The sequence below is a fragment of the Artibeus jamaicensis genome, unplaced genomic scaffold, assembly GCF_021234435.1.
Source record: "Artibeus jamaicensis isolate MK-2021 breed Jamaican fruit bat unplaced genomic scaffold, CSHL_Jam_final contig_548, whole genome shotgun sequence".
Taxonomy (NCBI): Eukaryota; Metazoa; Chordata; class Mammalia; order Chiroptera; family Phyllostomidae; genus Artibeus; species Artibeus jamaicensis.
Genome location: NW_026521883.1, coordinates 22036833 through 22156405, shown reverse-complemented (window position 1 = coordinate 22156405; position 119573 = coordinate 22036833). Strand labels below are relative to the sequence as shown.

Below are 119573 nucleotides of genomic sequence, written 5' to 3'. Positions count from 1 at the left end.
CACCACCTTGATTTCAGACTTCTAGTCTCCAGAACTATGAGAAAATAGATTTCTGTTGTTTTAAACCACCTAGATGGCTTTCCATTTCTTGCAAACAAGTATTTGTGACTAGGATGTATTTGTGATGATAGACTATATTTGAAAAGTCTAGACCAATTGAAACTGGAAAAGTTGGCATTCATGCTGCCTGTCACTACCAGAACCAGTAAGTAGAGACAAGGATTGAATCTTTATGGGCACTCTATTTAGATGCCAGCCATCTGAGAAGATGGATAGTTTTTTTACACTAAAAAAAATCTTAACACCTCGTCTCAAGCCAACCTTTTTATAAGGAGAAGAAAGGGTAGGTAAAGAGGTTGGAGAAAAGGTTAATCAGTTAAGAGTTGCAGTCCAGAGGCGATTTTCCTAGTACTTCTTTATCTGTTCCCTCCTTGGAACACAATGGCTCAGGTACCATCTCCATTGCTTGCAGACTCCCCCCACCCCCTCCAGCAACCCTGTACACAAATGGTGACTTGCTTGTTGACTTCCTGGAGCCATGTGGTCATGCATTCCAGTTTTCTGAAATAACAACCTTCCATAGCCATTAATCACTTAAGCCCATCAACTATGACTGAAGCTAAAATCTTTAACTCTTGAGTTCCAAGTTCCCTGATCACAATCACTCTCCCAGTATCGCCCATGGTGCACTGTTGGAACTCGAGGATCTTCTGATGGGCCATTAAATGATACAAACGAGCAAGTCATTTCTTCAGTTCCCATGAAAAAATATGTAACTTGCAATTTCATGTTTTTATTTTCACATACAACGAAGGCTTGTGTATAAGGCTTGTGTATCTACCAAGTAAGACATTAGGGATTACTAATGTTTAGAATTCATAAAACTAGCACCTTATTCAAGTTTGTCAGGAATAATTGTTCATAATTTCTATGCACAACATTGCAAAGCTCCTGTTACACATACTTCAAAATGATGAAATTTCCAATTTTAAAAGAAGGATGTTAATAGTGATAAAATAAGTTTTTTGAAAAATGTATAAGGTAGCATTTTGGAATATAAAAATCATATGAATGAGATAAAATTCTTCCCTTAAAGGTAAGTTAATAAGCAATTCTGGTATTCCTTTCCATTTCTTTTACTGTTACTGAGTTACTTTTTCCCTACCACAACCCCCTACCACAAAAAGGAGGGATGTGTGGATGAAATATATGTGACATGGTAGGTCTTTTGCAAACTCTTTGTCTTTAGCCAAAAGAGTGTGAGAACCAATCGCCTAGGTTTAATGTTTAGGATTTTCAATCACCAGGTTTTTAATCAGAAAACCAGTGAATGCTATCAGAAGCAGTGATAATGACCATGTGTTAAAGATGCAAATCTACAAGAACTATTTGAATCCTGGATGGGTAGCTCAGTTGTCCCGATACACCAAGGTTGCAGGTTTGATCCCCAGTCAGGGCACATGCAGGAATCAAATGGTGAATGCATGGATAAGTGGAAACAGATCGATGTTTCTCTCTCCCTCTCTGAAAATCAATAAATAACATTTAAGAAAAAAAGTAATATATTTTAACTTGAAATGCAGAAACTCCCAAAGGCTATTCCACTTATGTTTCTTGAAACACTCAATAGATTACAGAAAAGGAAGTGCCCAAAACGAGATTTTACAGTGGTGTACATTTTATTTTTTCTTATTTTTTAAGGATTTTATTTATTCATTTTCAGAGAGGGGAAGAAAGAGAGAAAGAAAAACATCAATGACATAGAGAAACATGGATCAGTTGCCTCTTGAACCAGGGACTGAACCCACAACCCTGACATGTGCCCTGACCAGGAATTGAACCAGTGACCCTTCACTTTGGGGGACGATGCCCAATCCACTGAGCCACACGTCCGGGCAAATTGGTGTATATTTTTAAAGCTTAAATAACACATTCAATGCATATTGACAAAAACCAACATAATGTAATCATACCACTCATAAAAATACTACAGGATTTATTTAAAATGTTCATGGATTTGAAAACTAAGTATAGTCCAGTAATGGATATACATTTAAAGTTGTTTGATGTTCTTCTGTCTTAGGTCAGGTTCTTAGAAGTGAACCTTGGGATGAAAATTTGAGCACCAGTGATTGACTAAGGAAGGGCTTCCCGGAGAAAGCTGCCAGGGAGGGAGAAGGTCAGGGAAAGGCAAGAGGCCCTGCAGGGCTGTGCTTTGGGAGAAATGCCCACCGCCCCAGTCTGATTCACAGGGAGCTGTGGAATGAGTCAAGCTGGGGCCAAGGAGCTGAGCTTCCTGCTCCTGCACCAGTGATGGGGGCCAGGAAGGGGAGGAGGGGCAATCACAGGCGCTTCTGGCTTTGAGGGGCTCAAATCAACAACCCTAGCCTGAGGCAACCTCAGAATAACCAGTCACTGTGTAGGTAATTAGAAGCAAACGCACAGATGCCAGTGGAAGAGCACACGTACCATTCAAGGACCCAGCGGGGTCTGGGCACAGCATTGGTATCCCCCTACATCTGTGTTTGCCACCCTTTGACCTCGTTGGAGTATCTCTGCAGATGATATTAAACAACTACTTTTGAGGCTCTTCACGAGGGTGAGGTGTCATGCAGCTCCTCCAAGTGACCCCGCCTGGTCCCAGCATACTGGAACCTAGGACAACCAAGAGCATCCCACCATGTTCTGTGCATTCAGGGAAACTGCCAAGAGTTAGTAAAGCGGCCATCTTCCTAAAAATCTTCTGCCACATCTCAGTTTCACCACCAAACGTTTTTTAAATTAAAGTTTTTATTTTGAGAAAATTGTAGATTCACATGCAGTTGTAAGAAATAATACATAGAAATCTCCTGCAAGCTTTACCCAGCTTCTGCCAATGATAACATCTTGAAAAACTGTAGTCCAATATTACACCCAGGATATCCATATTGATACAGTCAACATTTAAAACGATTCCATCGCAAAAGTACCCCTTGTGTTGCCCTTTTCTCATTGTATCCACTTCCCTCTTTCCTATTCTCTCCTTACCCCCTAATCTGTTCTCTATTTCTATATTTTTATCATTTCAACAATGCTATATAAATGTAGTTCTAGTCCTGACTGGTGTGGCTCAGTTGGTTGGGCATCGTCCTGCAAACCAAAAGTTTGCAGGTTTGATTCCTGGTCGGGGCACATGCTTGGTTTGTGGGTTCCAGTCCCTAGTCAGGCCACGTAGGAGGGGCAACCGATCAATGTTTATTTCCCTCTTTCTCCATCCCCCTTCCCTTCTGTCCCTTCCTTTCTCTCTCTCTCTATAATGTTCTTGGGTGATGTGGATACCAGCCCCCAGTGTTCGCGGCATTATGGATGAGACGAGACATTCACAGGGACTACAGAAGTCCTGTGGAGAAAATGGGGTGACAGCCGCTCTCTCAGGGGAGGAGAGGGCCCGCCCCACTGCTCACCTGGACAGGCTGCTGCTGCTTTTTGGGCATATTACATTGAGGATGGTCCTCATTTACTGTGCATAGGTTCACTTTAGATGGTTACGTTTTACAGAAAACAAAGGAGAGGATGTTGCTAATTAAATCTGAAAAGAAGGGTACTTGCAAAGTAAAGGGAAAAGTGGTTGAACTGGTTACACTCATCCTTGAAGGTTTAGCACAGATTTTAGGAAGTTACTTTAAAGATATGCAGTAAACATTTGCTGCCTCCATTCAGGGTGAGGGTTTTAGCAAAAAGCAAGTCTCAAAGCGGCCTCAGTACAATGCAGGCCTGATTCCCCACAGGAGAACCTATCCGTGGGCGTGGGTCCTGTGTGCCGGACCTCACTCCCCATTGGCCTTTCCAAGTGGGAGCTGGGCTCCATTCCCACACCACGCAGAATTGTCTCCTATACTTAGGTGAGGACTAAAAAAATGTAGATCTAAAGTATGTAACCTTTGGAGATTAGCACTTTTTGCTCTGCATAATTCTCTGGAGATTCGCCCAAGTTGTTGGGTGTATCCGTGTCTCATTCCTTTTTATTGCTGAGTAGTACTCCATGGTATAGATATACCACAGTTTGTTTCACCATTCACCTGGGAACATCTGAGTTGTTTCCAGTTTTAGGTAGTTAAAAACGAAGCTGCCATGGACATTCCTGTAGAAGTTTTTGTGTGAAAATAAATTTCCACTTCTCTGTGATCAATGCCCAGGAGTACAATCGCTTGGTTGAGTATTAGTTGCATGTGTAGCTTTGTAGTAAACTACCAAATTGCTTTCCAGAGTAGCTGTACTGTTTCACAGTCTCACCAGAAATGTGTGTATGATCCACTTTCACCACATCCTAACCAGCATTTGGTGTTGTTACTATTTTTCCATTCTACCCGTTCTAATAGGCATGTAGTGCTCTCTCCTTATGGTTTTAATTTGCATCACCCAACTGGCTGATGATGGTGAACGTATTTTTGTGTGTTTATTTGCCATCTCTCTGTCTTCAGAGGAACGTCTGTGGGTTTGATTTTTTTTTTGGGGGGGGTCCATTTTCTAATCAGACTTTTTACTCTTAAATTTTTAAGTTTTTAAAATATATTCTAGATATTAGCCCTTTTTCAGACACGTGGTTTGCAAATATTCTCACCCAGTCTATTGCTTGTCTTACATCCTCTGAGCAGTCAGTCTCTCAGAGAGCAAAAATTTGTAGTTTTCATAAGGTGCGATATACCAGCTTTTTAAAAATGGATTGTGTAAAGTCTAAGAACTCTTTGCCTAGCCCTATATCCTGAAGACATGTTTGGCCCCTATGTTTTCCTTTATTAAAGTTTCATAGTTTTACATTTTACATTCAAGTCCATAATGCATTTGAGTTTGCGTTCATGCGAAGTGTGAGGTCCGTTCTTTTGACTAGACGTCCAGTTGCTCCAGCACCATTCGCCCAACAGCCCGCATCCCACTCTGGGAGTCGGCGCGGCTGGCTGAGTCCCTCCACCGTAGACCGTGGCTCCTGAAAAGCAGCCCTTCCACACAGCTCGCTCACCCTCTGTGACTGTCCTCCTCTCACCCTCACGCCCGCACCGCGTCCTCCCCTGTGGTGTCCCACTCTGCCCACACCTCCGTGAAACAGAGTCCCTTTATAAAATATCAAGTTACTCAACTTAAGGGAGCCATCTGTTTCCTGTCAGGACTCTGACGCATCCTACAGATGACAAACTTTCCCAAACCCAAACAGCAGACACATACTGTCGATTGTCACAAAGTAATACTCTTTATTTTTTTGAAAAGTCATTTACAGGTATTTATAGGCAAATTGAGTTCCACTTTAAGACCAATGAAGATAAGAGTGTGTCATTAAAACAGCATGCAATCAAACAATTCCCTTGTTGTTTCTTTTTGTTCTAACTGGGTCTGCGGCATTTGTAAGTGCAGTATTTGCTCATCCAAGTACTATACAATACAGCCAAATATCGCCCATCTGCAATGCACTGCTCTCGGCATTTACACTCCCTGAATCTATCTGCATCAGGAACTCTTTCTTGCCCCCAGTTACCACCATTCAGCCAGACTGAAACCACAGCCTCTTCTGTCTCTGATAAAGGTGATCAGATCACCCATGAGCTTCTATGATCTATCCCTCTCCTGAAGTATATGCAAAATTGATGAAAAAAACACTATTTCCTAGTTGTACAAAAGGAAGCAGACCTGTCTAAGAAATCAATAGCAGAAGAAATAAATCATAAACCTTTTCATAAAAATATTAGAGTTCAGTATGCTAGATTTCTGATTACTCCTATCCAAAAGAAGATTCCCATACCCTATTTAAAACGTAGCAAATATATGACGGTTACAAATGTTAAGTTGTATGTACAGAGCCAGAATGAAGTGGAGTTAAGGCTGGTTGTCGTCTAGGCAGCTCCGGATAAAAAGCACTCTACAGTCGTGGCCTATCTCTGTGCGCAAAGGCAAGCAAAGGGCTGAAGCGGTTTCTGCTGCTCAAAACAACCAAACCCATTTCTACCATGTTCACTTATATTCTTCCAAAGTGTCAACGTTTTTGACCGAAAGACTTGCGGTGTCCACTACCTGAACGCTGATCTCAGTTGTGCCATTCATTTTGAGCACAAACACAGATTAAAGGAAAACACTGACATTTTCAGCGTAACTATACAGACTGGTAATCAACACTGACCCCTACTAAACGGAAATGTTGCTGTTTACAGAGCCATCTTACGTTAGGGCTGACATGGGCCCTGAATCCGCCCAGCCCAGCTCTCTCGTCTGATGGACAAGGAAGCTGCAGTGCAGACAGTGTCAGCACCCTGCGCACCGTGACACAGCCGACAGCGAGCCCAGGCTTCTCTCCCCACAGAAGGCTTCACTGAGCCGGGTGTGCCGGTGCATCTCCATGTGGCAGACCTTTCCAAATGTTTCATTTCCTGTTTCTCCCTTCTGTGTTTTGTATGGTTATATTCTAGAAAAGGTGCTATGGATTCATGTAGGTGAGGGAGTATCACTCCATCGCAGCCAACCAGGAGGCTATCTCCACATAGTTTCAAATAAATTCAGTATTTTCAATAGTAATAGAACCAGTTTGGGTACTAAATATGAAGAACACTGGTTTGTTTTCCATCTTTTAAATCCCCGTACTCTAGCAATTTTGGTGGGAAAGAGGAAGAAATATGATGGAATCAGAAAGGGCTGACAGATCTGGCCTCTTCAGCTTGTCACCTGCTGCATACAGTCCAAGTAGCAAAAACAGAAACACTGGGCCAAACACCTTGGGCCGTGACCCTTCAGCCAGCAAATGGGACAGGCCGATGAAACAGACCAATGCTTCCAGTGGCTTCTGACTTGATTCCATTAGCAGACACAGCCCAAATTCAATGTCAAATTTATTTTAACATTGCAGTGAAAGTGCTACTGAACAGAAAATACAATAAAGTCAAGCAAATTGCTTCTAATTTTTGTAACAATGAAAAACATTTTTTGGCAAATGGTTCTGTAGTTATAGAACATGAAGACTCGTAACTAATCTCCCCAATATGAAAATGTCCCCAAATTATCAAGTTAAAAGGCACATACCACTGCCCTAGCAGTTCATTGAAGTTGTCTTTAGCATGTGAAATTTTAATTGTGCTTTTAGCTTGTTATTAATGCAATATGGCCTTACAAAGTGACATCCGTGCATATGTATAATTTGTTTTCAAATGGACCAATCCTCTTCCCCTTTTCTGATGATCAACTTTTGTTAGTACATGATGGTCTTGAAAAGATGCACTTCATAGTTTGGGTTCCATTTCATCTAGAAACCACATTTGAAGTATCCTTGTGTCCTACCACAAAATGAATTTTCTTGAATTATCAGCATGATGGTATTTCATATTATCATTTGCTTAAATGCAAAAGTCCTGGAATATTATCTTTTCTCACTGGTTGTTTAAGGTTTACTTCACTTCCAGAAGAGATGATTGGCAAACTATTATCCATGTGGTATCTGATGAGGTGGCCAACATTATCAAATATGTGATCCTTGGTCCTCACCTTGAAAAGGAAGATGAAAGGATTTAGAAAGGGAGAGACAAGAGAGAAGGAGGGAGAGAAGGGGAGGGAGAGAAGGGAAGAGAGGGAGGGAGAGGGAGAGAAAGGAGAGAGAGAGAGGGAGGAGGAAAAGGTACTTTTTAAGCTTGTATCTTTAACAAACAATTTTTTCATCCCCCAAAACCTTTTAAAGCTAGTATCCCTCCCAGTTAGGAAAATGATAAGCACTTGTCACCCAATCCAAATTTGCAATCAACTCCTTTCCCACATTACTGTTGGATATATTCATGTCACCATTCCTGGAAATATTTAAGCGGGTTGCATACAAGCATGAATCTCAGAATTATAATCAAAACCCATCAAGTAGAGTGTTTTCGTAATATCCCGTCTATGTAGGAAGGAGGCCCTTCTGGAAAATTCCCACCTCTCTGTGGAGACTCAACACAAATCCTTCTTGGAGGAGGTCCTCCGAGAAGCCTCAGACCTTTCTAATTGGTATCTGTGTCTCCTTCCTGCAGACTTCCTGGTTGTGATTCATAAATACTCATTACACAGAACTTCTGGTCCATATGCCAAAGACACTCAGTTGCCATATGCCTGCCTTCTCCTGAGAACTTCCTCCCTAGGATTATCATATCCTCACTCTAGGCCTGGGCATGAAACACTGGTTTCCATTATGGCCCCACTGGCTCAGTGGCCTGCCCTAACACACCCGTTTGGAGGCGTCTGGGAACTGCCCAGGACAGAGAACGTGTGCAGTCAGGTGTTATATAATTCTACTAACTCTCAACAAGGGATTCTTTGAGTTCTGTCTAGGTATTGGTGTTCAGAATATTAAACACACACACTTATTGGAATAACTGACCAAATTTCAATATGGACTGTGAGTAACATAATGCTATTGTATCAACGTTTTAATTTCTTGATTTCGGTCAATGTACTATGGCTATGTAAGAGAACATCCCTATTCTTAAAAAATACACACTGGAGAATTGAAAGAAAAAGGGCATGATGTCTCCAACTTATCGTCAAAAGGCTCCACACCTGGGGGAGGTTTTGTCTCTTCCGTCTCGTCCCCGACCCAAGTCAAATCGGTGGATCGGTCCTGCCCGCCTGTGTTCTCAGTATCTCAGTCTGGCCCCTCCTCTGTATTCCCCTGCCTCCACCTGGTTCAAACTTCCACTTGTTCTCACCTAGAATTCCCTAATTACTTCTTCCATCCCTGGTCTTTCCCTGCTCTCTAACTAGTCCTGCATACAAATGCCAAATTAATTTTCCTGGGTCAAGGATTATAAACTAACCACTCTGTCCAAACACCCCAGGAGATGTTTTAGTTTCCTGGGAAGTAAGGTGGAAGGTGCCCAATAAGTTTTTAAGTGAAAAATGGGGACATTTCATATACAATCTGGTTTTGTGGTTTCTTTGGAAAAATCAAATCTGGCTCTACTGGCCCCTACTCCAAACAGCAGCAACTGACTGGAGCCGAGTTGTGACGTTCCCCCTTACACAGGACCTGCACTTTCCATTGCGGTACAGCCCTCCACCCCCGACGCTCACCCCATTACTTGCCCAGCTTTACACACTTAACATGCTCACCAGGCCCTGCAGACATTAGCGGCTGTGACTCCAGCCACATAGGCTTTATGGGTGTGTGTGGTGACAAACAGGTGACAGATTACCCTCTGAACAAAATTGTAAGTGTAAACTGTACAGAAAAATCTCATTTTACTGCACTTCCCCGAGCTTTACACATATTGCACTTTTTATACCCTGAAGTTTTGCGGCAATCCTGTGTCAAACAATTCTACCACCATTTTTCCAACAGCATTTGCTTATTTCATATCTCTGTGTAACATTTTGGGAATTTGCACAGTATTTCAAATGTTTTGTTATTATTATATCTGCTATGGTGACCTTTGATGTTACTGTTGTTGTTTGGGGTAACACGAGCCACACCCATATAAAAAGGAGAACCTAACTGACAAATGTTGTGTGGTCTGACTGCTCCCCGGAAAGGCCATTCCCCTGGGGTTAGTCTTTTGGGTAAATACTCAGAAGTGGGATATTGGAATCATACAGGAGTTTTGGTTTTTTATTTCTGAGGAAACTACACACTGTTTCCCACAGCCGCTGCACCACTTTACACTCCCATTGGCAGTGCACGGGCGCTCCACTCTGCACACCGGCACTTGCTCTTTCCTGGGTTTGGCCAAATGGCCATCCCAACAGATGTGAGATGATCTTTTACCATGAACTTGATTTGCATTTCTCTAATGACAGTGTGGTTGATGATATACCTGTTGGGCATTTGCACATCTTCTTTGGATAAATGTCTACTCTAGTTGTCTGCTATTTTTAAATCAGGTTACTTGTATTTTTGTTTTGCTTTTGCTATTGAGTTGTGGGAGTTCCTTATGTATTTTGAAAATTAATCCCTTATCAGACATATGGCTTGCAAATATTTTCTCTCATTCTGTTGGTTGCCTTTTCACTCTGTTGACTGTTTCCTGTGCTGTGTAGAAACTTTTTAGTGCCATTTGTTATCTTTTGCATTTGTTTTCTGTGTTTTGGGTGTCATATCCAAGAAATCACTGCCAAGACCAATGTTATGACCAAAACCAAACATTTCCCTTATGCTTTCTCATCATATTTTTAGAGTTTCAGGTGTCACAGTTAAGTTTTTGACCTATTTTAAGCTGATTTTTGTGTATGGTATAAAGATAAAGGCCTGATTTCATTCTTTTGCATGTGGATATCCAGTGTTTCCAACACCTTTGTTGAAGAGACTGTCTTTTCTCCATTGTGTATTCTTGGCAACCTTGTCAAAGATTATGTGACCACATATACATAGGTTTATTTCTCGGCTCTCTATCCTGTTCCACTGGTCTCTGTGTCTGTCTTTATGTCAGTATGATACTGTTTTCATCACTATAGCTTTGTAATATGGTGTGAAATCAGTAAGTGTGACGTCTCTAGCATTGGCCTTCTTTCTCAAGATTATTGTGGTTTTGGGGGGGTCTTCTGTGGTTTAAAATGAATTTCAGCATTGCTTTTCTATTTCTGTAAAAAAAAGTATTGGGATTTTAATACAGACTGCATTAAATCTATAGATTGTTTTGGATAGTACAGACATTTTAACAATATTAAATCTTCCAATCCATAACATGGGTCATCTTTCCATTTACTTGTATCTTCTTTAATTTCTTTCAGCAATATTTTGTAGTTTTCGGTGTATAAGTCTGTTGCATCCTTGGTTAAATTCATTGTTAAGTATTTTAGCTTTTTTCAATGCTAATGTAAATGGCACTGTTTCCTTAGTTTCCTTTCATGATTTCTCTTAGTGTACAGAAATCCAACTGGTTGTTGTATGCTGATTTTGTATTATGTAACTTTGCTGAAATTGTTTATTAGTTCTAAGTTTTTTATGGAATCTTTAGGGTTTTCTTCATACAGTAACATGTCATCTAAGATCACTTTATTTTTCTTGTCTAATTGCTCTGGGTAGTGCTTCTAATACTATAATTTAAAAAAAAAAAAAAAGAGGTAAGAGTGGGCATCCTTGCCTTGTTCCTGATATTAGAGGAAAAGCTTTTAGTTTTTCATTGTTGAATGTGATATTAGTTGTGGGTATTATGTTATAGCCTTTACTGGTCTTTGTTGAGTATTTTTTAATCATGAAAGGGTACTGAATTGTGTCAAATAATTTTTCTTCCTCTATTGAGTTTATCTTGTGATTTTTATCCTTCATGCTACTAATGTGATATGTCATGTTGATTTTCATATGCTAAGCCATCCTTGCGATCTAGGGATAAATCTAACTACACTGTTGAACTGAGTTTGCCAGTATTTTGTTGAAGAATTTTGCATCTATATTTATCATGGATACTACCCTGTAGTTTTCTTTTTTTGTAGTATCTTTTCTTACTTTTTAAATATCAGGCCCTGGCTGGTGTAGCTCAGTGGATTGAGCATGGGCCTGTGAAGCAAAGGGTCACTGGTTCGATTCCCAGTCAGGGCACATGCCTGGGTTGCAGACCAGGTCCCCAGTAGGGGACACATGAGAGGCAACCACACATTGATGTTTCTCTCGCACTTTCTCCTTCCCATCCCCTCTCTTTAAAAATAAATTAATTAAATAATTTTAAATAAATAAATATTAGGGTAATGCTAGCCCCATGAAAGGAGTTTGAAAGTGTTTCCTCCTCTTCCTCTTCCACTTAGAAGGACTGGCATGAAGTCTTCCTTAAATGTTTGATAGAATCCACAAATATGCCATCTGGTCATGGATTTTCCATTATTGGAAAGTTTTTGATGAATGTTTCAATCTCCTTTTTAGTAATTCATCTGTCAAGATTTTCTGTTTCTTTATAATTCCATCTCAGTGGACTGTGTTTTTACAATTTATCCATTTCTTCTAAGTTATCTAGTTTCTTGGCATATAATTGTTCTTGGTAGTCCCTCATAATGATTAAATTTAGATGGCATCAGTTGTTTGTTCATTTGTTGCTTTTTGTCTTATAGCCTACATGTAAGTTAAATCATACAGTTCTTATTTGCTTCCATTTGACTTATTTTACTTAGCATGATACTCTCAAGATTCATCCATGCTGTTGCAAATTGCCATCAGTTGTAATGTTTCCTCTTTCAGTTCTTATTTTATTTACTTGGGTCTTCCCTCTGGTTCTCTCAGCTAACCAAGCTAAAGTCTTGTCAATTTTGTTTGCCTTTCAAAAAACCAACTCATAGTTTTGTAAATTCTTTTCCATTGTTTTGTTATTATTCTCTTTCATTTATTTCTGCTTGAATCTGAATTATTTCCTTTCTTCTGCTAATTTTAGGCTTAGTTTGCTTTCTTTTTCTAGTTCCTTGATGTGTAAAATGAGGTTATTTGAGGCCTTTGTTTTTTTTTTAATGTAGGCATTTATCACTATCAACTTTCCTTCATATTGCTTTTGCTGCATCCCATACTTTTAGGGATGCCGTGTTTTCATTTTAGTTTGTCTCCAGATATTTTCAAACTTCTCTTTTCAATTCTTCTTTGACTCATTGGTTATTCAAGAGTATGTTGTTTAACTTAGACATATTTGTAAAAATTAAAATTTTCTTTCCATCATTAATTTCTAGTTTCATCCCACTGTGATTGGAAAAGTTACTTTGTAGGATTTTAGTCTTCTTAAACTTATTAAGATTGCCCTAATTGGGTAGCTTAGTTGCTTAGAGCATTGTCCCAATTCTCTAAGGTTGTGGGTTTTATCCCCGTTCAGGGCACATACAAGTATCACCCAATGAATGCCTAAATAAGTGGAATAACACATCAGTGTTTCTCTTTCTCCTTTTCTCTCTCTCCCTCAAATCAATCAATAATTTTTTTAATTTAGTAAGAATTATCTTGTGATCTAACATATAATCTATCCCAGGTTTTGTGGCCTAACATTAATGTCCCAAGGGTGCTTGAGAAGAATGTGTATTCTGCTGCTTTGGGTAGAATGTTCTATATATTGGTTTCATTTGGTCTATAGTGTTGTTCAAGTCTTTGGTTTCTTTGCTGATCTTCTATGTAGATGTTCTATCCATTATTGAAACTGGGATATTAAAATTCCCTACTAGTATAGTTTGTCTAGTAGTTCGGGTGCGCTCATGTTAGGTGCATATATATTGATAACTGTCATATCTTTCTAGTGAATTAATTGTTTTATCATTATATAATGTCATTCCTTGTCTCATTTGACAGTTTTTGACTAAAAGTCTATTTTGTCTGATATAAATATGGCCTCCCCCCCGCCCCGCTCTCTTTTGGTTATCATTTGCATGGAATATCCTTATTTATCCTTTCATTTTCAACCTATATGTGGCCTAAAATCTACACTGAGCCTCTTACAGAAAGCATACAGTTAAGTCTTCTTTTTTATCCATTGAACTGTTCTATAGCTTTTGACTGGAGAGCTTAAACTATTTACACTTAAAGTAATTACTGATAAGAATTTACTATTACCATTTTGTTTTTCTTAGCCGCAGATCATTTCTGTCTGCAGGCATCCTTTGCCCCAGTCACACATCTTTTAGCAGCTGAATGCCATTCCACTGCTCTGTCTGCTCCTGTGGTTCCTTTCCTACACTCCAAATGTCCCCCTGTTGTAAGATTCTGCCCTCTTTCAAGGTTCATTTTACATGTCAGACCCTGTAAGAAGCATTTTAGTTTGCTTCATCTACAGCACTCCTCTATCCTGAGAAACACCATTATGCTTCAGTTAACCATCCTTATGCCATTCATCCATACAATTCTTTAAGCATCTATTTTATGAAATTATAAGCACCCTGACAGGAAGGACAAAGTATGCAACACTGAGCAACAGCCAACTGTGAATCCCTGTACTTCCATGTAAGTACTCATTTAATTCACTGAATTGAATTGAGAGGGGCAGAAAGAGGTTGTGCCCTACTTGATACCCCCAGGTTGGCTCCCACTCAAACCCCTCCACTAACCTCTATTTAGGATTTGCTGCTCCAGCTGGAGGGTTCAAGAAGAAGTAAACCCTTAGCCTTGAACACTGAGGACTACTAGTAAAGGACTACTCTGCTGTTTGTAACAGCATCAGGTTTGGGGTCTATCATTCAGAGTATTCACGACATCCTGTAAAGACTATAATGAGAAGTCAGTAATACCTTGCCTTCAGGATCCACCAGAAGAAGATGTTTGGCCTGGCCTCCCTGTAGTCCACTCAGCACATATTGGCCAGGAGATGTTGCACTCTCTCGAACCAAAAAGTCCCCATCCTTTACTAAGAGGCTCTCTGCTGCCTTCCTGCTCAACTTGCCATGGTAGCAGTCTTCATCCCGCAGCTGCTGATTAATGTGCGGCAAAGAAAGTGAGCTGGCAGGCTGCGCTGTGGCACCTGGCTGAACAGTTTCTGGTGCTTCTGAAGTCAAAATACAAAAAGAGACATCACCAAGTCACCTCCTCATCCATCCATTTATTCAATCATTTATTCACTCAAATAACTTGAGGCCCTACTATGTGCCGGGCATTATTTAAATAATGCTATTGCTGGAACAAATCGGGTTTTTGTGTTCTGAACTTCCAACAGCCTCTAATTTAATGGTAGATCCAAACATTGCCTTTGGCTTCTGTTACCAGGAAATGAAAAGCTTATCCAGGTGCAGGAGTTTTTCTTTCAGATGAGACATGGAACTGACCCATGAGAACTGCTTTTATAACAGTGGCCAGAGGCTCCTTAGATCCCAGGGGCTGTATGTTGAAGAGAATGAGGCTTATGCTTTATTTGGATTATAGATAACTTCTAAGACTTTCCCAAGCTCTTTGAAATGCCTATTTTGGGCTGTGACAATTTTTTAGCACTTAACTTTAAAAGTAAACCAAATTACTAATCTGCTTCAGAGATGTTTCTAACCAAATACTTCAAACCTATGCTGAACCTCACAGTATTCCTAGTAAAGGACTACTCTGCTGTTTGTATCATTCACTTGCCTGGACAAAACAGAGTCACTCGAGTAAAAGAAGGCAAAACACAGGAAGGCATGGGCTGAACAGCTCCCCAAGGCTCTGCAGAGTAAATGTTATCCAGAGTTGAGAGCACTGGGGGGATGACAAGGTACATTCAGGTAGCACTTAATAATACTAGTGAGGCCCTGCCTGGTGTAGCTCAGTGGATTGAGCGCGGGCCTGCGAACCAGACAATCGCGGTTCGATTCCCAGTCAGGGCACATGCCTGGGTTGCAGGCCAGTTCCCTGCAGGCCAGTTCCCAGCAGGGGACACACAAAAGGCAACCATACACTGATGTTTCTCTCCCTCTCTCCTTTCCTTCCCTTCTAAAGATAAATAAATAAAATCTTTTAAAAAAATAAAAAAAATTAATAATACTAGTGATACTCAGTGACAATCATTGTTGTATACTTCCCATTTATTAAGTATGACAAATACTGCTCAATGCTTTCATATGTCACTTTGTTTGACTCTCAAAATTAGATAGGCAAGGAAATGGATCTTTAAAAAACATTAAATGGCTTAGTCAAAGTCACACTGCTCCTATGTCGTAGATCTGAGATTTGAAATGAGATAAGACTTCAATGCTAGGTTATTGATCACCACGTTCTAAAGCCCTTCCTTGCCTTGGATGTGAAAATCTTTCCATTTTCACAACTGGCCTGGCCACTCTACTTCTGTAGTACTCACAAAGGTCCTTAGAAGATAACAGGGCTATCGGGATGACATACAGCATCTCCAGAAGTAAAAACAAAACTCTTATGTCTAAACCCAGGTAAAAGTCATGTTTATCATGGAAAACTTACCCAAAAAAAATAACACAGAAATCAGACTTTGTCTTGTCAAGGGCAAAGGACCTTTTGCAAAAAATATTATTACCTTTCACCTTTATAAATTCAAAGGGCTGTTTACATGTCCTTGTGCAAGGGTCTTGCAAATAAGAAACCCACTGGATTCAGAGTTTACAACTTACACATGACAGTCCTGTGAAGTCACTGATACAGGAAAGCAATGCTCTGCAACATAATCCAGTTTTCCTGTTAATAGGTTATAGTTTTGTCCCTGCTTAAGAACTTCTTTCCACATAGCACAGTTATACTGCAGCATTCACAAATATATCTTTTAAAAATACCTTTAGTCTATATCTAGTGTCTATAAATATTCTCCCCTACAATCAAGTCTTTCTATAATTGCTGGAAAAAGCCTGAAGTAATGCGTCTAGATTTGATAAATAACACTTGTAGTTGGTCTTAGTGCTGCCTGCTTTCAGGCATAACGGGGAACTTCTGATGAGTGGCTATGTGTGTTTATGTAAGGGAGAGAGAAAGTGTTTGCGTGTGACGGAGGAACATGCGTGTGTGGGGGCACACACCTCTTAGAGCATGATGGCTTTTGGTTTATTCTGATATTATGATGGGGAGCTTTTAGACAAGGACACAACGAAAGAATAGGAGACATTATATCATCTTGAAAAGAGGTAACAGATCATGGGCCAGCCAAGGGTCTGGACAATGTTTTCCTAACACAGTTCCCCAAATTAGCAAAAGGACAAGACACGCTGTGACTAGATTTCAGCCATCCAAACATTGGCTGAAAATCTAATTCTACTAAAAGAGAATACCTCACAGGCTTGCGTAAATCTTTGTTTTCATTTAAAAAGTTACAAATGCTAATTCTTTTAAATCTTGGAAAAACAAAGAAAATTAATTACCTATGGTCTTGTCACCAAAGATAACCACTCTTAACACGGTGGTGCATTATGTATTATCTTAGTCCTTTCCTTACAGAAAGGTAACTGAAAAGATAAGCATAACTGAAATACAGTTATTACATGTAATACCCACATAATATTTAATGTCATATTTTGCCATGTATAATGTGCATGTTTTTGTCCAAAGTTCTGAGGGAAAAATAAGGATGAACATTATACATGGTTAATACTAATTCCATATATCTATATAAATGTCTTAATTCTTTTATTTGCTTATGCAGTAAAAGTGTAACTCTAGAAAACAATAATGATAATGATATCCATATGTTCACAAATAAATGCTAAAATTCCTTTATAATGCAAAAAAGCAAGTATCTAAATATAAATAAATTATATTAAATTGAATTAAATAAATTGAATTAAAGTTAAAATGAAAAATATTTTTCCTAAAAGTTTGGGCAAAGAACATGAGTGACCATTATACATGGCAAAATACAGTAAATTATTGACTTGACATTTTCTCAGAAGTAGAGAAGGTTAAAGAAGCAACAGGGAAAGCCATTCTAGATTTAACTAAAAGCAAAAAAGACAAAAGTGGTAAGAACCATGAAGAAAGTAATCATGTCATCTTAGAGTTCCCATTAGCAACTGGAGACAAATTGTTTACAAGCAAAACTGTAGGAAAGCACAAGACAGATATGAATATCCACACCCATAAGCATCTGATGGGCAAAACCTCTGAGAAGGATAATATAGCTTAAGAAACAGAGTAAAATAAAATCTAGAATAAACCATTGCAAATAGTACCAATGACAAAGGAAAGATGAGACATTTAAAGAAAGAAAACCAATGTGAATTGTTAAGGCAGCATTCAGATCAAGTACATCCAAGATGGCAGAAGAGTAAGTGGAAGCTACACTGACCTCCTCCCAGGACCAAACTGGAATTACAACTAAATTGTAGAGAAACCATCCCAGATAACCAACTGGACTATAGCTGGAGAGAAGCCTTATAACCATGGATAGATGACCACAATGTGACTGGTACGGAGTGTGAAGCTGACATGAGAGGACTGGCTGGGCTCCCATGGGTGGCAGCTAAAGCACCAGAAGAATACTTCAGTGGCTGGGGGTCTCCCCTTGAGAAGTGTGGGGTCTAAACCCCAAGCTGGCTCTCTAGCCTATAGCATCAGAGCAGGAAAGGAACCCAGAGAACATCCAGCTGTGAAAAGTGGGGGGCTTTCTGTCTTCCAGGGAGAGAGATAGAGAGCCTCCTTTTTAAAAAAGTATATTTTATTGATTGTGCTATTATAATTCTCCCATTTTTCTCCCCTTTATTCCCCTCCACCCTGTACCCCCCTCCCACCATCATTCCCCCACCTTAGTCCATGTCCATGGGTCATACATATAAGTTCTTTGGCTTCTCCATTCCCCATACTATTCTTAACCTCCCCATGTCTATTTTGTACCTACCAACTATGCTTCTTAGTTCCCTTTACCTTTTCCCCAATTCTCCCCCTTCTCCTTTCCTGCTGATAGCCCTCTATATAATCTCTATTTCTGTGAATCTGTTCCTGTTCTACTTGTTAGCTTAGTTCATTTTTGTTTTTTTAGGTTTCATTATTGATAGTTGTGAGTTTGTTGTCATTTTATTGTTCATATTTTTATCACCTTTTTCTTAGATAAGTCCCTTTAACATTTCACATAATAAGGCCTTAGTGATGATGAACTCCTTTAACTTGACCTTATCGGGGAAGCACTTTATCTGCCCTTCCATTCTAAATGATAGCTTTGCTGGATAGAGTAATCTTGGATGTAGCTCCTCGCCTCTCCTGACTTCTAATACTTCTTTGCAGCCCCTTCTTGCTAGCAATGTTTCTTTTGAGAAATCAGCTGCTAGTCTCATGGGAACTCCTTGGTAGGTAACTGTCTCCCTTACTCTTGCTGCTTTTAAGATTCTCTCCTTATCTTTAATCTTGGCTAATGTAATTATGATGTGTCTTTGTGTATTATTCCTTGGGTCCAAATGCTTTAGGACTCTCTGAGCTTCCTGGATTTCCTAGAAGTCTATTTCTTTTGCCAGATTGGGGAAGTTCTCTTTCAGTATTTTTTCAAATAAGTTTTCAATTTCTTGCTCTTCCCTTTCTTCTGGCACCCCTATGATTCAGATATTAGAACATTTATAGTAGTCCAAGAGCTTCCTAAGCCTCCCCTTCATCTTTTTAAAATTGTTTCTTTGTTCATTTCTGGTTGGTTGATTATTTCTTCCTTCTGCTCCAAACTGTTGATTTGAGTTCCTGTTTCCTTCCTTTCACTGTTGGTTTCCTGGACATTTTCCTTTATTTCACTTTTCACAGTCTTCATTTCTTCCTTTATTTTGTGACTATACTCAACCATTTCTGTGAGCATATTGACGAGTGTTTTGAACTCTGCATCTGATAGGTTGTCTATCTCTTCATTGCTTAGTTGTATTTTTTTCTGGAGCTTTGATCTGTTCTTTCATTTGGGCACTATTTCTTTGTCTTGGCACACCTGTTATGTTGTAAGGCACGGAGCCTTAGGTATTGGCCAGGGTAGGGCAACCCACTTGGTTGTGTTGTAGTGCTGTATGTGGGGGAGAGGTTTGTTAGGGAATAGTACCACTTGCTCAGCTTTTGCTGGCTTTCAGTCTCTTCTCCCACTACCCAAAAGCCAATTAGGCCCTTCAGGTGCTGATTCTCAGGTGGGTGGGTTTGTGTACATTCTAGGACCCTGTGGGTCTCCCCAAAAAGCTCTCCTGTAAGGCTGGGAGTTTCTCCTGCCACCTTAACCCCCACAGGTTTTTTCAGTTAGAGGTTTTAAAGCTTTATTTTCCCACGCTAGAACCCTAGGTTACTCTGTCTCTCTCGCTCCCTAGTTGTTCCTCCAAGTTTATCTGCACACAAATGTGGGACTACTCATTCCACCAGCCTCTGTCTTGTCATGCATCCTCTGTACCCTAGCTACCTGTCTCCACCTCTCCTATCAGTCTGGATGAATGTTTCTTCTTTAACTTCTTGGTTGTTGGACTTCCACGCAGCTTTGTTCTCTGGCGGTTCTGGTTATTTTTTGTTTTTAAATGTGTGTTGTTCTTCTTTTGGTTGTGCAAGGAGGTAAAGTATATCTAACTATTCCTCCACCTTGGCTGGAAGTCCCAAAACCCATAATCAACTGTATATTATTGTAGATTACTGGGCACATGAAAATTATAAAATACTAATTTATCTGCATTATTGAGGGGAAAATACGTTCACTCTATAAGATGTCTAGCTCTGGCTGGTGTGGCTCAGTGGATTAAGCATTGGCCTGTGAACCAGAAGGTTGCCGATTCAATTCCCTGTCATGGCACAGGCCTGGGTTGCAGGCCGGGTTCCCAGTTGGGGGCATGCAAGAGGCAACCAACTAATGTTTTTCCCACACATCAGTGTTTCTCTACCTCTCTTTCTATCTCCCTTCCCCTGTTTATGAAAATAAATAATTTTTTAGAAAACAAGATATCTAAAAGTTGGTAGTAAAAGATGTTAACATAAAATGTTAAGCATAAATGAAGGGCTGAGGTGCTACTCAGAAAAATTATCTGTAATGTACAGAAAGAATTACATGTTTATTATGTTACAAAGCCATACTAATTACCATATATAATTACTATAGTGTTATAGAACAAATGGGCCAATAGAAAAAATAAGGACCTATATAAAAGGCTCAGAAACATATTCACATACCAAAGAAATCTAGTATATAGAGATTGGCATTAAAAAAAGGAGATTATGTAGTCAATGGTGCTTTGACAATTAAATCCTTTACAGAGATAACATTGTTGGACCCCTGTCCACCTCATATAAAATATAAAGCTCAAGTGGAATAAATATTTTATTATGGAAATAAAACAATAAAGAAGAAAATGCAGAAGTTGTAAAAAGAACAGAAAGATTTAATCCAAAGCAAATAGAAGGGACATATAGTAAAAAATAGAAGGAAGATATAGATAAAAATTGAAATCAATACAACAGAAAACAAGAAAAAAATGGAGAAAAAGAAAGCAAAACCTGTGAAACACTGGTAAGATGAATTAAATTAATAAATCTCAATGAGCACTGATCAAAAAAAGAAGAGACAAGATAGAAAATATCGGTAACAACAAAGAAAGATGTCATCCTTCAGGCAATAGGGATAATAAAGAAATATTTTGGAAATTTCATGCAGAACTGACTCTTCAGTGAATAATGCAAAATCCTACTAAGTTTCTTGGTAAACTTCATTGCCAAAGAAATAACAATCTCTTCTGGTCTCTGGCTGTTTGGCTTCCAAAGCAAACCCCAATCTTTCAAGCCCATCCAACAAGAAACAGGCTGTAAAAGTTGTGAAGCCCCCAGGAAAGACATATTCTCCAACATCTACTTTAAATGTACACAGGGAGGAATATCCCAGAAGGCACAGTTTCAGCCCGCGGATAACAACAGACAAAGAGGTCCTCTCCCGAAGCAGAACCAGAGTCCAAGTAAATCACCTTCTCCTATTTCCAGCTCAGGGGGCCTGCACATTTACTGCCTGGCAGGAGTTGGTAATCACCAGAAACCAGCAACCACTGTGTGTTCTGCATGCTTCCCTTCTGTAAACGTTAGTTTGTACTGCGTTTATCTTACTGGTTGTGGAGGAGGGCAGACAGCTTGTTAAATTATAGGAATCCCTATCCAATCTTGATGGAGAGGATTCACATCACTCAAATGTCATGGACTTTTAATCTGGATGCTGTAATCATATGGAGTATTTGCAGTGTCTTCCTTTGGGAAATGGCAAATATGTTCTACGTGAAAAGAAGAGCTCATGAATATTTGTGTGGCAGAAAGGTAGCAGAGACCATTGTTCACCAATGTCTACTCTCCCTTTCATTACATGATAGTTTAGCTGGGTTCATGGGCATGCAGCTACAATAACTTTTTTAGCCCCTTTGAAGCTAGGTATGGACACATGACTAAATTCCATGATAAGAGAGGCTAAGTATGCCTAAATAAGCTATACAGGAATAGAAGAAAACATTAGGAGTTTATTTAAGATATTTTGCAGAAAAGTATGTACAAAGTTATCCCTACTCTATCTGTACTAAATTTTCTTAAGTCAACATTATTTATACTATTGGAGCCAGATTTCAATTTTTGGAGGGAGTAATGATAGGCTAAAATTAATCTTGAGGTGGGTAGCAAGAAACCAACGAGAGCAATCATATATTAAAGCCTAGTAAGAAATAAAGACTGAAACACTACTAGAGACCTAAGTTATTAAACTTCTTTCCACTAAGTCAGGGAGTGCAGAAAAGGATGACAAAGAAGGCTAGAGTCAGTGAAGGCGCACACGGACATTACTGTTTTGGATATTGCAGGACTTACTTACTTTCCACCAATGGCAGGAATGATGTTATGGATTAATTTTGCCTCTTCACATTATTAAACTGTTTATGACGAAAGGCAAAGTTTCTTTGCTTGAGTTATGAACATTTTTCACCTTAAAGACTCGATTATAAAGAAATAGCAGCTGAGAATGGAGTAAATCAGATCACCTAATTTGGGCCATATTTCTTTTTTTTAATATATTTTATTGATTATGCTATTACAGTTATCCCATTTCTCCCCCTTTATTCCCCTCTGCCCTCCACACCCCCTTCCATCTGCATTCCCCCCTTTAGTTCATGTCCATGGGTTGTACACATAAGTTCTTTGGCTTCTACATTTCCTATACTATTATTAACCTCCCCCTGTCTATTTTGTAGCTATCATTTATGCTACTTATTCCCTGTACCTTTTCCCAATCTCTCTCCCTCCCACTCCCCCGCTGATAATCCTCCATGTGATCTCCATTTCTGTGATTCTGTTCCTGTTCTAGTAGGTCTTTGTCTGTCCTGACTTGGAATATTTCTTTCCAACCCCTTCTTGCCTGTTAGGATTCTTTTGAGAAATCAGCTGATGGTCTTATGGGAACTCCTTTGGAGGTGGCTGTTTCCTGTTCTTTTGCTGCTTTTAAGATTCTCTCCTTATCTTTAATCTTGGATAATGTAACTATGATGTGCCTTGGTGTGTGCTTCCTTGGGTCCAATTTCTCTGGGACTCTCTGAGTTTCCTGGACATCTTGGAAGTCCTTTGCCAGATTGGGGAAGTTCTCTTTCAATATTTTTTCAAATAAGTTTTCAATTTCTTGCTCTTCCCCTTCTTCTGGCACCCCTATGATTCAGATATTAGAATGTTTATAGTTGTCCAAGAGGTTCCTAAACCTCTCCCTCATCTTTTTGAATTCTTCTTTCTTCATTTTGTTCTGGTCGATTATTTCTTCCTTCTGCTCCAAATTGTTGATTTGGGTCCCTGTTTCCTTCCTTTCACTGTTGGTTCCCTGCATATTTTTCTCTATTTAACTTTTAATAGCCTTTACTTTTTCCTCTATTTTGTGATCATACTCAACCCATTCTGTGAGCATTCTGATTACCAGTGTTTCTTAATCTGCAAACTAAAAGGACAGCTAGATCAGGAGCGGAAACACAGAAATGAAGATCTCATGGAGGGTTAGCAACAAGGGAGTGGGAGGAGGAGAAGGGGGGAGAAGGTACAGAAAATAAGTAGCATAGATGGTAGGTAGAAAATAGTTGGGGGGGCAAGAATAGTATGGGAAATATAGAATCTAAAGAATGTGAGACACATGGTCATAAACTAAAGGGGGGAATGGTGGGGGCAGGGGGTGCAGGGTGGAGGGGAAGGAAGGGGGGAATAGAACAACTGTAATGGCATAATCAATAAAATAAAAAAAACAAAAAAATTAAAAATAAAATAAAATAAAAAATACTCTGCATCTGATAGGTTGGCTATCTCTTCATTGCTTAGTTGCATTTTTCTGGAGCTTTGATCTATTCTTTCATTTGGGCCCTATTTCTTTGTCTCAGTGTACCTGTTGTGTATTAGATATTCACCAGGGTGGGGCCACCCATGTGACTACATTGTGGCACTGTATACGGGGGAGGGGTCCTAGAGGGAACAATGTTGCTTGCTCTGCTCTCAGTTGGCTTTCAGTCACTTCCCCCACTACCCACAAGCAAATTGGGCCCTTCTGGTGCTGATTTCCAGGTGGGTGAGCTTGTGTACACTCTAGGACCTAGGGGGTCTCTCCAACAAATTCTCCTGTGAGGCTGGGAGTTTCTCTTGCTGCTGCAATCCCTACACATTTTTTTCAGCCAGAGGATTTGAGGCTTTAGTTTCCTGCACTGGAATCCTGGGTCCCAATAAAGATCCCAATAAAGCCCCAACCCAGCATCTACTTCCAGAGAACCTTACAGGGATGTTTGGGAGCCAAAAGTGACCTTAGAAACCTGGCAAGATGGCCCATTTGCCACCTGGCTGGCAACAGGGACCTTTGTTTCTTAGTCTGGACAGTTAGGGTGATCTGCCTAAGGCAAGGCTCAGCAAAATCTCCTTTTAAATTTCATCTTGCTGTCTGGCCACACTAGGTGTAAAGTTGCTCTTGGCAGTTCTGGCAAGGCTTCCTGGGCTGGTGAAAAGACTTGTTCAGTGACAGGTTCTCCATCTTTGTAATTAACCAAATATGACATCTTAGCCAATCTCTGAATCCAACATGCTTCAATATGTTATGAAAAGCATGTTTTGTTTATTTATTTTTCAGGTGATCGTAGGCTTTGGCTTGTTATTCCTTTTATTTACTTACATTCCTGTTTCTGCATTTATCCCTGGAAGCAATTTGGCAAGCAAGTGATATATTTTAAGATTAAGTAAGATCTTATTGTTTTTACTCACAGAATATGGTCTTTAAAAGGAGCCTTCTTATTTTAGTCTATATAAAAGACTTAACAAGGGGTTTTGAAAAGAATAAAATTAACACCATCAATAAACAGAACTGAAATCATGGCCATTGGTCCTCATGCAAACAAACAATTTCGCAAGTATCTCCTGGCTTTGACAGTCATCCTTCCTTCAGTAAGAGCAGAGTAGGAACCAAAATCTGGGAGTCAATTTAAGGTACTTGCAAAGATTGTTCAAAGTCCAAGTCCCCAAACCCTGAAATCCATTAACATTGCCACCAAGTTCTGTTAATAACTGTTATTAGCAGTTATTGTGGTGGGGGATTGAGGTAAAAAAAAATCCTTTTAGTTCCCTGAAAATGAGTCTTCTGTACAGTGTAGTTAGTTGAACAGTAACCCCAAAAGGATAGGTTCAAATCCTAACTCCCCATATCTGGGAATGTGACCTAATTTGGGAACAGGGTAATTGCAGATGTCATTAATGATCTTGAGATGAGATCTTCCTGGATTTAAGTGGACCCTAAATTCAGATACTGTTGTCTTACATGGGAAAGAAGAGGGAGATCTGAGACCCTTTAGGAGGCTGGAAATCCTAAATCAATATGAAACAATAAATACCTGTTATTATGGAACAATAAATACCTGTTATTTTAAGACACCCAGTTGGCAGGAACAGGTTCGTGGCCATTTGTATAGCACCCACAAGAAACTAAACAGACAGAAAGCTGCTACTTACTCTCACAGTGCCACGGGCTGCCTGTCGGGTGAGCTGAGCTTTGGTTTCGGGCGGTACTGAGTGTGCTTTGAAGAGCCTGCGTATTAATGTAGCAGGGGTCGTCGAAGAGATCCACTCGACATGTGTGCTTCAGCAGTGAGGTGTCTCTTTGGGGCTGCACCCCTCTCTCATGGGCATTACCTGTAGTGATTGGTCGTGATCAGTGCATGATGTTTTGCTTTGTAAATAATAAATAAAATCATCTTTGAGTCTAGAATTGATAGGAAGCAAAAAGCCACCCCCAACCCCTACAAGGATCGAATATTGACCTTTAGATTTGATGTGTAAAAATAAGAGAAGCTCTGGTCTTTGAGGGAAAGCCCCCTCTCCTTGGTCTCCCTGCCCCACTGCTTCAACAACAGACAGAACAAGGGCCAGAAGATCCCGAAGAAGAACAGCCTGGCAGGAAAAGGCCAACTGCCCAGCAAACAGCACCAACCCCCGGCCAACACTGCCCCAAGCTGCAGTCCAGGAAGCAAGAAAACACGCACTCCCCATGGAACTTGAATATCAATCATTTACACTCCTTGTCAAAAAACTGAATACTTGATTTTAAATGATTAAGAGTGGGAAGTCTCTCTTCTCTTTGTGCCCAAAGTTTTGTCCTGCCCAGCTCAGCCTTGCAGCGACTCCTGAGGTTCACTCTGTTATTTAACAAGCATTCAGTCTTCAGGTTATCTCCTCCTCCCCCCTTACTGTCCCCTCCTCCTCCACTTTCTACATATTATGGCCAAAATGACTGCTTTACATTTTATTTTAGAGAGAGGGGAAGGGAGGAAAAGAGGACAAGAAACATAGATATCGAGGGAGAAACATCTATTGGTTGCCTTCCATACACACCCCTGGGGGGCAACCTTTTTAGACAGAGGGGCAGGGAGGAAGAAAGAGAGGAAAACATCAACATGTGAGAGATACACTGACCGGTTGCCTCTCGCATCGCCCCAACTGGGGACCTGGTCTGAAACCTAGGCATGTGCCCTGACTGGGAATTGAACCAGCGACCTTTCAGTTTGCAGGCTAGCACTCAATCCACTGAGTCACAACAGCTAGGGGAAAAAATGACTATTTTAGAACTGAAAATTTGATCATATTTCTCAGGGGTTAAAAACCCTTTAATTCCTTTCCATTGCATCTTCAAATAAAGCTCAAGATCATCAACAAGCCCTAGGCCCTACTCCTGGCCACGCACCTTTCCTTGTGACTCTGCTCCTCCCCAGTGTGTGCCAGGCTCACGCTGGCCTTCCTGCAGTATGATCTCCACCATGAGGCCATCTTCTATGATTGACACGCTCTTCTCTCCCCTTTTCCATCATCCTCACCCTTCAGGTATCAGTTTAAACATCACTTTCTCAAGAGAGCCTTCTCTCACCTTCTCAGATTAGACTGTCCCTCTGCTTTCCGAGCAGTTTGTGCTTGACCTTTGAAGCCCGTGTCACAAGCACAGTAAGTTCTGTTGCTTATGTTACTTTTTTAACATGTGTGCTACATCTAGACTGCACGTTCCATGGAGACAGGGATCCTGTCTCTCTTGTTTGTGGCTGCAGATTCCTGCTCCTAGCACATGCCTGGCACATAAAATGGCACCAACAGTTACTGGATGAATGGATATTAGCACCATATTTCACTAACGGGTGGCAGGTAGTTAAAGTGCTTTGTACCATCCAGATGGTTCTGTCCTGAGAATGCCAGGACGGAATAGTTCTGCTTTTCTGTTGTAACTAGTACATTAACAGTTGTGGTCATATGTACTACAGGATGACCAGGAGGCTTCACGTGAAGTGGTGGCATTGACATTCCATTGTCTCGCCATAAGGCAACATCTGTCCTTCTATTGTTTCAGTTACAAAACCCCTTCCACGTGGTCCAAACAGGACTGACCTCATATCGAATTTCACATGGTGCAATGATTCCTGTAACGCATAGAATGGCAACCCGGAACAGCCAGTAGAAGAATCCCAATCAGAACACAGTGGTTCTCACCACCTGGTCCTCCTTCCCACCTCGTCCGTCTGACAGCGTCCCTTGTCACCTATGGCATATCATAATCTGTTTACGGGATACCCTGAGAAAGGACCGGGTTTTCTACGGAGGAAGGGTTGACTAGGCATCTCATCTGTTTGCAGCATTTTACAACATAGGACAGTTCCCATTTGCTTGGTTAAGTTACTTTATGAAATGTATTATCTAATTTAAACTAAACTTACTTTCACAAATTAGCAAGACTTTAAAAAAATATTTATCATTAACTTTAAAACTTTCCATTTTTGTATGTTTTATAATATATGCATTAGTGTATATATTGATAACTTATACATAATTGAATTATCATTTATTTAGGAGTGCCTGCTTATAAAAATTTACTGAAAGTGGAGTATGATCTGAAGAGTTTGCAAGCAGTGTGCTTCTAAATTAACATGAACCTGACTTCAGAACCCTGTGTTATTTGTGTGGTCTGAGGCATGTTACTTAACCTAAGTGTCAGTTTTCATATATGTAAAATGGGGGTGCCTAGCTTAAAATACAGTTGCGAGGATTAAATGAAAGAATGTGGTGAGAACCCACTGAGCATAGTGTAGGGGTGTCAAACTCATTTTCACTGGGGGCCATATCAGCCTCATGGTTGCCTTCAAAGGGCCGAATGTAATTTTAGGACTGTATAAATATAACTACACCTTAACTAGGGGCAAGGAGCTCTACATTCAGCCCTTTGAGGGCAGCCATGAAGCTGATGTGGCCCCCGGTGAAGATGACTCCGACACCCCTGGCATGGTGCCTGCCTGCAGTAGCCATTCAGTAAATACTTCCTATCAATGCTCAGTTGTGTATTTATTCATTGATACTGCACCTCTGCACCTGATGCATATCTGTGGCTGTAATATCCTCCCCATTCCTTTCTTTACCTAACTTCTACTTATCTGTTAAGATTCTGCTTTGCCCTGGCCAGGTGGCTCAGTTGGTAGGAGTACCGTCTGTACACCAAAAGGCTGCAGGTTCCATTCTCAATCAGGGCACATAACTAGGTTGTAGGTTCAATCCCCAGTGAGGGCACATTGGGAGGCAACCAGTCAATGTCTGTCTGTCTCTCTCTCCCTTCTCCTCTCTTTAAAATCAATAAATGTATCTTTGGGTAAGGATTAAAAAAAAAGATTCTTCTCTGATCCACCTCCTCAGGAAGGCTTCCCCTAAGTCCCCAGGCTGGGCAAGGTGCCGGCCTCTGACACGCTGTAGATTCTGTTTACTTGTCTGTCTTGCCCTGGAGACTACAAACCCCGAGTCCTCGAGGAGAGACTAGAATCGACTCATCCATGTATCTTCGTCAGCTGCAATGCCTGGTAGAAAGCAGATGCCCAGAAGGAAAACGTGCCGGCTGAGTGCAGAGATGACGAGTGTCTCGCCATTCCGACCCCTGCATGTTCTAAAGACCCGGAGCCAGCCTTCAGCACCAGGCGCTGACCGGCCTGCTCCTCGCAGGGTCCGACGGGAGCTGACCACATGAAGCCTGCCGTCCCAGGGGCTGCACAAGAGCGCCAGTGTTGACACCCGGTCTGTCTCGAAAACTGTCCTTCTTTTTTTTTTTTTTTCTTTTTTTTTAAATTAATTTTATTTAGTTATTTTTCAAGTACAGTTTTTTTGTCTATTTCTCCCGTCCCAGCCTCCCCGCCCCTTGCTCCCTACCTCCCTCCCATTTCCACCCCCCTTAGTTTTCGTCCCTGTGTCCTTCCTATTTGTTCCTCCAAATCCCTCCCCCTTTTTCCCCTTAAAATTCCCTTCCCTCTCCACTCTGGTCACTGTCCCCTTGGTCTCTATTTCAGTGTCTTTGATTTTTTTTTTCTGCTTGCTTGTTTGTTTTGTTATTTAGCTTCCTGTTAAAGGTGAGATCATATGGTATTTGTCTTTTTTTTTCAAATGTGCCATTATATTTAAGTCAACCGTCTTGTCTTAAATTTAAAAAATAAAAAAGAGATATCTCGCCCTGTACCCAAATTTAAAATCTTTCCAGGGTGAAGTGTCTGGTGGATGAGGCTTACCCACACACGCCACCCATTACGCCTTCCAAAAGTTCTTTGTGCCAAGCATTACTCTGAGAACACACCCAACCAGCCTAAGAGAAGATTTGTGGCCGAAAATAAATACACGCACAGTGTATATATTGTAAGTACCAATGTTTTTAAGTGTGAGGCCTTAGGGTTTGTGGGAATTTAACATCTTTTTGATTAAAAATACCAACATTTCCATTTTAACTTGAAAGCTGGGAAACGTTATTCTATTTTGCTAATTATTTTTTCCATGAGGGAATTTGTTACTAAGGACAGGGATATTTTTATACAGCTGGCAATAAATACCATTAACTCCTTCAACAACCAGAAGCCTATTGCTTTTGGAATTCAAGTTTGGGAGGAAATGTCTTGGGAGGAAAAAGCGAAACCTTATTGAAAATATTTGTATAGGTGCCTCTCAAATGCTTATGTATGAATCTCTGGGAAAAAACATAAAATATCTATTTGCTATTCTAGCAGCTGCTACGAATTTGCTCACTGGTCGACAGTATCAGATCACTGTTGACACGTATGCCCGAGCAGTCGCAGGTGGGCCCCAAGACAGGACACCTGGAGTCTGAGTGTCTGTGGTAGGAAAGTCCTTTCTGTCACAATGGGAGGAACCGCACAGGTGTTGTGGCCCCTGGAGCAGGGGCTCAGCCTTTCTACCCCTCAGAGCCTCAGTGACTGAGGGGCGGGGAGTGGGCCTCCTGGCATTATGGTTCCCGTTCGAAGTGGGGGGCCTGCTGTAGCTCAGTGCTTGACCCACTGGACAACTGTTGAATAAATAAAGAATGTAAAATGAGATAAAAACGGGGCACGAGGATGACTCCAAGAGCGCATCAGCAGGCAGAAAATGTGACAATACAACAAGGCACGTGTGCTGTGCTCCTGGCTGTTGGGTCCCTGGGTGAGGAGTTCCAGAGGAAGGAAAAGGAGGGAGGAAGAGGGGGAGGGGCGATGCCTCTCAGGGAGCACAGTTTAAAAAGGACATTTACATTTACCATCGATAAGCTAATAATAAGAATTAGTTTAAAAGTTTACAAGACTTTAAAGATGACATGAAGTTTCATTTCATCAAAAGAAGCCATGTGTTTGAAGAACTTTAAATACTGCAATAGCTCACTACTCCTACTATTTTTGCAGGTTGGATGAAAGTGGTAATTATAACTATACCAAAAAACAATATATCCTCATGTTCCCTCACTGTATAAAAATTAAAAAATAATAGATTACATTGGCACAATTCCTTAAGAAATACAAAAGTATCCTTGGAAGCAACTACCGTCCACACGGCCAGTTCCTGCCAGTTTAATTAGCATCCCTAAGTGTGGTTATCCAACTCTACCCTCCTCTGTATTATTTACACTGCCCCGTTATCTCCCCCTGTAAAGCTGCAAAACTTTCCTTCCCAACTAAATACACATTTCCAATGATTTGTAAGACTCCAAGGACTCCCTGTCAGTATGCCTTGTTTTTATGAAAATGTATCTCCAATCTGACCATTGCTGCCTTGCACTGGGTATTGAGGGGGGCGGGCAGAAACTATAATCGGGACTCTCACGTTTCAGATTTCTTCTTGTTGCCTTTGCTAAGCAGAAATAAAGGTTTTATATTGACCCTAATGGCTTTGACAAGCATTAATTTTTACATTAGCCTACTGTCTGATCTTTGAAGTAGGGGTCCCTGGAGTTTTGAGCAAAGAAAACACCTCTTTCGTGAGAGCTGTCATCATGTCAAGGCAGTGAAAGACCCCTTACGGCAGAAGGACAGCGTGGTAGGAGAAGGAACACAAGCCTTCAAGTGACACACACGTGGCATTCAGCATCTCTCAGCACGTGTGAAGCCTGCTGCTGAAGTGCTGTGTGTCTAGTCACATACACCTCCTTTTCCCATGAAGGGTCTAAAAGGAGCGTCCACATATGACCACATGACTTGGAAAGAAAAGCAGACGCCCTGGCTGGGGTGGGCCAGCTGGGTGGAGCATCACCCTGCAGACCAAAAGGTCAGAGGTTCGAGTCCCCACCAGGGCCCATATCTAGGTTTCAGGCTCAGCCTCAGTCAGGGCACATACAAGAAGGCAGCCACTCCATGTTTCCCTTCCACATCTCTCTCCCCCCACCCTGTTCCTCTCTGTTTCTATCTCTTTCTCTCTCTCTCAAAGCAATGAAAAAGGACAAGAAGGCACCAGTTGATGTTTCTCTTTCACATTTCTCTTTCTCTCAGCAATGAAAAGAAAAAAAATATCCTCAGGTGAGGATAAGAGAAGAAGAGTAGGGAGAGGGGCAGCCAGGGAAGAGTGAGCGCACCTACCTGTTGCCTTGCTCTGCTCCAAACAGTTCTCGTACACGCTGCTGCACTTGGAGTTCCCGGGCTGTGCAGACAACAAATCGTGAAACATTTACAAATACAGCATATGTTCCTAAACTTCAAAAAACAAACACAACTCTAATAACACTCCCAGCAGAATACAGCAGACAACTTCACTTTCTGATACAGGGAGTGTCTGGTGGTGGTAAAAAACCGAAAGGGAAAGCGAGGTGTGGGTGGGGAAGGGCAGACTCCTTCCAACAGCGCATTGTTTTGGAGCTGCAGAGGTCGGGCTGGAGGTTGTCAAGGCTGCCGCTGTGGGGCTCGTGTCCTGAGGGACACTGCTTCTGTTGGGAGGTCACATTCCAGGACCAATCCAAGCCTCAGCAAGAAAGGGCGACTTCCAGGACACTTATATAAACACTGGCCATTTAGCAAACCTCTTTCTAACCGTGAAGTGGCAGATTGGAGCCCTGCTCTGCTGAGGTTTGTGCCAGGCTCACTTTTCATACTTAAAAATCTCATGCTCTTTTCAGTAATGGAATGGGATCCACTGATGCTTTCAAGAAGAAGTGTCTTTGCTTTAGAGTGATTAATCTGACAGTTTTGTGCAGGACATCTGGGGGAGTGAAATTAGACATAAGGAAGGGGCTTTCAGAATCATCTGGGCAAGTAAGGACCAGAACTTAGAAAGAAGCAATAGGAATGCAAAAGGTTGGATATATTCAAAAGACATTTTCAGAATAGAAGCCTAGGTCTGGAGGATTGTTGATATGGTGCTCAAAGTGTGAGAAACACAAACGATTGTATAGATTACAGAAAGAGCAGCAATGCTGTTATTTAACCTGAGTGAATCAGTAGAGAAATCTGGTTTGGAGTCCAGGAGAAAACGCTCAGTTCAATTCTGACATAAACAAGCAACGTAATGTTTGTGGCGTGACAGCTGGAGAGAGGGGAAGTAGCTGGAAACCGAGAAGCTGCAGGAGAACACACATAGGTTTCAGGCCTCAGGAGAAGTCAGGGCCAAGGGCAGGGCACTGGAGCTTGCTTTCTTGTTGGTAAAGCAGGGGCTTGGATTTTCAGAAGAGGGGATGGATGCAAGAATACAAGATACAAAAAGAAAAGATGCAACTTACTTTGAAATGCATCAAAATAAGATGGACTGACATGATAGATGGCTACATAGGATAACATAGCAATTATAGTAAAATGTTAATTGTAGAATCTAGATGGTGAGTATAGGAGTGTTCACTGTAGAGGTTTTTCTACTTTTCTGTGTGTTTGACAATTTTCACAATAAAATTTGGAAAACATTACAAAAAAAGAAAAACTGCAACTCGAGATGCAAGATCAGTATCATACAATGAACACATTTTAGAGGCTAACAGGAGAAGTCTAAAAAAAGGAAGAAGAAGAAGAAGCCAACAGGTATCAAATGCTGGAGACAGATTCAGAATATTGAAGACGGAAACATATTTAGCAATTAAACCACTGGCGAGCACTGTAAAAGTAATTTCTATCAAGTTGTCGACTAGAGTTCAGATCTTAAAAGTGCAATATAGATTTGAACACAGAAGTAAAAACAAAGTATTTTTTCTAGAAGTTTATGGGTAGAAGACAGATGAGGAGGTGGGGCATTACTAGCTGGGTTGGAGGAGTCCAATCATCTGCAAACAGAAGAGAAAGAACTGGTGGACAAAGGGAGAACGAGGATTGATACAAAGGTTGATGGACAGAACAAGAGCACAGAACTGGTAGGAAGGGATGGGATTAGGAGCTCAGGGGAAAGATTCGCTGTGGAGACAGTAACTAAGGAAGGGAAGCAAAGGGAACACAAAAAGACTCGGAGGTGGGAAGCGTGAAGTTGAGTATAACATGTTGGACTGCCCTGTGGTTCCCAGTGAACTGCGAAGTGAGGTCAGCTGCGGGGACTAAGGCTGGGGAATTAGGAGTCAAAATGATCTACTCCAGGCTTCATCAATGATTCACCCTCTGGCTCTGTACTGAGGAAGATGATATTTTCTCTAAAATAGCATTTGGAAACCCTCAAATTAAGCTCTCTAATGATACAGACAGAATCCCATTGCTAGTTCCAATAATAATAAAACATTCGCTTACCAAATAGCACAATTTTTCACATCGTATTGGGCAGTAAGCCATTTGTTCTGTGGCTTGAACTTTGATCCGCACATCTGAAATGCCACCCACAGGTGGCTGCTTTCCTGGTATTTCATTGTAATACTCGTGATCTTCTCCCTCCTCTGCGTGGTCGTCAACATGCACCTCCTCACTGTAAGGGAAAAAAAGAACCCCCAAGAGGCTGGGCGGGAATTCAAATGCTATAGGGGATGCAGAGGGATCAGAACCATGCAAATCATCTTGAAAAACTTTGCATTCATGTTGTAAATTTACAGATGTGCTTAAGTAATGTCGAACATCTGGGTGGAAGCAACCAGATGACTGAGTTGTTTAGATTTCTGCAGACAATTAAAGTGGGGTAAGCCAACCAAAATGCCAAGGGTGATGCTTTTGTGTCTTTCCCCCCTCCAGTAATTAAAAAATATATATACGTATGTATGAACTCCTTGAGTGTAAGGCACTTTGTCAATTGGTTATAAAAATGCTCAGTTTTCCTGGGTAGCTGCAGCATGCTTTGTACCATTCTATAAATGCTTTGCTTAAAGAAAATGTAGATATTAGGCAGAGGACATGGTCCAGTTTTCTAAACCAAGATGGAAAAAAATTAAAGCGCTATGGCCAGCTATCTCATCTGCACAGATCTAGAAGAGAATACAGGATTCAGACATAAAGAAATACTACAACCACATGTGGCAAGAGGATAGATTTATGTAAATATGCCTTGTCTTTAAAATTGAAACAGGGCAGAAAAATAAATGTACTTGTCTTCCAAACCAGAATTAGTAAAAGTTTCTTATGGAAAGGAACAAGTCCTTTTAGACTGAACTGACTCGGCGACGACACGTGCGTTTTGCTGGGTTCCTTACATGCCTACGAAGGGGCAGCACTGAGAGGGGAGCGCTGCCCGGGGGGCGAGTCAACGACTCGTCCTCCCGGTAACCACCTCTCCTGTGCTACACTGACCACCCCATAAAGGGCACCTCCACACAAAGTGACAAATTACTGAGAGAAATGTATGTAAAAGTGCCCAAGAGTTCCATTTCTCAGGTGTGCTTTCTGTTAGCCGGGGGCCTCACTGCACCCACTGGCCTGAAAGCATCCGGCTCTCACCACTGCCTGTCTGTGCCTCAGAACAACTGGGACCTTGGGCCGCACTGGGGCTGATCTGTCCACGCTGCAAACCAACAGACTAACAGAAATTCTTGCAATAGACTCTTTATTTTGCTCTTTATCCTTGACTTTTTTTTTTTACTGATATGCTAGGGATGTGGGGTTAAAACAAATCTGAGAAATTTATTGATATTTACTACTTTATGATACTATTTAATCAATTCATGTCCTGTATACCATCAGAGAAACACGGCTGATCCCCTCTCACTTTTAGTGTCTCCTTTAAATTTGTTATGGATCAAGAGGAACTATCTGGACAAATAGGAATGGAACAAAAATATAAAATGTTATGACTAGTTTGTACTAAAGCTGCCTATTTATAAGAAAAAAATGCTCATTTCATTAGTCAACTTTAAAATTAAATACCGTATTAATTTTAAAGTTAAACAAGATATAGTAAGTCAACTAATTATAGAACTCTTGGCTGACCTTTCACAAGAAGCACTCAAAGAAGGATTTTTCAAATATTGTTTAAACCGGAGCTCAAAAGCCTGCCCTATGGTGCTTATGACGTCCTGGGCCGTCCCGCTGTGGCACTCCAGTATGTGGCAGGCTGCAGAAGGGCACACGAGAAAAGTACAACAGGTTTTTAGTAAGAGCAGGTTATAGAAAACCAAAATCCTTCCAAGGCACGAACTGGTAGTTGAAGAAAAGAGTGAGGTTTACAAGCTCTACTCACTCAGCAATGAAATGACATAATAATACTTCCCATTTCACATGCATCAAAGAGAAGACATTCAGATTTTATATCTAAATATCTCAAAACACAAATTTTGCTCCCACAGCAGGTATTTTGGGCCCACATTTTTATAAAAGTAGGACAATTTTGACTAATACTCAAGTTCAGTGTTAGCTCTCAAATTCAATACAAGAAATGCTTCGAACGGCAACCTTCAGGGAAGATTAGGTTTTCAGTCTGGTCCTTACACAGTATGCTGCAGAAGATTTCCACACCTCCCCGCCCCTCTCCCCACAAAGGGGTATGACCTACTAGTGAACGGGGGCTTTAGAAGACCCCCTCCTCTAGCCGCCCCTTTGCCCTCTTGTCCCCAGCAGTGACGCTCTGGTAAATCCCCATCCTTGAAACCCCAGGAATATGTCTCCAATAGCATCAAAATCAAGATTTTCTGAAGCTGACATTACCAGAGGATACCACAATTTTATTAGACACTTCCTCTGAGAAGCGGTTACTGGGAAGGGCTAGTTTTCACAAGCAAATGAGAGAAATAAATCGTGAAGGGGGTGGCTGACAGAATATCACAAACAAATTAGCAAATCTGCTGCCGTATGTAAAACTAACTGGGAGCTTGTGTTTGGGAACTGTAAGATCCTCTCTCCACCATCAGGAATATTGTTCTTGCCTTGACTCGAGTGTGGGAGTATGTGCCGTGCTTAGGGCCTTGCAATATGAAGGCTTAGTTGAATCTGAGGTTTCATAACAATGACTTAGCGTCCTGAGGATGACTTCAAGATAGAAGCAATGTCTCATGAGAAATGTTAAAAATATATATATAGGTTTGCATAACCTGAGCAATTGAGGGATGAGGAAGAGCTTAATAGTGGTCAAATACATATAAGAATGTTGTAAAAACTGTCCGCCATTCTCTGAGAATAGGAAAGTGAGTACATGGGAAACCAGATTAGATACTGGGGAAGCATCGTGGGTCTTGGGGACCCTAATGCCAATACTGGGACACAATACTAAACCTGACTTTACAAAATAATTTAACTGTGTTGAATTGGAAATTTAATTTTATGCTTTGCATTGTCTTGGAAAGAATTTTGTATCTATCAGAAGTCAGAGCCGATTCATTCACACCTGATGGCGCCTGCAGAGCCTGTAACAGCAGGTTACAGTAGTCTTATGTTGATAATCACACTGGGAAATATCAGATAAGGCCCTAAGTGGTGTGGTTTAGAGGGCTGGGCATTGCCCAACAAACCAAAGGTTCGCCAGTTTTGATTCATGGGCCGGGCACATGCCTGGGTTGTGGGGCCAGGTCCCCAGTTGAGGGCATGCAAGAGGCAACCAATTGATGTGTCTTTCCCTCTCTTTCTCTCTCCTTTATTCTCTAAAAACAAATGAAGATTTTTTTAAAAAATCAAATAATTGTCCTTTCAGGTTAGCTTGATGTCGATTTATAGGAGTTATGCCTTTGAACACTTTTGGGAGGGACGGGGGCAGGGTGCTATTACCAAATCCAACAACACTGAGGTGTGAAACTCCCAGAGCTATTGATCGTTTCTTATAAACTTGTCCATTTAAAGAAGCAACTTGGACCCTAAAGTAGACTCGGAGCTAATTAGTTTTGAAAACCCAATTGGGAATATATAGATATTCCCTTCTTTAGTATGGCCTTCTTTAGTCTGACATTTTATATAGCCCTTCTTTCCCTCTACAGTAGCTTCACCTAGTGACCGGTACATATGTGTTCTAAATTTGTTTTGAAAAGATATGTATGATTTGATCGAGTAAGTACTGATTTCCCTGAGTCACATCCATGACTCTGCTGTGGGACACTGTCCTCGGTTGTATGACAATAAGGCCTGCAGTGAACCCCCACTGTGAGGCGTGTGCTTCCGGCACTGACCGGAACAGATGGCTGCATGGGCGGTTTGTGGGAATGGTCTCCTCCCTCCGGGTCAGGCCGCATATCCGCAGATGTACAAAGTGCCCTTAGAGATGCAGCCTCCAGTTGAGCCAAAAAAAGTAGTGGTATATTATGATTTTTTTAAGTAATTCACTTGGATTATTTTGTTTTTCATTTCATGAATTCCTGATCCAATTGGAAAAAAAAGACCAGAAATTATATCAAAATGGACATAAACATTTTTGTAACTTTGTTTTTTCTCAGGATCAAGGGGATGTCTAGACATAAGCACGGGGAAGATGATGAGAGAGGCAGAAAATTCAAACACAAATGAATGGACAGATGGATGGGAGGGAGGGAGGGAGGGAGGGAGGCTAAGTGTGCCTCCCAAGAGAGGGAGGAGAGAACAAGGATGTTTAAAAGAACTCTGTGAAAAGGTTCAGATCTAAGTTCAGGTTCCAGTGATACCACAATCTGTGTGACCCCAAACAGGTTGCTCTACAGCAAGGTCCTCACCTGCTGAGACAGGGCACTGCATGATCTTTGAAGTGCCTTGTTGTTTTATAGAAATCCTACCCTTCCTCTGTCACAGGACCTCAAACCCGCTGAGGAGCAGGGCAGGCTGGGCTCACAGGAATGAATGAATCAGCTAAGCCCACAGCCATGCGCTACCACTCCTCATACACTTCTAATAGGTTTTATTTCCCTCCATTTTTATGATTCTGATACTTGAGGTTTAGGTCTTGTACCTGGATGATGCCTGCAATATAATTTCCTGCTTTGTTTTGGATAACCTTGCTACTGCCATATTACTTTTTTGAGAAGACTAAAGGGAAAGAAAAACAAGTGATGCCCGTCTCCACGACACTGGACGAAAGGCTGGCCCTATGCAGATGCTCTGTGCAGCCTCCCCACCTGCAGAGGGCGCTGCTCTGTGACGCAGCCTTGGTTTTTTTTTTTTAAGGTGGTCATGGGCCAGAATAGGACAGACTCTAAATCACATTTAGGTATGCCCGTTTTCTTAGCACATCTCCAAAAACTCAGATAAGCAGCCAGTTTGGCCAAGAATTGTCCAACCTTCAGCTAATGGAAAGGAAGAAAGACAAGTATATAAAAAGTCCCAATTCCCAAAAGAATGTGACTTTCTAGTAGTGATACAGTAACTGCATTGGGAGCCTGATCTTTGACCTCCACGTCTAGAATCGGATGCCCCTCTGGGTTCTTTTCACTCATCCTCGCAGCCAGGCAGACCCACACTTAAACCCTTGGGTATCAGGCACTCCGTATACTAAGTAGGATTTAAGAGAACCTTAGATTCAAATTCTTCCATCTTTTACACTTGGTTTCCTAATGAGAGTCATGAACAAGAGGTGGACACTATTCCTAGAGGATAACAGGCTCTTCTTTACTGTTATATTTGCTTTTTAAATTTTTTAAAAAGGTTTTATTTATTTTATTTTAAACAGAGGGAAGGGAGGGAGAGAAACATGGTGGAGTGGCCACCTCTTACACACCCCCTACTGGGAACCTGGCCCACAACCCATGCACATGCTCTGACTGGGAATTGAAGTGGTGACCCTTTGGTTCACAGGCCAGTGCTCAATCCACTGAGCCACAGCAGCCAGGGCTGTTTTTTAACAGACTTTTTAAAAAAAAATTTTGTTTCTGGTATTGTTGTTGCTATTACTAGAAAACAATTCAAAAGTGCAGTTCCTCAAGTTAAGCACCAGATGGTGCTGTGGGACTGAAGTATGGAGTCCACCACCCCTTAAAAAGTCGGTCCACATTAATTAATGTAACCAAGGACACTGATGCATGTATTTTATAACTATAATCACAACTCTAAATGAATGGGCTAATTTAAATTGTTTTAACAATCTTTTATATTTATTTTTTAACTTTCTTCAGACACTGAGAACCATGGCCTTCCTGTATCTAGGTAGTCCAGGTAAACCAGGTCCTCTTAACAGAGTAGATTCAGAGAAAATATTTAAACCTTCCTGGACTGCTACACATTTGGAGTAAGAGGTGAAGAGATTCCCTCATTTATGGCAGTTACAGAGGCAGGCTGTATTAGTCACTAAGTAAACTCAAAACATTCTTACTGGAACTTCCCCTTTTCTACAGAAAAGACCTCTTACAAAGTGAGGAACTCACTAAAGGGTCCCAGCCAAAATGGAAAAAAGTGGCAACTGCGCTGACTTGAATGCACTAATGCTAAAAGTGAATCAAGCAAGCAGGAGACAGTGGGGACATTCAGGATTATTAGCATGAAGCCTGGTCTCCCCTGCCCATCTTCACTTCCTATCAGCCACAGCCTCCTCATCCCTGAGGTCTGGTTCTGCCAGTCCACTGGCGGCCTGCTTCCCAAGGTGACCAATGGCCTGTCAACTGATGGACTGAATGGCATTTTCCACTTTCATTCCCCTTAACTCTTTTGCTAGTATGGGACATTCTAGAGTGTCTTCTCCCAGAGAAACCTGCTCTTCCTCCTCCTTAGGTGCTCAACTCACCTCCTGGTTCCCCCCACCACCACCAATGACTACTCCTCTGGCTCCCTACTGTCTCCCCCAAGTTCTTCTTCTGCTCCCTGAAGCCCTCAGCCCTCTTCCTTCTGGGCTCCTCCTTTAGTGATCTCACTCCCCATTAGGGCTAAAAAGCTGTAGTTTTTCCAACACCCCCCCCAGAAGGCCTGATCTAATACATTTCTATTCATTCTCTCTCTCTCTCACTGCCTCTGCCTACAACCATCACCCTCTCACCCCCAGACTTCTCCTGCCTGCTAATGAATCCAAGTCACCAAGGAGATGTTATAACATCGCCCTTCTGTTTTCATGATTTTTTGTATTTATTCAAAGATTTAGAATACTCTTCCTTTTAGAAATGTGACAGTTATTCATTGAAGGAGGTTTAGATAAAAAGACCCCAAGAAGAAATTAAAATTACACAAGTCTCACTATCCACAGATAGCTACAACTCACATTTTGGCATGTGCCATTTCAGCCCCTTTTCCATGTATATCTACATCCCCAAAACTACCTGGGATCATACTACATACATTGTCTCAGAATCTGCTGTCTGCACTTAATAATACTGTGACTATTTCCCCCATGTCATTTATTCCACTAGAACACTAGCTTTAATGGTTGTGTAGTATTGTACAGTCTATGGATTTATTTAGGTACTTTGTTAGTCAGGAATACTGAATTAATTTTATTTTTCCATTACATAAATAATACATGACAATCATCTTTACTGCTTTATCTTTGTTCTTGCCCTAATTATTTCCTTAAAAGTGAAACTGCTGGCCCAAAAGTATTTACCTTTTTTTAAAGTTTTGATGCAAATTGTCAGATTGCTCTCCAAAACATTCAGCTCACACTCCCACCAGAAGTGTTCAGGAGTCCTATACCACAGTTCACCTTTATCCATGTCTGAGATTTGATGATGAAATATGGTATCTAATTATACTTTGTGTTTCTTTGAATGTGGTAAGGTTAAACTTAAAAACAAACAAACAAACAAAAAAAACCTAAATACTTCTTGGTGCTTTGTCATGCTCTTTTGTAAACTGTGCTCAGGGCCTGGAGTTGGCCCAGGTGCTAACTGGCTGGGCGCGCTTCGGAGAGCCAGCGCATTGTTCGCAACTCCAGCATTTGCATCTATAAAAAGGAACGGTATCCATACCTACCCTCCGGGGCTGCTGTGAAGATGAAGTGAGACAATGCAGACAAAATACTCTTGGCGTATAAGAGCATACAATAAGTGGTAGCTATTTCTTTTTTTGATGGGGGTGGGGGGCTAGATTTCTATAGGGTTTTTTGTCTTTCCTATTTGTAAAAATCTCTGTTCCAAATCACACAAGATAATAATAGCTACCATTCACTCAATACTTACTATAGGCCCGACACTGAGCTATGTGTACTGCATACAGTACCTCATTAAATCCTCAGGACTGATTTCTATTTCACCAACCTTGTATCTCAACAGTTCCCAAGTACTGTTAGGTTACAAATTTATCCAAAAGGTCCCTTCCTCCCCCAAGGCAGTTTAGAACTAGGAGGTATACTCTGAACTGGACTCTGTAATTCCAGGCTGCTTCTCTGCCCAATTTCACTTTTACAGATACAAATGCCAGAAAATGATCACTTTACAATTGCAATGGAATGACCAAAGCCAGAATAATTTTTATGAAGTTCAGAATCTGCAAAGGTTCCCAACGACCATGTGACCAGCATTCAAAACCCTGCACAGTCTGTTTCCGGCCTATCCGGCCAACCACAGCTCCCCTACTTCTAACCCCTCCCTTCTGTGCAACCCCACCCTTACACACACGTGCACACACACAGCACAGGCACACGTGCACATGCACATCGTCCAAACACAGCCTGGCGCTCTCGTCACACGGCTCTGTGACCTGTGTCTTCCTTCATGTCTCCCGCACGTGGCGCCAGCTGAGTTCCACGCACTGCTCTCGGGCTCTCCATTCCCATGCACGTCCCACGGGTTACGTTTCTCTCTGCCACTGAATGATGAGCCGACAGTGGCCACCAGGAATTATTTTTCTTGCACAGTGATTAGCTCAGTTTCTTATATACTAGTACATAATTAATTGTTTGTAAACTTGAAAGCTGTGTCAGTGCCTCTGTGCAGAAATTCAAGTACTCAGAGGTACGGGTAAGGGGAAAGGATTTAAACCTAGAGAGGTGTACAAGCAGGGGTATGTTGAGAATAGAGTGGCTACTCACAGAAGTTTTAATAGACAAGATAAGAAAAGGGTCAAGGGGCAGGAAAAGGGTCAACAAGTGATAGGGAGGTATGACCTTTTTAATCCAAGAAAATTACACTCTGCCTTTAAGTCCTCTGTCTAGTAATAGACCTGTTTCCTTACAGAAGAAAGATGAGAGGAGGGAGGAAAGAACTGATGCTTTCTGCGTTCTCTCGTTCTCTCGGTTACTCCTTCCAACGCCACCAGCGAGGAGTTACTGTCACTCCCACTTAAAGAAACTGGGGTTCCAGGATGGGAAACAACTTGACAAAGGTTGTATGGTGAGATGCTGGAAGAATTAGGATTCCTACCAGTCTGTCTGGCTCCAACATCTTTCTTATTTTCTCTTTGGTCTGAGGCTAGAGAGAGAAAGAAAAAACCCTGAAACCTATCTCAACTTTTTGAGAGTTAGTGTCTCTTAAATCCCATCCCTAAACTCAGTCCATAGTTTTCATAAATGTCTTCTCAGAACCCCTGTGCCAGGGTCCCTGTGGGTCCCATTTAAGCAGCTTAGCTCTGAAGAATTACTCAAACACCAACACATGACCTTTCAAAGTGAATGAGCTACATCATTTGCTCTGCTTCTCCTGTTTCACTTAAGGGGATATTTGCAAGTATGTAGATCCTCTTTGGCCATTACCCTCAGCCACCTGCCTTAACTTTGAACTTCTCACCACCATTTAACAAAGGGCAGTGACACGCCCATCAGTCAGTGACTGATGGCAGAGTTACTGAACATCTAGATTTCCTGATTTGTTCTTCTTTTCCCCTTGTCCTTTCCGGGATAAGATAAAAGACTTTGTTGTTCGGAGGCCTTCCTAAAAATAGTATGCAGTTATTCTCCAGGGAGGCTCAGGCTTATTTAAAAGAGGTTGCTCTTTTCTGGTACCCTTTGTTCCAGCCCCACACCCCTGCCCCCCCTTCAGTAGTTCCTGTCTGACCATAACCTGTTCTTAAGAGTGAGTCAGTTTCAGTGAAGCATTGCCTAGTATCCACCACCTGCTCTTTCCTCTCCATCTTGTCAGGGCCATGATCTTTTGGCAAGCATTTACTGGGCACCTAGTATGTGCCAGGTTCTGTGTGAGCAGCTGGCCCTCATAATTTGATTTCCGACCATCACAACAGTTCCTGCTGTTGGATCTCCCAACCTTAAGGCTTGCTTCTCTCTGAATCCATCTCCTGCTTTGTGAACGGCATGCTCCACCTATTTGCCCACTGGATTATGTGCCCTCTAAATGCCTTTCGGACTCTTTTTCTCCATATACAATCTGTATTCTACTATGTTCCATTCATTTGCTCCCCAGCATGCCATATACATTTCAACCTCAACCTCTGTGTCTTAGTTTTTTGAATTTCCAAATTCCACTCCATATATACTTAATAAATGTCCCGGGGCAAACTTTGTTCCTGGGATGGCAGAGAACGCTGCCCAGCTAACAGGTTCTAGTTAAAGAGAAGTGTCCTAACACTCATCCCTAAGAGAGTCCGAATGACGCAGAATTAGGGACAAGAAGCAGTAATAACCATGTCTGCACAGAGGAGTCCCCTGACCTAAGGAACTTATGGTTCTTGACCCAAAGTGCTGCTAGGAGATGAGCTTCTTGGGCGACCTTGCTAAATCCTGAGATGAGAAATCCAACCACCTCACTCTCCCATTCATTCAGCCATTCAACGGGATAGTTATTGGGTACCACCTATGTGCTTAGCGCTGTGATGAGAGCCTGAGGAAAAAATAGTGAAAGAGGCAAACAGTTCCCACATTCCTGGAGCCTTTAATGAGTAAACACATCAATAAGTGAGTAGATAAAATAAAAATGTGGGAAAAGTGCTAACAAAATGAAAAATAAAGGGTTATGATGCAGCAGAGTGGGATATGGAAACTGGAAATAGGAGGTGCTCTCAACCTAAGATGTTTCCCTGGAGAAGACATTCAGACTGAGATCAAAACGACGAGGAGCCAACACTCTAAGTGATGTGCCAGGCTCTTGCAAGTACATAAGCCACACATACACACACACACACACACACACACACACTGAGGCCCATGCAGGCCAAGTACATAAGACACACACACACACACACACACACACACACACACTGAGGCCCATACAGGCCAAGTGCATAAGCCACACACACACACACACACACACACACACACACACACTCTGAGGCCCATGCAGGCCAATAACCCCACAAGCTTGAGTCTCATCAGTAATTCATTTGTCCACTGAAGATGTCTGGCCCTTCCTGTCAGAGCCAAAACAGCTTTCCTTTTGATTAAACAAACAGATAAGACTTTGGTTTATGAGTCTCTCAAGTGATTGGGATTTAAACCCCACCTGTGTATTTTTTCCACTGTGCTCTGCGATTTATTTCCATTTCAAGTTTACATAATATTTCCAGAACCCAATACAGCACTCTGGTGATCCTTATCACTCTGTATATTGAAAATAACTGTTAATTTTTAAAGTTGGTATATATCAGCTCTCAAGAAAATCTAGAAGTTGCTTTCCATACCTCGTTGATTAACTGGATCTTTAGCTACGTAGGCAACATAGTCTGTAGTATCCTACAAAAAAGGGAAAACGATTGCATTTAAAATGAATGGATGGTACTTTCGAAAGATAAGAGTACATTTGACATGATACTGAGGCAAGTGAGGCAAGGACTTAAATACTAATGTTAAGAGAAAAGAACAGCATCTTAGGAGGAAGCATAAACAAATATACACTATATACTTCAGTACTTGTGGGGTCCATGTTCTCTGCCCCTTGAGTAGAGAATCTGAAGGTTAAAGACTAGAGGCAGACTGTGTCCTTAAGATTAAAAGAGAACTTCTCTTAAAAGGAAGTGGGAAATATGTTAGGGCATTTGTGCTTTAAAAACGGTTGGGGACTGGGGTCCTCTCCTGTGTTGAAAGGTGAAGCAGCAGGGTTTATGCCGTCACGAAGGTTCATAAACAAGGACGTGGGGTCACAATGTCCCAGCTGTCCAAGTAGATCCTCATACATCAAAAAAATAAAGAAAAACGTTCGCTTTTGTGGTGATTAGCTTGCTCGGATACAGTGCAAGTTAACTTAAGGAACAATAAAGCAAAAATATGAGCATTTATTTGATCAAGATAAAGAAAAGCCATTTTTGAAAAAGAAAACCCATTAAAACCTAAAGAATTAAAAAAAAAAAAAAAAAAGACGTGCCCTGGCTGGTGTGACTCAGTGTGGACTGAACGCTGGCCTGTGAATCAAAAGGTCACTGGTTCGATTCCCAGTCGGGGCATATGCCTGGGTTTTGGGCCAGGTCACCAGTGAGGCGTGCGAGAGGCAAACCACACATTGATGTTTCTCTCCCTTTCCCCCTTCTCTCTAAAAAATAAACAAAATATTTTTTAAATGTTTTTTTTAAAAAAGATGTGTTGCTAACTTTGGAAAAACTAACAAATAAAAAGCCCCTTGGTAACTCTAAATTGTACTGAAAAGAGTAAGCTGATGGATGAATGATAAGATTTTAATAATTAAAGATGCTTTTTCTTATCTCGGTTCTCAGGGAAAAAACACACACTGCCATTTAGAGATTAGAAGTATAATTCCCCAGAGGGAAGACACAATCTACTGGCAGGAAATAGCAGCCCATGTCTGTGACGCCGTCAAGGACAGTCACTCAATAATCCACAACGAACCACACAGGAACAGGGTCTCAGGATCAGCAGAACTTATTGAACAAATAACACACATTTAAGGGAATTTCTTTCATGCAAAATGATAAAAAAAAAACTAGAAATATCTTGTATATAAGTAAGTTCATATCTATAGGCTTTGTTTTATGTTAATTTAGAAGGAAAGCCACAATCCCTGGGGACCTGGCTGCTGTTTTTAAAGTTACAGGGGTGGGGTGATGCCTACAATATTGTCTGGTGTATTAGATGCCAGGAAAGAGGCCATGGGACCTCTCCAGACCTTTGTTTCCACATCTTCAAAAGAGTGCCCAACAGTCTTACAGTTCTAAAATTCTGTCCTTGTAAATATCTCGGAGAGTTTAAAGAATGTTAACAGTAAAGCACAAATAGTGGGGGAAACTCTATGAAAATGCATTTAATATGGTCATACTCATTAATGCATTTTGAAATGGATAAAGTATATGTAGATACAGAAGCATTACCAAGAACTGCCTTCAGGGCTGATAGAAGGAAGAGAAGAGAGTAAAGATGAGGATGAACAAAGGTCATGAAAAGTAAGAAAGAATACCCAGCATTCTTTAAACTTTGGAGAAAACTGGGTAGAAAGAAGGAGGGCTCTACATTAGGCCATGGAGACTTAGCTTCTGACCCCTTGTACCCAGTTAGCTGTGGAGTTGCAAATGATCTCAGTGAGTGTCCTAAAAAAATATGGGCATGTGTTGGCAACATTGGTGATAGCTGTCCGTTGTCACTCTGTGCCAGGCAGGATCAGTTTACACCCATCATTTCACTCAATACTGGAGACACTGCAAGGCAAGAGTAAGCCTTCCTTGTTTTACAGGTGAGGACCCTGTAGCCCAGACAGGATAAATAAGCCAAGGCTACTGGACTCCAAAGCTTGGCACTCTGCCCTACTACCTCCCTGACCTGAGGGTGCAACTTCACTGGGAGACCTCTACTGCTAAGGTTGTGGTGGCCACAGTTTTGATCTCAAATCGCAGGCTGTTGCCCCAGCTGTAGGAAACACCGAAGTCCCACTCCATTCAGTACAAAAAAAACCTTCCCACAGGGGCCACAAATTCTTTACGGTTCGTTTTTGGTAGGGGCAATGCTTCGGTGGGTCGAAAGAAATACAGAACTAAAGGCACATAAAGACAGTCTCAAAATAATTCAGATTCTGGAGAACTATAATAGACATCATAGTTCAGGGTATACTTATGAGAAATGCTTATGGTAAATAAAAGGATTTGGACACCAGTCCTATATATGATGACAGTAACCCTTCAAACTTGAAAGGGGAAATTTAAGGCAAACAGCAACAATTATTTTTCACACTCCATTTATAGGCCTCATTACTTAAAGTATCTTAAAGAATGTTTTTTGTTCCTTCATGGATAACCGAACCATAATGGGTTAGAGAGAGAAAAGACAGCGCAGGCCTTTTCAGGCTGGATTCAGTCAACTCTCTCTGCTACCAAACACGTCCCTTGGTGCCACAGTGGGGCCTGAGGACAGAGCTGCAGGATCAGACTTCAGATTCAGCCCTGGGCTCGCGCTGCAGCTGCTAAGCGGCAGGCACCTTGCATGTCCCATTTGCTAGTGAATCCACAATTAGCCATTTGTGAAATCTCTTAGGGAAAAGGTGGAAATCTAAAATTTGGTTTATTTTTAAGGGGTGGCACCATGGAACTAAAATGTTCATTTGAAAATAACCATACCTAACGCTGAAAGGTGAGGAAGTAGTGAAGCCTAAAGGGAAAATTAAGTATCCATTAATAAAAGAAACAAAAACTCAATGATTTAAAATCCTTTAAAGGTCACTTTTCTCCCACAGGTTTCAAGGAAGCTCTAAAAGCAGGTGATCAGGTTTGACATGTTTAAGTACTGTGAATCACTGGTAGCCAATAGGGAGGCCAGTAATTACTGAAATGTTTTAAAGAATGAGCGATTTAAATAGTATTTAACTTCTTTTCTGTATGTATTTCACATACAAAAAAGCCAACGTCCAAGTGGAGGAACTTGCTTAAACATTAGAAGTCGGTAAAGGAAGCAATGTTTACACAGAGAAACTTCAGAACTTCATTTGCTTTTAGGATAGATTTATTTTTCCTTTAAATATTTAGCCTCGAGATCAAAATCAATCAAAACCCTGCAGTGACACTAGCTGCCAGATTTAACTTTCACTACCATTCCTTTCCTCTCTTGGGATTCTAAGATATGTGTCCCATCATTTATGGCCCCAAACTTTATTCCTCATTTGGAAGAAAGAACCAAGTGTGGTGGAGGAAAAAAATGAACTGTTAAAGTGGATTTCATTGCCTCATTTCTGAAGGACATACTCTTTAAAAGTAAGTGCAAAGAAGGTGGCAACAGACTGTAAGGACAAGGACTTCATAAATTTGCCGTGTTTTCCTGGCGTACTGATGTTCAATCATTACGAAAGTCGGACCCTGCCCTCCTCTAGCCTTCTCTATGCTCACAGGTAGAAAGATGTCACGATGTCACAGAGGAGCGAAGTCCTCCCTCTACTCCCTCAGTTTAAACAGATTTTTTGTCGGTCACAGGCTTCATAGCTTCAACACCCCTCTGCTTTTGCTCTAGTCTGGAAATGATGTGGTATCAAGTCAGGGAATGAACCTCTGCTCTGCAAAGTAGGCTTGCAGAGAGAGTGCCATTCACGGGAAATGAGCACCGCGTGGCCTCTTGGTAGAGACACACTGCTCTTCTTGGGAAAGAGAAATCGCTGTTTTCTTCCCACCTGAGTGTTACCTCCATAAGTTTCTGCAAACCTGGTAGCTCATTCTAGATTAGAATAAGTTGCCATGTATAGTAGATCAGCTTCCCCTCATATGCCAAATCCAACTGATCAGTAGCATCGGCCTGGAACTCTGTGTGGAGAATTCTGAGGAAGGACGGCAACACATGTATGACATACTTGTTTTTCCTGATTGTGATGTTATCTACGGAAGGTTCCTCAGATTATAACTCTGTAGCTATGACCACAATGGAGTATTATTATTAGCTTACCTACTACTAATCCAAATATTTTAAAAGTCAGTGACAGGACACACTTTGTCAAAACCAAATTTTTGATTACCTGCTACATGTAGCAATTCACAAACTCTAATGAGAGATTTGAAAAGGACAGGTAGTGGCTAGTACACTTTATGTGGAATTTCTTTTACCTCTTATAAAAATAACTTTTATGAATCCATACTTACAGGATCCCCTCCAGAGGCAAATGAAATAGACTGCATATGATGATTTGCAATAATCTGGAAAACATAACAAATTAAACATGTATGACTCTATAAATTAACTAGTCCTAGCTACACACAATCTAACAGTAACAGACATACGTTTCATTTTGGCTTTGACAGCATCCTTTGAAACCACTCCATCCACATTCTGTAATCATCTCACTTTGACCCTAAGATTCAGGTGGGTTTGACATGCCCATCTCATTGGCCCTCTCCTTGCAGGTGGACACATGATCCATGCCTAGCCAATCAGAAAATACTTGAATACATCAGAGCCAATCAGTATCTCTGGGGAGAAACTGACAGGGACAAAAGGAAAGGATACCTCTCTCTCTGCCATTAAAGACCATGTAAGCCCAGAATTTTAGGGAGTCTTTGGCTGACACGTGGGAAAACCTTACTGGAAAAGTGAAGTTTACCTCTGGAGAAAATCAGCTGAGAATTAAAAATAGAATAAAATCTGGTGGTAACATTGTTTCATCATATTAACCAATACAATTCTTGTCTCCCTTTATCTTTTTTCTTTTATTAATTTATCTTTATATAAATTGGTGTGGATCTTTATATAAATTAGTGGGTTTCAGTCATTTGCTATGAAAAGTATCCTGAAGAACTAACATTAAGATTTCCAATATGAAGTAAGATTATTCAAGTAAACTGCATTAACTTAGCCAAGATTATCTCTTTTACCTGATATTCTAGGATTACTTGTTTACAATACCCAAAGTATAATGACCAATTTTCAAAGATATATTTGCCATACTGTATTTGTCAAACTGTTGAAGGTTCATTGAAATACCAACTGTGCACCTATTAACTAATCTCCTCTTCACAGGTGTTTAACAGAATATACTAAAGTAGCTTAGAAAAAATGACCAGGCAATTCTACTCCTAAAAGAATGCATGCCCAACAGAACTGTGTAAATATGTGCACCAAAGGCATGCTAAAGAAAGATAATCACTGCCCTTTTCATAACAGAGCACAACTGTAAACGGTCCCAACTAGGACTGCTGTGATATTAACAATGAACTACCACATAGCAACAGTATGTTTCTTCAGCAAAAGTAGCCAGACACACAAAAAAATACAGGCTGCATGGTTTCATTTACACGAAGTTCAAAAACAGGCAAAACTGTTTTATTCTGCTTGAAGTCAGGACAGTGGTTACTTCTGGGCAAAGAAGAGATGGCAAGAGGTTTTCTGGGAAGAAATGGTGTTGCTTCATCTGGGTAGTAGTCAACACAAGTATGTTCATTTCGTGATAATCTTGACGTGCACTTTTCTCTATTTACATTTCAGTTAAATTGATTACTAAAAACAAATCAATACACACAGATCAATGTCATTCCTGTACATCAGCAACTGCCTATTAGACACTGTACTTGGAGGGTAGAGGGAGGCACATTTTACAAAAGTACCTATGTATAAATCTTAGAGGAATTGCTCAAAGACTTTTGGAAAACCTTGTCAAAGGGTGTAAATATTACCTGAACAAGTAAAAAGTAAAAAGATATATATCCCCTTTATGGATTAGAAGATAATACTGTAAAGATGTCAATTCTCCCCTAAATTAATGTGTAATTTCCATGCAATCCCAATAAAAATTCCACCAATGCCTTCAAGGAATGTTTCATGCTGTTCTAAAATTCACATGGAACAATATATGTGCAAAAAAAGCTAAAGAAAAATTTTTAAAGAACAAAAAGACTCGACTTTTTCCTTATTAGCAAAGCATATTATAAAACTAGAAATTCATTAGAATATGAAGTCTAAAAACAGACTCATATAGTCATGGATTTTTAGTCTACAGTAAATGTTGCACCAAACAGACAAAAGTATAAGTGATTAAATTGTGGAGTTGGATACATACACACACACACAAAGGGAAAATATAAATAAACCCTGTCTTCATATCATCTATATAAATGTTTGATTCATAAAAGGTTTATAAATATACCAGGAGACTGATAAAAGATTATGCTTCTGATCTTCGAGACAGGAAAAACCCATCTTAGTACACAGAAAAAGACATACAAAAAATCCCTTAAATTAAATTATATAGACTCTTTTTAAAACTTTTGTATAAGACCCCTAAACAGGACAAACAACAGTAAAGGAGAATACATTTGCAACATGTAAAACAAATGTAAGAGTTTATAAGAAATCTGTATGCATCAATAAGAAAAAAATAAACTCAAAATAAGACCAGTTAATTTTCAGAAGTAATACAAATGTTCAATAAGTATACTGAAAAATAATCTTCAAGAAGTTAAGATTATTCAAATTAAAGCAAAATACATTAAATTGATAAAACTGTCAAGTTCAGTGCAATCATGTGTGGCTAGGGTGTGGATATTCTCAAACACTATTGGCTAGAACTTAAATTTGTACAGCAAGTTTGGAAAGCAATTTGACAGTATTTACTACAACTAAAGTATGCATACCCTCTGACTCCTCCTTTCTGCTTCTAGGTATTTATTCTAGAGAAATATTGACTAACATGGACATTCATTTAGCCAGTTTATAATATTAAAAAATCACAAATTATTTTTACAGACAGGTCAACCATAGCATAGGTATACAAAGGGGATGGTATGAAAAAATACATATACTAACAAAGCTATAACTTCAAGACAACACTGAGGTGTTTGTTTTATAAGTTGAAGACAGTTACATGAGACATAATAAAAAAAAGCTAGATTTTTCAGTGAGAATTTAATATCTATGTAAATGCAAAGAAAAAGGACTTCAACAATACACACCAAACTTATAATAATGGAAAATTACCTCTTGTGAAAAGAAGTGAGACCGAGTATTTCCTCACTACGACTTTTTTAAAAGAGCACGGACAGTATATGCTTAGGTATGAATTTAACTTTTTCTAATGAGGATCCGCTCTTAACATGTTGATTTGTGGATGAGAACACCGCGGGATTTGGAAGTGTGGATTCAGAAGCCACTACCACAGACAACAGGTAGTTAAAACCCGGAGCAGACGCGATCGTGGGCGGAGGGAGGAAGGAAACGGGAAGGAGGACGATAGAGCGAGTTACAGCAAGCACCTATTTCCAGGTTTGTAGCATCATAAGCAGCACAACGGTTAAGTAGAGGGGAGACAAAGTGACGCTCTTGCTTTGCACAATCTTAAAATACGAATTCCACCGAACAAAACGTGGACCACCGAGCCCAGCTGACGCCATCCGGAGCGGCGCGCCGAGGGGGCGGTGGAGTCTGGGGGTCACGCAGACGCCCGGGGGTTGCGCACGCCGTTTGCGCACGCGCACAACCACACGGCAGCAGCGCTCCGATCTAGCTGAAAACGCCTTGCAAGATCTGATACCATGTCGGAAATGCAGCAGTTGTCCGAGTTGTATGAAGAAAGCAATGACCTGCAGATGGATGTGATGCCTGGTGAGAGTAACCCTCGGCGGATGGAGGTAGGCAGTGCGGGCCGGGCGCCATCCCAGAATCCATCCCACAACCGGGCCCGGCCACAGCTGGAGGAGGACGGCCTAATGGAGGAGGAGGGGGCCCAGCCAGTGACGGGGCCAGAGGGCGACCGAGGCCTTGCTAAGCGGCCCAGCCCCGGGGAGCAGCCAGGCCAGGCAGTGGGCCCTGACTTCGAGAGCGAGGGTGAGGAATTTGATGACTGGGAGGATGACTACAACTATCCAGAAGAGGAGCAGCTGAATGGTGCAGGCTACAGAGTATCAACGGCCCTCGAAGAAGCCAACAGTATGTTTCTGAGAACATCCAGAACAGGAGAATCAGCCCTGAATGGTGGTTTTCAGATGCATCAAGAGAAGACCCCGTTTGATCAGTTGGCTTTTATCGAAGAGCTTTTTTCACTTATGGTTGTTAATCGTCTGACTGAAGAACTGGGATGTGATGAGATTATTGATAGAGAATAGTTAAATGCAGTTGAAGAGGAGGAAACTACTTGAGGAGGGACCCAAAATTCCACTGTCTCGGGTTTATTTCAAATAGTTCTGTGCCAATTAAAAAGTTGATCTTCAAAAAAGTTTTTTTCCTGTTTAGCATAATAGACTAGGCAGTGACTGTACAGTTGCGGAAAAAGAAAAAAAAAACTGTTAAAGAAAAAGGATCTTAGGACTGTTGAAACTGGTTTTCAAGAGTATCCTGAAACACTATGGCTTTGACTTTGTTATCAATCCAGAATATTTTCTTTGCATTGGGGAAAATTCCATATATCACCATAAGGAGTGATTTTGCAAGAATAAGTCAAGACCAAGACAAATTGCTAGTACAACAGCTAATTACCGATACTAATTACAAAAGGAAAAGTAGTATGTCCAACTTAAAACACCAGATATCTTTGAGTTATTTGGACAGAAAGCCTATTGAGAAAACTTTGAAGGTTCCACTTTGTGATCTGTCCAAGCTATAGTTATCAAAGGCTAAATTTTTAGTGTATGACAAGTGAACCTTCTTAGTATTACAGAAGGGTAAGCAAACCCAGAAAGAAATATGTATCTTGTGTAACGTGTCTTAATGTGTTTCCAAGGGCATCTGAAATTGTATTTGTGCATATATCTTGATCAATAATAAAGCTACTGTGATCTGTAATTCAAGAAAATTCATTATCTTGATCATTTTTTTTAAAAGTCAGAAATGAAATCCTTATTAAACTTTCAGATTCAGATGTTAAAAATATATGTAAAAGTACAAAGAAAACAAACTATTTCTAATACTCTTATATCTTAGGGAAATTTTGTTTTAGCTCTCTGGTTTCCATTGAACTTTACAGGGAAAAAACTGGTTGAACTTCATAACAAAAGAAGTGTTAAGTGGAAATTGTCAAGTAAAAGGAATGTCCTACATTGAAAAAAGATATTATGAACAATTATGCCATCAACCTATAAAGGTTTTAAAGGTCCAGAAATTTCTGAAGTTTCTGTCTCCTTTAATTAAGCTTGTTATTGTTTATTCACCAGCATCTGAGACAATAAAATTTCTTGTTCTGTGTATTTTGTTTGGCTAATAGTATTCCATACATACTTTATATACTATTTTTATTGTATCCTGCTTTTTCAATGTATTATTGCAACCACATTATCATTTAAACTTAACCACTATAAGGTAAGGTGTTCCAGCTTCAAATACATGATTTGCAACTTAATTTTTGGAAACTAAATTTAGTAAATTCCTATAAGAGAATTTGCTAACCTGGGGAAATTAATGAGCATGTTGCTATGGTTATTTTACTAGGGATCTAAAGTTCTCTAATAATAATGTCAGAAGGCTGTGACCAGTAAAACGGAATATATCAGTAGGTCTTACGATCAGTAATAAGGTACTAGATGTTCCTGCTCCATTATGATAGCAAAAGACACATCCAGTACAACACAACTCAAAGCCTTACAGAGGGGATTTGTTTTCTGTAAAACATGGGGATTGACAAGGATGAGCATAATCACTAACACTAGTTTGGTGGGGAGGAAGAGAGAGATGGGGGAGCCTAGATAGGAGGCAACAAACAATTCTGTCTCACTTCTTTGGTTACACTTTCAGACAGCCTGTAGCTGCACTAACATGAGTCTGTGGATGAAGAGTCAGTTGCTTGTGTGATGTGAATTAATGGTACTCTGAGAAGGAAAAGAGGAGAAAGAGGAGACCTGTCCTGACATGGGGAAAAAGCACCCAATTCACCTTTACTTAGGGAAGGTCTTCTGTTGGCCATGTTCCCCAACGTTGTCTTGCTGACACAGAGTCCAAGTGGCACTCGGCAATTGTCACTGTGCCTGCACCACTGTTTTTCCTTGTCCCTGAACACTGCGTTACCTGCCTGGCCTCTGTCAATATGTGAGACTAAAGGACGTCTCTATTTTCTGCTTGTTTTACCCTCCTTATCTCTTTGTTACCCTTCTCAGTTTCAGTAGCTGTTAGAATTGGTGGTAGGAGATGTAGAAATGAATAAAGAAATAGTAACTGGAAATTACTGAGACTGACAGTGTTGCTTAAGGCCCAAAAATACTATATTAGAGTATGTCAAGGAATCCTATTACTTGAATTTTTATAACAAGGAGTATAAAATAAGAAAAAACCCTATAACTTGCTTTTCCAAAATAATATTTTGACATCCCCAAATATGGTAAGTTTTTAAAACTGTAAGCATTAATTGTTTAGTTTTATTTCCTGCCTGAGGTTCTATCAGACATTTTCTAGAAGTGAACCGTTACATTTTCCAAGTTTTCAGTGGCTGAAAATAAATGTGAACCATCTGACACATAAAATCTCTGCCACCAATGTATCTATAAACTTGAATCTGTTTATGTTTTCAGTCCAGAGTATATCTTAGAAGTCAAGGTGTGGGAGGCATTAGTGTATCTTTGCACTGATCTTAGAACTTCAAATGGTCCCTTTTTTTAAGAAGAATATAATGAATTATCCTTTGCTCACGCTACTTCATAAAGTCGCTTCTCTGCTGCCTTCATCCTTCAAACCCTTCAGTTGCCCTTTTGATGGAACGTATAAAGCCTCTTGAGTTTAAGCATCTGGAGTGTGGCGCATCTTTTTGTACACCTCCCCCAACACCATTTCTCCCAGGCCTGCCGAATACTTTAAAATTATTTCAACTACTCTGTATCAGTGAGATCCTAATTTTAGTCCCCATTCCAGCAGTGAGCTGATCACAACCCCATTCCATGTCACCAGTGAAGAAAAGGTGTGAAGCATTCCCAAAGGCACCTCATTGCTACAACTACCAGTAGCAGAAGCCCCCCAAGCCCACCGTCCCTCCTTCTGTCCTGCCAGAACGATTACAGGTGAGTGGCAATACCACATCTAATAGCAGTGATCTGGGGGAAAAGGTAGTGGAGGTAAAAGAAATTCTGAGAGTAAACTATACCCACCACAACCCTATTATTCCTAAATTCCCCATTCCGTAGGCACACTGTGGAAAAAAAGCCAGTTTTTGAAATGCTCATTAGATTCTACACATAAGGCCATTGCCACATGGGCTCCAGCTCTTCCTCCTTCCCTACAATACTCAAATAATTCGAGGGTTCCCATGTTCAATGACATCTCATAACTAAAAGGATTAAGCATTGCTGGTACCATACCCATGGGTGAAAACTAAACATAAATTTTAAATCGACAAATGTCTTGAAGGCAAAGCATCTGAAATACTGAAGGAATGTTTCACCTTCTACCCTGGTACATCGCATCTTTTAAGTACAGCCCCAAATGTTCTCCTGTCATCGTACCAGTGATAGCTCCTCTCAAATAACCAATGAGGACCCAACTGGACAGAAATCTATTGTGACCTGTTTCATGTTAAGCACTTTCCTCTATGATGATTTGTACTACTGTGTAATCAATATATTTTATTCTGCTTTTGCAATTAGAGAATAAAGCAGCCCTCAAAACCGCAGTTGAATTTTTTGGCAAAAAATGAAAGTCAAAATCTATATAACTATACTTATATATTACTGACAATTCTGTAATTTTATATAGTATGTTTCCCCTGTTAAGTACTGAGTATATGAAAAGGTCTCAAAGAATGTTGGAGTAAATAATAATGATAATGGGTATCATATGACTGGCACTGTGCTGAGTGATTTACATCCATGATACTACTTCATCCTCTAAGTAACCCTGTGAGATATACAGTGGCTAAGTCCATCCCCTCAGAAACTCTATGAATAGGTCCTGTAACCCTCATTTCACTGATGAGGAAAATTCAGTGGTAGGGTGGCTTGCTCATTCATAGCAAAGCCAGGATTTCAACCCATGTGTGACCTCAAAATCTCACTGTTTTAGCATGCCCAGTACACATTAAACCTTCCATGAGTCCCTGATCAACAGCGCTCTGTACAGTAAAACTTAGATATTAAAAATCTCAAATCACTGCAAATTAGAGAAAAACTAGACTAACCCACATAAATAAGCTGATACAGGAAGTTCGTTTAAAAAGTAAAAAGCGGGTCAAACGCGTCCTATTTGCAGGTACACAGTCCAGTGCCTGTGTGCGTCAGCAGTGCTGTTTTTTGAGAAATAAGGTTAACAGTGAAAACTCAGGCAAACCGTAGTATCATAAACCATCAAAGATGAGAAAGTCATGTTTCTACAATAACATTTTTAAAAGCTTTCAACCTCAAGAGTTGTAAGAAAATATTTTCTGCTTAGATTTCATTTAGCTAGAACATTAACCCTGATATCACCCTCCTGTGTCCTTAATTCTGGTAATGAAATTGCTTTTTCTTCAGAGAGGGCTGGTGGAGAGGAACAAATGACTGATTCAAGGATAGAAGTGGCCAAATGATATTTGCTATATTCTTTGCACCTTGGTTCTTATTGCAAAGTTAGTTAGGTAAAGGGAAGGTCTGCAAGCCGTCAAATGGCCCTGTGATGGGCTAGAAACGCTGTTCTAATTTTTGTTATGTATACATCCTTTGCAGGTTTTTTCCCCTCTGCCTTAGTAAATTAGGTATAGTCTGTCTGAAACTTATTTTCTTTATTATGCCCAGGCTCCTCCAGAGAAATAGATAATATGTTAATCTATAAATGACATCCATGATCTTACCTGTTGGTTGTCAAGATTCATCAGTGTGAGGCTGCATGTTGAGATGGTCAGTTTTATATTCATTCCCGAAAACTGAAGATTACTTTTGCCAAGAACTGTTGATAGGAACTTAACTGGAGGCTTTAAAAAGAACAAACAACACTCTAAGTTATGAATTTTTGTTACAGAATTAATGTTCTCTAAATGTTGAAAAATAAGTCAAATGAGATGAAATGATTTTTTTATAAAAAGTTTTTAAAAATTAGAATACAGTAAATTCTTTAGTGAAATTTGAGCCCTCAGAACTTTTCTCATACATTCCTTTTGCCCCAAGTATTGGGAGTAGGGCCCTGGTTTACATGAAAGGAATCCCTGTGACAGTCCGGACTAGCTGCTCTCTCAAGTCCTGTTGGACACCACAAGTATTGAAAAAAGAAAAAGTTGCTGTCTAGGTTTTTTATGATGACCAAGAATATGAAAAACAATATACAAAAACTTATGGGATGCAGCAGTGCTTAAGCAGAGAATTTATAGCTACAAACACATCAAAAAAGAACTTAAATCAACAACCTAGCTTTACAACCAAAGTCAATAAACCAAACCTAAAACTAGCAGAAGGAGAGAACAAAAATGAAGACTAGAGCACAAATGGTAGAAAGATTAGAAAAAGAAAAGAGAAAATCAACCAAAGCAAAAGTTGGTTCTTCACAAAGATCAATACTGACAAACCTTTAGTTGGACTAATAAAAAGAACATTTACATAACTAAGATCAGAAATGAAAGTGGAGACCTTATTGCCGATTCAACAGAAATCAAAAGAATTAGGAGTACTGTAAACAATCGGATGCCAACAAGCTGGATTACCTAGATGAGATGGACACACTCCTAGAAACATTAAACCCACCAAGACCAAATCGCGAACACGTAGAAAATCTGGATGGACCTATAACCGGCCCCAACGAACGCGTGTTGACAAGGATGTGTGGAAATGGAAGGTCCTGTGCACCACTGGTATGAGTGTAAAACAGTGCAGCCACCAAAGAAAACGATGTGGCAGTTCCTCAGAAAACTAAAAATAGAATTACTACATGACCAGCAATTCCACTTCTTGTGATACACCCCCAAAATCTGAAAGCAGAGACTGGAACAGATGTCTGGATCTCTGTATTCCTAGCAACATGATTCACATTAGCTAAAATGTGGAAGCACCCCAAGTGGGCATCAGTAGATAAATGTATAAACAAAATGCATTACGTACATACAATGGGATGCTATTCAGCCTTAAAAAGTAGGACATTCTGACACTGCTACAACATGGATGAACTTTGAGGACATTATGCTAAGTGAAAAAGAGAAATGCAGTATGAGTCCACTTACATGAAGTACTCAGTTGTCAAAATCATAGAGACAGAAAGTAGAATGGTGGATGAAGTGTGATTCCTGTTGCCTATCTTCTTTATCCCATTGAAGCAGAGTTCCTTTCTCTCTCTCATTCTCTCTTCCCCCCAACACACACGCACATGCACAGTGGAATGGAGAAAGAGAGGAATGGGAAGTTGTTTACTGGGTATAGAGTGGTGGTTTTACAAGATGAAAAGAGGTCTGGAGATGGTGGTGTTGACTGTGCAACAACATGAAAATACTTTATATCACTAAACTGTACACTTAACAGTGGTTAATAGGTAAACTTTACATTATATATATTTTACTACAATTTTTTAATTGGGGGAAAAGAAAGTATAGAAATATTTAAAAAATGATTGGAAGAGTCCGTGGCATGTATTATTTGATAAATGCTAGATTACAAAAATTAAATTTTTCTTTTTTTATTCTTTTAAAGGTATACTTTCTGCAACAATAACAGCCTGGTTTGTTTTGTCTTACGTTTTGGTGTGTGGGCTCCCCACTCCTGAAATGAGAAAGTCTTAAGTGAACAAGCCTGTTTCTTGGGATCATCTGGTTGACGCATCCTGTTCAGAGGCTCTGAGAAGCGGGAGGATGTTGGAGGCTGTGGGTTCCGTCAAAGAAATGAGCAATAGGCAGTTCTAATTCAAAGGCCATCTCTCAGAGTGTTCCCTACCATGTGGCTCATCTGAGTCATTCTGGGTTACTCTGGGGTCAGCTCTATGCAAAATGATGAGGAAGGATGCAAACTGATGATGAACAAGGCAGGGTGGTGTGGAAACAGAGCACGATGATGGGGAACCTGCCTCGATAGCACGCCCTGATCTTCATCATCCTAATGCACAAGGCAAGTCGCCTCTCGGAACCACAGCTTAGAAGCTGGCCAAATGAGACGGCTGGACTGGAAAATACCTAAAAATCCTTGCCCTCTTAAACAGTTCACATTTCTATAGTTATTTTAAGAGCCTTCACATCTCTTTTGGACTTTTCAAAGCAACTAAACATTCTAGGTTTAAAAGCTTAATAACAATAATTCTAATTACCATTGTTGTTGAAAGTCTCAAATGTGTCAGACACTGTTAGGTACTCTGTAGATATCATTTTATTTAATTCTTACACAACTGTATAAAGTAAGTGTTATTTTCTCCCACTTTACACATGAGGAAACCAAGGACCCAAAGGGTAAAGTGATGAAGTGACTTGTCCAAGGTCACGGTTAGTAGTGTTAAAGGAAAAAACCACAGGCCCCAAATGGAGTCCCTTGTGCTAAAGCCCATGACACTGAACCTGAACTTAATGCCTGACCTAACTGCAGTTTCAGACCTTCTCCAGGAACGCTTCTGAATCTGCCAATCTGGAATTTCCTGGTCAGTCCCAGTGAGGTAATCTCTCACATGGGCCCTCAGCACCCCGAGGAGGAGACGGAGGTAACCTGCCTGATTAGACCCCGATTTTCCCTAATGGAAGGTAACCTTGCCTAAAACGGACTTCCTTTTGGTCTTTTTTTTGCTAATAGCTTTCTTATCCGGCACAGTTTCTGCCTATAAAAGCCTTCTAAATTGTGTAGATTCTCAGAGCACCTCTCTGTTTATCAGATGGGATGCTGCCCGACTCATGAATCACTCAGTAAGGCCAAGTCCATCTTCAAATTTACTTGATTGAATTTCTGTTCTTTTAAAAGAAGGAGGCAGAGGCAGGATTTAAACCCCAGTCTGTCTGACACCAAAACTTGTGCTCCTTCCTCATGAAGGGCTCCCTTCCACGGGTGTGTTCTCATTTCACCTCTGCCAGCACCCAGGTTTCCATTTGAAAATAGGCCAAGGAGCTGGAAAAGTCTAAATTGGAAGGCACCAAACTGGTCATCTGGTTCAGCACCGTAACTGCAGGAACAAGAACGGAGTCTCAGAGAGACAAGAGACCATGTTCAAAGGAAAATAAAGACCCAGGCCTGGACCCCAGATTTTCCAACTCGAAACGCAGGTGCTTCCTCCACTGCCACTCTAGGCATTGCCATTTAAGACAGTGTCAGGCAAGCCAGGAAAGTTTTAGGGATGAGCGCAACTTTGAGTTGCATCTCTAAGATCATGACAACTAATAAAGGCCATTCTAGACCTTTATTAGGTCATATGGTGGAACGGACTAACAACTATTTTGATATCCTCTTTCCCACAGTTGGGAAAATATAAAACAAGAAAACCACACCGATATTTACCTTTCGCTTTTTTATGGCTCCGTTTGCCCCAGGGACAGCTTCACACAGGCGACTTATTGCTTCCCTACGGAACAAAAACCATGTAAAGACTTTGCGTACTATCTGTCACGCAGTAAATGTTGAACAAATGTTAGCGAGTATTATGAATAAAATGTACACACATGTAATGGAGATTCTGAAGTAAACAACCTTCCCCTGCCCCCCTAGGAGTAAATATCATGCTTAGTACTTGTGCAGTTCAAACCGGAGAAAACCCAGCAACACACTAATGCTGAACAACTGCTCTGCAAGAAGCAGTTCCACTGCTCTCCTTCATCTCTTTTTTTACCCTTGTACTTTCAGGTTTGGTTTGTAGTGTTGTTGATTTTTAAACAAAAAGGAGGGGCAGAATTTGATCAGGAATGTTTTGCAGTTTACCTTGAGCATAATCCTCTCTGTGGCACTATGAGTAAAAAGCTTCATAGTATCTCAGCACCACAGACAATTAAATAGAAAAGAACGGGGCACTAGAGGAAATCTGAAAGGACAGGGAGAGAAGTGGACTTCTAGGTGGTCTCAAATGGAGCCTTATTGACTAAATTACTACAACAAGCCATTGAGCTTTCACGCAATTTCACAGAAGAAAAGAAAATCAATAACAAATTTCCTCCTTTGCTTATTTTTCTGCCTTACTACATATTGGACTTCCTGAGAGAAAGGCACCACTAAAAGAAGTAGTCGTTCCTTAATGGAAGTGGCGAACACGCTGGCGCCCTCCTCTCCAGAAATGCAGTCAGAACGAAGAGCTTCTGTGTCTGGGACTCAGCATTCACAACCACCCGAGCTTTCACTCTGTAACATGAACCCTCGTTGTGTAGCTTTCGATACATATATTAAACTTTTCACAAAGCAAATGGAAATCTCTAAGCTCTTTTCCAGACCCCCTAGAGATCACTGTTTAAATTAGTAAACTATGTTCACACACACACTACATTTATATATATATAGTATTTCATGAAAATATTTTCTATGAGATGTTTTAGAAGGGAGGAGCAATCAGAGGAGAGATGGAGAGAGACAGAGGGAGAAAAAGAGAGAGCAGCAGAATCCCCCCAAATTCTAGGCATCATTCATATTTATAATGTATGTTTTAGTTCCAATTCTTTTATTTTTTTCTGGATGAATGAAACTCTTCCCAAGGAATTATCTTGTCTGCTTTTTCCAAAATTACCTGCAACCAAAAGACAGAATGACTTTTTGGTTTAGCATATTTTCTTGGGATTTTATATTTATTGTTTCTCTAGAATTCCGAACTTTGTCTCTGCAGCCAAACAGAAGGATAACACAGAGGGTTGGACTGTTTTGTATCGTTGGTTGATGTTTTCAGTCATCTTAATGATTAATCAATAATTGATGAAGCATTTATAAGTGGTCCAAATTGGGCTCTGGTAGTACCAAAATACCTAGTGCAGGCACCCCCCTATGTTTTTGGTATTTAATAAAGAAGTATTTACAAGAATGGTGTTATCGGGCCCTTTACTCCATGAGAGCCTACTGCTCTACTGGACAGCTTCGGTCTGAAAGGCTCCTTGTAAACAGTTTGCAATAAAAGTGGAAACAAAGGTGGGCATTGATGCTGCTAAGTATAATAATAGTTATTATTAGAAGTTGTTACTTTTTATATAGTACCCTGTGGTTTTATAGAGTACTTTCCCAGACCTTTTTTTTTTTTAGTCTCATACCAACAGTCAATATGCTTTAACAAAAAGTACAGTTGTGAATTTGAATTAAAGCAAGTGCTTTATAGCATGAGCAGCTCTTGAGAGTTTGGAAGGATGGACCTACCTGGCAGAGTGGAGTTTGGGAGTTCTGCACAGAAGGGAGATTCTGTGCACGGATACCAAAATATAAATGAGCACAATATGAGGGGAACTACAAGTCCGCTGTGACTTGCTAGACTATAAAGTGAGGTGGAGCAAGAGTGACTAAGGGCTCACTGGAGTCTGAAAACTGCTTTGGTAAAGAACGAGACAGGAAATATTTTAGAGTTTACTTGTTGCAACGACTCATCTCTGCCATCACAATTCAAATTATCTTGATAGACAACTTTGCTCGGAAGAAAAAAGAGGAAACTTGTGCTTATGAACTTGCTTTAAAAAAGTGCTTCTATTGTACACCATGTTCCTAGCAGTACTGTTCACAATAGCTAAAACATAGAAGCAGCCCAAGTGCCCATGAGTAGATGAATGGATAAGCAAATTGAGGTACCATACATACAGACAGTGGAATATTACTCAGCCTTAAAAAGGAAGGAACTTCTGCAATATGCTACAACATGGATAAACCTTGAGGACACTATGCTGAGTGAAAAAAGCCTGTCACAAAAGGACAAACGTACATGATTCCCCACTTATAGGAGGTATGTGGAGTGGTCGGAATCATAAAGACAGAAAGGAGACTGGTGGTCTCCAGGAGCCTAAGGGGAGGGGAGAACTGGGAGTCACTGTTGAATGGGTACAGACTTTCAGTTTTATAAGGTAAAAAGAATGATGGGGTCAGATGGTAATGATGGCTGCAAAACAATAAGAATTTATTTAATAACACTGACTATATCCTTACAAGTGTGTTAAGATGGTAAGTATTATGTTATATGTATTTTACCACAATGAACGAAGAAAAAATATCAAAAAGTAGTTACTAATTTGAGACTGTGAAGAGTCACACACTCTCTCTCCAGTAAAAGGCCTGTTCGTACAAACTCTTCAGTTAGATGGCCCACCCCCCCTCCCCCAACCATCACCCCCAGAAAATCATTTGTGGGCCTCTTGGGCGTTCACTGATCCCTGGTTAAGAACCACTGCTTTAAAATAACTTCTCAAATTCTGCTTTCCTTGCTGATGTCAGGGCTAACACATCTCCTGAAACTCCAGCGGAGGAAGACAGATACACACCCACATTTCGTTGCCTTTTCTTTACAAAGATCTTTTTCTTCCCCTGAGACCAGGACCAAGAGATGGACTGTAATATTTTCAAGAACAAATAGTACTTTCAATGCTTTTATGAAGTTTCAGCAACCCCCTCCGACCTAAAGCACTGACGTTACAAATGCTGAGGAGAAAGAAAACAGAGAACCCCACGCAGGGATTTCTCACGGGACTAGGGGTGCCCCTGCCACCCCCAGTGGTCCAAGCAGCCTGCATGTCTGCTTAACCCTTTTGTGGAGCCGACCTGTTCTGAAATAACGCTCCGGCTAGCAAACCTTCAGCACACACCTTCCCTTAGAGGGGCAGAACTTTCGGAGTTTAAAGGGCTCAAGATTTCCACCCCGGGAGCCTGCGCTAGAGGCAGAGCGGGAGGAACGCCCACAGCGCCAACAGTGGCCACTTTGTTTATTGTTTGCCCACAGGGGCGGGGAGGGGAGACGTGGGCTGATGTAAGAGAATGAGAATGCAATTGAAGATTTGCTTTTAAGCATATAAAACCCTGCCTACGCCATAAGACCAAAAAAAGATATTTTGTCTGTCTTAACAGAGTCCAAATGAATCATGCAAACAAAGCCACCTTTCTTCATCAACCCACGGTCGCTGCAGTACTGAAGTTACAATTTTTCTGTGTTTTTAACCCTTAATCGGTTACGCTCCCGTGGAAGCAACGTTGCCGAACTCCTCCCCCTCTCCTTTATTTTCGAGCGTGGAAGGCCATATCTCGATCCAAGACAAAGTGGAGCATTTACTGGGGGGTGGGGCTGTGGGACAAATTGTTTCTAGTGAATGTCAAAATGCACTTCTTCAGTAAATAGGAAAGCCGGAAAATGTGTAACACGAAACCAGGCAAATGGCCCACTGGAGTGGTTACACGCAGCTCTCTCCACCTCCCGCCACACACGCACGCACGCACGGTGAAGGAGCGGCTTCAGTTTGGTCCAGGCCAACAAAATGAGAGTGAAGTTTAATCACAGCCAGAGCCTTTCCAAAACAATGGTCAAAAAGATTTAGGCAGACGAAGCCTAAATTTTCCCAATTTCACTCATATTTCCCAGGGGACTTCCCCTTCCTTATCATCTCCAACGTGAATCCTTAAAGATATCAGTGACCAATATGGAAGGGACAGTTGCCACTTGAAGGTCTCAAACAGCCTTCATATTGATAAGTGAGGGGACTTATCATCAGATTGCACATCAGTGTGGTATCATGTTGTTCTGATTGTTCTAGAGAAACCAGTTCCTTTTTTTAAAAGTCTCTGCCTTGAGAACATCAAGGCTCAGTGATCCATGTGTTCAGCCTCATTCAGCTTGGTGAAACCAAAGTCATCCCAGAACTTGTGCGAGCCCTCGGACAGGACACTTTGGAACAGGAGCCGGCCTCCATGGCGATAAGCACACAATGAATGTAGTCAGTGCCCAGAGAACAGCTGAAAACTGACAGCTTCAAACTCCCTTTGTGCTGCTATCAGGGCCATCGCCCAGGCACTCGAGGAGGGTAGACTCGGCCCATAAAATACATCCTTTCATTTTAGAAAGGGGCACTTGGGTCCCAGGGTGGTCAAATAAAACCCTCCAGTGCTGCCCACAGCATCTGTTCTCACACTGACTTATCGCACCGCTCCATGCAGCCTGAATCATATTTAAAATCTGATTCTAAAGTACATTTGCAATTCTACCCTGCTCCAGGAACCACAAAACACAGGTTGCTCTGTCCACTCCGTCACTCTGCCCTTTGGCTCTGATGCAAATGTTGACCCATCAATTGTACCTTAACGAAGCAAAAAGACCATCCTGCCTGACACTGTATGGTACCTCGCCCCCATATGGCACCTCCCCAACAAGTCTCCTCCAGTGAACAGAAAGGAAGTCATTTTCCCCTGTCCTCACAACGATTTCCTGTAATAGAATCACATATTTCAAAATGCAAACACCTGTAACTGCAAACTGATGGCTTACACACCTTCAAAATGTTTAAGCCCTATGAAAAGGACGCCAGAGAAATGGGGTGGATTTCATATGAAACACACTGGAATTTGTAAATCCAAGACTCTTCTCCTTTACCTGAAGAGAAACTAGATTTTTCTAAAACTACTCTGTTTTAGATAAAACGTTCAAAATACTATGAAAGTACATCTTTTGGAGCTGCAGAGTGTACTAATCATTCATTGTGGTCACTTAAGAGTCAAAGCTCATTTTTAAAAAACAAAACTGATCCACGTTAGTCACTCACTGTATTCACCACATTTCACTACAAATAATGTTGATCGACTTACAAAAATTAGGCCTATTGTCAAAAAAGAAAGATTGGAGCAATTTGGATATTTAAAACAGTTTGCCAGGGAGGTATAATACTGAAGAAGGCAGAAGTCAGTGGAATGAGTGTGCAACTTCCACCATTGTTTAAAAAAAAACTTCTTAAGGGCCTTTTGGCATACACACACACACACACACACACACACGACTTCATTGACAATTCCACCATTTTTTAATGTGCGTGCACACCTCCAGAAGGAATCAGTAACAGGCCTACCCAGTTGTGTCCACTGTGGGAAGTAACAGTCGGACGGGTGCAGCCCACACACCGGATAGGCATTCACTGGTGTAAGCACTTGGGTAAGTGGTGATTGAGCTTTAAAGTTTTCAAGAGTCAACTGGGATGCTGGTTAAAATGCATATTCCTGGAATTGATTCTACAGATTTGAATTCTATACATCTGGGTTGGGGCCTAGAAATCTGCAGTTTAACAAGCCTCCCAGGTGACGCTGAAGCTGATCAGTTCATGGACCACACAGCTGATGAAAACGTCTACTTGGACTCACCACCCAGGAGGCCTGGTGCTGTGTTCTACAGCTCCGGCCGGATGATTGCATTAGTGGTGCTACAGAATTAGGTCATCTGTTTCTAGTGGCTAGGGGAAGGGAGGAAGGCCACAGCACCCATACATTGGATGATGTTCCATTTGGGCACAAATCTGTCTTCAACTTAGTCACTCAGTACACTGGGATAAATATTTGGTATAATCCACCCTTTCCTTTTCCCTGGGTTAGCTTCCTCCCTGCCATCTACTCATTGGGGAGATGAACCATCTGGAGGTCTTGAACCTCTTTGCTCACATCACCCCCCCCTCCGCCCCGGCACACACAGGTCGTGATGAGTGACCTGCATTTTCTCTCCCATCTGGCAGGCTGGATGGTGAGAGGCCTAGTCCATCTGCCCCTCAAAATGCACTTGTGCTCTAGGCAGTGGCTCTGGACCTTGGCTGGACGATGGGGAGACATGGAGGAGATTTAACAAATCCTGAAGACTGGGTCTCTTCTCTGAACACACTGACTTAACTGGTACAGGGTGGGGCTTGGGGACTGGGAGTTCTAAAAGCTCCCTCAAGTGTTTCCAATGGAGCTAAGGCTGCGAACCACTCAATACCAGCACTGGACAAGCCTTTGTTGTACAGGGCTAGACAGCAAAAATGTTAGGCTTTGTGGACCATACAGTTTCTGTTGCAACTACGCAACTCTGCAATTGTAGTTCCAAAAGCAGCCACAAACAATATATAAACAAATGGGTATATCTGTGTGCCAATAACACGTGTAGATACTGGCATTTCAATTTCATATAATTTCCACATTCACAAAATATTCTCCTTTTGATTTTTCCCCTAACAGTTAAAAATGTCAAAAGCTATTCTTGGATCAAAAGGTGGCAAAACCAAAAACCAGGCAGCAGGCTGTGGCTCACTGGCCCTTCTTCTGGAAAGACAAGAAATGAATGTAGAAGGCTTTGGGGTCAGGTCTGCTGTTCACTTGTGCATGGCAGGAAACCTGTTAGGACACAACCTTTCAATCTATAGATGATTATTCATATGTCTTTAGGACGTGGTCTTGTTCAGTTTCTTGGTATGGGAAGCTAGATTTTATAAGACATGAGTCTTGTGCCATGTAAATAGAAAGATTATGGAGCTCCTTGCACAAACTGTAAATTATTATCTTCCTTTCTTTTTCCCTCCTGCCAGTATGCAGTGGCAGGAGAGAGGGGGAATTAAAATTCTTTCTAAAAATTATCAACTAAGCTTCATTATGATGTGCATAATCTAATACAAAGTGCTTGGGGAAATACAAAATAAACAAAAGTGCAAAATTACAGTAAGTGACACAAGGAAAGAAGTGAGGAGCTTTCATCCATCTGCAACTCCTCTAGAAGAACAGAGAGTGCAGGGGAGCTGGTTAAGTGGCTGTGCCATTGAACAGCCATTACTAAAAATCTAGCTGATTCTTATAAACTCTGCAAGTTTGAGCAAGTTTTTAAAGCTCTTAATGTCTCCATTTTTTAAATATATAAAATATGAATAATAATAGTGCTTTAAACAAGGCCTCTATGAATGCTAGCCATTCTCATTGCTTTATCCTTATAACTTCTGCCTGCTTAAGAACTGGGTGAGGGGTGAGGTAGAAGGGGTGAGGGGTGAGGTAGAAGAGGGTAAAGCGGGGATCAACGACGATGGACGGAGACTTCACTTTGAGTGAATTGCACACCAGGAACCTCTATAATTGTATTAACCAATGTCACTCCAATGCATTCAATAAAAAGTTTAAAAAAATAACTTGCTTTTTACAACACCTCATACCCAGCAGAGTATTCTTATGTGTTATAACCGGAATGCGTCAGATACTACATTGTACAAGAGATCTAACTTTGTCATGCAAATAGTAATGGCTAGTACAAGTTTCTAGAAAGGTAGAAGGCCTAGCAGATAACACATGGCACTTGGACATATCGTGTATTCAGTACGTAAATGTTTAGACAGCTCTATGGCATGCAAATAGGTACGATCCTTTTCCTCCTATATAACCCACACTTCGTTCATAAGAGGAGTCCTCATTCGCAGTTGTTGGAGTGTTCACTGCTAGTAGCTCATAGCTGAGTTCCCAGAAAGTGTCCTCTCTCTGAGGCGGTTACCTTGCCTACAGATATGCCCCCTTCTCAGAAGCAGGAGGCAACCAGTGACTAGTCAATACGGGGTTCTAAGGCCTGGTCTGTTTGCCCAGCAGATCTGCTTAAGCCTTTGTTGAGTCAGCATCACCGTTCGACCTGCCCCCTGCCCAGTCTTGCAGCCCCACTCCTGAGGGATCTTGAGAGCCCTCCTAGTAAACTTTCTGCATTTAACTCCCCATCTAAAGTCTGTTTCTAGGTCCAGAAACAAGCCTAACTCTTGCTAATGAGCTGTTGCCTGAATTATGATACTTTACATTGGCACATACACTTAATTAAAGGACAACTTTCCTTTTTTTTTGTAGTTCAACTTCAGCAGGTAAGTTTAATGATCAAAACTTTCTTTTTAAGAATCTGTGTTGTCACAGGTGACAGTGTAAAAATCATTTGCAGAGAAATTTCCTAAGTGCTTCAGATGATCTGGATCAAAAATATCCACCTTCTTACTGTGCAAACATATGTGAACGTACATTCTCCTAGACTAAATGCAGCTCTCACAAGACACAGCTCATGTTTAATTACAGGGGTCAGAGCTGGGCCTTGCTCCATCAGGCCTTTCTCAGCTTTACCGAGGAGAATGCAGCAGGAAATGAAACATCTGCACAGCAGGTGAAGACAGGCACCAACTGTCCTGCATTTTTCTTCGGTCACAAAGGTCTCTTTTTATCTAAGACTCTCTCAGGCTGAGATTAGCCCTTAACAAATTTTGAGTGCCTTCCATCTAACTCACTCTTCCCCAAAAAAACTGTATCCTGGCTACATATACATGCATACACATACACATACACATGCGTATACATATACATATAGCAGAATTAAAACGTGCTGCCCTGGAATTCCCTGGGCTCTTCCCTTGTCCTCTCTAAAACAAAATAAAAACCTCATGCTGTTTGGGATTTTCTGGGGAACCACCTTTTCAAAACCAGGGGTTTCCGTATGATTTGTGATCCAACTGGGGACCTCATTTTGAAACCACAAGGTAGGCTTCCCTTACACCTGGAGCCTCTGTATGTGGCAACATCTAGGAACTTGCCAGACATGCGAATTCTTGAATAAAAAACTGGGAGCGGGGCCCAACATTCCGCTTTAACAAGCCCTCCAGGTGACTGACTGATTCTCTTGCAGGCCAGAATTTGAGAACCACTGTCCATCACGATATCTTTTTTCCCTCAGCAGAGATCAGAAAAGGACACCGAAAGTATCCACACCTACGGATTTATGAGCAGCTGTATGAAAAGTCTCCCAGAGGGAACTCAAACCAGGGATCTGGCTTCTTGAATCAGGCCAACTTCCTGCCTGAGGATGTAGTGTTTACTTATTCTATCTCCTCTGGCTTTCAGCATTTCCCTGAGTTTTGTTTTCTTAATGTTCTCATTCTGATCGAGGCATAATACACAAGAGTCAGAGAGGTATGGTTTCTGGATCCACCACGTATTAACTTGGAAGGTGACCCTGGTGAGTTCTGCAATGTCTCAGTATCCTCATGGGCACAATAGGTTTAATAGAAACATCTATTTTATAAATGTTAACTTCTGTGATGATGACAACTATTAATTAATAATAAACTGCTCTATACACTTTTTCCTAATAGCTGAAAATCACGTTCCAGTCCCTGAACTAGAAAGTAGTGGAAGTTTAGGCAGTTGTATGTGGACTGAAAAATCCTACTCTTCATCTAAATCAACTCCTTGGACTTCCAAGGCTCTCTGAACCAAAAGGAGCATCTTCGGTGAATTTAATTTTAGTCCTTTGTTCAGTAATATATACAAATGGTACCCATGTGCCAGACAGTCTGTCGTGGAACCAGGGACCTGACCCAATTGTCTAAGACCTCCTCATTCTGGAATTTGGCCTGGTTAAAGATACCAGATTCCATGTTTATGGATTGTCCAGTTCTTTTCTCTGACTACCAGCAGTGACCATGGGGCCTTCAGCACCCCCGGGATCATGCCAATATCTGGGAGAAGCCCTGAAGCCTCTCTGTTAATAAATATTTATTAATCCAACTATGCCCCAAGGACTGTGGCTCTGACAACTGTGGTCTGGTTCCCCAGACCATGGACTAGGCCCATGGATCAGGGAACCTTCAAGCCCAAAGACGATGCATGATGGAGCCCTCACGATTGCTCCATTGAAACAGAACCACAGGGGACCCAATCCCTTCTTGGCCAGTCACAGTCTGGGGCACTCCCTGAGCTTCCTCAAGAGCCTCCCATGCAACTGCAGCGTGAGCGTTTCCAGAACAATGGTTCCAAAGGCCTATTCTACTCGCACTGCAAAATTATCAGACCAGAAGGTGAGCACTGTGTCCATCAAAATCAAAATTAGAAACCCACTCTCTTGCTCCTGGAGAATGTTTGCAGACTACAACTGAGACTGCTTGGTGTGCTACAAATATTCAGTACTAACTCCCAAACGAAGCCCAAATAGACCACGAAAGGGAGAGAGATACTTGAATGCATTCTCATCTGGCTCTACCTGTTGTGAAGACAGCCTGGGGCAGGGGAATGGAGGGGAATCACTGGATAAAGCCATTTCATTCTGCAGTCAGATCTAAACATAATGAGGTCTCCCCCAAATTCACAGGCTTCAACATTCATGCATTTTAAGTGCTGAATTAATTTGTTTCTCCTCAAACACTTGAGGCCATTCACTGCCATCCATACTTGGACAGGGACAGACAGCTAACTATTCTCACTCGGGTCAGTGAATGTATGTATGTATATCATCTATTTGAGAATGTGTGTTTGTAGTGTATGCATATGTGCGATAATATCGACACATCTGTGAGTTTTTATATATTCATATGGGTAAAATAGCAGGCCCTGATTTTAGCTACAACCTATTTTTAGAAACCACTCCATAAAGTAGATCATATTTTCCATGGAAAAGATGCTATAATTGGGAATTTCATTCCTGACCAATGGCTTTTTGGCAAACAAAATATAGAAACTGTAAATCGTCTGTCATGGAACAAAAAATAATAACCATTGTATAAACCTCTATAAATAACTAAAATATTAAAACAATGCCCTATGTCCTAGAAAAAGGGCAAAAACAAATACAATGCCTACCTGTGTGGCCTCAGCGTGTTCGTCACCCCACAGAACACAGCTCCTTCTAATTATGTTCTAAAATTAATGCACTAGCTATAATAACACGAGACATTTGAGCAACAGCTTTGCCAACTTTAAATTTTAATGGACCGTTCAGGGGATGACTTCAGTTGTCCCAGTCCCAATATCTACCCACTCTCGCTCTCTATCTCTGTCTCGTCCAAATAAATTGATCTAATGCCTTCATTGCCCGTTGAGGTGGAAATCCATTTTGAACCGCATCTACTACCTCCATTTGACAAGATTCTTTCTCCTCTTGCTTTTTCCTCTCCTCTGCCTTCTTCTCCCTCCGCCGGTCCCCTTCCTAGGACATGACTTAGGGAATTACCGTTTTGCCACAGTGCAATTCTGTCCTGGCCAAAGATGACGGATCCAGGATTAGACCCCGATCACCAGTTTACCTGATCATTTGATATTTGGAGCTGAGAGAACCAGAGATGGGGAGTCTCTGCGCCTCGGCTACTGAGGCCTCAGGGAGCCCAGACCCCATCCTTCCACAGGATTCTTCACTGCTCCTCGGGTCCCATGAGCCACCCCAATATCCTTTCAAGAAATCCCCCTTTTGGTGTAAGCTAGTCTTCAAGGTTTGCTATGGTCTGAGTGTCTGAGTCTCCCCAAAACTTGTATGTTGAAATCCGAACCCCAGGAGTTATTAGTGGGTGGGTCTTTAGGAGCTCATGAATGAGACTAGTGCTCTCATAAAACAGAACTCCTCGGCCCCTCTGCCGCAGGAGAACATGGCCAGACGTGTGCGGCTGGGGCAGGGGCAGCTTGAGCTCACGTCTGGTCATGTGCTCAAGACATTCTGGCTTCCAGAACTGTGAGAAATAAGTTCTGCTGTTTATAAGCCACCCAGTCTGTGGCATTTTGTTGTAGTGGCACAAACTGGGTGAGACAACAAGGTTCGTCTACGCTGTAGCAGGTGTCAGGACTTCCTTCCCCCTTTCCTCAGCTTTATTGAGGAATACTTGACAAATAACACTGAAAAAGATTTAAAGTGTACAAGGTGATGACTTGATGTACATACACATTATGAAAAAATTCCCATGAGTCAGGTTAATTAACACTATCACCTTTTTGTGTGTGAAAACACTTAAGATTGAGCATCTTAGCAACTTTCAGTTATACAACACATATTATCCTCCACAGTCACCACACTCCGCAAACCTCCATCACCATGTGTCCGAAAGTTATGCCCTTCTACCAGCATCTCCCCATCTCCTCCGTCCTCAGCCCTGGCAACTGCCATACAACTCTGTTGCTACAAGTTAAACTTTATTGTTTTCTTTCCAACCTTGTTCAAGATTCCACATGTAAGTGATACCATGCATTGTCTGGCTTACTTCACTTAGCGTAATACCCTATAGTTTCACTCATGTCTCAATTGGCAGAATTTCCTTTTTTAAAGCTAATATTCCAATGCATGTGCATGTGCATCCACCACATTTTATTATGTTTAAGAATATTTTTTAAATTTATTTTTAGAGAGAAGGGAAGGGAGGAAGAAAGAGAGGGAGAGAAACGTCAATGTGTGGTTGCCTCCCCTGCGCCCCCAACTGGGAATCTGGCCTGCAACCCAGGCATGTGCCCTGACTGGAAATTGAACCGGCAACCCCTTGGTTCGCAGGCCTGTGCTCAATCCACTGAGCTACACCAACCTGGGCTACCACATTTTATTCATCCATTCATTTGTCAACTGGTACTTGGGCTGTTTCCATTTATAGTCGTTGTGAAAAATGCTTCTATTGTATGAACATAGGAATATAAATATCTGACCAAGTTCCTGCTTTCAATTCTTTTAGGTATATACCCAGAAGCAGAATTTCTAGATCATATAGTAATTCTATTTTTAATTTTTTGAGAAAACCCCATACTGTTTTCCATAGCGGCTACACCATTTTACGTTGCCACCAGTAACACACAAGACTTTCCAACTTCTCCACATCCTCTTAAACATTTGTTATTTTCTGTTTCTTTTTTTAAATAGCCATTCTAATGAATGTGAAATCCTATCTCATTGTGGTTTTGATTTGCATTTCCCTGATGATTAGTGATGCTGAGCATCTTATCATGTGCTTATTGCCCATCGGTATGTCTTCTTTAGAGAAATGTCCATACAAGTCCTTTGCTCAATTTTTAATAGGGTTTTTGTTTTTGTTGTTGAGTTGTAATAATTCCTTATATATTCTGCATACCAATTCTTGACCATATATATGGCTTGCAAATATGTTTCACATTCTATGGGCTGCTGTAGGAACTATACTCTTGGCCTTAGACCTGTCCATCCACATAGTGACTGTGCGCCTACCCGCATGTGAAAGACCTGCTAAATGACTGAGGAGAAGGCTACTGTTGCCTTGCATGCCCTCTCTTTCTTCACCTGCCTCTGTCCTGCTCTCAGAGCTCTTCCCAATTGCTTGGAAATGTTTTTTACTACTAGATCTTTGAGGTCTTCTAAAAGGACTTTAATTGGCTATTTCACCTCAGATATGTGAGAAGTGAGATCCCAGTCCTAAACAGATGGTGAGGAACTGAGGAGCAGTAGAACATGAAGCTAGAAGAGGTGGTTATTGTATACACACACACACACACACCCAAAACTTCCAGCAAGTTCTTCCTGACACCTACCCTCGTGTGAAAGGAAGTCCTTCCACTAACACCAGTGTTTACCTAGGAGTATTTGACTATTATGTCCAATTGTATGAGGGGAAGGCCCCCAAAGCCAAAGTTTTTTTATAAAAATTGTGGCTTTATTCTTTCATGTTTAAACTTCACCTTCAAAGTACTCTCCACTTGGTGCAATATGCCTACCAAGACGTTTTTCCACTGCGCAAAACAGTTTTTGAACTTGTCAATTTTGATGCCTCTTCATGCTTCTGCTGTTTTTTGTTTCACCTCTTCCATACTGGCTAAACTTTTCCCTTCGAGGACTTTTTTAATCCAGGGAAACAAAAAAAAGTCACTCAGGGTGAGACCAGGTGAACAGAGAAGTTGGGGCATGAGGGTCATGCTGTTTTTGGTCAAAAACTGCTGAACACTCAACACAATGTGGGCAGGTGCACTTGTAAATCACTCATCATGAAATGAGCCAAGGCACTGAAAGATTCTTCAAAAAACATTCACTGAAGCCAAACACAGCCTCTCACAACAGCGTCAACTGGTAAACTGATACAGATGGGTTCCTAGAACACTCACGTAGTTGGAGAAGCCTGTATTACAAGGACCTGCCCTCCAGGAGATAATTCTGGGTTTTTTGGGGGGTCCCCCCTCTGTATTTGTTCTCACTAGCTGATACAGATCATAAACCTTGACCCTAGAACACAAGACCTTTACTGGCATCTTAACATTCTTTCCTGACCAATGAACAGTGAACCTTCTTTTTATCTAACCATGTACATCCCGTCTCAGCCAGAGTACATGTTTTTCCATCCTTAGCATGAATACTATAAATTAGAACTTTAAAACTCCTCAGTTCTTTTTATGCTTACCACTCTTGTCAGTCAAGTTTTCACCGGGGAGTGTTCCCCTGCCTGGCAAGTCGACAGACTCAGCCTTTTATCCCTGTTCCGATGGTCTTCATTTTGCAGCTCACGTGGGCAGCAATCCTGCTCCCAACTCCACGGCCTCCTCACAAGTCAGACACACACACACCAGATGCCACACAGTTCCTCCAAGTTTAAGGCACATTACCCATGCATAGCTGCAACCAATCCCATTACCACAATTCTCAGATTTAGATAAATGCCAGCCTGCACTCAAATGGATTTACTAATGTAGCTACCTTACAGGAACACATTTGACCTCTACAGAATACTTTCTTTTCTAATGTTCACATATCTGAGAAACCACAAGCACAGATCTTTGGGTAAATGTTTAGCTGCATCCTGGCCCTGCTTTGCATCTGTGTAATGGCTGTTCACACACACACAAGTCATATGCATCTGTCTCTGAAGAACTGCCTTTAATGTCCTGTTGAAGCCAAAGAATCACAACTTGAAGCTCATGAACTAAATTTGCAGAATCACTGCTCAGGAGCAATAACGTTTCAAACAGGAAATTAGTCCAATTACAATATCCTCTGAATTATGGTCTCCAGGTCCTTGTTGTCTCACCTAGTACAAAATCGCCTACACAGCTTGTGGCGTCTACAGCAGCAGTACAAAAAAAAATGCTAGCCAGGATTTTTGTCCCCCATAAAATGGACGCAAGAAATGGTCCATGCCATGCAGTCCCCAAGGATCAGCTAGAGAAAATGAATCTTATGCCAGGACTCCAGAAGTGAACACTCACTACCCGTGCTCTAACCGCCCTCCATTTTTCTTCAGAGACGTCCAAGGACCATCACAGGAGGAGGCGAGTCCCGTGCCAGCCACATCTCCCCAGCTGTCCTGGAGCATGACGGGGACAGATCCTGTGCCGGTGCCTCACACTTTGTCTGTCTGAATTTTTCTTTTTTTAACAAATAAGAGTTACACATATAAGGCAAAAACTGAAGGAGGACGACAGAGTAGTAAGCCAGTGACCTGGAGGTGCCTCCCACCAGCAGCGTGCTTTACCCTCTTGTGGCATACAGGGTGGGGCAGAGGAGGTTCAGTCGTGAGTATGCAGCACAGAGTTTATTTTTGTATTATTTTATTATTTTGAATTATGTATTAGCCATTGTATTATTTTCCCTACAAGCAACCAGAAACCAAAGTTGCCTCACCCTGTGTAATGTCCTGTGGGGATGAATTAAATGGCCCCATTGAGCGTTTGCTATGAAGTTATGTTCTTCAGGGTTGGAAGCCAAGCCCATCCCACCAGCTCCACGTACAGTGTGTGCCTTTGATGGGTTTATTCCCCCTTCAGTGCCCGAGGCAGGTCTCCACATAAACATAGACAAGGAGGCATCCGTAGGGGGAGAGAGACTTCTCTGCATGACACGGATGGTTACTCAAGGGAGGGTAGTCAGGCTTTAGGTTTTAGTGACCTGATTTCTTGCACATGTACATGTTTCAGATCAAATGAAAGGTTTTTTTGTTTGTTTGTTTGTTTGTTTGTTTTCTTTAGCTTTGTTTTTAAACCCACGATGAGATCTTTATAGGAGAGTACAAATGACTGTATCATCCTTAGCATGATTTCCATCTTCCCCCTTTCCTCTTTCCCTTTCAGTATTGTTTTCCAGTCATTTTCAAGACAACTGTGGCTGTGAACCTCTGTTTTCCTAATGATTTTGCTTCTCTTTACTATCAAGAAAAACCTCCTGCTTTGCCTTTTTGCATGAATACTCAATTACTAAAAACGGAGATCTGGACCTCAGTCAGTCAAGAAGTTAAATGTCTGGGTGCGAATCGAGGGCAGAAGGACAGTAACGGCCACTCCAGGGCTATCTCAGGACTGAATCTGGGCTGAGGTAGGAAAGTGCAGTGGGATCTCTGACAGTGAGTGGCCTCTTGTTCTTTTTATTCCCTGTGCTGCTCTGCTTGAGTGCTTTCTGTGTCCTAGACGCTGGGGATCCAGCCCTCAAGCCAGTGGCAGACAGGTCCCTCATGAAAAAAAAAAACTGTACTCTGCCCTTCTGCTCTGCTTCAGATGCTGAGTCACCTTGGTGGGTCTTCATCATAGCTCCTCCCCTCTTATCAGGAACTTCACGTTGTGTCTCCCTGTTATCTGGGAAAATGTGCAAACTCGGATAGGGATGATAAGACCATTTGCTAGTGGGGGACATTGGCCTGAATGAGTTGTTTGGATGTTGAAGTGGCAATTCATTACACAGGTTTATCAGCATTGATGCCCAATCGACCTTATGTTGAACAGTAAATGTCAGGAGACACCTGTGGTCATGTGGAACAAAGTTCCTTCTCTCAGAATTCTAACTAGTCCACTGAAATGTTTTTTCTTGCACTACATAAAAGTATGAGCAAAATGAAACCTATAGTCCAGAAGTGGCAATTAAACTTGAAATCGCTTGAAATTTGATTTAACAGTAATATTTTAATGATAACATTTAAGAAAACTGGTAATAAAGCCATTTGAGTAGTGGATGAATGTCAAAATACCTGGAAGCTGAGAGAGGAAAGGAAAACGAGATAAAGAAGGAAACATTAAGAGACAGAAGAAGAATAAATATTTGGGAAGCAGGGTGGAAATTAGAACTTTGGGGAAATTGAACCATTTTCTTGTGCTGGTCACACTGTTCCCACGCACATGGCAACACATACATGGCTTTGAGGTGCAGCCTTCACTGAATACACCAGTCTAGTATTGAGAGGAGAGGGGGGCCTAAAGAAAAGATCCTGATCCCCCCAAAATGTCCCCACCCGGGTAACATATAGGAAGGCCTATTGTTGTGCACTAGCACCTAAGCGTATACCCACTTGTAGAAGGTCCTACAAGACCTAGAGTCTCCAAGAGTTTCAAAGATCACTCCCAATGTCAGCAATATGTGTATGAGCTCCCGTGGGAAAAAAGTATAAAACTTTCTTTTGTATGTTGAGTTTTCTGTGAAATACCAGTATGGAATTCGTTATTCTGCATGATAACTGTTCTGCTCAGTAAATTTCCATTTTTGTTAATTTTTTAAAGTGGGTCATACCTATTTCATATCTTCTTTGTATTCTATCTCTCTTTCCTTGCTGGTTTTTCTCCTTCCCCCATCTGGGTCAGGGAATCTTAGGTCTGCCGCTGAATTCAGGTAGCCACCTCAAACAGCCAGCTCCAGAGAAGTGGGTCGGGAGCTGAGAGTACACTGCCTAGAGCATCCGATTCTGAACCAGGGAGACTGGTGTTTAACCCTGATGTGTGGAAATCAGCTTCACTGCTTTCTAGCCCTGCCAGAGACAAGGCCCCTGGGCTAATCGGGCCAGAGTCTGCTGACTCCAGGTCAAGCCACTTGCACCATAAGGGCATCTTGACCTAGGAATCTCCCATCCAGACAGCCTCTCCCTCCTCTGACTTGGAGCCAAACTGGACATTTTTTTTTATCCACTCCTGGGAAAAAATGTGCATTCTTCACACTCTTACCAAACCTCCTGCCCAGGTCTGAGGCCACGTCAGTGCTGAAATCAGCCACACCCAAATCACGCACAGACACATCTACAAAGAACAATATCCAGAAACAATGCCAGGGGCCTTCCCTGGGGTGTGAACATTAGTCACAACCTGAAACTTCATGGCATAGAAAAAAAGCCTTTCCCCACTTATTAAACAATAGGAAAATATAGACTTACAAGTTTACAACAATTAAAAAATGGATTCCAACAAAAGTAAGTGCATGGCTGGGAGAGAGGAGTATCATCTAGTACAGTTCTTCTGCAGAACAACCTAGTGCTATACACCAACAGGCTCCAAAATACTCAGATTGTTTGGCTCAGTGATGAGCACTGAGGACATTATGCTACGTGAAAGAAACCAATCGAAACAGACCAGTGCTGCACGATTCCATTTCCATGAGGTACCCAGAGTAGTCAAACTCACAGACATAAAGTAGAATGGTGGTTGCCAGGGGCTGGAGACGGGGCAGGGGATGGGGAGTTATTGTTAAATGAATATGACTTTCAAAATGCGAAGATGAGAAACAGTTCTGCTCTTCTCGTCAGCTACTTCTTCAACAGGTTATCAGGACCTTCTGTAAGGTCCAATTTCTAAGCCTAGATTTAAATTCTTTGGGTACCTGGGAAAGCAGCTATTTTCATGACTGTGCCATCTTACCAGTTCTTATATAAATAAAATTCAGGTGCTCTGCCACAGAACTGGAAACTCTTTCACATTACGTGATGCAGCCACTTCCCCAAAGTCACTGGACTGTGTTCTACCTTCCAGTCACTCTTGTGACTTTAATAAAATAAAATAGTGTTCTTCTGACTCTGTAACTTGTTTTCCTAAACCTGCACAGCCCAGCTAGCTCACTCTTTCTACCTCTTCGACTTTCTAAATAAACACGCTCCTATGATGAAATATAAAAGTACAATAAAAAATAGTCCTTAAAGCCCCTCCCATTTTTGTTCTCCTACCTTGTAACTTGAGTTCTCTTCCCAAAATCCAGTGACCTCATCGACTGCAGCACTTCAATACAGCCCATGTACTGGAATAAGAAAAAAAAAGAACAGGTGGGGAAAAAGTAGCACAAAGATGTCTCTTAGCTTTAGAGTCATTTCCTGAGAAACACCTTTAATCAGTTCCTGCTACCAAGTTACATTTACAAGCCCTGCCTACCATTGATATTTCTGACCATTAATGGGCATGTGGCTTAAACCTCAGCTCAGTTATACAACATCAGCAAAAGTCAAACTGTGTATTAAGAATATAGGTAACAATGACAAATATGAATTCAATGGTTAAGATCTTGAGCTGCAGGGTCCGACCCTGTGAATTTGAATCAAGGCTCTGCCACTTGTCATGGAACCTCAGTAAGGCATTCTACACCTCTCTATCTCAGTTTTGTCACCAGTGAAATGCAGATACAATTAGAATATTTGTGAGAGTAAATCATTTCTTACAGGGGTCATGGTAAGAGCAGCACCTGGTATGTAAAACTATTGGAGGAAGTAAAAATAAATGTGAGACTAATAACACAGAAACAATGCATCTTCTAAAGAGATAAAACAAGCATACAAATGCAGATAATATAGGATTTAGTAACATAAGATCTTATTTTTTGCAAAATCATGTAAGGGAGTTCAAGAAAAGAGAAAACATCATATCCTATGCCAGGAATGAGTGAATTGAACATGAAGTACTAGAACGGGAACTGTCACTTATAAAGCTCAAAGGTGGTTTTAACGCGGTAGCAGTGGGAGGCACATCAGCCTGCTGGTATAAGAGGGATGTGGTCAGTCTGGGTCGGAGGAGGCTTATGCCAGCAGCAGTGTGAAGGTGGGTTAACAGTGAGGGAGTAAGCGAGGATGCGCCTGCCCGGAGGGAAGTGATGACAGCCCATACCGAAAGGGGCTGGTAGCAGTCGGAAGGAGGGGACGGATTCAAGCGGCATCACGGAAATAGATACTACGTGATTCGGTAGTTGATTTGCCGTAGAGAATAAGAGAAGGATGAGTCAAGGATGACTCAGACATTTCCAGCCTGGGTAGCAGAGGGAACAGTGATTCCACTACCAGAAACAGGAAAGTCAAGGCAGGGGAAGATGAGCTGCTTTGGGACCCATTGACTGAGAGACACTGGTGGAGCATCCAGGAAATAAGCTGGCAGTTTAAAATTGGATTCTGGGATCGTGGAGAGGAAGTAAGCCTGGGGATGCAGACTTAGTGGTTGCCTGTGCAGCTTTGCCAGGTGAGGCTGTGGGAGTAAATCCTCTTAGCAGAGCCTTAGTTGATGAGGAGGAGGGTTTCTTAGAGAATGAGCTCAGAAGCACTGATGGCAGAGCGGTCTGATTGAAAGTGATCTGTCCGCTCCTAGAAAATGACATATTTACTGTTTGGAAGCGGTCCAGCTCCCCTCTGCTTAGAAATGGCAGTAGCTCTATGAAAAGATGGCAGGAGCCAGGGGTGCCTCCCCAGACACTCTGTGTAATGTTTCTGAACAAATGCTGTAGATTTAGTATCCTAAGAGCCAGTTCGGTCCCCCAAGGACTGCCTGGAGCCTAGGGTCGGGGAGAGGGCACGGGTCAGGACGCCAGGAACCTGGTGATTCTCAGCCAGGTTCCTGTTCATCACGCTCTTCTTGGGTCTCTGGTATTGACACAAAAACGTTGTTTGAATGTCCTGTTCTGTCCTCCCAAGGCTTGAGTAACTCAGGGAAGTAAGTGATGTGTGGAGATTTCTGTTCAATGAAGCATAAGACTGAGTAGGGCAGGAAAGCTAGATTTAGGGGGTATGGCAGAACACTCGCCTCAGAACTGTCATGAAATGAGATTGTCATGAAATGGCCCAAGCTCATATCAAGGTGGATTGAAACGATGGTTTTCCTAACCTTCCTGGCTGCTTCGGCTTTTCCCGCCTTTCAGTATCTTCTTCCATTCCAGCATTTACCTCCTGCTTCCCTATTTCTTGTGCCCCTCATGCTGGAAAGAATGGGCTCCCCGAGCGGGTTAGGAAACAGTTCTTGGCTGCACCTCCAAGTCTTCATCAGTGCACAGGAGGCTGTCATTCTTTCCCCTCCATGTAAATCATCGATTTAAGATGAGGTGACTGGGCCCACCAGGGCACATTTTTTGAAAATGTGACCAAGCACCTGCATTTTTCATACTCTGCCAGAGTGGCTTTTCCACAATGAATATCCGAATGCGCCCCTCCATTGCTTAAAATTCCTGGCATTTACCAAAGCCAATGCAATACTGTAAACCCAGACCTGCGTTCTCTGGCCCTGCTTGCCCCTTCCACTCCCACTGTGTCGCTCTTCCCCGTGCACGGTGCTGCCACATGGGCCTTCTTTCTACTTCTTGAACACTCCCAGCTCTTTCCAAACCTGGGGCCTTGGTACTCACTGCTCCTCTCCCCACACTGCAGGCTCTGCCTGGCTTTTCCCCATTACTCTATGGGACTGAGTCCTCTTCACCTTCCAGGATTTAATTCAAATGTCACTGCCTCAGAATCTCCCTGCTGTGGCCTTCATCACCACTGATGGATTATCAGGTTTGCTCGTTAATGTGCTTGTTACCTGTGTTCTTTCCTTAGCTGTAAGCGCCATTAGGGTGAGGACCACGATCACCCCTGTTTTCCCATCACTTGGGACAGTGCCTGGGACACGGAAATCTAATGAAAGAATGAATACAGCTTCTATGGCTCAACTCCAACAGTATCTGTTAAATGAGCAGAGGAAGGAAGAAGAGACCGAGGGAAGGGCAGGGTGGACTGGGAATAAGTGAGGAGTACAGAACTGTGGACTCAGCGAGACTCAGGAATTCCAGACCAGGAAGATGACCTTTGGAAGGCTTCTAGATTTCTTTGTCATCTCCTCCCAGTTTGTTGTTGTCCCATCTGAGAGACTGGCAACAGACAACCTAAACCGAGAAGGCTTTGCAGTCAAAAGGGTGGAGGGCAGAACAGTGCATTATTCCTCAGGCGCTGTGGGGAGAAGCCCTAAATGGCCATGAACCCTTCTACATGAGGGCCAGTGTCTAAGCCAGGTGATTCTCGGCCCACTCAGTGACTCACCAACAGTGGGATTTCAGCGGAGAGAGCGAGCGGAGGATGGCGAGAGAGGGGAGCTTCCAAAGGTTTCTTCTTAATCACATTTCATGGAGCTAACCCCCTTGTGCCTTCCCTTCTAAGGCAGGATGCAGCATTGCCTCTGATGCCCCCTTCCCTTCCCTGAAACCTCTGCTTTGCTTTGCATGCTTGTCTGTCAGCACAGGTGACACCTCCTGCCACTCACTGAGAAAAACTAAAGTTTCTGAAGAAAGGCAAGTCGTGAGGTGGTGAACGGGAAGGTTGTCTGAGCACCGTGCCTCTGCTTTCTCACCACCCCCCCTTCGACCCATAGCGAGGCCTGAGGTCATCATGACCGTGCGTACCTGTCCCCTTTCACCCTGCGCGTGCATGACGAAGCCACTCCTAGCAGACTGCAGGGAGGGGTCGCAGCCTGATTGTTGCCACAATTACCGCCAGTGCCAGAATGGACGTGGCCTCCCCGTCCACTTACACAGTCCCCTTCGCTCAGAAACCACTGCCGTGAGGAGGCAGGGACGAGCAACACATAACAACAATCTACCCACTTCTTTCCACCTGCGAAAGTGGGCAGTGGCTGAATGTCAAGGCCTCAGGGAGAAGCTGGGTTTGTTGATTTAGGTATAAACTGGGGTGACAATACCTCCCATTCATTTACTAAATGCGGAATCACGTAAGGCACGGTCTGTGTTCTTAAAGAGCCCATCCTCGTCAGGACAGGGCAAGTGTGAAAGAGATGACTTTTCTGTCTGTGGGGTTAGTCATTGTGGGTGATTCCATTTAACAGATGAGGAAATTAAGGCCTGTCACAGGAAGTGCCTGGCTCAGTTTCATTTGTTCAGTAAGACTAAATCAGGGTTTATTCTAGAGTCCACAGTGCATTTGGGGGGGGGGGGTCAGTGTGGAAGTCTTGTATAGCAGAAACATCAAAAACAGAGGAGGCCATCCAGCTGGCTCCCACTGACTCCTCTTTGTGCTGCCCAGGTGGCTAAGAGGGCGGTGAGCTTGGGGGCTACCTGGTAAGAACAGGCGTGAACGCAGGCTCTTCTGGGGATGGTGGGAGGTGGCCCATGAGACAGCGGACACTCCCTAATTCCTTACCAGGTGACGAGGAGACACACGGGCTGGTGGGAAAGTGGCAGAGCTCAGCAGTGCTCACACAGCCTCCCCATTCAGCACCTGGCAGACAGCGCACATCACTCTCCCTCCCGCCCCAGGGCAGTAATAATATTTTCGTACTGTCTGAGCGCCAAGCACTTGCTCCCGGGGAGAGGTGAATAGCCTGTACTCACGGCCAAGTGTATCGTGGGCTTTGCATTCCAGAAAAGAGATTACTGGAGGTTTTCAGAGAAAAGGAGAGACATGGAAACTTCTCATTCTGACTCTTGTGCAGAATGATATATTCTTACATCCTCAGAAAGAATGTCTGAAGGATACAGAAGGATCCGTGTTAACCGTGGCTACCTCTGGGAATGGGAGAGAAGCAGCCTTTCATTTTTTACTTTACATTTTGTATTGTTTATATTTTTAAAAAGAAGTAGGTAGTATTATTTAGAGTTAAAAATTAAATAAAGCTTACCACTTAACCTTTAGGAACCACAGTTTATTACTCACTAAATAGGATTAGACCCCTTTTTATTTCTGGTTTTTTAAGTATTTTATTCATTTATCTTTAGAGGGGAAGGGAAGGAGAGAGGGAGAGAAATATCAATGTATGGTTGCCTCTCATGCATCCCCTGCTGGGAACTGGCCTGCAACCCAGGCCATGTGCCCTGACTGGGAATCAAACTGGGATTCTTTGGTTCACAATCCATTGAGCTATACCAGCCAGATACCCCCTTTTTTTTACGGGCATATTGCCTCTGAGAATGTGCCTGGCCCTGCACCAGGAGAACAGAAAAATTGTTCAGGAGGAGGTGTGAGGCGCAAGCCCTGAGCATGCTCAGACAAGGAGGAACCACACTTGGAAAGGATCAGAACGCTGAGAACGAACTGTGTGCAAGGACGGTATGACGAGGACCTGACCTTCATGCAGTAGTGTTCAACAACGATACAAGCCACCAAGGTGGCCTGAAGATGCTGCAAGATTTGTCTGCCATCTTTAAATAATTTCCAGTCTTTTCCATGTTAAAAAAAAAAGTCAGGGAGAGGGGACAGAACCTTCTCTTCAAAATCTTGAGCCATCGTCCCTACGTTCCACTCATCCTTGAACTTACGACAGCGGTGTCTGGCCTCCGGGCTTCACTGAAACTGTGCGGGCAAACCAACCACCTCCTCACAGTCCACTCCAGGGAACCAGTGGCTCCCCCGTCGGGGGCTTACACCTCTGACGGCCTCTAGCCGCCTTCTCTTCACTCTGAACCTCTCTTTCCTTGGTTTTCTTGAGAGCATTTTCTCACTCCTCGTATTTATCCTCTGACTATTCTGTCTCAGCCTCCTTCGCTGAGAGAAAATACTTGCAAGTGACATATCTGAAAAAGGATTTTCACCTAGAATATATAAGGAATTTTATATTTCAATAGTAAAGACAAGTAACCTAATTTTTTAATGGGCAAATGATCTGAATAGACATCTCTCCAAAGAAGATATACAAAGAGCCAATAAGCACATAAAAAAACCTGCTCAGTACTGTTCATCACTAGGACATTGCACCCCAAAACCACAATGAGATATTAATTCGCACCCTCTGGATGGCTATAATTCAAAAAACAAACTGAAAATAGCAAGTGCTGGCAAAAATGAGAAGGAACTAGAACACTCATACATTGCTGATAGGAATGTAAAATGGTACAGCCACTGGGAAAAACGGGTTGGCAATTCCTCCAAAGGTGAAACTTGGAATTATCTATCATGTGGCCCAGCAGTTTTGCTCCGAGACACATACCCATGACAACTGAAAACACAGGTCACCCAGAACTTGCAATACTTATGTTCACAGCAGCATTATTCCTAATGGCCAAAAAGTAGAAACAACCCAAATATCCATCAACTGATAGATGGATCAATAACAAGTGCTATATCATGCAATGGAATAATATTTGCCAATAAAAAGAAATGAAGTACTAATACATGCTATCACATGGATGAATCCTGAAAATATTATTCTAAGGGAAAGAAGGTCGTCACAAAATACAACATATTGTATGATTTCATTTATATAAGTGCCTAGAATCAACAAGTCTATAGAGCTAGAAAGCAGGGCAGGGAGGTTGAGGGGACAAGGTAAGACAGCTAAAGGGTACAAGATTGCTTTGGGCATTGATAAAGGTGCTCTAATATTGGTGGCAGTCGCGCAACTCTGTGAATACACTAAAAAACATTGAATTGTACACTTTCAATGGCCAAATTGTATGGTATGTGAATTATTTCTCAACAGAGTTATTACCAAGCACCCAAGAAAAAGCAACAGTAACAGGTCACACCAACAGTATCTGCAGGCGGTGTGTGGCCCTCATGGAAATGATTCAGGAAATACTTGTGAGTGGATGAGTGATGAATACATGAGGGAGACGTCAGAAATCGTCCCAGTTGTGTGAAATCTCCTTCCACACCCTTGGGGAAGAGCTCATTGCTCTTCCTCTGGGCTCCCAGAGCACCTCTGTCATCCCCCAAGGTGGCACTCACCCAGTGGGGCTGCTATTTATCTACTTAAATGTCTACACCCACTGCTGGACTGTGGGCTTCTCAAGGGCAGGGAGTGAGACTTAGTCATCATTATCCCCAGAACCTCTTACAGGGCAATAAATGATTTATTTGAATGAAGTAGCCAAGAAATGATGTTCAGGAAGTCTCAAAATAACCTGCATCCTAACTGGACCATCTGTAATGTGTTCCTTCTTAAAGGGATATATTGCCAGTTGAAATAGCCCTGGCGTTAAGCTGGTCAAAGCTCTCCTTATGCTAGGTTTGAGTCAAAAGGTGCATCATGTGGGAAGGGAATGGAAAGTCCTTTCCGCTTTTAGTGCAGCACCAGTGTAATGAAGACCTGGGCAGGCACACACTGGGGATGAGGGACCCTGCCTCTGGAAAATCTCAAATCCCGATTTTCAGGCTTTTGAACCTGGAGCAGAAGAAGGAGCTTTCAGCAGAGTAGATGTTCGAATTTTTTAAAGAAATGTTCAATTCAATCAGTCAAAGTTTAGTTTGAGAGGCTACTGTGTGTCTGTGTGATGGGATAGAGCAGTCCAGCTCGCTGCTGCTAAACTTCTAGTGGAGGAGACTGCGCGCGCGCACACACACACACACACACACACACACACACACACACATGGTACTGCCAGCATTGAGAACTCTGAAGAAAGACACGAGGGGACAGAGAATAGTGGAGAGAGGGAAGGTGTCAGCAGCCCTGGGCGCTTGGATGGGAACTTTCAAAGGTGCTATAAAATCACTCTAAGGAACATCAGCATTTGGCAAGACCACTTGTGCCTCTTCCATTGACACCTGTCTCCCTGAACTCCCTCTAAACCTGCTCTCCCATGTAGCTCCCAGGGCACATATAAGAGGCAACAAATCAATGTTTCTCTCTCACATTGATGTTTCTCTCCCTTTCTTTCTCCCTCCTTTCCCCTCTCTCTAAAAATTAAAAAAAAATCTTTTTTTATACTACATTGTATACTACAATGTATCTCTCCTCCATCTATCCAATCTCTCTCTCTTCCCTCATATATAAAACTATTTTTCCATGAAGAAAAGAAACAGTAGAATGGTAAAGCCAGGCAGGCTCCACAGTTGGCAAATGTCTTCTATTCTGTACGAACTGGGAGTGACTTGAAGAATGGCTGCTGCCTCCACCACCCAGGACAGTAAGTACTGCACTCATTCCACACCATGTCCATCACCCTCTGTGTTCTCAAAAAACAGGAATCGTGTGGTACGAGAGCCAATTCTCCTTGTCCAAGTGTGTTTTTGCAGAAACTCCTTGGGGGCCTTGTATCTTATATTCGATTTTAATGTTGAAATTCAAAAGCCACAGCCAATAGCTTCAAGCTAAGCCCTTGGTGGGGAGCAGCAAGTGTTGGCAGTGCGTCCCAACCTACTGAGAAACGTGTGAGAGATTTTTGTCCCTCTGTAGGCATAATCCCAGAAAACCAGCAATGCTGCTCTCTGCTGCCCTTGGGGAAAGCCTCTGACCGGGTGGGACTGGCTCCCCAAAATGGAAGTGAGAGCTGGAAGATGAGCCTACTCAGATTTGGTTGCTTTTGTAATAGCAACGGACGACTCTCTCCTGATGGAGCCAGCAAACTCTCAGGTTGTGTCAAAGCGTTAATGCATTCCGAGGAGGGGAAGCCTTAATGCTGCAGCTTACAGGAAGAACAACTGAATAATTGATCCCAATATCTGTTTAACTAGACACCTAGGGGTCAAAAGGCACGCTTTCTCTTATTCCCTGGAAGGCCCTCCTTCCCCCATACACTTTATTTTTCTCATTTGCTTTTATTTGTATACTTCTCCTAGTCCTATAGTTATCTAATACAATGTGGGCAATTTTAGTGCTGCTCTACAAATATTTCCGATGTTTCATCTTCCCAGCACATAGTAAGACTGCACTTCTACTGTCGCTTCGAGGCTGGGTATGGTTCCTGATTTATCAGGGATAGTCAAGAGGACTCTCGAAGTGGGGGAATGACTAGTCACATTTCTTCTCTCTTGCAACTGGGAAGCATAGAGACAGAGCCTCTCTCAGTTCACTCCTAAGGGAGAATGGCACAGATTAGACACCTCCAGATAATTTGCTGTGGGCACATAGCATAAGCCAGAAATAAGCCTTATTTGTGTAAGCCACTGACATGCTGGGGGACCTAGTCCAGCCTGACTGATACAGTCACCGTGAAAGGGAAGAGGGACGGTGCCACAGTCTAGCAACATGGGCTCTGAGTGGCAGGCCTGGCTCTGAATCTCTGCTTTGCCTGCCTCAGCTGAGAAACCTTGGGCAAATAACTTGACATCTCAAAGCCTCAGTTTCCTCATCTATAAAATAAGAATGATAACTTATCTGCTTCATTAGAGCCATTATGAGGCTCAAAAAAAGTTAACGTGCGTGTGGTGCTGAGCACAGCACCGGCACATGGGAAGGGCTCAGCAAATGGCAGTGACTACACTGAGATGACAATGTTTATCTCCCAACCCTCTTTGGTTTCACCTGGCTCCAAGTTTGGAGAGCTGATAGATAAGCCTCTACTTTGAAGGGACCAGAATCCAGACCACTATTTATAGGAGCATGATAAACACTGGGATGCAAGGTATATAGGAGAGTCTCTGACCCAGCCTCTGGGAATCCGTGAAAATTTTTCAGAAGAAGGGATGCTGCCGTGAGTCATAAAGTGCAACTAAGGAGAGACCGGGGGAGGGTACTTCCAGGCAATGAGTACAGCATGTGCAAGAAGTGAGGGCAAGAGTAAAGGGTGCTCCAAAAACACCCAGTTCTTCAACATGACTGAAGTCCAAAGATATGGCTGGGGTCATAGGCAGCAGTTACAGTACACTAGTTACCTAGTAAATTGCCTGCACAATTCAATGGGCTCTTGGGGGCTGAAAGCTGGGTGCCATTTACCTTGCATCCTTAGAGTTGGCACAGTATGTGGCACACAGTAGGCTCTCAGTAAATGTTCACAGAATGTCAGATGACTATAACCACATTTCAGGATACCTCAGCTTAAGTATGATGCCAATTTCTCCTCATCTTTCCATAAGTTTCCAAACAACACTTCCATCCAGCCCACTTCTCAGACCCAAATAAATACAAGCTAAAAATACAGCCCAGGTCATGAATCATAAATGAGATGGAAAAGCAGTGACTCACAAAAGTTAATCTGCTTCCCAAGAGAGTGTTGCTGGATGTCCTTTGCTCTGAAAGGTGAGGCAAAATGCCAGCACCACCACTGTGCAGATAAAGTTAATGCAATTCCCAGGCCTGCCATTGGGTGCCCACCTGGTATTCTAAGGCTCCCATTCAGAGAGGCCAAGAGGCAGCAACCTGTGCATCCCCACAGAAGCTAACAAAGGTGCGCGGGGTGTGCGCTCAAGATTATGGCATAGGACCCTCCCTACTGTCTCAGTGGTCCAACGTATCCACTGTCTTGCTAACTATGGCCTTAATTTGGTTGCTGCTGTAGCCAAGGCAATGCCTTTACAGAATGGCTTACCAGATGACCTACCAATTACATTTTGTATCCTTGTCCAATTACATGGGAAAGGTAATCTAACCTAATAGCTATGGGGTGCCTGTGTGGTCTCTCCTGCCAACCTATAATGCAATTAAAATCTTATATCTTTGGGTTTTCATGACTTTATTTCTCAGTTCTGAGCTCTTCAGAAATATTAAATAAATTATACCCTCCACCCCAAAATAACACAAATCTGAGTCAGCCTTGGGTGTCTAGAGTATTTGGTTGTACCAGGACCTAGAGTTTTTGGTTGAATCAGTGTTGGAGGAACCATACACGACAGATGAGGGCATGTGCAAGCACTAACACAAGGGAGACAACCTTTTTCAGCTCCGTCAACTTGTCTCTTCTATTCCCTTTTCCCCACCCAGCAGTATCTGCACCCACCCCACTTTAGAGATGAAAATTCCCTTATACATTTGCTCCTATCCCTGCCCAGCAAATTAAGTCCCATTCTCTAGCAATAATCTGAAATCTTGGATAGTAATACACATCACTAAATTATTAAAGACTGGGTACCATTTAACTGTCACTGAAATAGATCAATGGAAAAGGTCAACATCTTTGTCATCGGTTGCCATGCTTAGTCAAACATTATGTCCCAGGAGAAGCACTATGACAGTGGTTGCAACCTCGCCAACTCTCTAGGACTGTAACTGTGCCCAGTGTGTGGTCGTGTCTGGAGGTCATGGTGGCCAAAAAGCCTCATTCCAACCAGCCCCCTCCAAGCCACAGTGCCGAAGTGTGACATGAATGGTTAGTTGTTCTGTTGTGCTGAAACTACAGCTCGCATTAGCCAGTCTCCCACATGGTGACGAACTGCTGAGTGATGTCGGACTGGTTTTCAGCTTTTGTGACTTCTCTGAAAGAATCAGCCAACAATATGCCTCCACAGAATCGCAGCCCAAATGTTAATCATCTCACATTACACTTCTTTTTACATGAAACACAAGAGTTTTCTGTAACTCAAGTCAGTGAATTCCGACTCCTGATAATATGACTTAAAATGATATCAGAGCTTGAAGGGACCTTAAGAGATTATCCATTCCAACCTCTCTACTTTTCATGGATAAAAAAAAAAAGAATCAAGTGGCTTATCAGATGTCACTTAGCATTTAAAGGACACATGGAGTAGAACCCACTAAAGACACTAAAGAGTAGTCAGAATGTACAAGGAGAACCAGAAGACTACAATGTGGTGAAAGTCAAGGGCACACACAGCTTCATGGAGGAACAGGCTGTTAACTGAATTGAGGGCAACAGAGAGGACCAGTATGCTGAGGGGCTAGAAAATGCCCGCTGGAATTGGGCAACTGCTGGCTTTACCTGTTGGCATTAGTGGAACAATAAAAGTAAAGTAGGGGAGTAGAAGCCAGAGAAGAGGGGATTTAGCATGTGCTACAGAGGTGAAGAGCTAAACCAGTGAGCACAATGATTTTGGTTTTATTTTTCTTCTGAGAAATTTATATTTTAACAAAAGATGAAAGATAAGCTAAGGGGAGGGGGTTACTTAAAGGAGGGAACAGACTTAGTTTCTATAGGATAGAAAGGTTGACAATGGCAGAGGGGGAGAGAATGGAAAGATGGCAGAGGGAGCAGAGGTGGAAACTACCCATGAAGTGTGCAAGGCCTGATTTCAAATAAATTTTTTAATCATGAGTCAGATTCTCCCAAGTGCCCAAGGCAAATAACTTTCAATGCTGGAAAAAACTTTTGCCCTTTTCATATATCTGGATAATATTTGGAGATTCCTGAACATTTGTAAAAATAATCAGTTTGTGTACATGGAAATGTTATGGTAGAACAGCAACAAAATCTTATGGTTTCAGTGACCACAGGGTTGGTTGCTTAGAAAGAAGTGACCTGTTGGTCAATATTTCAAAAGAAAACCCTAGACTCATAAAATCTTTGCATTGAGAAAGACTGTCTGCCCCAACCCTCTTATTTTTGAAGCATTTAAACCACTTCAACCAGTTCGTGCAACATTACAGAGCTCTAAACAAGTATAGAAAATTGCTAACCTGTTCCCTCTACCACAGACATCAAGTTCTCAACAAATTCTAATGCAGATTTGTGAATCAAACTCAAATAATGCCTGTAGATTACTTAAAGTGACACCTTCAGAAAACAGCTCAAATAGAATCTCATGTTTATTTTGCTTATTTTGTAGCTTGAACTTTTTTCAAAATCTCAGCATTGTTAGCTGACCACAAAGAAAAGAATACAAGAAAGATCTCTATTTTCTTTAAAGTCTATTTGCTTGAGGTAGATTACTAGTATTTGGTTACTATATTAAGCAATAACTTTCTACAAGAACATGTAATTCAATGTACGCACTCAAAAAGATAGGAATGTGAAGAAAGATTCTAGAGGTAGAAAGAGGTCAATTGGTGGTAATAGCTAATAATGGGAGTCTAGTTAGATTTGAGATTCTATGGAAATCAATAAGCCTCTTTCTTGTCTTAGCCACTGCCTATACTCCAAACCTTCAACCACTGCCTGGAATACCCCTGACCAATGGCATTCAGTGAACACACTAATGGAAACCAAGAATGGGTGACACCATGCAGATGGCTCAAGACCAGCCATTCCCATCAGGTCTGTGTTCATAGCATCATTCCCTTCCACATCCTTCTGAAATTCCATATCCTCCAGAAAGTCCTCTGCTGCTCCCACTGAAGAAATGAGATGGACAATTTATCCACCACCAGAAATCATCCTTTTCAACAACCTAGGCCTACAGACCTCGAAGTGGTCCAGGGACGGGCTGTTGTAAAGCTCTGCACAGCTGTGGGCGTCACACTGTGTGATGGCCGGCATTTGTCTCATCTGTCTTAAACCATGAGCTCCTAGGAGGTCAGAGCAGAGACTCTGGGTTGCCTCCCTATATCCTTTCTCTGGTTCCTTTCCCCTTTTCTTCCTTACTAATGGAACCCCCAATGTACCCAGCCTAAAAACCACCATTTCCCAGCTTCCCTTAAAACCAAGAGACCAACGAGATGTAAGAGAATGTCACTGGGTTCAAGGAAGGCTATTTAAAAGGGCCATCTCAGCCCTGAGGGGCACCATTCTTGTTCTTGCCCTTACTTCCTGCTGTCTGAGAAACAATCGTGATGGGCATGCTGTCTGAGTGAACCTGAGGGAGAAAGAATGGAAGGAGCCTGGGTTACTGAAGACTGTGGGACCATGACATAGCCCTGGCCCACCTACCTACTGCCTTCCTTAATGTGAGCCAAAAAGTAAACCTCTGTCTTGTGTAAACTCCAGTTATTTGAGTCTTTATAATAACCTAATCTGCAGTCACACAGAGGCCTTTTAACCTGTTTTGCAGATGGCAGCCAAGGAGTCAGGGCTCCCCCACAGCTTCCTTCCTACCAAACGAGGGTGTTGTGAAAAGGTTTGAGACTGGAATAAGTTCAGCAGTCCTTAAATTGATTTTCACATATTCCAGCAAAAATAACATTTTAAAAGTCACAGTCTAAGTTAATAATCCCTAGTACCTGAGAGACTTTCTACAATAACACCTTAACCGGAGGTCTCACACTTGACAACTTCAAGTGTCCTGAACATGACTGAGAATACAGAAGTATGTTCCCCAGTAGAATTTTTTAATTAAGTCAACATGAAAGCTCGCACATGTGTTTTTTCCCTCAGGAGAGCACCTCAGTCCTTCACTCAGAGTCCGTTCACTCTTGACTTAACTACGGTGTTAACAGCTTGTCTGGTCTGGAGCTCAGAAGGCCAAATTAAGCTTTCGGTTCTCCTGGAGACAGGCTCAGTGTCAAAGGCAAAGAGTGACAGCCGACTAAGCAGAAGGAAAATCTGAAAAATTGTAAAAATATAGACATAAGTTTTAAAGTCTCATTTGTCTGGGGACTGGGAGTTCAGGGGCAGCTAACCCAGGGCCCCCTCACTTCCGAGAGAGCTCCCGGGTCCCGCACAGCGCGACACCAGAACGGAGGCTCCCTCCCAGCTGCATCCACTCACGGGTGGTTCTCGGACCCAAGGAAGTGGAAAACACACGTCCCCACAAAAACGTACACCCAAATGTTCACGGCAGCACTACTTACAAAAACCGAGAAGTGGAAACAACCCAAGCGTCTATCAACTAATGAATGGATCAACAAAACGTGGTGTACCCACGTGAGAGAATATTATTTGGCTACCAAAAGAAATGAAGCACTGATACAGGCTATGATGCATAAATCTTGAAAAGACCGTGCTGAGTGAAAGAAGCCAGACACCAAGGACAACGTGCTATATAATTCTATTAACCAGAATGTCCCAAATGGTAGAATCCACAGAGATAAAAGGTTGATCGGTGGCTGCCAGGGCCGTGAGGGGGGTCATGGGGAGTGACTGCTAACGGCACGTGGTTTCTTTTTGGAGTGATGAAAATGTTCTAAAATTAGATAGAGGTATGGTTGCACTATCATAAAAATAGACTTAAAACCGCTAAACTGTACACTTAAAGTGGTAATTTTATGGTATGTGAATTATATCTCAATAAAGGTTACAAAAACAGCCCTGGCTGGTACAGCTCAGTGGACTGAGTGCCAGCCTGTGAACCAGGGGGTCGCCAGATCGATTCCCCGTCAGGGCACATGCCTGGGTTGTGGGCTGGGTCCCCAGTTGTGTGCACAAGAGAGGCAACCACACGTTGCTGTTTCTCTCCCTTTCTTTCTCGCTCCCTTCCCCTCTCTAAAATACATAAAATCTTATTTTTTAAAAAGTTACAAAAATAAAACATATATCTAGAAAAATTATGGCATTTCTCAAAAGAATTTTTTCAATCAGTTATCAAGCATCTTGGAAGAGAAAGAAGCATATAATCCTCATTATACATTGGTTTCCGTGCAAAATATTTTAAGCTGAAGAAGACTTCTAAAGGGAGAAGCTTCCATCACCTGAAAAATTCAGTAACTTCCTGGTGATGTCAACTGAACAAGCTTGACTGTCTCAGGACTCCTACCAGATGATGCTGACAGCCACGGTGGGCATCTCCTTCAGAGAAAACAGCCCCCACTTAGCGCACTTAAACAGTCGGCAATGACGCAGAGCTTCTGCTCTTTCCCTTTTCCAGAGTTGCTCAGTGTGTGTAGGAAGCGTTAACTCACTGGTAGGTGAGCCACATCAAAAGCTTTCTGGAAGTCAGCAGGCTATAAATCATAAATAAATATATTACCCGTGAGTGTGCACATTACGCTTCCTGGAGGCCCCCAGGATCAATACTCACTCCCTGCCAAGGCCCAGGGGCCTCCCGCAGCAGAGCTGACATCCCACCTCGGCCCTCCATCCTCCTCCTCCTCCTGCTATTCCCTTTCCTCCCTGTTTCCTCCTCAGAGTCGCTTTCCTTTGTTCTCCCCTGGGGTTTGCTGCCTGGCTCCCTCCTCCTCCTCAGTGATCATCTTTGCTCCCTGTGCACAACGTTCTGCACGTTCCCTCCTCAAACTCCCATCACCGAACACTGATAGGGTGATTGCGGTCTCAGTCTTTATGTTCACAGAACTTTGCAACTTATTACGGCTTGACACAGAGATAAAGAATTGAAGATCTGGTACTGAATAAGGCTCTCTTTGTTTTTGAGTGAACAGCTTGTAGCTGCTCCTGAAAAGTTAACATATTCTTAAAAACTCTTCTCTGTATTTGAAGGGATTGAGAAGCCACGCTTAAAAGAACTGAGGTCCCCAGAGTGCAGCCTTACACAGACGGGTACGTGTTGGCTCCCAGGGGCTGTGTATTCATAATGTGTACGATGGGGAGTTGGGGTGCAGAGAAGTTAAAGCTGCTCTAAGAAGTTCTAGTATTTGTTTCAAACTTTCAGTACCTCTAAGATATATTCAAATCAAAACGTCTTTCCAAGCAGCTCTTCATCTAGCCAGGATGAGTATCTTTAGCATCATTTCAGAAACCCAAAGAAAACTAGAATAAAAATAGATGAGCCTCTGGTCAGAGTTCTCTTCCATCCCACCCACAGATTCCATTCTTGGCTGAAGCACGAAGCCTGCGTTCCCTCCAGCAAAGCCACTCAGGTCAGTGGGCAGGAGACAGAGCACCCCACCGGCCCAGGAATATCCTTCCTCGGTCTGCACCTTCTCTCATTTGTTCAAGGGGGGAGTTCTGTTCATATATGACTAGTTTTAACTTCTGGAAGCTGTGCTGCGGTGCGATAGTGAAAGAGAAACCCAGAGCTTAAAAAGATGCCATCCTTCCTGGCCCTAAATAAGTTAGTCTGTACACTAGAATGGACCAGTCGGCAGCCAAAAATGCACACCAGGATGCATTTAATTCCAGTGTTGTTCTCTGATAGAAATACATCAGACAAAAGTATAGGTTATGTTTTCTAAAATAACATACATGCTCACATTTACAGACTGGCACCCACTCATAAAGTGGCTAATCTTGGTTGAGACTCCCTTACCTTCCTTGAGGAAATGGTCTGTCTTGCTGGACCTCAGCCACTGCAGCTACCCAATAAGTGGGAGAGCATGTTCCCAGACTGAGGACCAGGAGCCCCTTGTTCTGCTGGCAACAGTGGGGGGAACGCAAACATCACAGGCTTGGAGTTTTCTTTGTAAAGGAAAAGGCTCAGGGGCATAGATGAGTTTCTAAATTTAAACCTCCATCCCCAGAGATACCCTTCTATCTGCAGATTCAGTTTCATCTTCTGAAAACAGGGTCTTGGACAGGATTCTGCGGGGCAGCCAGGATATTGGCTGCATCCCTAGTTGTGTTTTTCATTTTCTACTTTGCCTTGAGACACACACTGTGTATCATTCTCCCAGAACAGACACCGTGTGGAGATGAAGCACAACGGCATTCCTTCAGCGCTGTCTGCTCTTCAAGGACAGGCTGTTGTTGTCAAGTTAAGCATTGGGAAACTTGCAGAATGTATACAAAACATACCCACTGATTGCAACTATGCAACAAAGCATTTACCTGTGATGACAAAAATTGGACATGTATTGTGCGCTATTTCAACAAATCAAGTTGGTGAACTGTTAACACACAGTGCTACAATAATACTGCTAAGGGGTGTCCCCTTAACCAATCTGCTGTGGTCACCCTGCTACTGGAATGTCCACACCTTCTGCCGCCACCATTTGAGTTGTGGACTTACCAAGAATCCCATTGCACTGGTGCCTCACCTCTATATGGCAATTGTAATAGCCAGTGAAATCACATCATTTAAGTAGATATTAGGCAAACTGATAAAATAAGAGGAAGGACCAGGAAAAAACCCCACGGAATTATCTTTTGCAGGCTGGGCCCCTTGTGGTACAGGCTTCCCTGGCCAGGTGAGTGTTCTGGGAACCATCTGTACCAGTCAGTGTACCCGCTGGTAAGAGGCTGTGTGTGGGTTTTTTTAAAGGCAGCCATTTCTATGAAAATGAAGTCAAAAGCTTTGGAAAGACTCTATGAAGGTAAGTTGCTTTTAAAAATAATGTTAGATGTGCATAAGACAACTCTAAATGATTTTTTAAATAAAACTGATTCTGCACTCAGGTTGCATCGAAGATGTCTCTAAAAGCTCACTTTAAAGAAACTAAAAGGAGGAAGGTAGAGAAGAAACTATGGGGAGAATTCATGCGAAAGACAAGGAAGGGGGATATTAATCATTGTATTTCTAAAACTGAGAGTAAGACCTTGACTCTATCAAAGCACATTTATGTAAGTTTAACTTAAGTGTCAAAAGAACATGTGAAACATTTTCATCAGAAAAGAGGCCTTCTACAATGTAACATTAAGAAACACTCCATTCTTCCACCCTTGAAAATCACCTAAAATCTATCTGCTGCAATAGGACAATGGTCAGGTAAGGAAGGACGCCGGTCACCTGGCTCGATCCACAAAGTGCGCACCAGTTCTGAGGCTCGCCCTGTCTCTGCCCGCCTGCTGGACACCATCCCCTCTTCTAGATGATTCTCAGTGACTTCAAGTTCAATGTCACGGAAATCAAACATTTTGCTTTCTCGACACTGTTACCCTCCTGTGTTCCTTTATCTCTTTCACTGGTGAGTCTTTTCAACCCACCCCAGAACTTTCTACCCAAAAACCTCAGGTGCGTTGTGTTGGAATCTGCCCTTCCTCTGTGCCCTCTGTATCATGTTTTTCCTTCATAACATTCCCACTGGTGCTTCCCAACTTCACATCCTCTATTAAAACTCTGATATGGACACCTCACCATGACCATTGCTAGAACAGCCTTTGAACAGGATCCCCTACCTCCAGTCACTCCCTTCTCCATGCAGATGAATCCTGGTGCCTCTGCTCAAACACCTCGTCTTAGCCTGATATCTAAGGCCTGCTCTAACCTGCCTTAAATCTCAGTTTATCCACCAGTCTTTTCCAAGCAGCTTCTATTCTAACCAAACTGAAAACAGTGCTCTCCTCCCTATCTAACCCATATTTCCTCACCTATGCCCCGTCCATTTGTAATGCCCTTTTTAAAATATACATTTCCGGTGGTTAAACTTCTATCCATTCTTAGGGACCATCTCAAATGCCATAATCTGCCCTAGAAGCCTTTTCTGATCTCCCACCTAGAAGTTATCTCTGCCTCTCAGAGTTTGTTCAACTGATGTATTTGACTATTTTCTGTGAGTAAATAGCATTTCCTACCATGTTCTGTGACTAGTTACCTCCTGGTTTCAACTGAGTTTCACAAAGTGTGTTTGATTAGAGTAATTCCAGAAAGAAGCTGAACAAAAAGTTTGAAAATGCTGCTTATTAGGGTCCCCACCTCAGTGTGGATGGAGAAAAATGAATGTGTGTGACAACTGTCATGAAGGAAGAATTGACAGGAGGCCATGTGGGGTAAGACAGAGAGTGGTCTAGAATGACTGGGATTTCTGACTCGAACAACTAGGGGATGTCACTCACTGAGAACGCAAGAGGAGGAGGTGGGGGTGCCAGTTCCCAATCATGTTTGGTTTGCAACCATTGAATTTAATGTCTTAGTGGAGATGAGCAATAAGAAGATAGAAGGCCAAATCCGTGGCTCCCAGTTCTCAACTCCCTTGAATTCCCCATGGGTTCTGACATGGTTTGGTCCAACCTTTCTCCCTGAAACCCTCCTCCTGCCCTAGATGACTGTCCTCTCTCCAACCTGCTTCTCAAGCTGCAAGTTCTGTCACTGATGCTTTTCCTTCCTCTGCCTCCAAAAAATACCTAAATGTGGCTCTCTCAGACCCCTCTTCTCTTCTTGCTCTACCCTCTCCTTTTGGTGGCCTTGTCCATTCCCTGCATCTTGATGAGAACAGCAGCAAAAATAATTTTGCCTCAGTCCTAACTATTCTATTTTCTACTAGAGACTCCCACCTAGATGCTTTGAGGTCACCTTGAATGCAGCACGTGCAAAATGGAATATACCCCCAAACGTTTCCTGCTGCCCCACTTCCTCTTCTAATGGGTCCTGCATCTTTCCTTATTTCTACTGCCCCTGCCTTTGTTCCCAAACTGCTTCTCACCTGAGTACCCTTTTTCCAGTCCCCCTTCTTTTGGATCCTCTCTGAGCAGTGCAGCCTGTATAATCTTTCTAAATCATACCTCTGACTTTGTCACTCCCTTATTTAAAAAAATATTCAGTGGTTTTCTGTTGGAAAACCCAACTTTTCAGATATTATACAACTTTGTTGTAATATCAGTCCATCTTATTTTCCCTCAGATCTCCTAGATATACTTTGCGCCCTCTCCAAACAAATCAAATTGCTATTTCCCAAATGCATCCTCCACTTTTGCATCTCCATACCTCCCCTCCTGCCATTCTCTCTTTATCTTTAACTTTTGGCATTTTAATAATGATGTGTCTTGGAGAGGGCCTCTTCATATCCATCTTTTTGGGACTCTCTGTGCTTCCTGGACTTGCATGTCTACTGCCTTTACCAAATTAAGGAAGTTTTCTTTCATTATTTTTTCAGATAAGTTTTCAATGTCTTGCTCTTTCTCTTCTCCTTCTGGCACCCCTATGATTCAAATATTGGTACATTTGAAGTTGTCCCAGAGGCTCCTTAGCCCATCCTTCATTTTTTGGATTCTTTTTTTCTTCTTGCTTTTCTGATTGAACATTTCCTACCAGCCAAATAAGAAAGGGCTTGGTGTTAGATTTCATGTGACTTAAAAATATATGCAATTTAATGACATTTCTTGTGCACCTAATGTTATGGTTGCAAATTTATACGTATGTATAATTACTGCTATGAAGTCAATAAATTTCTTATGACCTCGACCAAAGTTCTCAATCAAAAACCCAGTTTTTTGTGACTCCTCAACTTTTACATATATCCCTTTGCAAAGCTCTCCGGTTTCAGGTAAGCACTGAGGCCTGTGTCTTTGGGTCACTGTGATGTTGGTATGTCAGTGCAAATATGACCACACCTCCTGAGCTCCAAAGTTTGCATCTTTTAGGAGAGGGGAAGAAACCACAGCTACCTCCTATCCTATGGCTGGTGGGGAGGAGTGTGGAGTCGCCTTGCCTCATGAGCTGTGGGCATCATTTAGATCACTGTCCTCATGATGCAACTGTGACCCTGGGAACTGTCTCGTATTGAGGAATAGGGTTGGTTCAGTACAACCCATGTGGTGACATGGAACCGGCGTTACAGTATTGTGAAAATGGAAGTGAAAAGAAAAGTCACATTGGGAAAATCACCCCAAAGGGTCATGGAAGATGAAGGGAATGGGGCCAAATCACACATGTTGCACAAGCACTGGTCCAACGTGGACCTGTTACCATCCCCAGGGACCGCCACAAACAAAAAGGTGGAACTGGCAAGAAGCAATGCACTTTTGGCTCCTTGCCACGCCTTTCTTGCTTTCTTTTCCCTTCTTACTGCTTTTTTTTTAAATAAATTGATTTTAGAGAGAGAGGAAGGGAGAGAAAGAGAGAGAAAGATTGGTTTGTTGTTCCACTTATTTATGGAAGGTTGCATTCATTGGTTGATTTCTGTATGCACCCTGACTGGGGGTCAAGCCTGCAACCTTGGCGTATTGGGACAATATTCTAACCTACTGAGCTACCCTACCAGGGCTCCCTTCTCACTGCTTTTTCAAGACAGTTTTCCTATTTAAAACAAGTTGTTTGCATTCTGGTATTTTTAAAAAGCACATGCACAGCATTTTAATCAAGTAGACACATTTGGCATGGCACATTCAGTATGGGCAGTGAGGAATGGTAAAGCAAGATATGAGTAGAAAATAGAGCACTATTCACAGAACTTGGAGTTCTCGTCTGGGTTCCACCACTAAGTTGCTGTGTGACATGGGGCAAGTCACTTCACATCTCTGAGCCCCTGTTTTCTCAACTATAAATAAGGTATTGAACTTGGTCATCTCTAAGACTTCTCTAGTTAATGCTCTAGTGACCATGGGTGGTCAAGGACTGGACAGACAAGCTATGTGTGAGGGTTTAAAAAAGAATAACAGGAACAACTGATCAAATCTGCCAGGATTTTCTTAAGCTCTAGCAGAATCTTCTTCTACATCTGTTCCAAGAAAGAAACAGGAAGGGAAATATAATACCTTCAATTCCAAATTGTCAGTTTTAGCAGGAATTATTTCCTCTCACCCATTCTACCTCCTTTTTAACCGCCAATAACTTAGAAAAGAGGTAAAGAGTCAGAGGCAGAAAGCCATCTCCGTTAGCTGTGAGTACCTGGCCCCCACCCTCAGGTCTGCCTTTATTTTGCATAAACCATGGGACTCTTTTCTGGGGTTTCCTGGACAGTTAGAAAACTGTCTATGTGAGTGATAGGGCCTTTCCTCTCAGCACTTTGTCTATAGAAAATAGAGAAGGATTAACTAATTTTGCTGCTCCTACAGTCCTCAGCGTGGACAGCAAGCCGCAGCCTGGTGGGGCTAGACTAGCCCACATGATGGAGGCCAGGTTCTCAGGATCCCAGACGCCATCATTCACCCTGGCTTGCCCCATGAATCAGCCCACCTTCTGCCCTCCTACAACCCTACCCTCACCTGCTGTTCCACACCCTGACTCCCGTCTCCCTGAGCCTGTGCCAATATAACTCACCCCTTTCTGCTTGACTGGTGAAGCAGTCTCAGTGTTAGTAAGAGGGTACTCAGGGTATTCCTTCTCCTCTCTGTTAACAATGAAGTGTTAAAAATTATTTCCTTCAGGAAACTGTCCTGAATCTGTTTTCTAACCACAAGAAATCCTAAAAGAAGCAGATTAAAAACCAGTGGAAAAGGAGACCTAGGGTCTCAAAATCTCAGACAGCATTTTGTTTGAACTTCTAATTTTAAATCTGAGAAAATGAGGACCAGAGAAGTAAAGCAACTTGCTCAAGAACACAGAGCTATCTAATGTGAGAACGGTGACTCTAACCCAGATCTCGTCACTCCTAAACCTGTGCTGTTCTGCTGAAAAGATACTTGGGGCAGACAAAACATTGCAACTCTGCGGACCAAGTCCAATCTAGACAATAGACAATGCTAATCTATTGGCTCAGTATTGAGATGTGGTATTAGACACTGAAGAATAGACAGTATGAGTACACTGTGAGATTTACAAAGGAAGCAAAGAAAACACCTCAACACACATTCATATGTGCGTAAAAAGCTGAGGAGCCCAATACCCAAGAGTTTGTCTATGTGGGCAAACTCATGGCAATAAATGTTCTGGGGGGGCTGCTATGGATTGAATTACATTACCCAGAAAGGCAGGTTGAAGTCTTAACCCCCAGAACCTAAGAATGTGACCTTATTAAGAGGTAGAGTCTTTGCAGATGTAATCAAGTTAAGATGTAGTCACACTGAATTAATATGGGCCCTAATCCAGTGACCAGTGTCCTCAGAAGAAGAGGGAAATTTGAACATGGACACACACACAGGAGAGAAAGCCATGACGACAGAGACAGAGATTAGTCATGCGTCTACCAGCCGAGGAAGGCCGAGGGCTGCTGGCACCCACCTGAAGTTACAAGAGGCAGAAAAATCCTCCCCTAGAGCCTTCAGAGAGAGCATGGCCCTGCAAATAGCTTGATATCAGAGTTCTAGTCTCCAGAATTGCAAGAGAAGAAATAACCACTGTCGTAAGCCACCCAGTTTGTGGTGTCTGTTACAGCAGCCCTAGGAAACTCATACAGTCTGAGCAAGTGGTTGGGCTGGGCTGGGATGAAACGAGGAGACCGAAATCATGCACGTGAATGCAACACAGCAGGCTCTCTGGGCTGTCCTGTCATAAAGCTGTCCTGTACAGCATGGTCCTGCGTGTGCACTGCTCCATTCGCCAACTCCCAGGGCTGCCTGGAAGATGAGCAGTCAGGGGAGACAAAGCTGGACTTGAATCCCGTCTGCTACTTACGTGCTGAAGTGCAGGGTAGATAACAGACTTTTGGGGGTCTCAATGTCTTCATGTGGAGAACACAGCCTCCCTCAGAGGGTTAGTGTGAGAATTACTCTGTCTACCTATAGCAGCAGCTCGGTCGGGGTAAATTTCTCTGTCGCTGCTTTATTTAGTCTTTGAACTACATCACAGGCAATTTGGGGGCTGGGATGGGAAAGTTTAAATACTTCCCATGCAGAGAAAGGAGCTGAGAGTCATTCCATGCTGGTGCTGGGGGTGCCTTCCAGGCCGTGCAGATGAGCTTCTCACTTTAGAGACAAGCACACCCGTCACGCTGTGTGTTTTCCACACTCACCGCAGTGTGGGGCACCTGGGAGACCTCCCAGTGGATGTTCGTTGGTGGATGAAGTGACTGGGGAAGACCTCATAAAGAAACAAGCCTTAATCTTATGGTAAAAATAAACCATTTGGCATTACTGAATAGACCTCACCCACCTCACGACTTTGCTCAGGCCTAGCTGTCCGTTTCTGGCCTAGTATGTATCACAGAATGATTAGCTAGCCCACCTTCCCTGAGACCTTCAGGGGGTTCAAAGCCTGAGCTTAAATGAAAATTGCTCAAAAATAGGTGTTCGGGATTCATGAAGGGTCTTCAGCTGTGTAATTGCTTCTACGTCATAAGACCAAAAGAAGAGTCATTGTAAAATAGCATATTTAACTCAAAGTCAGTGCTAGTCGGAGTAGATGACAAACACAGTTGCTGTGGTGAAGATAAAACAAGCAAGAAAATAACATGAACTATGCCATTTTAAGTCCCCAAAATATAACACCCACCACTGCCTTCCTGACTCCCCTTGCTGTACAGCTCTCCTAACACTTCCCACATGGGGCATATTAAACTGGCTCGCTTATTCGGTCAGGGTCGTGTTGGCTCACTGGAGTGCACGTTCCATCAGGGCTCAGACCTGGTCTCTTTTATTCACTTATGCATCCCCAGGGCCTGAACAGCTCTTATCACATGATCAGCTCATAATACATATTTGTTGAACAAATGAGTGAATGAATGAACGAGTAAGTTCAGGCAGGGAGGGGAGCAGTCGTATGATGTGGGTAAGGAAGTAGAATATGCAGCTGCCTTTTGCCCACAAAGTTTCGCCCCTATGCTCTGCCCGCCCCACCCCTCCCCACCATCAAGGACATCTGTCTCCCTTCTCCGCCCCGATTCCACCATCACCAAGTAACCTTTGGTTTCAGTCTTCCTGTGTGTGCTTTTCTATATAGGATCGCAATTTTGGTTCTTCTTTTTGTCCACTGTAAATTATTGGGTTGGCATTTCAGTTTTTAAAAAATTGGTTCCCATCTCAAAAAAGTCTGAGGAAGAGAATCTCAACCAGGATGAAAACCTGTGGTGAAAGAGCAAAGAACGGCATGGGAGGGGCCCGGGTTCTAGATCCAACCGTCCTCTGGGCTCCCGTGTGGCGTTAGAAAAATCATTTGTCTGGGCTTCAGTTTCCCCACAGAGGCACTGAACTTGATCACTTCTGAGACCCTTCCATCTTTCAAAGTTAGGATTCTATGAGAAGAAGTGTCAAAGGAGGCTCCTCCATGTATTTTGACGTCCCGACAGAGGTGTTAACTGTTATCTTGTGTCACTAACAGCAAAATGGTGCGGCTCACTTGGGTCCTGGGTCAGCACTGTTCCTGGGGTCAGTTATCACCACCGGGAACAGACGGCTGGGATTCTCATTACACATGTAAAATGCCAGTGGCGGTGCTCCCCAGGGATGGTGGGGATCACAGAGCAACCCTCTTCCCATTTGAAACGGTGCAGGTGTGTGGGTGTGGGGCAGCGGAAGGCGGTACAAGAGGAAGGAGATGAGCAGCAGAAGGCAGAGGATGTCTAGGTGATGGGAAGGCAGGCGCCGAGACCACAGGTATGGAGAGTCGCTCATTTTTCTGTTAGGACCTAGCAGACACTGAAGCCTCACCTGTTAGGACCTAGCAGACACTGAAGCCTCACCTGTTAGGACCTAGCAGACACTGAAGCCTCACCTGTTAGGACCTAGCAGACACTGAAGCCTCACCTGTTAGGACCTAGCAGACACTGAAGCCTCACCTGTTAGGACCTAGCAGACACTGAAGCCTCACCTGTTAGGACCTAGCAGACACTGAAGCCTCACCTGTTAGGACCTAGCAGACACTGAAGCCTCACCTGTTAGGACCTAGTAGACACTGAAGCCTGACCAATGAGAATGTGCCCATGAACTTTTTTTAGTAGATAAATGAAACAGTTTCCACTGTGAGCCATGTCACTGTGGTGGAGGGCAAGAGCTGAGTGTCCCATAAATGTATCTTCCTTAGAGAAGGAAGAACATTTAGTTCTCCATTTGCCAAGGCTGCTCCAAGCCTACTCTCTTTGTAACCCTTCCAATGTTCATTATTGGTCTTCCTAGAGATCTTGATTGCCTGTCTGTAATACAGTTATGGGGTCAGCTCTCAAATTTACACCTTCAGATGAGACTTCTCACTTGACAGTTAGTCTTATGTGACAACTTACAAATGAGTCCCACTTAGATATCATTACTTTAAATGTAACGTGTCAAGAGCAAACAACACGAGTCTCCCCAATCCACTCAGTTTCTATCACTGGCATCACTAATACTGTTCTGAGGCTTAAGGTTGAAGGTACTTTGTTACTCTTTACAGCCTCCTTCATCAGTAGTCACCCACAACTTCCACAAACAGCACTAACAAGCTCACCCACTGTGGCCTCAGTGTTGTCTGTTCTGCCATTTGTATTATGACCTGACATGACTGCTCCATCCCCCCACACTGAGCCTTCTCAGAGTCTCCCTCGTTCATCTCCTTTCTTGCACCTCCACCTTCATCCCTGTCTTCATTCTTCTTGCCTAAATTTCCAGAACATCTCTCTTACTGGCCTTCCAATCTCTAATGTTTCCCTGCTTCAATCCATCTCAAAGAAATCCACAAACTGATCTTTTTTTAAAGATTTTATTTATTTATTTGTCAAGAGGGGGAGAGAAATGTTGATGTGCCAGAGGTACATCAATTGGTTGCCTCTCCCACGACCCCAGCTGGGGACCTGGCCAGCAACCCAGGCCTGTGCCCTGACAGGGACTGAAACTGGTGACTCTTCGGTCCACAGGCTGGCACTCAGCCCACCGAGCCACACCAGCCACAGCTGGTTGATCTTTCTGAAACCACTTTCATCAAGTCACAGTTTGCCAATCAGTGTTTAAAAACTCCTCAGAAGCATTTAAGAGCTTCCTGTCAACCGCTCCCACCCCCCCAACACCTATCCATGGCTTTATTCAACTGGTATTTGTTTGAGCACCGACTATGAACCAGCCACTCTCTCTCTGCTGCTCCCCAGGACTCCCCCTTCTCTTCAGTTAAGCCCAGCTAATGCGATGCTCACCTGCAGCCACCACGGTAATATCTGCCTTTTGGGCTGTGCTCAACCCCTTGCCCTGCCTGGAGCCTTTTTGTTTCTGCCAATCCATTTTTGTTCTCTCTTCTAAGACGCACCTTTGCCTAAGGGTTTCTAGTGTGAATGAATGCCAGACTGCAACCTTTCCCTGTTTCTGAATTTCTAGATATCTATTGCTAAGGATATTTCTTTCATTATTTCACATGCATTCATTGGTCTCAACATACCAATTGACATGTGAGCTCCAGAAGGGCAGGGACCAAATCTTCTTTTCTTCGTTTACCTGGAACTGGAATGGGCAAGACCAGATGCAAAGCCAGCAAGGACCTTGATTTTGCACACAGCTCACAGACAAGGCCTACTCGTCACATTATAGGCAATAAAGGCACGAAAGAGGTCAGGCTAGCTCCTCATACAAGGTTACAGACTTGACCATGATTTAAGAAATGTTTGTTAAATGCTGAATTAACATTTTTAAATAATTCAAGTTCCTTACACACCATGTATTCCTCTAGCACAGAAATACAATGGCCGGTATTACCTACCAGGTCTCAGTCACTAATCAGATTTGAAATTCTTGACCCTTCCTGGCCAGAATGCTAGGTCCAGGGTGAACTGGAAGGCCCCAACTCAGCTGTCCTTATGAGAAGTTGCCCTGCAAGTTGGCACCAGTTCATGCCCTTGAACCAAAGTTGTCCGACCCCAGTACAAGCCCAGTTCAGGTATTTGCAGAACCTGAAAGCCCAGCTCCCTTCCTTTCCTCGGTCCAGCTGCACAGTGTCTTATCCAAAGCCAGTCCACAGTCAAGTGATGCGCAGCCCGTGCGGAGAAGCGGAGAAGCCGCCCCGTTCCCCAGCAGTTCTTAGGAGTGCAGAGAAGGGAATAGAAATGGACTTACCTTCACATAGTAGTTCATGCCCATCCCCAACAGGTGCTGCAGAAAGCGCCTGTCCTGCCTGCTCCCCGGGGTTGGCGCCCCAGGGCCCGGAAGGGGGCAGGCATCAGGAGTTACTGCGGTTGCCCTGTGCCTCACCACGTCCTGCTGCAGCGGGGGTGCAGACCCCGACCTATTTAGACTGGTTTCGGGGGAAGCCGGGCTGCTGGGAGCCAGATCTTGGCTTTCCTGGAGCTTCAGGCGCGGTACCTCTTTGGTACCCAAGCAAAAGTTTTTCAGACTCAGCAAGGTGGCTGGGTTGGCTAGCTTCATACTGGCCATTCGAGGGATCAAGGTGCACAGTGGGGTGGGGCTCTCCTGGGACGCCAAGGTGGCATCTTCAGCCGGCAAGGGAGGTGTCAGGGCGGGGTAGGGAGGCTGCGGTGAGCCCTTGCTTCCGACCGAGCCTCCGGGACTGCCTTCGTCCAAGGACGTGATGGACTCGTTCCGAAAACGGCTGTACTTGGCCCTGTGCAGCATCCCTGGGTGCCCGAAGAGTCCTACATACAGCACGAGTCCTGCCAAGCTGTCCTGACCGCGTTCTCGCATAGCCTTGGCAGTGTTGAAACAGGATGCTGTTGCATAAATCCTCTCGTAGTCTGCTAGATAAACGGTCCAGAGAACAAATGACTCGGCGCCCCGTGCTACTCTCGGAGGCCACCTCTCCAGCGCGGCTCCCGAGCCCTTCCGGATGACAGCCGGGAGGGAAAACGCCTCCCCAGCTTTCAGTCCCTCCCCGGCCCGGGCGGCAGCACCCGGGGTTCTCGCCTCGGATTCCTTGCTAGGAAAGCCTGTGTCCAGGCTCTTGGAGGCGGGGATCACTCCAGGCCAACTCTTAGGCACAGAACCGGCCGAGCACGGGCCGGCCGGTCCCGCAGCATCGCCAGCGGCGTGGGATCCAGCAGCATTATTTAGCGCCCCCCACCTCCAGCCACCCCTCTGCGCACAGGAACTTTCAAACCTGCTCCCTCCGGTTCCCACAGGGCGGGGCAATGACTGGCCTATTAACCCTTTATTTGTTCCAACGATTGTTCATTAAAAAAAAAAAAAATAGAAAAGATGTAAAGGAGCCAAAGGGCCTTCTGCCTGAGTTCGTTGATTCTGATGGCTGCCTTCTCTTGAAAGATTTCGCCCTGCATCCCGTCCGGGCCACAAGCCAGGAATACTAGTGACCGGAGCTGCTCGGCATTATTTCAAGGACTTGCGATAGCTCCGTGTTCCGGACCCCCTCCCAGCCCGCCCGCCCGGGCTCAGAGCGCCCCTCCCTCCTGCACAGTCTCGGAGCCTCTGTCGGCAGCGGGAGCGCACGGGCCGCAGAAGGCTGAGATGTGCGGGATGATACGCAGTGTTGAAATTTTTATGAATGAACTTTGCTGAATGAATTTCTGTCTGTGTGTGCAAGCTAATAAATCTGTGAATGAAGCTGAGAATAGCTGTAATTGACTGATGGACTCAGGGGTGCTTGGTTTTTATCCAATCAGGCAGCAGCATGGTGACTCATGCACCATAAATACACTAAGCTAGTAGCCAGGAGAAAATAAAGCGGGAGAGAGAGGAGGGAGAGATTCCGTTTTGTGATATCCGATGAAGGGGTTAAAAGGAAAGGCGAACATTTACTATCAATCATCAGTCGGCTGGGCAGCAGCAGGTTAAAAGGTCTATTTCCTTCTTTGCGGACATGGCCAGGAAAGCCAAGCAGAAGAGCTAAAAATCAGATCCATTGTTCTACAGATATTAGGACATATGGCACATAACTCCGGTGGGAAGCCAGTGATGCATTTTTCTTAGAAACATAGTTCCTTTTTTATTGATTGCTGGTTTCATCTCCCATCTGGTGCAACTTCCTGTACCTATCAGATGCCTTCTGGAGACGCGATGACAACTGCAAGAGGCTCAGCACACAGGAAGCCAGGAAGGGAGCCAGGAGGGGGAAACGCAGGTTCTTTCAGGAATGGAGAAGAGGAAACTGCTGAGATGCCGGGAGGATGTGGAAATCACTTACCGGAAGAAACCAGAAAAATCTCTGCTGAAGGTTACATTTCGGGGTGGGCCAAGGCTCTTGCACTCTCAACTGTTCATTGAAAAACTGGCCGCCACAGGAATCAGGGGTGCTGCCTTCATTGTCTCATTGCCCATAAGGCTCCAGTCGGCTCCTGTGTATTCATGACATTCGTGGCCTGAGCTCCTTTGGGATCCAAACACAGGTTCTGGATTAAGTGGTTGCTCGAGACCGGCCAAAGAGGCATCCCCTCTGGCTTCCTGCTCCCCCACAGAAATAACATGCCCCTTCACATCTTGTCTGCCAAACCTGTTAGGATGCGTTTTCCCTTGGGCAGGCCCTTTTGCATCGTCAGAAACCTTGCCTTCATGCAATTCTTGCTGACCTCCTCTCCCGGCCCCAAACAGCCTCCCCCTGGCAAAGCTGAGGGGTGTAGTTAAATCAGCTGTAAGTCACATCCTTGGGGCTAAACAGACAGGCTCTGGGCAAGACTGTGAAGTAATCTTCCTCTTTTTCATTTGTCCCCTTCTCTCTCCTCCCCTCCCATGGACTCATTCCTTGCTATCACAAACCCCACACTCTGCTTCTTGAGAAAGTTACTTTACCACTCTGTGCCCGAATGCCCTCGGGTGTTAGGAGTAGCTCTCTACGGGACATGTTATGAGGGTTCACGAGTTCATTCTAATTCCGGTAAAGCACATGGCACCATGCTCCAGATTGTGCCTGGCTCATAAGTACCCATCAGGCAGTGTAAAGGAAGGCCATTTGAACAAGGGCCACCTGCCCCTGAAGCTGGTACTCTTACCCCCTACAGCCTATGTACACCTGTCTAGGCTATTAAGAGAGAAGTCTGCATAAATTAGAAGCCAAGATCGTCAACACTGTCCAAAAAAGAAAAAAAAATTTGTAACAATTCTGTGGGCCTGGAACAATAGAAGTCCACCTGGCTGGTGTAAATCTTTGCTGAGGTCTTTATGGCTAGAGGGGGGGATGCCCAAGGGAGCCAGGTGCCCAGGTGTGCACCTCACCAGCCACACTCCAGGGGCTCAGACCAGCCCACATTCCTCAGGTGAAGTAAGCCCTAGGAGGGTTGGTGCCGAGGGGGACAGGTGGGGCCAGACAAGGTAAGAAGCAGCCACGGCCACCTCGGGCTGCTGCTGTCCCTGGGAACCCTGGAGACCTTGGCTCTCCTAGGCAGCTCTTCCAGGGCCTTTTCTGAGGGTGAGAGAACCCAGAGCTGCAACTGGGGAGCAGGGGAACAGCCTCAAGGCCAAGCCAGCAGGGCGGCTCTCAGCACAAAGGCAGGGGCTAAAGCACTGCCCCCGCAGTCCAGGGAAAGGCTTCTTCGCTGGGTGGGTTTTTACTCCAGGTAGGTGGGTGGGCAAAGCAGAAGGTTCTCTTTTTTCCAGGGCATTAGAATACCTTTTTCAAATAGTAATGATGAAAATAACGTTAATAAAAGCCACTATTAATGGAGTGCGAGTCAGTTCACCTGTGTTAAAAAAAATCAACCAAATAATCTGCAGATCTAATTGATTTTATTAAATGATTTGGGCAGCATTCCAAGCAGCAACTAGAAAGGTCTCCCACGAGTTTTACAAAACAGAGGGTCTTTCTGGGACCCAGGGGGAGGCAAGGGATCTATCAGCCAGAAAGAAAAGAAAGGATTGTTTGGGGGTGGGGACCTATTTTCTTGGAGGAAATGGAAGGGGAAGGATTTTTATTATGTAGGTTGCCCCTTCTTTCTGTGGGGGATGGAGAGGGCCAGAGAGACAGGTTTTCACACTAGGGCTTGGCCAGAAAATTCTGTACCGGTTGATTAAGATTCTGTTTCTGGGAAAGGTTGAAATTGCAACTAGATCAGGTATGAAATCTAGGTTTGGTATCATGGGCTTTTAACATGAGTGTTGCTATTTGAGTCCTGTGGAGGTTTTATTCTTTAACACCTGCATTCTTGTTTCAAAATCATTATAATAATTTTTAGAGGCTGGGACTGTTTTCATCATGGCCTTACACATGTGGAAAGAGACTCAGAGTGAGTTCAGTGACCTGGCCCAGGGCCCCTGGAGGCTGAACGATGATGCTGGGGCCCCTCCAGCCGCTCCGCCCGGCTGCAAAGCCTGTGCTGTAACCGCTGTGCTCTGCTCCCTCCCAGGCCACCAAAGAGCTCAAGTCCAGGTCCCAGGACTGTCCTCTCCACACTGCAGGAGAGACCACAATCGAGGTTCTGAGTTCACAGAAAGCTACCGGGTCTACTGGCTTGTCTCAGCCCCACAGCCAGTCAGGGGCAGGTCTAGGGCAGAATCAAGCACTGACTCACTCCAACCGCATATCCTGCCCACTGGGATACCAGCCAGCGCTTGCAAGAACCTAACTCACACTCCGGCTAACTGTTAGTGCTTGCTGTTTCTCAGAATCCTTGGAGATCATATCTATACCATTCACCCTAAATACCTCACAGGACTGCCAGGAGTAAAAGCATGAATAATTGATAAGAAAAGCATTATTGTCATTAAACCATCAGAGCCCCATTAACCCCTCACATCACTTCCCTGGAAAGCAAGGCTCTCTTCAACCACCGCGGTATATGCCTCCTTTGCTTCCAGACATCCCCGCTCCAAGGGCACCTGCTATGGGCCAAAATGCCAATTTTTAAGGACCAGCCAGCTGTGACCGGGCTTCCTGGAAGGGACAGGCAGCTTCGAGGAAGAGCTGGGTCAGGCTGGGACACAGCACAATAGTATTAGCCGGGTCCCACCAGGATTTCTTAGAGGAGTTGGGGAGAGGGGGACCAGGGCAGAAATGCCTGCCCAGCTTTGGAAGCTAACCCAAGGTGGGATTTGGGGTGGAGGGAGGGTGTGCTAGGGAGCGTAGGGAGGTGGAAACAGAACAAGACAGAAATAGCGCTGGGGAAATGTAGGCCAATGGCTACTTTGGAACAAAAATGGAGCAGGTGGTAACAGAGTGCCTTAGCACCAGACACCGAATACCATTTCTATCACAAAGCAGAGCTACTCCTGAGGATGAGTCCAACAGCCCATCAGTGAGGGAGGAAAACACTGTGGAAGCTCTGTTTCAGAAAAAAAAAAATCCACAGGATAATATTTATATGAAGCTCTTATCAGAGACCAAAATAGCATTTTGAGGATGGGGGAGTGACAGGCGTGGAGGGGGTGAGCCTCCGAGAGGCAGAGCCGCGCATCGCAGCAGCGGAGGCAGGTCCGTGTACCCAGAGCTGCCACTGAAGCAACACCTCCTCTTGCCTCCCGACCGAAATGTTTACAGTTGTTTCAGTCTCCACCTCTGCAGGTAAACAGCTCTCTGATGGCTGCTGTTGGCCCTAACTGGCTCCCTGGAACCAGGACCAGCTAGAAACAGGTGTTTTCCCATCTGAGAAAATAAGATAATGTCCTGGGAAGTGCTATATATAGAGTTAGACACCATGCAGGTAAAGAGTAGATGCGTCACTTAGGGCCGGGTGCAGTTGCAATAACATAAAAACCCAAAAGAACAGTGATTTAAACAAAAAATTTACTTTCCCTGGAAGTGGGAAGTCTAGGCATAGTATCAGCTCTTAGCCATCCTTAAAGTATTTCTCTTCTCATAATCCAAAAGGGCTGATGGAGCTCCAGCCATTTAAGCTGCATTCCAGGCAGCAGAATGGATGAAAGGACATAGAAGGACATGCCTACTCTCTTTAAAGCAACATCCTGGGAAACCCAATAGAATGTTTCCAGTGACAACGCATTGGCCAGAACTTAGTCATATGGCTGCACCAAGCTGTAGGAGAAAACAAAGTGTTCATCTGAGAGTGGAGCTTTTCGTCTGAGTGCATGGCTGCCTGCCGCACACAAACCAGAGTCTGTTACTAGGGAAGGAGCGGGGAATGGACACTGTGGGGGACAACAGTATCTCTGCTGTCATATTATTTTCAGAAGACCATCTGCCCAGATGGACTGTAACACTAGGAGAGGATATTGCTTATCAGCCTTCTGGCTATGATCAAGTGTAGTAAAGGTAGCACAGGATAAAAATGTTCTTGGTCAGCGTGGCCCATTCTCCTCTTTTATTATACACACATACATACACACACATGAAGCTCAAAAATGACCCATGGAGCCCTGGCTGGTGTGGCCCAGTGGACTGAGTGCCAGCCTACAAACCAAGAGGTTGTGGGTTTGATTCCTTGTCTGGGTATATGCTTGGGTTGCCAGCCAAGTCCCCTGTTAGGACGTGTGATAGGCAGCCAATTGACATACCTCTTGAGCATCGATGTTTCTCTCCCTCTCTTTCTCCCTCCCTTCCCCTCTCTCTAAAAATAAATAAATAAATAAATAAATAAATAAATAAATAAATAAATATTTTAAATGACCCATGGAAAAACAGGTCCTCTGCATGAGACTGGTGGGGGTCTCTAGGCCTCTGAGAAGTGGCCAGGGCTTCCCAGGCCAGCATCAGGCAGTGACAGGAAGTGCATCCAGGCCACCGCTGATGGCAGTCTGAGAGGTTCGTGGGCTTGGGGTAGCTCACAGGAAGGAGTGAGTGGGTGCTGGACATGGGGTCAGGGTACAGTCAGCAGGAGGCATCTGACTCAGGAGCAGGATCCAATTCTAATTGCGGACTGGCAAGAGAAAAAGGCAGAGGCCGGGCCCTGGACCAATTTAAACTCTATGAGTTGGCTAACCCAAACTTCATTTCCAACCCTTCTTTTCCCTTTGCCCACCTGTACCAGGAAAAACTAAACACTTAACATCTCGGGCTTCCTTGCAACTGCAGGGGGAAGGAAAATGTGAGAGGGAAGACAGAAACTGAGGAAAGAATCCTTACACACACACACAAAAAAAAACAGGGTTCGATAGTTTTGAACACTCTCAGACTGTCTATATTTCAAAAGATGCTAAAATTAAGATTTGCTGTCAGGAATCCGTGCTCTACAGGAAAAGCCAAGGGCACGACACCTCTGAAAGATCAGGAGTTCGGAGTACAAAATCACTGTGAAAGGCTCTTAGATGCAGCCTGTGACTCACAAATACTCTCCATCGCACCAGACAGCTTAAGGCCTGTTCTCTCAGCCGTAGCGGCAAAACCCAAAAATAGAGGTGGGATTATGTCTCAAAGACCTGGGAATGAGACGCTTGTCTAATGAAGTAAATCCCCATGACATAAATGAGGGACACACCAGGTTCTTGAGAACGTCCTGCCCTCAGAAACAGTGCCCAGGGGACAGAGCCACAGGTCCAAAGGATTTATTCCAAGACCTTGAGACCTAGTGGGGCCTCTTTTTTTTTTGCTCTCAATTTTTTTCCCGTTTGAACTGGAACACCTCTAACTGTTAGCCTATGCCTGCCCCACTGTTATACTTTGTGAGCGGATGGTTTGTTCCCTCAGTTCACGGGTCCCCAGAATGGCTCCTTCCCAGAGCTTCACCCACACCTGATACAGACGATGGATTTGGGTCTTTTGAACTGGTGAGATTTCGGACTCCAAGTTGATGCTAACAGGTTGAGACGTTGGGGACCTGGGCATGAGGTGAATGTATTTTAGCATGTGGGACAGATGTGAACTTCCATGGCCTGAGGATGGACTTACCTAAAGGAAATTAAATATTAAATTTGTGTGGTTTAATCTACTCAGTTTGTGGTTTTATTTGCGTTTGTTTTTGGCAGCCATAGAAATGAATACAGATACTTTGTACTGAGTGGGAGGGGGAAGAATTTCTGCACCCTGAGATAAATAAGCCTCAGTAACAACCAAATAAATAAGTAAATATATAAACGGGGAGAAGGCTTGTCCAAGCCTCTAACTCCGGCCCCCCAAATACATGATATCTGAAGCCTGTCTTGTAACTTGCGGCCTCCCCAAGCAGACGGCTTTGCAGGCTGTGGGGCGCAGCGGGGGGCCGGCCCCGCACCCGGATCCTCAGGGCGAGTGCTGCCGCTCCTTCCCCACGAACAGACTAACCACAGACCCAGCGATCCTGCCTTTCTCCCTTTCGACAGCATTGTGTTTTATATTTTGCACACCAGTTTTCCTAAAGTTTGGGTTCCCTGCAGAACCTCCTTATACAGCAAACAATTTTTCTATTCAAAATGTATCTCTGAATCTTCCTTTCACACTATCGGCACCATCCGGGCGATGACTTCACCTCTCAAAGTCACGGTCTCTCTTCAACTGCTCAAAAGTGATAATAGTATTACCTGATACGTGGCGTTACCATAAGGACTAAATGGGTGTGTGGCACACAGTAGGCCATCATATGAGATAGTCATTATTATTGTATTAGAACAGAGGCCCAAAGGAGGAGCAGAACCAAATAATAGTGAGGCTGAATGGATATTGAGCCCATACATTCTAATCTAGAACTCTTAAAATCTTCTCTAAATTAGTCTTGGCTGGTGTGGCTCAGTGGATTGAGTGCCGGCCTGCAAACCAAAGGGTCACTGGTTCAATTCCCAGTCAGGACACATGCCTGGGTTGCAGGCCAGATCCCCAGTTGGTGGGGTGTGAGAGGCAAACACACATTGATATTTTTCTCCCTCTCTTTCTCCTTCCCTTCCCTTCTGTCTAAAAATAAATAAGTAAAACCTTTTTTTTTAATTTTCCTAAGTTGTGCTTTAGAGATAGATATGGAAGTATTGAGTGAAGCAGTCATGTGAGTATTGAAATTTACTTTACAATGATATGGCAGGGGAGAAAAAGTGGCGGAGGTGGGGCACAAATGAAGCGAGCGGGATCAGCCGTGTGTTGGTAATGGTGGAAGCTGGGCGATGGATACATGGGAACGAGCGGCACTCTACGTTTGCAGAGCCTGGAGTAATGTTGCTCCTACGGGGAGAGCACAAAGTCCCTGCAGAAAGCAGGCCTAGGGAAGGGCACAAAATTGGGAAGACAAAACATCCCATACTCTCTGCTCTGGTGGGGCTTGTCAGGGAAGGGCAGGACATGAGCAGTGGGAAGTGTAGGCCAGGTCGTGTGTGCTTGTCAGGACTGCAGGGTTGATGCTAGGAGGTGTTTCCAGTCTGATGTTCCACTCTTGAAACAGGCATTTAATAAATTTGCTGCCCTGGCTGGTGAGGCTCAGTGGATGGAGCACCGGCCTATGAACCAAAGGGTCACTGGTTCAATTCCCAGTCAGGGCACACGCCTAGGTTGTGGGGCAGGTCCCTGGTTGGGAGTGTGTGAGAGGCAACCGGTCAATGCATCTCTTACATACTGATGTCTCTCTGCCTCTCTTTCTCCCTCCCTTCCCATCTCTCTAAAAATAAAATCTTACAATCTTTAAAAAATAAAAATTAAAACAAGGGAATTTGCTTTGTCTTCCTGAGCCTCCATTTCTACAAGGTGAAATGAGTGTAAGGACCGTATATCCTTTGCCATAGTCTTGGACAGTTGGCCATTTGTGGCTCTGTAAAGCCATGGCCTGCTCACTGCTCTGTGGCTGTTCGGGGCAGTGGCAGACACTGTAACTGAAGAGGGGGCCTTCGGGTGAACCACACCATTGTTCTATAGACAGCGACATAGTGGAGAGGTTTCCTAATGCATGTTTTTCTTCAACGATCATACACATGTCCATAAATTATATTAATAACCAATGCGCTACTAAACCTCAGTTTTCTTGCTAGCCCAGACTCAGAGTTCCAGATTCCAGCTTCTTCAAGACCATCTTCAAAGTCAACAGGGCGAAACTACAGCCTTCCTATCTCGATGGCCAGCAGTGCTTCCAGTCCATCCCTCTGTCATCCCGGCTCCTCCCTCTGTCTGTGCCCCACGTCCCGTCACCAAGTCAGTTCATTTCCTCTTTGAACTGTCTTTTGACATTACACTGAATTTTCCATCTACAAAACTTCACATACGGTTGAGCCCTGGTCATCTTTCCCTGAGACTCTCCCTCCGTCCAATACACTCTTACCTGAATTATCTTTCTTTCTAATTCAAACAAATGCTTGCATCGGTTCCTAGGTTAAAATCTCTTATGACTACTATGATTCACAGGGTCAAATTCCAAATTCCAAATTCACCATGGCTGACCCCAACCAGCTTTTCAGCCTCTTCTTCCAATCATTATTCCTTAGAAGTCCTACTTCTAGTAAGCCATGCTACTGGCTGATATTAAGGGACGAAGAAATTACACGACAAAATGAAGGTATTCTGGGGCAACTGTCTTGAGAATTTTGGTTAATCCCTCCACCCCTTGCACCCTCTCCCTCCTCATCTTCTTCCGATTTCAAATATTGCATTTTCCAACTTCTCAAAACCTGTTCAGATTGTTCACGCACACTGAAGGAGACGACTGATAACGTCTCACGCTGGTATTGGCGGTGACCACCTTTAAATAGGTTTTATTCAGCTCATCAAAGAGGGAATGAACCAGCCGTAGGGTAAAGCTGGTGCAGGTGGCATTTTACAGGCTACCAGGAGAGGCATTATAAAGTAACTTTGCCAAGTTAGAGATGAAACCGTAATCTTTGTGGTTATTATTTCTACCAGACAAAAAGTATTTGCCTCTATTCCAGACAAGCTCTACCAGGTAACATGTAACTTCACGCCTGAGTTTTTAAGTAACAGTAAAAAGTAAAATAAAGGCACTACCTTTTTCTGGGGTCATTAAATAATTCTTGACTGACCCTGTAAAACAAGGCTTCAGTATAAAATTTAAAAGACCTATGGTCTGTCTTCTTACTTCATTTCTGACTTTTTAATGATGTTTTTCAAACACATCAACGGATGAGATAAAACTAGAGGAAGTTCAGGAATCAATTAGTAGATAGATGAGAATAGACCGAGATTTGAATATATGCTCTTCCCTTTAACATCACCAGTAACAATAGCTTTGCCGGTAAAGCAAACTGAAACTAGGGAGGAATCGCTCTGAAAGGTGAATACCCTCTTACGAGTTCAATGATTGTTAGATCAGCGATAAAACTTGAGCCCCTGGGTAATACTCTGGCAACCCAGGTTTAGCCAAGACTTTGAAAAGTAACTGTTCCCTAGAAGAACCACACAGGCAACTCGAGTACACAGACACAGTCTGGACGGGGGACTCCCGGTTCTGGAGAAGACAGGCTCGACTTTAAGTCCTAATTCGACCCCTTCTCAGCTGGCAGCCTGGAACTCTCCCCTTATAGGCAAGTAGGCGATCACGGGGTCGAACCTGGTCGGGAAAGGTTCCCGAACGTCGAT

The 119573-nt window shown here is 42.9% G+C and overlaps 2 protein-coding genes across 3 annotated transcripts; one reads left to right on the top strand and one right to left on the bottom strand.

The window, feature by feature from the left end:
- Nucleotides 1-5201: 5201 nt before the first annotated feature.
- On the bottom strand, nt 5202-109342 carry SHC4 (SHC adaptor protein 4). 2 transcript variants are annotated; one of them, XM_037156484.2, is made up of 12 exons: nt 108359-109342; nt 80436-80506; nt 61381-61444; nt 57786-57905; nt 49201-49254; nt 44824-44875; nt 35377-35500; nt 33757-33928; nt 31642-31702; nt 25253-25432; nt 14158-14411; nt 5202-7497 (listed from the first exon to the last, which is right to left on the bottom strand). In XM_037156484.2, exons 1-12 carry the CDS (start codon nt 108941-108943, stop codon nt 7342-7344), a joined length of 1893 nt encoding a protein of 630 aa, XP_037012379.2. In that variant the 5' UTR covers nt 108944-109342; the 3' UTR covers nt 5202-7341. The 2 variants fall into 2 exon arrangements, with proteins under 2 accessions (XP_037012379.2, XP_053526096.1); XM_053670121.1 differs by lacking the exon at nt 25253-25432 and having other exon boundaries at nt 108359-109324.
- On the top strand, nt 52503-54228 carry EID1 (EP300 interacting inhibitor of differentiation 1). Its single transcript, XM_037156485.2, has one exon. The coding sequence runs from the start codon at nt 52582-52584 to the stop codon at nt 53149-53151; it is 570 nt and encodes a 189-aa protein (XP_037012380.2). The 5' UTR covers nt 52503-52581; the 3' UTR covers nt 53152-54228.
- Nucleotides 109343-119573: the final 10231 nt, after the last annotated feature.

Coding starts and splice junctions, on each gene's coding strand:
- EID1 (XM_037156485.2), top strand. CDS start 52,582: ATGTCGGAAATGCAGCAGTTGTCCGAGTTGTATGAAGAAAGCAATGAC.
- SHC4 (XM_037156484.2), bottom strand. CDS start 108,943: ATGCGAGAACGCGGTCAGGACAGCTTGGCAGGACTCGTGCTGTATGTA. Junction 49,255..57,785: donor TGAATCTTGACAACCAACAG/GTAAGATCATGG, acceptor TATGTTTTCCAG/ATTATTGCAAATCATCATAT. Junction 33,929..35,376: donor TTGAGTGCTTCTTGTGAAAG/GTCAGCCAAGAG, acceptor TTTCCCTTACAG/TGAGGAGGTGCATGTTGACG.